General features: G+C 39.0%; 6 protein-coding genes and 2 long non-coding RNA genes across 12 annotated transcripts; 3 read left to right on the top strand and 5 right to left on the bottom strand.

Moving 5' to 3' along the window:
- Positions 1 to 27,807: 27,807 nt before the first annotated feature.
- Positions 27,808 to 29,445, top strand: LOC110617219. Its single transcript, XM_021759874.2, has 3 exons — positions 27,808 to 28,456; positions 28,754 to 28,926; positions 29,142 to 29,445. The coding sequence occupies exons 1-3, from the start codon at positions 27,869 to 27,871 to the stop codon at positions 29,275 to 29,277; spliced, it is 897 nt and encodes a 298-aa protein (XP_021615566.1). The 5' UTR covers positions 27,808 to 27,868; the 3' UTR covers positions 29,278 to 29,445.
- Positions 29,446 to 30,879: 1,434 nt separating this feature from the next.
- Positions 30,880 to 33,365, bottom strand: LOC110617218 (equilibrative nucleotide transporter 8). The gene is made up of 2 exons (XM_021759873.2): positions 32,351 to 33,365; positions 30,880 to 31,723 (listed from the first exon to the last, which is right to left on the bottom strand). The coding sequence occupies exons 1-2, from the start codon at positions 32,853 to 32,855 to the stop codon at positions 31,026 to 31,028; spliced, it is 1,203 nt and encodes a 400-aa protein (XP_021615565.1). The 5' UTR covers positions 32,856 to 33,365; the 3' UTR covers positions 30,880 to 31,025.
- LOC110617221 lies at positions 31,717 to 33,917 on the top strand. Its single transcript, XR_002488328.2, has 2 exons — positions 31,717 to 32,012; positions 32,305 to 33,917. It is a non-coding gene; the product is annotated as an uncharacterized LOC110617221 (long non-coding RNA).
- Positions 33,918 to 42,542: 8,625 nt separating this feature from the next.
- LOC110617880 (serine/threonine-protein phosphatase 7 long form homolog) lies at positions 42,543 to 45,041 on the bottom strand. The gene is made up of 4 exons (XM_043957880.1): positions 44,239 to 45,041; positions 44,070 to 44,157; positions 43,599 to 43,997; positions 42,543 to 43,518 (listed from the first exon to the last, which is right to left on the bottom strand). The coding sequence occupies exons 1-4, from the start codon at positions 44,976 to 44,978 to the stop codon at positions 43,099 to 43,101; spliced, it is 1,647 nt and encodes a 548-aa protein (XP_043813815.1). The 5' UTR covers positions 44,979 to 45,041; the 3' UTR covers positions 42,543 to 43,098.
- Positions 45,042 to 54,729: 9,688 nt separating this feature from the next.
- On the top strand, positions 54,730 to 61,065 carry LOC110616754. 5 transcript variants are annotated; one of them, XR_006351061.1, is made up of 3 exons: positions 54,789 to 55,751; positions 55,910 to 58,883; positions 59,518 to 61,065. It is a non-coding gene; the product is annotated as an uncharacterized LOC110616754 (long non-coding RNA). The 5 variants fall into 5 exon arrangements; XR_006351062.1 differs by having other exon boundaries at positions 54,794 to 55,751; positions 55,910 to 57,344; positions 58,397 to 61,065; XR_006351063.1 differs by having other exon boundaries at positions 54,794 to 55,751; positions 55,910 to 57,344; positions 58,079 to 61,065.
- Positions 61,066 to 79,885: 18,820 nt separating this feature from the next.
- Positions 79,886 to 83,566, bottom strand: LOC110616574 (axial regulator YABBY 5). The gene is made up of 7 exons (XM_021758991.2): positions 83,024 to 83,566; positions 81,935 to 82,054; positions 80,947 to 81,064; positions 80,728 to 80,776; positions 80,532 to 80,607; positions 80,358 to 80,426; positions 79,886 to 80,177 (listed from the first exon to the last, which is right to left on the bottom strand). The coding sequence occupies exons 1-7, from the start codon at positions 83,096 to 83,098 to the stop codon at positions 80,130 to 80,132; spliced, it is 555 nt and encodes a 184-aa protein (XP_021614683.1). The 5' UTR covers positions 83,099 to 83,566; the 3' UTR covers positions 79,886 to 80,129.
- A 5,987-nt stretch (positions 83,567 to 89,553) lies between these two features.
- LOC122723864 lies at positions 89,554 to 91,750 on the bottom strand. The gene is made up of 3 exons (XM_043957763.1): positions 90,854 to 91,750; positions 90,034 to 90,774; positions 89,554 to 89,928 (listed from the first exon to the last, which is right to left on the bottom strand). The coding sequence occupies exons 1-3, from the start codon at positions 91,748 to 91,750 to the stop codon at positions 89,554 to 89,556; spliced, it is 2,013 nt and encodes a 670-aa protein (XP_043813698.1).
- Positions 91,751 to 95,064: 3,314 nt separating this feature from the next.
- LOC110616499 lies at positions 95,065 to 97,648 on the bottom strand. Its single transcript, XM_043957762.1, has 7 exons — positions 97,564 to 97,648; positions 97,214 to 97,311; positions 96,903 to 97,112; positions 96,710 to 96,802; positions 95,724 to 95,825; positions 95,280 to 95,630; positions 95,065 to 95,149 (listed from the first exon to the last, which is right to left on the bottom strand). The coding sequence occupies exons 1-7, from the start codon at positions 97,646 to 97,648 to the stop codon at positions 95,111 to 95,113; spliced, it is 978 nt and encodes a 325-aa protein (XP_043813697.1). The 3' UTR covers positions 95,065 to 95,110.
- Between the last annotated feature and the right edge of the window lie 46,531 nt (positions 97,649 to 144,179).

Below are 144,179 nucleotides of genomic sequence, written 5' to 3'. Positions count from 1 at the left end.
AACTAGTTCAAGCCCCAAAAACAACAACAAAACGCATATGATCAACATATGCTCAAACTCATGCTTATACCCCAAAACATGCCATAAACCTCTCCAAAACTCTTAAAACATACTTTAAACATAAGGGGAGGTGAGGATCCATGCTTACCTCTTGAAGAACTAGAGGATTGATGATCCAAGCTTGGAGATAGGAGAAAACTCAATCAAACTCTCCAAGTGCTCAACTTTGCTTCCTTTTGCTCAAATCTCTAAAACAAAGCTCAAAACAAGTTAAAACATGCAAGATTTGAGGAAAACATGAGAAATCACACCAAGGAGAGCTTGAACCTACCTTTGACCCAAAAACAGAGTGTTTAACACTCAAGTCTCGGGCAAAGGGGCTTTTGTAGTGGCCAACCGACTCTTCCTTCGGCGGCCTAACGTGCATGCGAAACCATGCAACTTTCGGCGGCCGAACTTCACCTTCGGCGGCCGAACCTGGCTTTTGTCCCCTTGGCCTTTTCATTTCAAAACTCAATTTTCTTAACTCAAAACATGCAAACATGATAAAAACACTTAAAAAAACATCTTAAAAACAACCTTTCTTATACCCTTAGGGCAAGCTCCGACATCCTCGAATCCCGACTTCCAACGGAAAATCCGCCGGAACGTAGGAATTCCGATACCGGGGTCTAGCCGGGTATTACATTCTCCCCCCCTTAAGAACATTCGTCCCCGAATGTTCCTCTCTAACTCAAAACAGAGTAAAAACATAACATAAAGCACATAAAGAACAAAAGAAGCTAACACTAACCTCAAAAGAGATGGGGGTACTGTTGGAGCATAGACTCCCGTGTCTCCCAGGTGCACTCTTCTATGTTATGGTGGTTCCAGAGGACTTTCACCATCGGGATCTCCTTGTTCCTTAGCTTTCTGATCTGGGTGTCAATGATCCGTACTGGTTGTTCTACATACGTGAGATCACCTAGGATCTCCACATCTGGTTCGCTGAGAACCTTATTCGGATCTGACACAAACTTCCTTAGCATCGAAACATGGAAGACTGGATGGATTCTTTCCATAGATATAGGCAAATCAAGCTTATACGACACATTTCCGACCTTCTGCAAAATCTCAAAAGGTCCAATGTACCGCGGAGCCAGCTTACCTGTCCTCCCAAAACGAACCACCCCTTTCATTGGAGACACCTTCAACAAGACCAGATCCCCCTCCTCAAACTCTATGTGCTTTCTGCGAACGTCTGCATAGCTCTTCTGCCGACTAACAGCAGTCTTGAGCCTCTCTCTGATGATGGGCACCACCCTGTTCGTGATCTCTACTAACTCAGGCCCTGCTAGGGACCTTTCTCCAACCTCTTCCCAACAAACTGGTGACCTGCACTTCCTCCCATACAGAGCTTCATATGGGGCCATCCCTATGCTAGCATGATGACTATTGTTGTAGGCAAACTCCACTAAGGGTAGATGCTGCCTCCAAGATCCGCCAAAATCTAGCACACACATTCGAAGCATATCTTCTATGGTCTGGATGGTCCTCTCTGACTGTCCGTCAGTCTGTGGATGGAAAGCAGTGCTGAAGTCTAATCTTGTGCCCATAGCCTCTTGCAGACTTCGCCAAAACCTGGAGGTAAACTGGGGTCCTCTGTCAGACACTATAGAAACAGGAGCCCCATGTAACCTCACAACTTCCTCAACATATACCTGCGCTAGCTTGTCCACAGAGTAGCCACTCCTGACAGGAATGAAGTGAGCAGATTTAGTCAGTCTATCCACAATCACCCATATGGAGTCTAGTCTGTTGGACGTCGCCGGTAACCCCACTACAAAATCCATGGCTATGTTCTCCCATTTCCATTCTGGAATCGGCAGTGGGTTAAGCATTCCAGCCGGCTTCTGATGCTCTAGCTTCACCCTTTGACATATCTCGCAGGCTGACACAAACTGTGCCACTTCTCTCTTCATTGCTGGCCACCAATACACTCTCTTCAGATCTTGATACATCTTGGTGGCTCCAGGGTGAATGCTATATCTCGCATTATGAGCTTCTCTCATAATGTCTCCTTTCAAACTGATATCGTCTGGTACACATAGTCTATGCCCGTAGCGGAGAATCCCTTGGTCATCGAATCTGAACTCTTCGCTCTTGCCTGACTGAACAGTCCTGGCAATCTTGACCAACTCTGGATCCTCATGTTGTTTCTGAGCCACCTGCTCCAGAAACACGGGTGTAACTTTCATCTGTGCAATCAAAGCACCTGTACCAGTTAACTCTAACTGTAGCCCTTCCTCAACTAACCTGTAGAAGTCCTTCACCACCGGCCTCCTTTCTGCTGTAATGTGAGATAAACTGCCTAGTGATTTCCGGCTTAAGGCATCGGCTACAACATTTGCCTTTCCCGGATGATACTGGATCTTGCAATCATAATCACTAAGCAATTCCACCCACCGTCTCTGCCTCAAATTTAACTCCCTCTGACTCAGGATGTGCTGTAGGCTCTTATGATCTGTAAAGATCTCACATTTCACCCCATAGAGGTAATGCCTCCACATCTTGAGTGCAAAGATAACAGCTGCCATTTCAAGATCGTGTGTTGGATAGTTCAGCTCGTGCTTCTTCAGCTGTCTAGAAGCATAAGCTATTACTCTGTCATTCTGCATTAACACACAACCTAATCCCACTCGGGATGCATCACAGAATACTGTGAAGTCCTCATCACTAGTAGGCAGAGCTAAAACCGGTGCTGAAGTTAATCTTCTCTTTAACTCTTCAAAACTCTCTTCACATTGGTCCGACCATGTGAATCTCTGGTTCTTTCTGGTTAATCTGGTCATGGGAGCCGCTATCTTAGAGAAGTCCTGAACGAACCTCCTGTAGTAGCCTGCCAAACCCAAGAAACTCTTGACCTCTGTCACTGTGGTGGGTCTAGGCCAATTGGCTACAGCTTCTATCTTCTTGGGGTCCACTGCTATACCTTGCTCTGACACTACATGCCCCAAGAATGAAATGCTCCTTAGCCAGAACTCACATTTGGAGAACTTGGCATATAAACCATGCTCTCTCAAGGTCTGCAGGACTATCCTCAGATGATGGGCATGCTCCTCTGCATTCCTGGAATACACCAAGATATCATCTATGAAGACAATAACAAAGTGATCCAGGTACTCTCTGAAAACTCGGTTCATGAGATCCATGAATGCTGCAGGGGCGTTAGTCAACCCGAACGGCATCACTAAAAACTCATAATGCCCATATCTGGTCCTGAACGCTGTCTTAGGTACATCCTCTTCCCTGATTCTCAGCTGATGATAGCCCGATCTTAGATCTATCTTAGAAAAACAACCTGCTCCTGCTAGCTGGTCGAATAGATCATCGATCCTGGGTAGAGGATACTTATTCTTGGTAGTGACTTTGTTCAACTGCCTGTAGTCGATACAAAGTCTAAGGGATCCATCCTTTTTCTTGACAAACAACACTGGAGCACCCCAGGGTGAGGTACTTGGACGGATGAAACCCTTATCTACCAACTCCTGTAGCTGCTCTTTCAACTCTTTTAGCTCTGCTGGCGCCATCCTGTAGGGAGGAATAGAGATCGGTCTGGTACCAGGCACTACCTCGATCTCGAACTCTATTTCCCTATCAGGTGGTAGTCCTGGAAGCTCATCTGGAAACACATCTGGGAACTCTCTGACTACGGGCACTGAACTGGGGTCCTTAACCTGACTGTCTAGCTCTCTCACATGTGCAAGATATCCCTGACATCCCCTCCTGAGCAACCTACGAGCCTGTAGGGCTGATATCAGACCTCTAGGCGTGCCCCTCCTGTCTCCTCTGAAGACAAACTCAGATCCATCCTCATCTCTGAACTTAACTACCTTGTCTCTACAGTCCAAGGTAGCACCATATGCAGATAGCCAATCCATCCCTAGAATGACGTCAAAATCTGTCAACTCTAGAACCACAAGGTCAGCTGGAAGGCATCTACCATCTATAAACACTGGACTATGTCGACAGACTGTCTCTGCCAACGATGGATCACACTTAGGGCCACTAACCCATAGGGGACACTCTAACCCAGACGTCATCAAACCCACTCTCTCTATGGCTCTGGGAGCAACAAAGGAATGTGAAGCACCAGGGTCTAACAAAGCATACACCTCAGAACACCCAATGAGAAGGTTACCTGACACCACGGTGTTAGAAGTGTTTGCCTCCTGCTGTGTCATCGTGAAAATCCGCGCCGGAGCTGACGGACCTCCACCTCGGGGACCCGCAGATGAAGAGGCTGACCCTCTCCCTCTGCCTCTGCCCTGCGTCATACCTGAAACTGGTGGCTGTGGCATGCTAGCTGGAGCTGTCTGCTGGGATGGTGCCGTGAAAGATGCCTGAGGGCACTCACGAGCCATGTGTCCCTCCTGGCCGCACCTGTAACATCCTGTAATCCCAAAGCGACAAACTCCTCTGTGCGCTTTACCGCACCTACCACACACTGGAACCTCTGAGCCTGAACTCATGCCACTGCCTAATCCCATACCTGCTTTAATCTTATTCCAGAACTTATTCTTCCTCGACTTCTGCGTGGAACCACTCCACTTCTTACCACTGGAAGTTGCTGCACCCTGTGAAGAGGGATCTGACTTACCCCTACCTGGGGTCTTAGAACCAGAAGACTGTGTCGGCTGCTGTTTCACTGTACCCTGTATAATGGCACTAGCCTCCATCCTCCGTGCTAAATCCACCACGGTGTGGAAACTCTCCCTCTCGGCTGCATGGATCAAAGAGGAATACCTGGAATGCAGTTTCATAGCATACCTCCTAGCCTTTTTCTGTTCCGTGTCATAGGCCTGTCCTGCATACCGCAGCAACTCCAGAAACCTGTCAGTAAACTCATCAATACTCATATCCTCTGTCTGCTTGAGCTGCTCAAACTCTATCATCTTTAGCTCTTTTGAACTATCTGGGAATGCCCATCCGGCAAACTCATTAGCAAACTCCTCCCAAGACATGTTATCCAACCTAGGGTCCACATAGACGCCAAACCATTCCTTCGCCTTCTTACATTTTAAAGTGAACCCTGCCATCTGAATGGCTCTGGTATCATCTGCCCCTAGCTCATCTGCTATCATCTTGACTGCTTTGATGTACTCAAACGGATCATCTCCTGATTGGTACTTAGGAGCATCTAACTTTAGGTAATCAGTCATCTTTACCTTGCTCCTCACAGATGGGCCAAGTTGAGGTGTTTGGATAACTGGGGCTTCTGGTTGTACCACTGGTGGTGGTGGAGGAGGTGCAGAACTTTCTGGTGTAGAGTATGCTGGACTGGGGTAAAAAGGTGAGGGTGGATACATGGGATATGGTGGATATGGGGGGTAATACGGTGGATAAGGCATATATGTGGGATATGGGTGAAAACTAGGATAATCCGATGTACCTCCCATCGAATATCCTGGGCCCTGTGGGTAGGGCTGATAGTGGGGTGGATAACCATACCCCGAGGCCTGACCGCCTCCCTGTGATGATCCCACATCCTCCTCCGTATTGCCAACACCTAACCCTCCATCCCTTCTTGGATCCACATCCATCTCTTCCCTTGTATCACTAGATCTTCTTCTCTGTTCTGTCTCCCTCCTGCTTTCATCAAAAGACCTTCTAGGGTCCCTTGATGATCTTTCTCTGCCTGCCCTTTGGGACATAGCTCTTGGCAAAGCAGGGGGACGCCCTTCTATACCCTCATTCTCGGGCGGAGCTCCAGTCAATCTAGCTGATCGACGGGTTCCTCTCATCTTAGCTTCTGAAAACATAACATGAACTTTAGCATCATAGGATCCATGTAACAACATGAACACTCAACTCATAGCATAGCATATCATAGCATATCATTAAATGCACATGCATAAAATCATGGCATTACACATCAAGACAGGACTCAACATCCTATCCTAGTGGACATGATCTTCCTATTGTGCTTGCCCTCTAAAACAACCTCTTTCCGATGTGAGATATCTCTAATCCCTGAGCCTCTTAGCTCAGCACACCGTACTCTAGAGGCCCTATGCTCTGATACCAATCTGTAACAGCCCGCTTATCGGACCATCACCGGCACTAGGATCCAGATCGGCTTAAGGCCGCCGGGACCCGTAGTAAGCCTACTGTCAACTCTGTGTACCAGATAAATCCCATACATGATCATACTTAGGCTTAAAACTGTTACTTACTCTTCTCTTTTTTTTTTTCTTTGCTTGACTATCTTTTCTTTTCTTGAAACTTTTCTCATCAACTAAGCCTGGACTATGCATGCTCTGTCTGTATGCACTCGAAGAGTGATACCTGATATGGTACCATACAGTAACTACAGAGATAGAAAGACTACCATGCACCAAGCCTAGCGCATCATAACAACATTAGCTCAATCATAAAATGATCATGTGCAAAGGGATAAACATACACTAGGGCCAAGCACAATTCTATAACTCAATACATAACTTGCTATTACATCATTTCTAGACATTACATAAATACTGTACTGTACATCATTCTCATAATAATCATGTCCACTATTCTATACTATTACATATGCCTTTTACCCTTGCTTTCTCTTTCTCTTTCTCTTCTCTGAGGCCCTGAAAAATGGGGTTAGGGAGAGGGATGAGCTGCTAAAGCCCAGTGAGCGGAATCTATAAAAACAATCACATTTAAAACATGCTATCATATGATGCATCACTGCACAAACATTTCACATCTCGGATTGGACATGATCCCAAAACTCCCTCTGTCAGTGCCCGGCCCCCAAAGGAGCTCACACAGGTCTTTCACTAACTACTCATGGTGCCCGACCCTATAAGGGCTCTCACAGGACTCATCCAAGGTAAATGCCCGGCCCCAAAGGAGCTCACACAGGACATACAATAATGACAGACTTATGGGCTATTGAGATCGCCTCGGTCCAATCCACATATACAAGTAATAATGCAATGCATCAACTTGGTGAATACTAATGCAAAGCATCCTACATAAACATGGCATTAATGATGCATGAATCATGCTAAAACAGTTCTTAACTTTTAAAATAAAGTTCTGTTCCACTCACCTCTGTCAACTGCTGAGCAGTCTCTGTAACTCTAACTCTGTGGGCCTCCTTGGTCTCTCGGGTCCGTACCTACACAGGTGGACTCAAATGAGGACCAAACTTACTTAAACATAACTCTTACTATCTCCCCAAAACCCCTCTAAAACATCATAGGCATGCATGGAAACATGGGCAAAAGAAGGCTGGACTGGGCACTTTCAGCGGCTGGTTCGGCGGCCGAAACCTCCCTCCAGAGACGAAACTCATGCATGTTCGGCGGCACCTTCGGCGGCCGAAAGTCTCATCCAGAGACGAAACTCATGCACTTTCGGCGGCCGAACTCCCTCTTTCGGCGGCCGAAAGCCCCTTTCTCACCCAAAAGCCAAGCTTTCGGGGGCAAGGTGTGGCAGCCGAAACTGCCTCCACAAGGGGTTCGGCGGCCGAACCTGGATTCTCCAGAAAGGCAGAATCCGAGCACAACTCATGCTCTCAGCCTCCAAATCCTATCAAACACCCATAACATGCATACCAACACTTCTCAACTAACATATAACATAACTCATGCATATAGAGGCCTAAAAACTAGTTCAAGCCCCAAAAACAACAACAAAACGCATATGATCAACATATGCTCAAACTCATGCTTATACCCCAAAACATGCCATAAACCTCTCCAAAACTCTTAAAACATACTTTAAACATAAGGGGAGGTGAGGATCCATGCTTACCTCTTGAAGAACTAGAGGATTGATGATCCAAGCTTGGAGATAGGAGAAAACTCAATCAAACTCTCCAAGTGCTCAACTTTGCTTCCTTTTGCTCAAATCTCTAAAACAAAGCTCAAAACAAGTTAAAACATGCAAGATTTGAGGAAAACATGAGAAATCACACCAAGGAGAGCTTGAACCTACCTTTGACCCAAAAACAGAGTGTTTAACACTCAAGTCTCGGGCAAAGGGGCTTTTGTAGTGGCCAACCGACTCTTCCTTCGGCGGCCTAACGTGCATGCGAAACCATGCAACTTTCGGCGGCCGAACTTCACCTTCGGCGGCCGAACCTGGCTTTTGTCCCCTTGGCCTTTTCATTTCAAAACTCAATTTTCTTAACTCAAAACATGCAAACATGATAAAAACACTTAAAAAAACATCTTAAAAACAACCTTTCTTATACCCTTAGGGCAAGCTCCGACATCCTCAAATCCCGACTTCCAACGGAAAATCCGCCGGAACGTAGGAATTCCGATACCGGGGTCTAGCCGGGTATTACACCTGGCTTGACCACTTTTGTCACCTTGAAAGGACCTTCCCAGGTTGGTGCTAACTTACCCGCGGCCACTCTTTTTCCTGTAGCCTCCAGGTTTCTTAAGGTCAGGTCTCCCACTTTTAAGCTTCTTTTTCTAACCTTTTGGTTGTAATATCTCGCTGCTCGTTGTTGATAAGCGGCAGTTCGGACTTGGGCTTCTTCCCTGACTTCCTCAAGAGCATCCAGGATGCTTCTTAACTTATCCTCATTGGTATTTTCACTAACGAATTGAACTCGATGAGTGGGGATCTGCAATTCAACTGGGACTACGGCTTCTGTGCCATAAGCAAGTGCAAATGGTGTTTCTTTAATGGGCGCTCTGGGAGTGGTTCGGAGTGCCCATAGTATGCTATTGAGTTCTTCTGCCCAATTCTCCTTTGCACCATCCAGCCGTTTCTTTAATCCTTGAAGGATAGCTCTATTAGTCACTTCTGTTTGGCCATTAGTCTGAGGATGAGCCACGGAGGAGAACTTATGCCATATGCCCATGTTCGTCGTGAAGGCTCTGAAAATGCTGCAGTCAAATTGTCTACCGTTGTCTGAGATAAGTACTCTAGGTATGCCAAATCTGCAGATGATATGTCCCCATACGAAATCTATCATCTTGCGAGCTGTGATTGTGGCTATTGCTTCTGCCTCTGGCCATTTTGAGAAGTATTCCACAGCCACCACTACAAATTTCCTTTGCCCCGTAGTCTTGGGGAAAGGTCCCAGGATGTCGATTCCCCATTGTGAGAAAGGCCATGGACTGGATATGCTTGCTTGAGGAGTGGCGGGGGTTCTGATGGCGTTAGCAAATCTCTGACATACGTCGCACCTTCGGACAAACTCTTCTGCTTCTTTTTTAACAGTGGGCCAGTAGTACCCTTGCCTGAATATTTTGTTGGCTAATGTCCCTGCTCCCTCGTGAGCCCCACATAGGCCTCTATGTATTTCCTCCATTACCTTTGCAGCTTCTTCCAGATTCACACACCGGAGCCATGGGCTGGACTTCCCTTTTCTGTATAAGGTTCCCCTTATTGCTTGGTAGTTGGCAGCGCGAGCTGCTATCTTTCTGGCTTCATCTTTATCTTTGGGGAGCTTGCCCTCCTCCAGGTATCTCAGGTATGGGGTCATCCAAGTTGAGCTCTGTTCTACCTGCAGTATCGTGTTTGTCTTTTTAAAAGCAAGTGTGCGGACATGCTGTATATATACCTCATCGGGGAGCTATTCTAACTCTTCTTTGGTCAACCGACTAAGCAGGTCTGCTTCCTCATTTTCTTCCCGAGGTATTCTTTGGAATCTGACGATAACTCCCCGACCCGTGAGCTCGGCTTCTATAGTTTTTACTTTATCAAGATAGTTCTGCATGATGGGGTCCCTAGCCTAATATACTCCCGTAACCTGGTTGATCACCAACTGAGAGTCGCTATTCACCTCGAGGTCGATTACCCCTACCTCCGAAGCTACCAACATTCCATTTACTAGGGCTTCATATTCGGCCATATTGTTGTAACGACCCCAAAATGGACCGTCACCGGCGCTAGGATTCAGGTCGGCTTAAGGCCGCCAGAACCCGTAGCAAGCCTGCTATACTCTCTGTGTACCTGTAAACCTCATACATGATCATACATTTTATGTGAAAATAAAACTCTTTTCTGAACCAAGGCTCAACCTGTGCATGCACTATCTCTGTACTCTGTACTCATGTACTCTGTACTCTGTATCCCTGACTAGAGCTTGCTCTAGATGGGTTAACTCATACCTGTTAAGCCTGGTTTTCACATACAGGAAAACATATATACATATACAGATCATGTACAAAACATACATCACTAGGTCAAGCAACAACTATTACATCTCTTTAATATTACATGTCCACTCTAAGCTATTACAGATCTCTTTACTTTTCCTGTTCTCTACTGGACTGTCCCTGTACACTGTACACTGAACCTGCAAAACTGGGGTTAAGGGAATGGGATGAGCTCTATAGCCCAGTGAGTAGAACAGTAAAACATCTCAGTAAAATATGATCTCATTGAATGCACCATATCACAGACAAGCCACATCAAGAGTAAACCTGTCACCACATAGTCCCAGTAACTCTGTGCCAGGGCGTAGTCAAAGGCTCCTGGACTTCCTGTCATATATGTATATGTGTATATAACACCCCCTGTACTTACCATTGCCAGGGCGTAGTCAAAGGCTCCTGGACTTTACTATATACCTGCCAGGGCGTAGTCAAAGGCTCCTGGACTTCGCTATACTTGCCAGGGCATAGTCAAAGGCTCCTGGACTTCCTGTCTGAGACTATTGGATCATTCAGCATTCACTCACATCATCAAATAACGATGCAATGCAACATATTCGTGAATACTAATGCAATCAACCTATGGCATAAACATGATGCATGAGATATGCTCAAAAGCAGTTTGTAGTTCAATTAAAAGTCATAAGTTTAGTTCCACTCACCTCGGGCTAACTGGACTGACTCTGCAGGCTCTAGAGCAGAACTCACTGCTGCTCTCTCTGGTTCCTCTGGTCTGTACCTATACAGATAAACGCACATGAGGGACCAAACTAGCTTATGACTAACTCTATTTAAACTCCCCAAGAATCCCCTAAAACTCTCTCTAATAGTCATGCAAAGCAAGCAAAAGAAAGCTGGACAGGACACTGTCGGCGGCAGGTTCGGCGGCCGAATGTCCTCTCCAGAGACGAAACTCAAGCACCTTCGGCGGCACCTTCGGCGGCCGAATCCCCCAAACAGAGCCGAACATGCACAACTCGCGGGGGCAAGCTGTGGCAGCCTAAGCCACCATGCAAGAGGTTCGGCGGCCGAATGAACCTTCGGCTGCCGAACCTGAGTTCATCCAGAACTCAGCTTCAACGGCAAACCATCTTCTCCTTCCCTTCAACCACTCAAACCATATATACTCCAACTCCTCAACACACATATACTCATGTATATGATCACAGGGGTCCAAAACTATCTAATAACCCCAAACAACAAAACAAACATAGCACATAATCATGTATACATGCATAAATCATCAAAAACTACCATGCATAACCGAAGCATGCTTCTCCTTCCTTTAACCCTTCAGAAAACATATAAACAGGGTCTAAAACTGCCCTTACCTCTGGAAACAGGAAGATACACACACTGAACAAAGGAAAAACAGATCAACCTCGCTTCAAACGCTCAAAATCTCAAAAGCGTAACTTTTGTTTCTCTCACCTCTCAACACCTTTGCAAGCACCTCAAACTGCTGTAAGAACAACCAAAAACATGTACAGATGAGTCATAAGAGACGTGGTCATTCCATGGCAAGAATCTGAGGCCAACACTTGTCAAAAAAAACATGACTCAGCTCACTAGCCAACTCAGCTTCGGCTGCCCAATTGCATGCGAAACCATGCAACATTCGGGGGCCGAACTTGAATTTCGGAAGCCGAACATTGGGCACTTTCGGCGGCCGAACTTACCTTCGGCGGCCGAACTTGGCAAACATCTCCATAGACTTTTCTCTTCCAATCTTAACCCAACTCAACTCAATTCACCTAACAACAACACACATAAAACACATCATAACACATAGAAACCATAACTCCTACCCTTATATAGAATCCCAACACCCCGGATTCCATCAGACAATAGGAATTCCGGTGCCGGATTCTAGCCGGGTATTACATTCTCCCCTCCTTAAGAACATTCGTCCTCGGATGTTCCTAAAACACACAATGAACACATGAAACGGAGAAAACTAACCTCAAAACAAATATGGATACTGCTGGAGCATAGACTCCCGTGTCTCCCAGGTGCACTCTTCTAGATTATGGTGGTTCCATAGAACTTTCACCATCGGAATCTCCTTGTTCCTTAGCTGTCTGATCTGCGTGTCCAGAATCCGCACTGGCTGCTCTATATAGGTGAGATCCGTATGAATCTCCACCACCTCAGGCTCACTCAGAACCTGATTCGGATCTGACACAAACTGTCGTAGCATAGAAACATGAACTACCGGGTGAATTCTCTCCATAGAAGCAGGTAAATCCAGCTTATACGACACATTTCCGATCCTCTGCAACACCTCAAAGGGTCCAATGTACCGTGGAGCCAATTTACCTTTCTTTCCAAAACGAACCACTCCTTTCATTGGAGACACTTTCAGCAATACCCAATTACCTTCCTGAAACTCTAACTGCTTTCTGCGAACGTCTGCATAACTTTTCTGTCTACTCTGAGCTGTTCTGATTCTCTCTCTGATCATGGGCACCATTCTACTGGTAATGTCTACTAATTCTGGCCCTGCAAGAGCCTTCTCTCCTACCTCTTCCCAGCAAACAGGGGATCTGCATTTCCTCCCATACAAAGCTTCATAAGGAGCCATCCCAATGCTAGCATGATGACTGTTATTGTAGGCAAACTCCACCAAAGGTAGATGCTGCCTCCAAGAACCGCCAAAGTCTAACACACATAGGCGAAGCATATCCTCTATGGTCTGGATGGTCCTTTCTGACTGTCCATCAATCTGTGGGTGGAAAGCAGTACTAAAATCCAATCTCGTGCCCATCGCACTTTGCAGACTCCGCCAAAAGCGGGAGGTAAACTGAGGTCCTCTGTCTGAAACTATAGACACTGGAACTCCATGTAATCTCACTATCTCATCCAGATAGACCTGTGCCAACTTATCCACAGAATAGTTACTCTGTACTGGAAGAAAATGAGCAGATTTTGTGAGTCTGTCCACAATCACCCATATCGAGTCTATTCTGTTGGACGCTACTGGTAAACCCACTACAAAATCCATGGCTATGTTCTCCCATTTCCACTCTGGAATCGGTAATGGGTTAAGCATTCCGGCTGGTTTCTGATGCTCTAATTTCACCCTCTGACAAACCTCACAGGCTGTCACGAACTGCGCCACTTCTTTCTTCATGGCTGGCCACCAATAGACCTTTTTCAGATCCTGATACATCTTGGTAGCTCCTGGGTGAACACTATACCTCGCATTATGAGCTTCCCTCATAATGTCTTCTTTCACACTGCCCCTATCTGGTACACAAAGTCGACTCCCATAGCGAAGGATCCCTTTGCTGTCAAATCTGAACTCTGCACTATTGCCTGACTGAACAGTCCTGGCAATTTTCATCAACTCAGGGTCCTCATGCTGTCTCTGAGCTATCTGCTCCAGAAACACAGGTGTCACTCTCATCTGTGCTATCAACGCACCTGTACCAGACAACTCTAGCTGTAATCCCTCATCAAAGAGCTTATAAAGCTCCATCACAACTGGTCTCCGCTCTGCTGCTATATGGGATAAACTGCCTAGTGACTTCCGGCTTAGGGCGTCTGCGACAACATTCGCTTTACCCGGGTGATACTGGATCTTACAATCATAATCACTGAGCAATTCGACCCACCTTCTCTGCCGCAAATTCAGCTCTCTCTGACTTAAGATGTACTGTAAACTCTTGTGATCGGTGAAGATCTCGCATTTAACCCCATAGAGGTAATGCCGCCACATCTTAAGTGCAAAGATAACTGCTGCCATCTCTAGGTCATGGGTAGGGTAATTCAACTCGTGCTTCTTCAACTGTCTCGAAGCATAAGCTATTACTCTATCACTCTGCATCAATACACAACCCAATCCTACTCGAGATGCATCACAGAACACTGTGAAATCCTCATTACTGACAGGCAGAGCTAACATTGGTGCTGTTGTCAATCTCCTCTTGAGCTCCTCAAAGCTCTCTTCGCACTGGTCTGACCAGATAAACTTCTGGTTCTTCTGAGTCAATTTGGTCATAGGAGCTGCTATCTTTGAGAAGTTCTGAACGAACCTCCTGTAGTAACCTGCCAGTCCCAGAAAGCTTTTAATCTCAGTCACTGTCGTGGGTCTGGGCCAGTTAGCTACAGCCTCTATCTTCTTGGGGTCTACCTCAATACCCTCTGCTGATACCACATGTCCCAAGAAGGCAATGCTCCGTAACCAAAATTCACACTTCGAGAACTTGGCATACAAACCATGCTCTCTCAGTGTCTGCAAAATGATCCTCAGATGCTGAGCATGCTCCTCTGCATCTCTGGAATACACTAAGATATCATCGATAAACACAATGACAAAGTGATCCAGAAACTCACTGAATACCCTGTTCATGAGATCCATAAATGCTGCAGGGGCGTTAGTCAACCCGAACGGCATCACTAAGAACTCATAATGCCCATATCTCGTCCGGAAAGCTGTCTTAGGCACATCTGCCTCTCTGACTCTCAACTGATGATACCCAGATCTCAGATCTATTTTCGAGAAACAACCTGCTCCAGCTAGCTGGTCAAATAGATCATCAATCCGAGGTAAGGGATACCTATTCTTGATAGTGACCTTGTTCAACTGTCTGTAGTCGATACAAAGTCTGAGGGATCCATCCTTCTTTCTGACAAAAAGCACTGGAGCACCCCAAGGTGAGGTACTAGGGCGGATGAAACCCTTATCTACCAAGTCCTGCAACTGTTCTTTCAACTCTATTAACTCAGCTGGCGCCATCCTGTAGGGAGGAATAGAGATAGGTCTGGTACCTGGCAATAATTCAATTTTAAACCCTATCTCCCTATCAGGTGGTAGTCCTGGCAAATCGTCTGGGAACACATCGAGAAACTCTCGGACTACTGGTACTGTGGCTGGTTCCCTCACCTGACTGTCTAGCTCTCTCACATGAGCTAGAAACCCCTGACAACCCCTCCTAAGCAAACGACGAGCCTGAAGGGCTGAAATCATACCTCTGGGTGTACCTCTCCTGTCTCCTCTGAAGACACACTCTGACCCATCCTGGTCTTTGAGACTCACTAGCTTCTCTCGACAGTCCAACATAGCACTATATGTAGATAACCAATCCATCCCTAGAATGACATCAAAATTTGTCAAGTCTAGAACCACAAGGTCAGCTGGAAGGCATCTACCCTCTATGAATACTGGACTGAAACGACAAACTGACACTGCCACTGATGGGTCACATCTAGGTCCACTGACCCAGAGAGGATACTCTAACTCAGAACTGATCAAACCCAATCGCTCTATGGCTCTCGAAGCAATAAAGGAATGAGAAGCACCGGGGTCCATCAAAGCATACACATCTGAACACCCAATGATGAGATTACCTGACACCACTGTGTTCGACGTGTTAGCCTCCTCCTGTGTCACTGTGAAAATCCGTGCTGGGGCTACCGGATTTCCACCTCGGGAACCTGCTGCTGAAGTAGAGGCTACCCCTCTCCCTCTACCTCTGCCACTAGTCTGAGGCATGACTGGAGCTGCTGGCCGTACAACTGGCTGTACTACACTGCCTGAACTCATCTGCTGGGATGGTGCAAAAGTCATCTGCGGACAATCCCGAGCAATATGCCCTTCCTGTCCACATCGAAAACAAGCTGTAGATCCCAACCGACAAACTCCTCCATGTGGTTTTCCGCATCGTCTGCAGACTGGAGCTGTGCCAGAGCTTGAGCCACTACCTATTCCCAGACCTGACTTGACTTTATTCCAGAACTTACTCTTTGTTCCTTTTGCTCTATCCCATCTTTTACTACTTGGTGTGGGGGCTTTAGAACCCGACGCCTGTGCCTTTGACTGTTTCTGAATATTGGCACTAGCTTCCATTTTCCTGGCTGCGTCTACTATCGTATGGAAACTCTCCTTTTCTGCTGGAAGAATCAAGGAAGCATACCTGGGATGCAGTCTCATAGTATATCTCCTTGCTTTCTTCTGATCAGTATCATAGGCTTGACCCACGTACTGAAGCAGATCCAGGAACTTATCTGTGAATTCATCAACACTCATCTCATCTGTCTGTCTCAACTGTTCAAATTCAATTACTTTCATCTCCCTCGAACTGTCAGGAAAAGCCCACCCTGCAAACTCATTGGCGAACTCTCCCCATGACATGCTGTCCATTCTAGGCTCCACATAATTCTTAAACCATTCTCTGGCTTTCTTGCATTTTAATGTGAAACCTGCCATCTCAATGGCTCTCCTATCATCTGCTCCCAATTCACTGGTGATCATCCTAACTGCTCTGAGGTAATCAAATGGATCATCTCCTGTGTTGTATTTAGGAGCATCCAATTTCAAGTACTCCGTCATTTGGACTTTACCTCCAGATGAGCTAGGTTCATGCTTGTCAACAACAGGGGCTACTGGTTCTGGTGGTAGTACTGGTTCATTTGGCTCTAGATGTGCTGCACTTGGATGGGTAGGGGAAGAGGGATACATAGGATATGGTGGATAGTAAGGATAAGGCATATAAGGCATATAAGGAGGATATGGCACAAAACTCGAGTACTCCGACATACCTCCCATCGGATACTCTGGATAGCCAAAACCTGAGGTCTGAGCACCTCCCTGCGACTCTCCCATACCTTCCTCAAAACTGCCTATTCCCATGCTGTCATCTCTAGACTGATCAATCTCCATAGCTTCCCTCCTTTCCTCTGATCTTCCTCCCTTAGCTGTTCCTCTTCTGCTCTCGTCGACAGACCTTCTAGGGTCTATTGACGTACCTTCCCTGCTAGATCTCTGAGACCTTGCCCTTGGCAATGCAGGAGGACGAGCAGCTGGTCTCTCACTCTCTAGTGGGACTCCAGTCAATCGAGCTGATCGACGAGTTCCTCGCATCTTTACTCTGGAAACACAACATATAACATACCACTTTAGCACATAAACATCACATATCAAGAAGGCACATGCATAACTCATGGCATATCATAGCAGATAGGACTCAACACCCTATCCTAGTGGACATGATTTCCTATTGTGCTTGACCACTTCTAACCTGTCTGAGCCCAACACTGTCTCTATAGGTCCGATCATGTGAACCTAGGGCTCTGATACCAATCTGTAACGACCCCAAAATGGACCGTCACCGGCGCTAGGATTCAGGTCGGCTTAAGGCCGCCAGAACCCGTAGCAAGCCTGCTATACTCTCTGTGTACCTGTAAACCTCATACATGATCATACATTTTATGTGAAAATAAAACTCTTTTCTGAACCAAGGCTCAACCTGTGCATGCACTATCTCTGTACTCTGTACTCATGTACTCTGTACTCTGTATCCCTGACTAGAGCTTGCTCTAGATGGGTTAACTCATACCTGTTAAGCCTGGTTTTCACATACAGGAAAACATATATACATATACAGATCATGTACAAAACATACATCACTAGGTCAAGCAACAACTATTACATCTCTTTAATATTACATGTCCACTCTAAGCTATTACAGATCTCTTTACTTTTCCTGTTCTCTGCTGGACTGTCCCTGTACACTGTACACTGAACCTGCAAAACTGGGGTTAAGGGAGTGGGATGAGCTCTATAGCCCAGTGAGTAGAACAGTAAAACATCTCAGTAAAATATGATCTCATGGAATGCACCATATCACAGACAAGCCACATCAAGAGTAAACCTGTCACCACATAGTCCCAGTAACTCTGTGCCAGGGCGTAGTCAAAGGCTCCTGGACTTCCTGTCATATATGTATATGTGTATATAACACCCCCTGTACTTACCATTGCCAGGGCGTAGTCAAAGGCTCCTGGACTTTACTATATACCTGCCAGGGCGTAGTCAAAGGCTCCTGGACTTCGCTATACTTGCCAGGGCGTAGTCAAAGGCTCCTGGACTTCCTGTCTGAGACTATTGGATCATTCAGCATTCACTCACATCATCAAATAACGATGCAATGCAACATATTCGTGAATACTAATGCAATCAACCTATGGCATAAACATGATGCATGAGATATGCTCAAAAGCAGTTTGTAGTTCAATTAAAAGTCATAAGTTTAGTTCCACTCACCTCGGGCTAACTGGACTGACTCTGCAGGCTCTAGAGCAGAACTCACTGCTGCTCTCTCTGGTTCCTCTGGTCTGTACCTATACAGATAAACGCACATGAGGGACCAAACTAGCTTATGACTAACTCTATTTAAACTCCCCAAGAATCCCCTAAAACTCTCTCTAATAGTCATGCAAAGCAAGCAAAAGAAAGCTGGACAGGACACTGTCGGCGGCAGGTTCGGCGGCCGAATGTCCTCTCCAGAGACGAAACTCAAGCACCTTCGGCGGCACCTTCGGCGGCCGAATCCCCCAAACAGAGCCGAACATGCACAACTCGCGGGGGCAAGCTGTGGCAGCCTAAGCCACCATGCAAGAGGTTCGGCGGCCGAATGAACCTTCGGCTGCCGAACCTGAGTTCATCCAGAACTCAGCTTCAACGGCAAACCATCTTCTCCTTCCCTTCAACCACTCAAACCATATATACTCCAACTCCTCAACACACATATACTCATGTATATGATCACAGGGGTCCAAAACTATCTAATAACCCCAAACAACAAAACAAACATAGCACATAATCATGTATACATGCATAAATCATCAAAAACTACCATGCATAACCGAAGCATGCTTCTCCTTCCTTTAACCCTTCAGAAAACATATAAACAGGGTCTAAAACTGCCCTTACCTCTGGAAACAGGAAGATACACACACTGAACAAAGGAAAAACAGATCAACCTCGCTTCAAACGCTCAAAATCTCAAAAGCGTAACTTTTGTTTCTCTCACCTCTCAACACCTTTGCAAGCACCTCAAACTGCTGTAAGAACAACCAAAAACATGTACAGATGAGTCATAAGAGACGTGGTCATTCCATGGCAAGAATCTGAGGCCAACACTTGTCAAAAAAAACATGACTCAGCTCACTAGCCAACTCAGCTTCGGCTGCCCAATTGCATGCGAAACCATGCAACATTCGGGGGCCGAACTTGAATTTCGGAAGCCGAACATTGGGCACTTTCGGCGGCCGAACTTACCTTCGGCGGCCGAACTTGGCAAACATCTCCATAGACTTTTCTCTTCCAATCTTAACCCAACTCAACTCAATTCACCTAACAACAACACACATAAAACACATCATAACACATAGAAACCATAACTCCTACCCTTATATAGAATCCCAACACCCCGGATTCCATCAGACAATAGGAATTTCGGTGCCGGATTCTAGCCGGGTATTACATTGTTAGAAGCTGTAAATTCTAAACGCAAGGCGTAACATATTTTAAAACCTTCTGGCCCTTTAAGCATTATCCCCGCGCCACTACCCTCAGCACCTGATGCTCCGTCTACATACAACTTCCAGCTAAATTCTTGGGGGGGCTCTCTCTCTCCCCCTTTGCTTGATATTTCCGAGGATGATCCTCCCTTCTCCTCATTGAATGCGCACTCTGCTATGAAGTCAGCCAGAGCTTGAGATTTTATGGCTGTTCGAGGTCGGTACTCTAGACAGTAAGGGCTAATTTCTACAGACCATGCCAACATCCGCCCTGAAGTTTCCGGCCTACGTAGAATCTTTTTTAAGGGTTGGTCTGTCATCACGACTCCTTGGTGGCTTTCTAGGTAAACTCTGAATTTCCGGACTGCCAGCAATAAGGCGTAAGCCAATTTTTCAATGTTCAAATATCTGACCTCAGTGTCTCTGAGTACGTTGCTAACGTAGAAAACAGGCTTCTGTTCTCCTTCTTCCACCCTTACTAGCACTGCGCTGACTGCTTGTTCTGAGGCCGCCAGATATATCAGGAGTTCTTCTCCTTTTATGGGACTGCTGAGCACATGGGGCGAGCTAAGATACTTTTTAAGCTCTAGGAAGGCCTTTTGGCAATCTTCTGTCCATTCGAAATTCGGTACCTTCCTCAACTTTTGGAAGAACGGAAAACACTTTTCTGCCGACCTCGACATGAATCGGTTAAGCGCTACTACTCTCCCGGTTAGTCTCTGAACATCTCTTACACAGGTCGGTTCGGGCATATTTAGTATGGCTTCCATTTTCTCCGGATTCGGCTCAATGCCTTTACCACTCACCATGTACCCTAAAAATTTTCCTCCCCTAATGAAGAAAGCACATTTTGCTGGGTTCAACTTCATTCTGTATTGATCTAACACCCCAAATATCTCCCTCAAATCTGCTATGTGTTGTTGGAAAGTTGAACTTTTGACCACCATATCATCCACATACACTTCCAGATTTCGACCGATCTGGTTTTTGAAGATTTTATTCATCAACCTCTGATAAGTTGCCCCGGCATTTCTCAATCCAAAGGGCATAGCTCTGTAACAGTAAGTTCCATCTTCAGTTATAAATGAGGTCTTTTCCTCATCCAACCTTTCCATTGGGATTTGATGATAACCCGACATAGCATCCAAAGAAGACATATAATCAAAACCGGCCGTTGAGTCGACCATTTTATTAATATCGGGGAGGGGGTAACAATCTTTAGGGCAGGCCTTATTTAGGTCGGTAAAATCTATACACATCCTGTATTTGCCATTGGCTTTTTTGACTAACACCAGATTTGCCAACCACTGTGGGTACATGACTTCCCTAATAAAGCCTGCCTCTTCTAGCTTTTGCACTTCTTCCCGGGTGGCTTGCTGCTTCTCTTTTCCTATTACTCTCTTCTTTTGCTTTACCGGTCTGGCCTCGGGGAGAACATTCAATCGGTGTGTCATTACTTTGGGGTCAATTCCTGGCATGTCTGAGGGCTTCCATGCGAAGGTCGGCGCATGACTTCGGATCAAGGCCATGACTTCGCCTTTTTGTTCTTTGGTGAGGCTGGCATTAAGACTGAAAACCTTGTTTGCATCTGCTTCTGATAAGGGGAAGGTTTCCAACTCTCCAACTGGCTCTGTCCGGGCTTCTTTTGTTTCATCTCTGACCTCCAGAACTTCCGAGTCGAGTGCCTCTCCAGTTGAGCTCGGCTCTGTTACTGTGGCCAAGTATACCGCCCTTGCTTCTTCCTGGCTGCCCCGGACCATTCCCACTCCTTCTTCCGTTGGGAACTTGAGTGCCAAATACCTGATGCTAGTGACAGCTTCAAAGTCGAACAACGCCGGTCTCCCCAAAATCGCATTGTAGCTCAGTGGGAGTTTGACCACCACAAACACCTCATGATGGGTACGAGCTCTGGGTGCTTCTCCCATGGTAAGAGCCAGCTTCACCTTTCCTTCTACAAGTACTGGTGCTCCTCTGATCCCCTTGATTGGTGACTGGTCCCGAACCAGCTATTCTTTTGGGATTCTCATCTGCTGGAAAACCCGATACGGCAGCAAGTTGACCTTACTCCCATCATCTACCAAAATCTTCTTTACTCGAAAATTATTAATGACAGCCTCAATGACGAGCGCATCATCATGGGGCATCTGAATGCCTTGTGCATCTTCCGGGGAGAAAGCGATAGTCATGGGAGAGTGCTCAACGATCTGCATGACTTCACTATTGCTGGTCTCCCCTACCCGGTTTCTCTTCTTTCCTCGACGGCTCATCCGTCCTCCTGTTCCTCCAACAATCATGTTGATGGTCCCGCTGGACCCATCATTCACTGGTCCAGCTCCTATTCTCCTAGGCGTCTGAGTTGTCGGACCAGGCTGAGGCCTCTGTCCCTCTGGTTTCTTTACAAAATTTTTGAGGTGCCCCCTTTTGATCAGCCTCTCAATCTCCGCGATTAACTGAAAACAGTTATTCGTATCGTGCCCATGGCTCCGGTGATACTGACAATACTTGTCAGGATTTCTTTGATCTGCTTCCGACTTCATGGGTTTGGGCCACTGGAGGAACTCCTTATCCTGGACTGCCATGAGCACTTCGGCTCTGGAAGCGTTGAGGGGGGTTGGTTTCTCGGGAACCCAAGGAGGGAGCACTCTTGGTTCAAGAGCCCGAGGAGGAGGAGGAGGCCTTTGATCCCTTCTCTCCCAGGCCTGCTTGTACGGCTCAGGCCTCTTTCCGTGTTTCTTCTCGTGTCTCTCTGGCCTCCTCTCCTCCGGGACTTTCTCTTTTCCTGCCATTCCTTTAGCAAATCGACTCGTCACTAAGGCGTCATCCTGCCTTATATACTTCTCCGCTCTCTTCATCAACTCGGCCAGTGAGGTCGGAGGTTTTCTGCTCAAAGAACCAAAGAACTCGGCAGAGGTTGTCCCCTTTTGCATGGCCTCTACCGCCCTTCCTTCATCCAGCTCGAGAATCAGCAGGGCCTCCGTATTGAAGCGGGCAACATACTCCCTGAGTGATTCACCTTCTTTCTGTTTCACTGTTTCCAGATAGCTCGTCTTCCTATCTGCTGGCACCCCGGCTATGAATCGGCTGATGAAGCGGGTGGCAAGATCTCCAAAACTTTTAATGCTTTCGGCCTCCAGGCTGTTGAACCACGCCCGCGCTGGTCCCGAGAGCGTTGTTGGGAACACCTTACACATTAAGGCATCTGACAGGGTTTGCAACTCCATGAAGGTCTTATAGTTCATGACATGCTCTCTCGGGTTACCAGCTCCATTATAGGCCACCATCGGCGGCATCATAAACTTCTTGGGAACGGTCTCCTGCTGTACTATCTTTGAGAAAGGGGAAGAAGTGGGCAAAGAGGTTTGGCTCTGGTCTTTCTTACCTAGCTCGGCTAAGAGCTGCTCCTTCAACCTTTTCAACTTTTGGTCCATTTTTTCGTCTGCCGAACCGGATCTTCCCTCCAAGCTGCATTCCTCTTCTTCTGTTGCAGTTCCCGTTGTTTCGGCAGAATAGTTGTCCGCCCCTTCATTTTCTATCATCTCTCTTACCCTCCTCCCATGGATTCGGGCCTCCGGTTCTTCCTCTTCCCCGGTATCACGGCTGTTAGTTTGGGGGCGGTCAAAGGTAGGTCGGGGTTCATTGGTTCTGGGTTCCTCCACTACTGGGAGTGCATTTACTGGGGCGCTGAGGCCCCTCTGTTGCATTATCTGCCCCAACCAGTGAGCAGTAGTCTGTAGCTGGAGAGCCATGGTTTGAATGTCCTGGTTAGACAGGGTCATGGTGGGAGTATTCCCTGCCAAGCTTGGCGAGGGATTAAGAGGAATAGGCGTTTGGTTATTCAACGTTGTAGGGCTAGAAAAGGAGAACTGCTGCCCATCTTGGGCAGAGCTCAGGTCATTTGGAATGTTAAGGTTACTTTCTTGGTGGTTTGCCATTGTGGATCTCAGTGGGTTTTGAAAGTGAAAACTCCGGTGATGAAAAGATCTCCTTCGTTTCCCACAGACGGCGCCAATTGATGATCTGAGATCCAATAGAATAGGGTTTTACAAGGGTTTTGGTATTGAAAAATAAAACTTAAACTTTCTGGGGAGGGGGTTCCCCCAATTGATGATCTGAGATCCAATAGAATAGGGTTTTACAAGGGTTTTGGTATTGAAAAATAAAACTTAAACTTTCTGGGGAGGGGGTTCCCCTTTTATCCATTTCGCTATGCTTGTTGGTGACGTGTAAAGGCATTTCCATAATTAGGACACGCGTCTCTGACATACAGATTCGGGCGTACGAGGGTATCAGCCGCCTGCTCCATGCGTAACAACCTCTTATTCTTCTCGTGCGTACGCTCGAACGGATCTGCTAGGTTGTCTGAATATGGCTCTGGAAACTGGGCTGGGCCGATCCGAATGAAGAAGCTTGGTTAAGCCCGGCCTTGCAGATTGAATGAGCCAAACTTGTTGTGCATATCAGGTGCGTGGGCCTCTACGTTATGGGCCTTTGGCTGTGGTCAAGCCCCTGGTCTGGGGTGAAGAAATCCAGCGATCATCAATTAAAATAATTATTTTTTTAAATTTTGCGTTTAATAAAATTAATAGTGTAAGATTTTATTTTTTTTTGAATTCTTATAAAAATTAATTTTGAATTAAAAGTAAATCTGATTGTTAAAATTTTATAAAAACTATTTCACTTAAACTTATTTATATTAAAATTATTTAATTAATCCTTAAAAATTCTTTTTATTTTCTTTTTTTATTCTTTATTTTTTTACTTGTTTTAATTTTAAATTTGTTTCTTATTTAACTAATAATTTCCCTTTACAAAAATTATTTTAATTTAATATTAGCTATTAATACTTAATATATTTATAATTAATATTAAGAAATTTATTATATTATTTTACTAATTTAAAAATAATTTTTATATTTTTAATAATAAAAAATTATATAAAATTTATATTTTTAAATATTATAAAATATTAATAATAATTTTAGTGATTGTGATTTATAAAAATAAATATTTATATTTAATTTAAAAATAATAAATATAAGAAGATATAACTATAAATTTTTATCGATAAACTATCAGTAATTTTATTGTTAATATTTTAAATGATTGATAAGCGATTGATAATCTACGTTAGTGGTTATTTTTTAATAATTTTATTAATAAATTTTATTGTTATTTTTTAATATATATTAATAAATTAAATTAATTTAAATTTATTATTAATTTGTCTAATATAAAAAATTTAATTAAATTTTATTATATTTAAATTAATTCTAAATAAATAAATTCTTGCATAAATAAAAATAAAATTTCAATTTTTTTTATAAAAAAAATATATTTAAAAAAAGCTTTAAAAATTAAAATCGAACTACAAAGCTGACGAAATCAAGAATTGAAAAAATAAAAAATAAAATTGAAACTCTATCAAATTTGAATATGATTCAATTTCAATTATCATGTAGAACGAGAAGCGAAGGCAAAATAATTGACCTACAGAATAATATTGGGCATATTGATTAATGAGTTTCAGTGGGGTTTTATTGAAAAAGACATGAAAGGAAAAGATTTGAGGAAGTAGGAGTAATGGGTCCAATTTGATGATCTTCATATTCTAATTGGAGGGTAAGAGAGAAGTAAAAACAAACTTTGATGTTTCAAAGATTGCAGAGTTTGATACACTTACCTATTTTTTCTTTCTTTCTATTTTTAATATTTTATTGAGACTGAAAATGCATCTTGAGGCTTAAAGTTGATGCCCAAAGCTCCTTTGATTCTCCTTCACACAAATTTCATATATCTCTTTCTCTCATTTTCTAACCAACAAAATACCAAATAACTTTCAGAAAAAAATTTTAAAAAAATAAAGAAAAAAGAAATCTCACAACCTCTTGCAATGTCACTAACTTTTATAATCATACGAATAATTCTATATTTTTTAAAGAATTTACATAATTAAAATTTATATTAATAAAAAAAATTTACCTCCAAGTACAAAGAACCTAATGACCTCTTGGTATTTTATTAGACTAAAGGTTTTAAAAAGTCTAATAATTTATTTATTAATTAATTTTAATGGTTAAATATTATAAAAAAATTTAAAATATTTTTAATACGGAAGGATTAATTAATAAATTTTTTTAAAAATTTAAGGGACCAATTAATAAAATTTTTAAAATTATAAAGATTAAATAATAAAATATTAAAATTAATGAAAAAAATTAAATAGTAGACTTTTTAAAACATATATTTTAATGTGATTTAAAACATATATTTTTGCCGTTAAAAATATAGTAAAAGACTAAATTACACTCTATTATTTTTCTCCTCCTCCTTCCTTTTCTTCTTCATCAATTCTTCTTCTTCTTCTTCTTCTTCTTCTTCTTCTTCTTCTTCTTCTTCTTCTTCTTCTTCTTCTTCTTCTTCTTCTTCTTCTTTTGAGGAGGAGGAGGAGGAAAGAAAAGACAGGAACTATTTCGTTGATAAAAAAAACAATAAAGACATTTTAATAGATCTGAAAAAAGATAGGAACTATTTCGTTGATAAAAAAACAATAAGAACGTTTTAATATATTTCTAAAAATATAGGGAGGGACGATTTCGTTGATAAAAAGAAACGATGAGGAGGGACTATTTTGTTAATGGAAAGAAACGATAAGGATGTTTTAATAGATATGAGAAAAGATACGAACTATTTTATTGATCGAAAAAAATAATAACGATATTTTAATATATATGAAAAAAGATAAAAATGTTTTAATAAATTTTTGAAAATGTAAGAATAACTTATTAATAATAGCAATATCTAAAGACTATATAAATGATTTTATTTGAGGGTAAAATTGGATTTTAAAATTTTTCTCTCTCCTCATTTATCTAATTTTAACTAAAAAGGGGACGGAATGACTATTTCGTTGACGAAAAGAAAATATAAGGACGTTTTAATAGGTTTCTAAAAATACAGGAACTGACTTGTTAATAATGATAATATTCAGGGATTAAATTGTAAATCTCCCTTTTTTCAAATAGTCTCAATTGTATTATTATGCACGTGAGTTTACGACTTTACCCCTAAACAATCAACTTCAGCATTTGCATGCTCGATGACAAAAGAGTAGGACTCCCTATGCGACCCACAAAAATCTACCGAGGGGGGCTGCACGACTGAACCTGCCAACCAAAGACGTGAATGTGATTGATTGTCGTGAACCCCACACCGCAATTGGTTCACCGTTGAATCGAGCCATGGGCTCCACTCAAACAGCTCTTGCTAATTTTCTCAAAGGGCCCACTGAAGTCAAGGCCAGCCACCCAAACCAAGCGGTTGTAGATTCGGCATAGTTGGAAGTATCTGTGGGCTTTTTGTATTTTACTGCCAATACTGTGGAAAAATCCAGCCTTTCACTTTCAAGCGTCGCCAGCGCAAAGGCATCACGTAGTGAGATTGAATCTATACCATTGAAGTACATCAGGTAGCCAATCAGACGTCTCCAATGGGTCCCAGCTCACGTGACCATGGTTCTATAGGGACAGGGTCTGCTTTCGTCAAATGTCAACCGTGTCCTGCCTCTGTCCAGTATATGCAACTTTTATTCTTTGCAAGTGCAGAAGCCAAATTGGCTTCGGACTATAAATGGAGGCTTGAATTTGAATTTATCAGATAAATTAAATAAAATATTATATATGTTATATTTTATAAGTGGAGGGATTTGATATAGTCACTTAGACAAATAAAATATGTGTAATAAATTTTATGTTAAGTAATAAATGGATTAACAAATATAAGTATAGATCTTATAGTAAAGAAATCAGGAAATTATGAATTTATTAAAATAAGTATTATTTTCTTATAGTAATATATTATTCGAATATACTGTTTTTATTACTTTCTCATTTTATTTTGTATATTCTTTTAATTATTTGTAACGACTTCTCAACCAGAAGGGAAACTAAATTGTTTTCTTTCTTATAGAGGTTGTTAATTTCTGTTTATAACCAAACAATTCAATGATATAAACAGCTGGTATTTGGTTTATACAACTAAAAATAATTTTAAAAAGTAAATAAGATTGAATAAAATAAAAAAATAAAATAAAAAAATCCAACTTAATTTTCATCTGAAAATCAGAGAATTAGTCCATAATTAAAAAGGTCAAAAAAAAAAAAAAAAAGAAACGAGAAAGGAAAGCCGTTTTAATTTAAACCGTATTTTGGTTTCTGGTGCAATTTGCCAATTACCAAACGAGTCGTTAGACAGCTAATAATAAATTAACCACGTGCCCCCAATCGACGGCAACGATTAAATCCGTACTTCTCCTCCGTGATACTATAAAAAAATCTCCTCTGCACTCCCAGTACATTGCAGAGTCGGAGAAAGGAGAAAAAACAGGAAAAAATCTCTCCTCCTTAACGATGCTTCTGCGAAGCTCATCAACGCCAATGCTCAACTCATGGTTTCCTCACTCCAAGGAACCCTCAGCAGAGCCTGAATTCTTTCACCAAATCTACAAAACCCGATCGCTTGCTTTAACAGCTTCTTGTTATAGTTCGTTCTCTTCGTCTTCCATTTCTTCTCATGACGATTCGATGAAGAAAATGACCAAAGCCCTTTCTGAGCCCGACCTCAGATGCCTCTCAGCCCTGAAGAAGAAACCCGTCATCAAAGTCATGGATGGATTTGCGCTTGAGGATGAAGACGAGAAAATGGCGTCGTCGGGTACTGGTTTGTCTTTGGGGTGTGTTGTGTTAAATGAGGAGTCCAATGTTAGGACGAAAGATAATAGATTGCTTGGACTTTTGGTGGGTGGTGGAATTGGTAGTGGTGGCGGGAAAATCTGTGGCGGTGGTGGTGGTGGATCGGACAACGGAGATGGTGGCAACTCTGGGTTTTGGGATTCAAATAGTGGGAATGATAGAACAGATGTTTATTATCAAAAAATGATCGAAGCAAATCCTGGGAATTCGCTGCTGCTTAGCAATTATGCGAAATTCTTGAAAGAGGTATTACATGCAAAAGCATTTCTCTCTCATTCAGCTAATTTTCTTTTGTTTTTTCCCCATTTTTCTAGTAATTATTAACCAATTAACTAATGGAAATGTTAATAACTGTGAAATAGTAATCGCTTCCAATGTTCTTAATAAACTGAATTTTGTATTCTTCCTCATTTTCCTTCATGATTTTTTGGCAACTTTTATGCGTAATGAATTGTTACTAGATTTGGGTTCATGCATATGAATCTGATTCACTCTTACAGGATGTTTTTGTTACTAATGAATTGTTACTATATTTGGAAACAGGTTCGAGCAGATTTTGTAAAGGCTGAAGAGTATTGTGGGAGAGCAATCTTAGAAAACCCCAATGATGGAAACGTTTTATCTATGTATGCTGATTTGATATGGCAGAGGCATAGGGATGCTTCCCGTGCTGAGGCATATTTCGATCAAGCTGTTAAAGCGGCTCCTGATGATTGGTGAGAACTGTTTTTGTTAGTGATGGTTTAGAAAATTTCTGCTGCTTTTATATTAATATAAAACTTAACATAATTTTGGTTGTTAAGTATTGATGTGCAAACATTTGCATATGCAACTTGCTTGTAATTTCCATGCTGGATTTGTTGCTATTGTCGTAGCGAATAGCAATTGTGGAATCTGTTGTCATAATCTATATACTTTGTTTATGGTGCAGTTTTGTGCTAGCATCATATGCTCGGTTTCTGTGGGATACTGAGGAAGATGAGGGGCATGAAGGAGAAGAGATGAGTGAATCATCACCACCAACTCTTTTCCATGGAAAGTCACCTCCTTTAGCTGCTGCTTCATAAATTCACTCGCATAATTTTTGACCATTGTTCATATATCCTTTTCTTTTAGGCCTTTTCCCCCTTCTAAGATAAATTATTTTAACCAATTGTTGTTTTGCCGCCTGTGGTTGTTGATCCATATCATGTAAAAAGGAAAATAAGAAATGGAATGAATCTTTATTGGGAAAACCCTCTCTCTCTCTCTCTCTCTCTCTCTCTCTCTCTATTTCTGTGTGTGTATGACTGTATCTGTATGTGTGGGTGAGCTTGAGCATGCTTTATTCAAAATCTTCTTGTCGCATGAAAAGCTTAACAGCAACATGCAATGATTATGTGGGTAAAATTTTCCTCAGGATTCTCACGCAACCAAGAAGCATATTTTGTTTATGGGCTAGCTTTGCTTGGCAGCATATACTCATCAACTTCCATCTTTTTTTTCTTTGTCCTTTGGTTTGTTCGTACACTGAAATATTTCTATGCCTCTATCTATGTTATTGAACTTCAACAACCAATATGCTTATAATTTTTCCTGGCTGGCTACTGCAAATTAGTAGATTACTGTAACTTTTTAATTCTTTTTTGTCGGCCGATGTCGGTAATTATTGATCTTTTTTTGGTTCACTATCTTTGGTCTCATATGGTTTCTAGCACAGAAAATAAAGATCTAGTGTGGGATGTTAGTGCCATTTTGGTGATGTAGGACCTAGCTGTGCGCAAAAGCCGAGATAGCAAAATGACAGCTTTATATATATATATATATATATATATATATTGTCGAATACAGCTTTATATTGTGGACCAAGGAAATAAGGCTTCTTTGGAAAGCTCTGTTTTGATTTTTCAGCTTTTGAGTATAGATGTCCCACCTCAAGGCCAAATGACCTCTAAGAGTATGGATTAATCTGATGCTTGGTTTGGAAAATTAATCCTGGTTCTCGCTAATTATAGTCTTTTTGCTTTCTAAAATGACAATGGGGTAATTATGCAGGATTCCACGGATTTCTGCTGGAAAGCCAATTAGTGTAGAAATTGCACATTTTCTTGAAAGGTTGTTAGTATTTCCTTGCAGCCTCCCAAGTTCAACGCATGGAATTATTTAGTGATTCCCTCTCTGGATTACTATAATGCAACTTGCAGGAACATTGATAGATTCCGGAATGCGATTTACCAGTAAGATGTCTGGTCAGCATAGATGTTACGATGAGAGGCAAGTACTAAATGTCACATGATGTTCAGAGTTTTGCAATAGCATGGTTACTCATCCGACTCAAGGCTAAGCCTGTTAGATTTTATCAGACTCGGGGCTTTATTGACATTTTCATTTGCCCTGCCATAAACTCATCTGGTTTCCGGAGTTTTCTTTTGTGTACTTTGCTTTTTGGCTTTCAGGTGAGGAATCGAATACTGGGTTTTCATACAGATATTTTGTGGAGGGAATGGCTAGTACGAAAGTCCAAATATTTCTTCTGTTCCATCAGTCTTTTTCAAGCACGAATAAGAATATTGGGTAATTAAGCCTGCTCAATTACAGCAATCTTATCATTATCTAATATTATTGGAGCAGAAAGGGTGATTCCATAAAGGACCATGAAATTGCAGGAATTCAGGTTGGTGGCTCTCAAATTTCATATAATGCAAATTTTCATTTAAATCATTTCTTCTACTTCATCTGGAGATAGGCTTTAGTTAACACAGTTATTGAATTTCTAACTACGGATTTCTAGCTGTTTCAGGATAAACCAAGCGTGTGACCTGAGACTCAAAATGGATCATACGATCCAAAACCAGCCAAGGACTGAACCAGCAACTAACCCAAGTCCTAAGAACACAACCAGCACAATTGCAGATAACTCAGCTTCTAAAAGTGGAACAGACTTAGGAGCAAGGATCATGATGACACTTGTCAGATAGCCATTACTTGCTCCAAGCAAGAAGGTCAGTAACATCACAGGTATTTCAGTTCTCAGCCATTTGGGTCCATCAAGGCATGCTGCAAAGAGTGGGTAGAAGACAAGCCTGAGAATGCAAGCCCATGTTGCCTTCTTGATGCTCTTTAGAACATATATTGCAGTTAAAGATTTTCCTACGAAGTCCGAAACATTGTACACCGTTATCAGGAGAACTGGATACCAATCCCCTAGCAACTTGGATGCAAGACTTTCAGCTATGAATCCAGGGAAAATCGAAAGAGTAACAACATAAATGATTAGAATCCCGAAAGCTGGCCATCGGATTTTTCTTGCTACAGCCCAAAATGTTGGCCTTGAATTCAGCGAATCATCATTTGGAAGAAGCGATAAATGCTGTTCCATAACTGGTAATTTGTACAAGAAATTGCAGCTGAGCGTGCAGCACATCAGAATAATTGTGCTGACTATAAAATAGAAGTGGGCACTTGTTCGAAGACCTTGCGGAGTCTGCGGTAGTGATGCCTTTGTTATAATCCTCAAGAGGGAGACAAGAACCCCTGCAGCAAGGCAATGGATTTAGCCAGGGGAACCAAGGATGAGACTTGCATAATTAAAATTTAAACCTGTATGGCAGAAACTGCTTATAGTGGCTTCAGTGCCGAAATTATTACTTCAAAGAATGCTTTAAAATGGCTGTTAGTTTCAGTTCTAATGGATTCATTGACAACTAGTCTTTCCGTGGAAATGTAGGAAACATGCTATGCTGAGGACAAATATCACAAAGATGAAAAGTTGCGACTGCAGGAAATGAATGCCTTATTCTGATCCATATGAGAGACACTGAAGGTTAGCACCTTTATCACTTCTAGCAGGACATCTTTAACCTCCTGCCCTTTTAGGCAAAAACAGTCCCTTTAGATGCCATTCTTCCTGAAATTCTAAGAGTAGGGTTTTTTTTTAAAAAAAAAAATTATTTATTATTATTTTTTTCAACGAAAACTCAAACTAAATCAATGGTGCCTTTATATGCACTTACAAGATCAAGAAAAAAAAATCATTCCACATCATTTTTTCAACTTTTAAATGTCCTCTTTCTCTGCTACAATATTCTCATGCTTCCTCATTTGTTGAATCATAGGAGAAATATAACGAAGAGCTGGAAAGTGTAGTGTGTTATATAGTACCTGAAGAGGCTGTTCCAGCAAAAACAGCTTGCATGTACTCTTTGGGAAGCTTTCCTGCCGATCCTATCAGACTTCCTCCTATCAAACCATCAGCTAAACCACAAACCACCACCGATGTGACTGTCACACTATAGGCTCCGTTTGGTCTCCCAAGCCAATCTATTGTTGGAGGCACCATTGAAGAGAGAAAAAACATGGAAAATCCCAAGTTCATTCTGAACCTGTAAGTGAGCTTCTTGCACCAACCACCCCTACTCATGACTAAAAATAGAACTACAACCGAAGAAGTCATGTAAGCAACAGAAAAGACCTTCTCAACGTGCTTGGTTGGATAGAGTTTGCCAAAGTAATCCACAGCTGTTATGAAAGCATTCCAAGGAAGCAAATTACCAGCACCAAGCAAAAAATGGATTATATAAGCAATCTTGTAGGAGTCTCTCCGCTCAGGTTGATCTCCAAGTCCTTTCTCACCTTCCATTTTTTCCATTGTTGAAGGTGCAGGCATCTGATTTTCCAACAGTCAGGTTTGGAATTTAAGCTTATTAATATAAGCAGCAATCGAACATTATGATGTGTCCTGTTGATTAGAAAAGGCATAAATAAAGAAGCTAAGCTTGTAGAGCAACTTCTGCCTAGCAGCTGACTCAAGTTTTTGAAACATATGCTTAGTTACCCACAAACATTAGTTCAACTTGACTAGCTAACCTGAGCTAGTAGGGGTAGTTCACAGTACTGGTTGGCGTTCATAGATTTGATTGATGGGTTGATTATGGAATCAATGAAGTTAATGCATGTAGAAATTTTTTGCAGTGTGGGGACAACAATGGGTGGGCTGTGTTAGAAGTACCTTTTTGTGTACTGAAACACATGGGCAAGCTTGCCTGGCACTGTCCAGTTTCAGCCTAGAATCTGATTTAGAACTATTACTAGCTAGTATCAAATTATGACTAGGAGTATTAACAATTATTTTTGGCCCATTTTAAGTCAGGTCACAGGTCTTTTCTTGAGTGTCAAGATCTTTCAGGACAAGTTGTAATATATATATATATATATACACACATCTACATATATATATCAGGGACGCATATATATGTCAGGGACGAATGAAAGGGGAAAGAATCCAAGAAAAACTCAGCAATATTACTGACCACAACTTCAGTACAAAGACACGCAACCTGATGCCTTATAATGTGAAAGTGGAAGGAAGATGCGAAGGAGAAGAAAAAGAAAAGATTCAAATACACTCACAGCTGAGTCTTGATAATGCAAAGATTTGATAGTTCTCAGAAGTATCTCTAAAAGGGGGGCGGGCTTCACTGGAGCCAAAACCAGTCCTGTCAAGGATGGTGCTACAGCCAAAGTGAAAGAAGCCAAACTGTTTGTGAGTATGACTAAGAGGTTCTTCACTCTGTAGATTAGCATGCGGAATATGATTCCATTTTCTCTAATAACTCCAAGAAATTGGACACTGTGAAGAGAGAAAATAGTTAATATTCAATTATCAACCCCTTTGAGACATGTGTCCTTTTCTACTGCTGTATTATCAGTTGCCATTATTATTCTTTTCCTTTCTTACATTTTTCTTACATTCTCAACTTTTTCTGCTTTATAGTAAGTTGACAATCGAACTATCAACCACCCTTCAATGTGCCCTTTGGTAAAAAAAATTCGAATGCAAAAGGCTTTATCTTTTCATTAAAAAAAAATAATAATAATGCAAGAAAATGGAGCACAGAGAGTGTGAAGCTGCAGTGGCATTGGTAAACATAACTGAAGAGGATGGAGATGAATTGATGAGTATATAAAAAAAAATAAAGTTATTGGGTGTTAAAAGGATATGATTGTTTTGTCCATTGAGAAGTTCAAAGTCAATGATGAAGGATGGCTATAACAATTAATATAATGCAGTGCAAGTTAGTGTTGTTGGCCATCCACTACAATTTTCTATGGAAATTCAAAATCCTTTACATATTTATTGGTTAAATACATTGATTCCTGCATGATGTTTGAATCCAAATCCCATCAATGGACATTTGAATCAGGATACGATAACAGAGAAAAAAGAAAAAAAAATTCAAGTGCAATCCACAAGAGTAAAATTGGAAAAGGCTACTTTGGGAATTTTATATATTTGAAGAAAAAACAATAATGCTACTTAGGAGCATTCTTACCTAACTAATATGATTATGTTTAAAATTTACATGCCTATCTTTGACCAAAAAAAGGTAAAAAGGAAAAACCACTCTTAATTATAAAAGATAGATAAATTTAACCTTCAAGAGATAATATTGAAAAAAAAAAATCAATCTCAATTTTTATTAATTAAATCTAAAAAAAAATTAACCAAATTAAGTTCAAATTAACCCTAATCATACCCAATTAAATTTGAAGTATTAAGTAAAAAAAAATTAAAATTCATCTAAATATAAAAAAAATAAAGATAGTTCATAGACTTTAATCCATAAAGTGGGACTGACATGAAAAATAACAACTCTAGTTAAAGCATGAGTTATTATATTAATTTGTTACCATATATTTTAAGATGTTAAAATAGTAAACATATGATTTAATTTTTTATAATTAAAATTTATCAATTTTAATTTTAATATAGACTTTAGTATAAGGTTGGAGATATAGAGACTCAAACCGAAATTTTTTCAAATGATTAATTTATTTTTAGCTATCAAACCAAATTAAATTAAGAAGTTCATTTGTTTCTCTTAACTTCTTAACTATTTTTTTTATTTTATTAAAAGTTCTGAACAAATAATCATGCAAGGCTTTTTTATATATTCAATTAATTAATTTCTTTATCTTTCAAAAAAAAAGTTGTCCTTGTTTTCTTTCCTCCCTAGAAAGTCGTTTTCCAGGGAAAAAAAATGCAAAAAAGTCAGTTTCTAGAATCAATGGTTTTGACTCAAGATTGAGCAGAACTAGAATGGTACGTCTTCTTGGTTTAAATTTAGTTTGGATTCATTATTTTAGCCCACCAAAAAAAAAAAAAAACTTATCCAGCTAATGCGTCATTCAAGAGCCAATTAAGCTTCGGTTTAATGGCAAAACTGGAAAAGGTTACCTTTAGAATTTTTTATATATTTGAAAAAGATGGAAAAAGAAAAAAAAAAAAAAAAAAAAAACTACGTAGGAGCATTACTAGCATGATTGTGATTACAATGTAATTCATATTCTTACCTTTGAAAAAAAAATGAAATAAAAAAAATATAGCACCCTTAATTAAAAATACATAAAATAGATATTATTTTTTATTTAAATCAAAATGAATCAATTCAATTTAATTAATTCGATTGTTTAATTTATATAATTTAATTAGATTAATTTTTTTTAATGAAATAAGGCTTTGTATTAAAAATTAAAATAAGAAAAAATCAATCCTCACCCACTCTCTTAAATTTATAAATCATTAATCCTAAATAAGGGATCCATTTCTTTTTCATTATATTATTCTAAAACACATTAAAATTTTATTGTTTGTCACTCTTAAACTCGACACATTTATTATTCGACGCTCACTTTTAAATTTCATTCGATAATAATTTATAAAATATTAAAAATTTATTCGATAATTTTTTATAAAATAGTGTTTAATATTTTAATTCGGTCAAAATAAAAGAGTAATTTATAAAAAATTATTTTTATAATATTTAATTAAATATTATATAAACAGTTATTTATTATTATAAAAATTAACCATTATTATAACCACTAATATTGTCGAATAAGAGCTTAGTTGAACAGAACATCAAATAATGATTGCATGCAGCTGTAAGTTGATTAGTATCTCTTGACTTCTATTTCGCAGCCAGCATTTTGTAGTCATATTGTCTAATGCTAGAAATCTAATATAGTTGATTGAATGGTAAACACTTTTAACCATATTAGATATAATTGATTGTCTATATAAAAAAATAAAAATCAATTTTTATAAATATAATTAATTTTTATTTTAATGAAAAACAATTTTTACTGACTAATTTCTTAAAAATATTTAAACATTAAAAATATATAAAATATTTTAATCAAAAATATTTTTTTAAAAAAAAATAGACCTTAAGTAAAATATATATATAGCTGCTCAACCAAATCAAGTTCATCATACCTCACTGGCAGTCGTCCACTAAAATGGCCACGTCATTGCTATAATGACCATTAAATCATTATTCATTACTTTAATTTAATATCCACTTTGTCACGTGCATTTATTTTCTTTATTACTTTATCAATATCCGTAACTATAATAAAATAGAAACATAGATTAGTATAATAATATTATAAAATAAGCTGTACACGTGGAAGTCAATGGGTAAATAAGAACTGAGGCTTGGGTAGAGGAACATAGAGATAAAAAATAAATTATTTTATTAAAAAATATTTTCTATAAAAAATATTATTCAAATATAAATTATTTTTTATAAATAAATGAAACTTTATTATGTAATTTTTTTTCTGATAAAAAAATTGCACTATTTGATTTCGATTTTTATAATAAAATAAAAAATATTATAGGATTAGTAATAAAAAAATTCACTGTATTAACTGTCACTTAGACAATCCACTTCAATAACATTTGTAAAAGCCTGCAGTTTCAGATTAAGTATGGTTAGATATATCGATAGTGCTTGTGCGCAATAATTTGAAAATAAGATTGTAGCTAATTAATGTATAATTTGCAACTAAGCTAGTTAATTAGATCGAAAATGAAGAACCAAACATTATTTTTTCTAAACTAGATTGAATTGAGATTATTAAAAGATTAAATGAAACTGATTTTGAGTATTCAAAAATTAGTGATGCAATCAGAAAGGTTAGATAGATGGTTTGGATTAAATTTACATTCAGACTATTTTAGTTATTTGGTAGAACTCAATCCCGTTTATATATTTTATTCATTACTTAACTATTTAAACCATTTAATAATTCTATAATTTTAAATAATAAAATTAATTTTATAAATTATACACTTTTAAATTTTACAAATTTAAAAATAAATTAACTTTAAAATAAAAATTAATACTTTAATTTTAATTTTTTAAAAATTAAAATAATTTATGCATATCATTTTAATTTTTTCAGAAATATGACTAATTTTAATTTTATAAAAATTAAAAAAAATATATTTTTTCACATTATTTTGATTTTTTTAAAATACAGTTACTTTTAAATTTTTCATGAATTAAAATAATAAAATAATTTCTACATATTAATTTAATTTTTTAATAAACATAATTAATTTAATTTTATAAAAATTAAAAAATAAAATAATTTATGTATATTATTTTATTTTATTTAAAAATGTAACTAATTTTAATTTTACATAATTGAAAAAATTATTATATCTAAAATAATTACAAAATGATAAAATAATGTGTTTACAAAATATTTTGCATGTGCAAAAACATAATTAATTTTAATTTTTCAAAAACATAAAAAATAAAAATAAAAATAAAAATAAAAATAATTAAATGGAAATATTATATTTTTAATAATAATAGAAATATCAAAAATATTTTCTTTTATCTCTTTATTTTTTTCATTTTAACTTAATTTTTCTTAATTAATTATTTTTTTAAAATTTATTTAATATTAAGTATTAATATTTAATATATTTAAAATTGATATTAAAAAATTTATTATATTATTTTTTAATTTAAAAAAAAGTGTCCATCATAATTAAATCTTTTAATGGTAAAAAAAATTATATATGTAAAGTTCAGATTTTAAATATTGTAAGACCATTAATAATAATGTTCAAAAAAATATTTTTATATAATAAAAATAATTATTATTTATAAAATAAATATGTATATTTAATTTAAAAATAATAAAGATAATAAAGGAAGAATCAATTTATGATTAATTTATTTAAAATAGAATAAATCTAGTTAAATTTTATCATTTCAAATAATTTTTTTTCATAATCCGAAAAGAATTGTATTGAATTATTATACAATTTAATTTTTTTTTTTAAATTGTAGTCAAACAAGGAATAAATAAAAAAAATTGAGTTAAATCAATTTAGTTCAATTTTTTTATTACAACGGTTGCATGCTGATTGGTATACACTAAAATTGGAGTTTTTTTTAATTCATGCGTAATGAAAAAAATATTTATAAATTCACACAGAATGTGTCAAAGGAATGTGTTCGGCAGTCATACTGCCAAACACATTTGTTCAACTGCCACGGAGCAGGCTGCCTGCTCCTGTGGGGCGTGTTCGGCACCTAGGAGAGCAGAGAATCTCTCCTCCCCTAAAACCATAAGGAGTAGGGAATTCTTGCTCCTCTAAAATGAATTTGTTGGGCACTCCACTGTCAAATTAGCTGCTTCTCTACTCGGTTACGCCAACGGCTACCCAATCTCCAGCTCTATAAATTATCCCAACCCACAACTCTATAAATTACCCAAAATCTACACCATATCTCAACAAATTGCATGCTATAAACTGTTTATTTTTCTCTAGAATTTTCACAAAATTATTATATCTACTTGTTTCGATTCGACTACAAAAAAAGAAACGCCGGTAAGTTTTAAATATTTTATATTCTAAATTTTAATTTTTTTTTATTTATATAGTAAATTGAGTAAAGGAAAATAAATTCTTTATTTTTTATTTGCAGAAATTGAGTGAATTGATTTTAGTGATCGATCCGGTGAAAATGTGATACAATAATTCTTTCTTAAAAGGTAAGTATATAAAAAATTATAATTTTTTTAAATAAATATATTATATTTATTGTGTTTAATTTTAATTTATTATAATTTTTAAGAATTTAAAAGTTTAATATTCAATTATAGAAATTTTGAATTTATATATTTATTTTTATTTTTATTTTTTATCAGAAAAATGACAGTTCCTACATATGCTAATATTCATTGGGATGAAAATATTATAAATAGTTCTTATGGTTACGATTATGATGGAGGTTTTTCAAAAATTATTCCAATTGGTAAACAGATAAGTTTTAATCAATTGGTCGAAAAAATTGCTCGTGCAATTGGATTATCCGAGAATAATGAATTTATAGAGACAACTAATTTTAGAAAGTTTACAATTGTGGATGGATCCTTAAAATTTGAATGTATGGAGATATGGGTGAAGATGATGTATCTAATATAAATTGCTAGTATTGTCGCATGCTGATATAGGTCAATCTGGAATTGTTGTGGAATCAAATGTTGAACAATGTGAAGAGCAAAATGTAGTGGATGATTATGGTTTATCTAATAGTCTTGGAGGGCCGTCAAATAATTTATCTGATAGAGTAGAGGATAAGGACGAGGATGAGGATGAGGATGAGGATGATTCATGAATGTCTACTGAGGATAATGATGATGATAATGGTCAAGAGGATAGAGGGAGTGAGTCTCGATATTACAACACTCAATTTCCTAATCCTATTGTGCCTATTGTTCATCCTCCCCCATACGCAGAAATAGACTTCGATTTATTTAGGGTGGATCCTTATGATAAGCCAGAAGGTCGTTCCTTTTGGAATCCATCTAAAGAGTTTTCAGTTGGAATGATATTTTCTTCGAGAGATGCAGTAGCTGCGGCTGCAAAAGAATATCACTCAAGATATCACCTAAGACATCATCATCAATTTTGTCACCATGAAACAAGAGAGAAGACTTATTCTATAAAGTATAAAGACAAAGACAGTGGGTATGCATAGAGGCTTCGAGCATCCAAGAAAGAAGGAGAGGATATATGGAAAATTACGAGATATAGTAGACCGCACACATGTATAAATCCTCAGTTGACAAAAAGCCAATTGGATGAAAATTTCATTTGTTCATTCATCTTTGCATTAATTGAACAACAGCCTGATATAAAGATTGCTGCCTTACAAGTCGAAGTGAGGGATAAATTTGGGTACGAACTGTCTTATAAAAAAATATGAAAAATAAAGCAGAAGGCAATTTGAAGGCTTTATGGGGGTTGAGATGAATCATACAGTCATTTGTGTAGATTCATAACTACTCTTCATCATTTTAATCCAGAAACAGTATATATGGTTGAAGATAATCCACATTGGATAAATGAGCGATTAAATCCGATGTGTCGTGTATTTGACCATATGTTTTGGGCTTTTAAATAATCAATTGAGGGATTTAAACATTACCGCCTGTAATCTCAATGGATGGGACATTCCTATATGAAAAATACACCGGGTGTATACTGTGTGCAACCGCAGTCGATGTAAATAATCAACTCTTTCCATTAGTTTTTGCTATTGTTGATAAGGAGGACAGTGACAATTGGTCGTGGTTTATGGATTGCTTAAGGATCTTTATGATCAATCGAAAAGATTTGTGTGTAATTTTAGATCGTCATGCTGAAATTCTTAAGGCGATGCAGAAAGATTGGTGGCAACCTCCAGTTGGTCATCATCGTTACTGCATCGGACATGTTTTGAGTAATTATAACAAGACATTAAAAAATGCAGCAATAAAGAAAGCATTGCGCAAAACAGGTATGTGTCATGTTTTAATACGAAGTTTACTTTATTTTTTTAATTTAATGTCACTTTTGACTTATACTAATTTTACTTTGATGAACTTCTCATTTATATCAGCAAATGAAAACCAGAAGTTTTACAAGGCAATGAATAATATTCGGGAGATACACCCTGAATCATATGATTGGACAGTGAAGATAAATTTAGAGAAATGGACGAGATTACACGATGGTGAACAAATATGGCTGAATCCCTAAATGGCATGATGAAAGGATTTGGGCGTTGCCTATAACGACAATGGTTGAAAAAATATTTTTCCAATGTGTCCATTATTTTGATACGCGGAGAATAACATTTTTGGATCAACAAAGCAAGGGATATTTTTTAAGTCAGTCTTGCAGTGAAACACTACGTGCTAATGCAATTAAAGCGAATGGACATAGAGTTAGACGGTTCAACAGTCAGACAATGGTTTGTGAAATAATTACTGCAAATGGTAGGCAAAAGCAAGTGATTAAACTCATGGATCAAAGATACACATGTGGCAAATTTCAGGACATAAGGATACCATATTCGCATGCTATTGCTGCATGCATGTAACATTCAATTGACTACAAATAATTTGTATCTTACTATTATAAATTGGATCGTACCATCCAATGTTACGCGTACATATTCTATCATCTTGGATATCCTGACTATTGGCCTGCAGCAGATGGACTTTATTTTGTGCCTGACATTTCTGAAACAAGGAAGAAGGGACGACCGATGTTTTCTAGAATATGTAATGAGATGGACTGGAGGTCAAACAAAATAAAGGAAACGTTCAAAGTCCATTGTTCCATATGTGGTAGGATGGGGCACAATAAGAAAACTTGTATGGGTGGAGAATTAAATAGATAAATATTGATCATTTTATTTATTATAAATGTATAGAGTATTGCAAAGAATTCAGTTAATGAATAAGTTATTTTTAATAAATTAGTTTATTTTTATAACATAAGAATTATATATAAATTTGTAACATAATTAAATATTAAGTGTAATAATTGAGATTATTTTTATCCTTCTTTATGTCTACAATTTCACTAAATTTATTTTATAACTAACAATATTTTTTATTAGTTATCGATTGATAAAAAAATAATTATTGAAATTTAAGTAATTAAAGAAAATATAATGCCTTTTAATCAATAATAGTATTTAAGAAGGAGTATTTAAGTAGCAACTATATCAATTAGTCTAAAAAAGAGTATCTAAAATTGATATTTTTAACTAATATTAAATGATTTATATAAATCAGAGTTTGACCAATAACATGAAAAAAAATTTTGTATCACATAAAAAAATTTGACCATTTAATAACAACCAGCCTACCATAACAATCTGCAATGAGCTATCCCCATTTCTGCAGACAACTAAGGAAAAGAGAATTTCAATGTTATTTGAACAAGCAGTATACATTGAGACTATGTTTCATTAGTGAACAAATGACTATAGATTTCATTAGTGAAATTGTAACAACTTCATTTTGACCCAAAATTTAAGTGAATTAAAAAAGATAAAAAGATGTTAAAACATAATTGAGATTTTAATCTATTTCCCTACAAAGAATATGCAACTGTAACAGCAAAGGGACAACCAATTTTCTGATTGATCAATCTAAACAATTAACAAACTCATATCCACATGCAAGGAAGTCTACAAGGCAACCATTCATTCAAAAGCATTCACTGTCCGCAACCATGTTAAACATAAGCAAGGTAACCATCCAAATATAAAGCATAACAAAAATTATAATGAAGCATAAGGTTGCAAATTGCTAACGTTATTCACATGGAAAAATGACAAAATCAACTTAATATCTAAGAAACCACTCATATAGCTGCGCTTCTGAATCTGAATATTATAAGGCTGGAAATTGGAAGGATTATCTGAACCTAAAATTAACCTCTTCGATTACGTTGCACCGACAACCTCAATCTCTTCCTAATTCATTCTATCATCAACAGGCCTGCCCAACTTCAAACCAATATCATCTGTTGAATAATCACCATGAACTTAGAGAGGAATAGCAAATCAAGGAGTCAACACATGTTAAAATGTGTAGTGTTCAAATCATGCTCCCTCATGTTTAAAGTTAATCCATTCAAATCCAAATTTCAAAAGCTGTAATATTTAGATAGCCATAATTAATCCATTCAAATCGTAATCTGAGATCACCAACAAGGAAATATTGAATTTAGCAACTCACAATTAGAGACATCACCATTACACATAAATCAAACAAGACAATAATAAGAGTGGCACCTGAGATGAACTGGGTGGCACATGGAATGTACTTGGTGCATCTTCATGTGCTGCTTGTGACTGATGATACTGTATCGGGGGAGGCACTGGATGCACATCCCTCTCACCTTGTGCTGCTTGTGCGTGATCCCTTCTACGGCTCCTAGCATGACCACGAGTCCTACCCCTACTACCACGTGAAACTGAATCTGGAATAGGTGGGTCATTTGGATCAGCCATGCTAGGTGGTGCAACAGGTGCTGGATGTGGAGCTGGCAACTGTGTTTGCCTCCTCTCTTCCATCATATAAAAAGAAACAGACTGTATGAGGTCGCAAATAGCTGTCATGCTCCCAGTGGTCGGATTGGTAGCAATAGCATACATATGCTCCAGACCATCCTCCTGTAATATATATATTCAATTATATTATTTAAAATATGTTGTTATTATTGAAAGTGACATAAGAATCATAAATTTTTTACCCCTGATCCCATTGCCGCTCCTTTAACTGAAATCCAGCGTCTGGACACCCTACGGTACCACTCCATATACTCTGAATGAAAATGGAGTGGCTCTGTTGCTGGCGGGCCAGTTATTATTCTTCTATCTCGGGTGTTCCAGCGCGCGATCCAATGAGAGTGCACTTCTGCCCAATTTGTATCGCTCTTCCGCAAATCAACATCATGGAGTGCAGCAGATTGTTGTGGTTCAGCAGGAATATGCTGTTGCATACCAAACTGTTGCATGACCCGATCCGGCTGATGCCACTCTATAATATGAAAGCAGACTAGTGGGACAACAGCTCTCCAAATTTCTCGTCCTTGGCGACAATATTCGGGGAGCGACTCAATCAGGGCATCAGTGTATAGCTCCCAAATTACCTGAAATGAACATTCAATTGTTATACACAAATTAATGTACCTTTAAATTATTTTTTTTTTTAACAGTATTACCTGCTCGGGTAATAATCGATGAAGCTGATAACGCAGCTCCACTAGTACGTGGGTGACAACCTCTGTTATCTGTCTGGCATTACTCCACCTGCACAACATATTATATTAGCAAGTATTTCTTTAAATATTAAATTTTAAAAAAAATTAACAATAATATAATATCATATACCTACTGCCCAGTGGAGCATCATGATGTGGTACTTGGTTAGACAGTATCGACGATACTGCTGTGATACGGTCCCATGCCCATATCTGAAGTATGAACAATGGACCAGCCATCTGCATAATTTTAGGATTTGTCGCCTTACATAACTGTCTGTACAACCATGCCAGACATGCCCCACCCCAGCTATAATTGCCGGCTTCTTTCAGATCGGCTAGCAAAGGTAAAAACATTAGGTTCACACTCGAAGCAGATGTTTCACTAAAAATAGATCCAATGACCCTCATAATATATGCTCGTGCGAACCTCTGTACAACTTCCTCATCAGCATTATCTGGAAGTTGACTAAACTCCTCAGCTAGCCAGATCATTTTCAAATAACACCCTCTTATGGCATTATTAGGTGGAACGACACCTAATAATGCCTCACATACTGATGGCCAATGGTGGCGTGATTGGCCTGTAACAGCTGCACCATTGACCGGCAACCCGGTTATTAGTCCCACATCCTGAAGGGTAATGGTCATTTCCCCTTCGAGAAACATAAATGTATGGGTCTCTGGTCGCCACCGCTCAACAAGAGCAGTAATTAAGTGCCAATCCAAAGCAAAAAAATCTAACCGTATTACGCCATAAAAACCTGTACGTCGCAGGTGAGGTATTATTTGATTTGGAATATTGTCCACATGTAAAATTGTACTCGTTCTTTGCAACTTATCGCCCCACTTTCTACAATTTGTTGCCATATAGCCTCAGACCGATGTTCGGCTTGTGCATATAGCAAAGATGGATCATTGGGACCCGGTAAAATATAATCACGGCGGTCACGAGGATTGCGTCTTTCCTCCATATCTAATAATACAAAATAATATATAATACCACAGCACAATAAAATACTATTGTAACGACTCGAAAACCGGACCGCTACCGGTGCTAGGATCCAGATCGGCTTAAGGCCGCCGGGACCCGTAGCAAGCCTGACATGCAACCTGTAATCCTGTTTAATCCCATACATGATCAACAATCATACATAAAAATTAAAACTTTTCTTTCATTCATTCTCTCATACACCAACTCAACCTGTGCATGCACTAAACATAATCATAATCATAAACTTGATCCCTCTGTGGGATCTCATCAATGCCCCAATGGGCGATACATCATAAGTTGAGTTGGTTAAACATAATCATCAATAGACATTAAGATCATGTATCAACAAGGGATTACAATAAACTATGGTCAAGCACACTTCTAAACCTCAATATCATTATACATAACATAACTATTCAACTTTACATCATTATACAATTTATCATGTCCACTTTCTATCTATTACAAATATAAGACTTTACTCTTCTTGACTTCTCTGTCTAGTCCATACCTGCAATCCTGGGAGATTAGGGAAAAGGGGTGAGCTACGAGAGCCCAGTGAGCAGAATAATAGAAAACCACATTTAAAATCCCATGCCATCATGTAATGCAACACATCACAACAAATCACATCTCAGATGGTATTGTCACCAATAGTCCTCTACATTCCAAAGTGCCGGGACGTAGAATGGGTACAACCGGTCTTTCTCTTAACATAACATATCATAACATACCAATATGCCAGGGACGTAGAATGGGTACAACCTGGACTTTCTCTTACATAGTGCCAGGGACGTAGAATGGGTACAACCTGGACTTCCATACTATATCATGCCGTAACATCATCATATCATATGAGGACTAAAGGGTCATCCAATAACCAATCCACATCAACATCATAAATGCAATGCAACATATTCGTGGATTCTAATGCAAACAACCTATTTCATCACATGGCATTCATGATGCATGAACATGCTCACAACTTTTATAATTTATTTGCTTTAAATCATAAAGGTTTATTCTACTCACCTCTTGGCTAGCTCTGACAATGACTGAAGCAGCTGACTCACTGCTGGGGTCCTCGGTTCCTCGGGTCCGAACCTACACAGGTGGACTCAAATGAGGGACCAAACAACTAGAACATAACTCTAAAAATATCCTCCAAAAACCCCCTAAAACACCTTAAACAATCATGCAAAAACATGCAAAGAAAGGCTGAATAGGGCAGGTTCGGCGGCCGAAAGTCCCTCCAGAGCCGAAACCCAGGCAGGTTCGGCGGCACCTTCGGCGGCCGAAAGTCCCAGACAGAGACGAAAGTCTCTTTTCGGGGGCAACTTCGGCAGCCGAAAGGCCTGCCTCCCCAGCCATGTTCGGCGGCCGAAAGTCCTTCAGCTGCCGAACCTGGTTTCTGCCAAAGGGCAGAAACTTGGTTCCCTTTGCACAAAAACTTCTCCTTCCCATTCCAACATGCATATAACTCATTCAAAACATGCAAATATACATACATTGGCTCCTAGGGGCTTCAAACTACCTAAAACCCCAACTACAACACACAACAACAACACATTGCTCAAAAACACAACATAAGCTCATAAACCTAACCTTAAGCTAAACATGCATTCTACCCCATAGATCTTACATAAAACTTACTTAAAACATGAAATGAGCTTAAGATCGGCTCTTACCTCTTGAAGATCGAGAGAGAGACGACCTAAACTCGGAGATGGGAGAGATTTGAGTTCTTGAACTTCAAAGCTCCAAAACTTGCTCAAAACTTGAAAATCTTCAGAACAAGATGAAAACTTGTGAAAATCGTGAAAGATTTGAAGGAAAGAACTCAAGGATGGTGAGGAACGGCGGAAGGGCTCACCTTGGCTGAAAATGGGGAGAAAGCTCGCCCATTTCGGCTAAGGGGCTCTTTTATAGTGGCTGGCCAGGCCACATTTGGGAGCCGAACGTGCCTCCGCATGCATGCCATGTTCGGCGGCCGAACTTGAGGTTCGGCGGCCGAACTTGAGGTTCGGCGGCCGAACTTGAGGTTCGGCGGCCGAACTTGAGGTTCGGCGGCCGAACTTGAGGTTCGGCGGCCGAACTTGAGGTTCGGCGGCCGAACCTGGGCTTCCCTCACTTATGCCTTCGGGGGCCTAAGGCTCACCCGAAATGCATGCATGTTCGGCGGCCGAACTTTGTGTTTCGGCGGCCGAACTTGAGTTTTCCTCCAAAGTTGTTTTCATGCAAAAACTCATTTCCTTTTCATTTAAAATCATGAAAACCATTAAAACATTTTATGAAAACATGGTTTTACCCTTCTAAAGGTCTCCGACATCCGAGATTCCACCGGACGGTAGGAATTCCGATACCGGAGTCTAGCCGGGTATTACATTCTCCCCCCCTTAAGAACATTCGTCCCCGAATGTTCCTTAACTAGTACATAGCATGGCATACACATAACATACATGTAAAGCACATAAAACTCACAAGGAACTAACCTTAGAAGAGATAAGGGTATTGCTGGAGCATGGACTCCCGTGTCTCCCAGGTGCACTCTTCCATATTGTGGTGGTTCCACAGGACTTTCACCATCGGGATTTCCTTATTTCTCAGCTTTCTGATCTGGGTGTCTATGATCCGTACTGGCTGCTCAACATAGGTGAGATCCTCTTGGATCTCCACATCAGGCTCACTAAGAACCTTGCCCGGATCTGACACAAATTTCCTCAACATTGAAATATGGAAAACCGGATGGATTCTTTCCATTGAAGCAGGCAAATCTAGCTTGTACGACACATTCCCAATCTTCTGCAAGACTTCAAAGGGTCCGATGTATCGTGGGGCTAGTTTACCCTTCTTCCCAAAGCGAACCACTCCTTTCATTGGAGACACCTTGAGCAATACCAGATCCCCCTCCTGAAACTCTACCTGTCTTCTACGGACGTCTGCATAACTCTTATGTCTGCTTGCAGCAGTCTTGATTCTCTCTCTGATTATGGGTACCACCCTGCTGGTAATCTCTACTAGCTCAGGCCCTGCCAAGGCCTTCTCTCCAACTTCCTCCCAGCAAACAGGTGACCTGCACTTCCTTCCGTACAAAGCTTCATATGGAGCCATCCCGATGCTAGCATGATGGCTGTTATTGTAGGCAAACTCCACCAAAGGTAGATGCTGCCTCCAAGAACCGCCAAAGTCCAGCACACACATTCTAAGCATATCCTCGATAGTCTGGATGGTCCTTTCGGACTGTCCGTCCCTCTGGGGGTGGAAGGCAGTACTGAAATCCAACCTAGTACCCATGGCATTCTGCAGACTCCGCCAAAACCTGGAGGTGAACTGGGGCCCTCTATCCGACACTATTGAAACAGGAACCCCATGCAGCCTGACGATCTCTTCTACATACACCTGCGCCAACTTGTCCACAGAGTAGCCACTCCTGACAGGGATGAAGTGAGCAGATTTGGTGAGTCTGTCCACAATCACCCATATGGAGTCCAATCTGTTGGACGCCGCCGGTAACCCCACTACGAAGTCCATAGCTATATTCTCCCATTTCCACTCTAGAATAGGTAGCGGGTTAAGCATTCCAGCCGGCTTTTGATGTTCCAGCTTCACCCTCTGACACACTTCGCAGGCTGACACAAACTGTGCCACTTCTTTCTTCATCACTGGCCACTAATAAGCTTTCTTCAGATCTTGATACATCTTGGTGGCTCCGGGGTGAACGCTGTATCTTGCATTATGAGCCTCTCTCATAATGTCTCCTTTTAGCCCTATGTTATCTGGTACACACAATTGACTCCCATAGCGGAGGATCCCCTTACTGTCAAATCTGAACTCACTGTCCCTGCCTGACTGAACAGTCCTGGCAATCTTCACTAACTCTGGGTCCTCATGCTGTTTCTGAGCCACTTGCTCCAGAAACACAGGTGTCACTCTCATCTGGGCCACTAAAGCACCGGTACCAGACAACTCCAATAGTAGACCTTCATCAATAAGTTTGTAAAACTCCTTCACCACTGGTCTCCTCTCTGCCATAATATGGGATAGACTGCCTAGTGACTTCCGGCTTAGGGCGTCTGCCACGACATTCGCCTTACCCGGATGGTACTGAATCTTGCAATCATAGTCACTCAGCAGCTCTACCCACCTTCTCTGTCTCAAATTCAAATCTCTTTGACTCAGGATGTACTACAGGCTCTTATGATCTGTAAAGATCTCACATTTTACCCCATAGAGGTAGTGCCTCCACATCTTGAGTGCAAAGATTACTGCTGCCATCTCAAGGTCATGTGTGGGGTAATTCAACTCATGCTTCTTCAGCTGCCTAGAAGCATAAGCAATCACCCTCTCATTCTGCATCAGTACACAATCCAGTCCCACATGGGACGCATCACAAAAGACTGTAAAGTCCTCATCACTAGATGGCAGAGCTAAAACTGGTGCTGAAGTCAACCTCCTCTTAAGCTCTTCAAAACTCTCTTCGCACTGGTCGGTCCACAGAAACTTCTGATTCTTCCTTGTTAGTCTGATCAAAGGAGCCGCTATTTTCGAGAAGTCCTGAACGAACCTCCTGTAGTAACCTGCCAAACCCAAGAAACTCCTGATTTCCGTCACTGAAGTGGGTCTGGGCCAGTTAGCCACAGCTTCTACCTTCTTGGGGTCCACCTCAATCCCATTCTCTGACACTACATGCCCCAAGAACGAACCTCCTGTAGTAACCTGCCAAACCCAAGAAACTCCTGATTTTCGTCATTGAAGTGGGTCTGGGCCAGTTAGCCACAGCTTCTACCTTCTTGGGGTCCACCTCAATCCCATTCTCTGACACTACATGCCCCAAGAACGAAATGCTCCTCAGCCAGAACTCACGCTTAGAGAACTTGGCATACAAGCCATGTTCCCTCAAAGTCTGTAGAACCAACCTCAGATGATGGGCATGCTCCTCTGCATTCCTGGAATACACTAAGATATCATCTATGAAGACAATAACGAAGTGATCCAGGTACTGGCTAAACACTTTGTTCATGAGATCCATGAATGCTGCAGGGGTGTTGGTTAACCCGAACGGCATTACAAGGAACTCAAAATGCCCATATCTGGTCCTGAAAGCTGTCTTTGGCACATCTTCTTCCCTTATCCTTAGCTGATGGTACCCCGATCTCAGATCTATTTTGGAGAAATAACCTGCTCCGGCTAGCTGGTCAAATAGATCGTCGATCCTAGGCAACGGGTACTTATTCTTGGTAGTGACTTTGTTCAACTGCCTGTAATCGATACAAAGTCTAAGGGATCCATCCTTCTTTCTCACAAACAAGACTGGTGCACCCCAAGGTGAGGTGCTCGGTCGAATGAATCCCTTTTCTACCAGCTCTTGCAACTGCTCTTTCAATTCCTTCAACTCGGCTGGAGCCATCCTGTAGGGAGGGATAGAGATCGGTCGGGTTCCAGGCATCAGTTCTATCTCGAACTCTATCTCCCTAGCAGGTGGTAAACCTGGCAGCTCGTCTGGGAAGACGTCTAGAAACTCTCTAACCACTGGCACCGAGGTGGGCTCTCTAACCTGACTGCTAAGCTCTCTCACATGAGCCAAATACCCCTGACATCCCTTCCTAAGCAACCTACGAGCCTGAAGAGCTGATATCAGACCTCTAGGTGTACCCCTCCTGTCTCCCCTGAAGACAACCTCTGACCCATCCTGACCTCTGAACCTGACTACCTTGTCCCTGCAGTCCAAGGTAGCACCATGGGTAGATAACCAGTCCATCCCTAGAATGACGTCAAAATCTGTCAAATCTAGAACCACAAGGTCGGCGGAAAGACATCTTCCCTCAACAAACACAGGACTACACTGGCAGACTGACTCTGCCACTGATAGATCACACTTGGGTCCACTGACCCAGAGAGGACACTCTAACTCAGAGATCATCAACCCTAACCTCTGGACGGCTCTCGGAGCAATAAAAGAATGAGATGCACCAGGGTCCATCAAGGCATACACATTTGAACAACCAATGACTAAATTACCTGCCACCACGGTGTTAGATGCATCTGCCTCCTGTTGAGTCATGGTGAAGATCCTTGCTGGAGTTGATGGACCTTCACCTCTGAAACCCGCTGAAGAAGAGGCTGCCCCTCTCCCTCTGCCTCTGCCACTGGCCTGAGTCATGGCTGGAGCTGCTGGCTGAGCCACACTACCAGAAGCTATATGCTGAGACTGTGCTCCAAAAGCTGCCCTAGGACACTCCCGAGCCATGTGTCCCTCTTGCCCGCATCTAAAGCAGGCTGCTGTCCCAGCCCGGCAAACTCCCCTGTGTGGCCTACCACACTTTTCACAAACTGCATTATCCACACCAGAGCTCGAGCCACTCCCTAGTCCCAGACTGGATTTGACCTTGTTCCAAAACTTGTTCTTCTTGGGCTTCCTAGTGGTGTTACTCCACTTTTTGCTACCTGAAGCTGCTGCACTCAGAGAAGAAGAGCCTGGGGTCTTGGAACCAGAAGGCTGTGCCACTGACTGTCTGACTGTTCCCTGAACGATGGCACTGACCTCCATTTTCCGGGCCATATCCACTATGGCATGGAAGCTCTCCCTATCTGCTGACTGGATCAAGGAGGAATATCTGGAGTGGAGTTTCATGATATACCTCCTTGACCTTTTCTGATCTGAGTCAAGATTTTGCCCTGCAAATGGCAACAGCTCCAAGAATCTGTCCGTGAACTCCTCTACACCCATCTCATCAGTCTGCCTCAACTGCTCAAACTCTAACATCTTCAGCTCCCTTGAACTATCTGGGAAAGCCCATCCTGCAAACTCGTTTGCAAACTCCTCCCAAGACATGCTGTCTACTCTGGGGTTCACATAATTCTTGAACCACTCTCATGCCTTCTTGCACTTAAGAGTGAACCCAACCATCTGAATGGCTCTACTGTCATCAGCCCCAATCTCATCTGTGATCACTTTAACCCTTTCAAGATACACAAATGGGTCATCCCCTTTTTCATACTGAGGAGCACCCAATTTCATGTAGTCGGTCATCTTGACCTTACTCCCACTGGCTGAGCTAGGTCTAGAAGGTTGGGTAGCTGGGGCTGCTGGTTCTGTGGGTGGTGGAGGTGGTGCAACATTTTCTGAGGTAGGGTTTGCTGGATTTGGATAGTAAGGTGGGGGTGGATACATTGGGTATTGTGGATATGGTGGGTAGTAGGGTGGGTATGGCATCTGTGTGGGATAAGGGGTGAAGCTAGGGTAATCCGATGTACCTCCCATCGAATACCCGGGATTTTGTGAGAAGTGTGGGTAGTGGGGTGGCTGAACAAATCCCGAGGCCTAAGTGCCTCCTTGGGACTCTCCCATTCCCTCTTCTGACATGCTAACTCCCATACTGCCATCCCTCCTCTGCTCTACATCCATATCATCCCCCATGTCTTCTGACATTCCTTCCTGAACTGTTCCCCTCACTGATCTGTTCCTACCCAGATCCAGAGACCTTCTAGGGTCTCTTACTGCTCTTTCTCTGTTAGACCTATTAGACATTGCCCAAGGCAATGTAGGAGGACGGGCGCTCATGCCCTCATCCTCAGGTGGCACTCCAGTCAATCGTGCAGATCGACGAGTTCCTCTCATCCTGTTTTCTGAAAGGCAGCACATAACAAGCAAACATTAGCATCATATGGTTCATGTGGGCACACATGAACCCTCATCACATACATCACATATCATTAATGCACATGCATATAATCATGACATTTCACATCATCAAGCAAGACAGGACTCCACATCCTATCCTAGTAGACATGATCTTCCTATTGTGCTTGACCTTCTATAACCTCTATGAGCCCGACACTCTAGGTCCGACCATATGAACCTAGGGCTCTGATACCATTCTGTAACGACCCGAAAACTAGACTGCTACCGGCGCTAGGATCCAGATCGGCTTAAGGCCGCCGGGACCCGTAGCAAGCCTGACATGCAACCTGTAATCCTGTTTAATCCCATACATGATCAACAATCATACATAAAAATTAAAACTTTTCTTTCATTCATTCTCTCATACACCAACTCAACCTGTGCATGCACTAAACATAATCATAATCATAAACTTGATCCCTCTGTGGGATCTCATCAATGCCCCAATGGGCGATACATCATAAGTTGAGTTGGTTAAACATAATCATCAATAAACATTAAGATCATGTATCAACAAGGGATTACAATAAACTATGGTCAAACACACTTCTAAACCTCAATATCATTATACATAACATAACTATTCAACTTTACATCATTATACAATTTATCATGTCCACTTTCTATCTATTACAAAGATAAGACTTTACTCTTCTTGACTTCTCTGTCTAGCCCGTACCTGCAATCCAGGGGGATTAGGGAAAAAGGGTGAGCTACGAGAGCCCAGTGAGCAGAATAATAGAAAACCACATTTAAAATCCCATGCCATCATGTAGTGCAACACATCACAACAAATCACATCTCGGATGGTATTGTCACCAATAGTCCTCTACATTCCAAAGTGCCGGGACGTAGAATGGGTACAACCGGTCTTTCTCTTAACATAACATATCATAACATACCAATATGCCAGGGACGTAGAATGGGTACAACCTGGACTTTCTCTTACATAGTGCCAGGGACGTAGAATGGGTACAACCTGGACTTCCATACTATATCATGCCGTAACATCATCATATCATATGAGGACTAAAGGGTCATCCAATAACCAATCCACATCAACATCATAAATGCAATGCAACATATTCGTGGATTCTAATGCAAACAACCTATTTCATCACATGGCATTCATGATGCATGAACATGCTCAAAACTTTTATAATTTATTTGCTTTAAATCGTAAAGGTTTATTCTACTCACCTCTTGGCTAGCTCTGACAATGACTGAAGCAGCTGACTCACTGCTGGGGTCCTCGGTTCCTCGGTCCGAACCTACACAGGTGGACTCAAATGAGGGACCAAACAACTAGAACATAACTCTAAAAACATCCTCCAAAAACCCCCTAAAACACCTTAAACAATCATGCAAAAACATGCAAAGGAAGGCTGAACAGGGCAGGTTCAGCGGCACCTTCGGCGGCCGAAAATCCCTCTAGAGCCGAAACCTAGGCAGGTTCAGCGGCACCTTCGGCGGCCGAAAGTTCCAGACAGAGACGAATTAATTTATATTTATTTTAAATAAATTAAATTTTATTACTTAAACATAAAATAAAATTAATACTAATTAATTTATATATTATTAGAATATTAGAATTTAAAATATTATATTTTTTTTTAAAAAATATTTTTTAAACTATTGTTTTAAAAGTTTCTCCAAGTTTATAAAACTTTAAGCGTGTGAATTATGTTTATTTAACTTTAGTTAATCTTATAATTATATTTTACAGATAAATTTATATAAAAATATAATTAAATAATTTTTTTAATTATATAATTGATGGGCAGTTAAATTTTTTTTAAAAATTAACTATTTAATCTCTTAAATAAAAATACTTATCAATTAATTTTTAAAAATTTTAAGACTTAAATAATAAATTTTTTAAAATTATAAAAATTCAATAAAAAAATATATTAAAAATATTATTTAATTTGAAATGTCTCACATTTTTATTTATTAACATCTAACATTATAATTTATAGTTTTATTTTTATATATCAAGCAAGGAAAATACATATACATCTAAAAATAGAATGAGTTTATAGAAAAACCTGATGATGAGGATGAGATGTTCAAAAAAATAGAAGGAGATGAAAATGGAGATCAAAGTATGCTTGAGGCCGAGATTACGGTATGCTGGAGATTTTATGGTATGCTGGAGATGGAGACTGGAGGAGGGAAGTGTGGAGATGGAGACTGGAGAAGGGAAGTGTGGAAAAGGAGAAGGAGAAGGAGAAGAAGAGAGGAAAGAATGCTTGGATTAAAAATGGGGAAAATGGGGGAGATGAGAGAGACTTTGGCTTTAAAAGCCAAAGTCGAGACCTGAATGTACGAAAAAGTGTCCGGCACTTATGGTGCCGAACACTTTTTCTTGACCCCAACTGATTAAAGAATTGCTTTTGGTCAAGTCTCCTTAAGGCTTCGTCAGCGGTTCAGAGATTCTCTGAATCCCTGACGAAGCCTTGAATGCTGCTGGACAGGCGTGTTGGGCACCCATCTCTAAACTCCTGACGAAGCCTTGGATGGTGCTGGACAGGCATGTTCGGCATCCAAAGTGCCGAACACGCCGCGGACACAGGGCAGCTTGTTCGACAGTCACTCTCTAGAATCCGAAAATATTTCGGGATCTGCCTGAATTGCTAATTATTTTTTTTATTATACATGAAAAAAAGCTCCTGAAACTGCAACAAAATACAAATGGAGAAGAGAGACGCCGAAATGTCGTCGTTGTCGTCGCTAATAGCGGAGATGGGAGACGCCGGTGGCAAGTTCTGGAAATCGCTGTCATGGAGACCACCAACCACGCCCTATGCTCGCTCATCGCCGAACCAGGCGCAGGGAGGCAGGTGGCTCTCCAAGCTGGTCGATCCTGCTTTCCGTCTTGTAGCTGGCGCCACCGCCCTGACTTTCCCTCCCTTTTTCTCCAAATTGCAATCCGTCAATGCACTACCAGCTCCCAGCGGCGGAGTCGGTTGGTTCTTAACTAAAACTCCTCTCTCTCGACTTAATTTTTTGATTATTGTGATTGATTTGGCTTAATAGTGTAATATTTAGATAAGATGTTCGTTATACGTTTTACAGCCAATTCTCATTTGTTGTGTCTTGATCTTAATGGGATATTCTGGACAGATGCCTCGTTTACTGAGGTGGGACAAAATGCTAGTGGCGATAATGGCGATTTCGTTTGGAATTAAGGTCTTCCACAGTGTCCTGATATCTTCCTTCTGCAAATCTGAGCCTCAACTATGCTTGTTCTACTTATGAGTTGCCTTCTCATGTGTTATTCCTGCTAATTTATTACTGGTTAATATAGGAGATGCAGTGAGCAGGAAACTTGAGGAAAATACTAATGGAGTGAATCAGTAGGTACTTGTTTTGTTTTGACATAATGGAGCTCTAAAACAAAGACTTTTTGTGGATCCCAATTGGCCCCTGCATTCAAATTTAGTGAACGTGTCAAAGCAATTCCATGTTGAACTTGCTCTTCTTGAACCTTATGTGAACTGCGACAAGTGAAGTTATGCTTACAGAAAATTCTTACTGCTGTCTAAAGATTTCACTCTCTCTTGTTTGAAGATTAGACCTATTGAAAGGCTGCTAAGCTGCATTTACTTTTATAATGCCACCAAATGAAGTTTAGAAAGCATTTCCAGCTAAACTTACAAAAACTAATATCTACCTTTTCCTCAAATCACAGATAAGAATAAGCTATCTTTGGAACTTAACTTACCCCCCTCCCTAGGCAAAAGTAAAAGGAGCAGTAAAAACAAAACAAAAGGAGTGCTGCCTGCTATCCAACATGAGGTCAATTATTTATCTTTTTCTACTATATACATTGTGTTTCCTTAATTAGTTGAGAAGCATATAGTGTTTCCTTAATTATTTGAGAAGCATATTTTGCTTTAACTTTCTTTTTTATGGAGTAGCTATTTCTCCATACTTGTTGGGTCAATAGTCTGCCTGTGCCTTCTGCTTTCTCTAAGTGCAGAGAACAGTTACTAGTTACTAGTAGCATTTCAAATTCACATAATTCCAACTCATTTTCATGGGTATGCCATGCCATATTTGCTCTTTTATGAAAAATCGGTTACTTTTAATCAATGTCTTTGGATAACAATAAAAGATAATTCTAATGGCTTATCAGGATTCAGAGTATATGTTTTTGTTTTCTTTTGCTCTTTTGAACTCTTGCACTGTGATTGACATAAACATGAAGTTCTATTATATGCTTGTGTTGTACTGCTGGAACTATTTGCCAAAAGTATCCATATTTGATTGACATATCTTGAACTTGTACCAAAAAGTTATCTCACTACATAAGCAATGACGGTGCTGTACGACTTGTGCCTTTTCTGCGAAGAAAGTGTTCTGACTGCGAGGAAATATTATTTTGCAGCATGTTGAATGAAAAGCAACTGGAGTAGCCAGTAGTAGCTGTGTAGCACTTAGATCAAATAGCCACACTTGACTTTATTGGGCACGGCCAAAATTAAAAAGTTAATGTTTCTGATCCTAGTGGGCTCTCTGAAATCAATGAACTAGTGAAGGATGAAAGACATTCCAGGTTAATTACATCCGTTGTTGTTATTTATTTGTTTTGAACAGCAAACATTCTTTGTTTATATTTGTCTTTACGACGTGAAACATGGCCTTTTGTTTTGCATTTTCCCTACAACATCTACAAGCTAATGTGGAATTTGACTGCTATAATTTGATATGAAAACATTTCTCTAATTTCTATCCATCTTGTCATCGGGATGAAATTCACCATCTAATAGAGAATAAATTCAAGGGCTGATGATCTTTCTGAGGTTGAGCTAGAACATAAGTTTTTCATAATAAATATGGGAGATCTTAGAGGATCTGCTGTTGCCCTTGAATATTCAGGGAAGTCAACTGAAGCAAAGAAAGAAGATTTGCATGGTGCTGTTTAACAAACTCCAAAAATTAAGAAGAGTATTTGAGTGAATTTTCAGTAGATGCTGGAAAGCTTGCAAATTCCCTTGAAATTTCAACGTTTAGAGTTATTTGGAAAACCTAAACCCCTGTTCTGCAGTTGAAAGTAAGTAGCATAAATTATCATAATCAACTTGAAGTTCACTTTGTTAACATGTTTTTAATACCAGCTTTGTTAGTCATAATAGCTTGTTTGACTCAATACACATCCTAGGCCATGTATTAACCACTGGATTCCTTGTATTAGAGAAGCATTATTGTCGATGATTGGGGTAGTATATATCGTTATCTGACCTTCTTTGTAGCCTCTAATATATTTAATATGTATGATCTATGTTCCAGCACATGTACTACTAAAAATAAGGTCAAGTTAGATGGCCTTTGCATCAGAAATAAGAAGAGCTACAGACAGGACACTTGGAACCAAAAAGAACATAGGGAGATGTGAAAAAAGAAAACTGTAATGTTGGTGACACATGTGACTTCTAATTTCTATTTCTACAATGTCTACTTTTTAGCTGCTAAAAGATGGTTGAGTTGTGTATATGAATCTTGTTGTATCTTGACTTATGATAAGACAAGTACATTGAAATTTTATAAATTTTTTGTTTGCTTGATATATATCCATTGAAATTTTGATAATTGTTTTCTATCTTATAGCTACAAGATGATGTTGGTACATCACCAGTTGAAATTGTGAGAGAATATATGGAAAATCAAACATCAGAAGTAGGTTTTGGTACTAACAGCTAGTGTCATAAGATGGAGGAACATTAGCTCGAGATGATGAGCATGCAGTAAAACCTTTTATTCCATGACCTGTCCCTAAGACATCTTCATGCTGGCTAGGTGCCTTGGTACAGGATCAGTGTGGGTATGTGACCCCACAAAGTCGGAGACGGAGATTTGGCCTTCACAATTTTCCCCAAATCCCTTATACTAGAACTATTTATAAAAGACTAAGTCCAAAGTATGCAGAATTGTGGTTTTATGTTATGGTAGTTATGCTTTAACATGAGTTATTGCAGATGTGATGATTGTTTTCTTTTTGTCTCTTCAAATGATTCAGTTACAGGGCGATAGTAATAGGCTCCTAAACACAACCACTACTCACTTTCAGCATACTCGAACTTCATCATTTCTATTGGTAATCTCTCCATATTAGCAGGCCCCAAATTTGTTTGTCTTGATGGCAATGGGATCTATTCTCTATTATGCTCCTTCATGGTATTTATTGTTTTAAAATATTTTAGAATTATAACAGTGGCACCTCTTTGATCCCCTCTAGTGATTTTTTGGATTGAAAATCATGAAAACTTAGATTATGGGATGGAGGTTCGTGTGCAAATATGTTTGCACATGTGCAGCTGACATTTGAAGTGATTCTAGTTTTGTTAATTAGACAAAATTATGTAAGTTTTACTTTGTAGTTGATCTGTTTTAGACTCATCATTGGGACTGGGGGGAATATCAGATGCACGGGAAATAAAAAATGATTCTAATTCTTGTCCTTAAACAAGTTTTTTGTTTTTAACTCAAAAATAACTTTGTTTTTTTGTTGTGTATGTCAGAACATTTTTTTCCTAAGCATCTATTATCTACTGTGTAGCTTCTTGAGATTTTGAAAAAGTACTGATGCTAGAAGCATTATGAAAATGGTGGAAGAAGTGCTCTTCTTTTCTTTTCTTATCTTTTTATCCTCTGCTGATTTTGTAAAATTTTGAAGTTTTGTTGAATAATGTTTTAGGATTATCCTTATTTTCATAATTTGGAGTGCACAGGTAAAAGTTCAAGGGCGAATGCATTAAATAATGGCCATGGATCTTTGCAGCCCAGTCGTAGAATATGGATTCTCCTTCTATAAGATCTGGTTATTTTCATACTTGTTTTAAAGTCCTCAGGTTGAGATCTTCAGTATTTAAGAGGGCTCCTTTTCCACACAAAGACTTGTTTGGAAAATGGAGGAACAAGTAGCTCCGCAAAATATCAGACTTTAAGCAGTAAGCCACAAAGCTCTGGGGTCAGTGTCCCAACTGTTCTTGCACATGCTAGTTTGGTGGCTTGGAAAATATTAGATCACCTTGAGAGAAATCCATCCACGGTAAAGGTAAATCTGCTGGCTTGAGGCTAGCCACTTCATGGAAGAGAAACCTCAGTCCTCTGATCCAGCAACTACTGTGTCCAGCAATCTTAATAGCCCAACCTTATTGGGAGTTCTAGGTTCTTCTGAAAAATCCAATCATGTTCGAAAAATAATCCTTGGGAGCCCGTTAATGGTGTTAATGACTTAATGCCTCTATAAATGATAACACCAACTTTATAAATGAAAGTTGGTACAGCTTCAATAAATGGTGACTACGTAGGGCCTTCACAAGATTCCAGATAACTCTGGGATTCTCAGCTTACAAGCGTGAATGAGGAATTTACTAACCTTTGCATTTGGTTCTTTGCAGAGTATAATATGAAGTTGCCAAATTCAAGTGTTGCAAAACACCAGGCAAGCCCATCAATTTATAAATAGATATATGTTTTTTTTTGTACTGCTAAATGGATACATGTTTAATAGTTCTTATTGCATCCTTTTTCCAAGTCCATCTTGAATCCGGTCATTTTTCTGCAATTTCACTCCGATTTTGTGCGAGGCAAGGACGGATATAAGGTCTTCCCACTCCGAATGTGCATAACCTGCTTTATTAATACTTTTATCATTTTTTATTAAAATATTTTAATCTTTTTGTTAAATATTTAAATACAAAGATGTTATTTTTTTTTTGTTAATTAAGAACTCTATGCATATAATTAATGTTATCTGAGTCACTGATCATGTCATTATTCTCATCCATTCATACATATAATTACTGTATGCATCAAATTCAATAGAATGAGGGATCATTGATATAATTTTGGTTCATGGAGATTGAAGCTGAGATATACATGTCCTTATAGGGCATGGATTATTTCATGGTCAGTCCATGTTGGCCCAAAAGTAAGTTTTAGTATAGATATTGAGACTGGGGGAGACAAGTGGTGACCCAGATGTTAAGATGAGCTAGTAGGCAGAGCAAATTCTGATCACAAATTGAAGAATTTAGAACATGATGCCACAGGAATCACATGTTTGCTCCCATTTTCATTACAAGAAGAACTTATCCCCATTTCAGCTAAGTTTGTCTGTCACCTTGTGGACCCAACTTATCCCCATTTCAGCTAAGTTTGTCTGTCACCTTGTGGACCCTTTCTTCTTCTTCATTGTATCCTTTTCCTTATTGCTCTTTATATGATATTGTTTATTAAGGTTGTTTAAGCAACTAATCTACCTTTATTCCTTGGATGTGTTGTATCAAATACTCTCTCACTTTATGCTTTTAATAATATCTTCTGCAATGAATATTGAAGCTTGTTAGATAATGGATGCTAAATGAAATTAGTATCAATTTCATGAATTACAACAAATATTTAGAATTAAAATTTCATACAATTTAAAATAGTATAAATTACTATTAAATTTCTATATTTTATTAAAACCTAACTTTTTAAATTTTAATATTTTTAAAAAATAATTATAATATCATTATAAAAACTATGAATTCAATTAAGTCATAAAAAACATTCCTGAGTTTCGAGTTATTAAACGAGTTTTTACTTCTTATTTGGATTTTTTATTTTGTTGCTGTTATTTTTGTCTAGGTGGTAGTTTTGCTGACTTTTTTTCAGCTAATTAACTCTACATCAAATTTTTTTTTTATCTTTAATAAATCTATTTTGCTTATAAAAAAAAATTCACTTTTTTTTTTTTTTTCATTTGAATGTTAATTAATTAAGCTGATACATTATTATGTGTTTAATAGTTGCTCCAAATTAAGTTTTAAGCCCAATGTTTTCTTAGCAGATCACCCATGATGTTTTGCTCTAGTTTCTAGGATAAGACTCATCTGTAATATTTTGCTCCTTTTTCAGCGATCAGAATGTTTTTTTTTTTTTTTTTTTTTTTCTCTTTTCTTCACTTTCCTTCTCATTTATGTTTAGTTTGAAGTTTCAGTCGTAACTTTTTTTAATAGAAGGGATAAATTTAAATTTATAAAATATAAAGGTGTTTTAGTTGATTAGTTTTAAAATAGAGATGAATTAATAAATTTTTTTAAATAGTACTTATATTAATTGTTTTTTTTTATTTATTTAAGATTTAAAGAAAAATTATATGAATAATCATAAATAACCTTCGCCTAATTAAATCGGTCTAAGTAGGAGATTTAAAAAATAAAAATAGATGCTTAAAATAAAATTTTATGAATTGAAAAATAATGAAAGAAAAGGAGATAAAAGAATGTGAATGGAGTTGTATTTTTTTTTTTTGTCGGAAATAAGATTACAGTTAAATGGGTATGAGAGAATAGACTACTTGATGTTGGTATATAATATTAAGGGAAAAAGAAGTATCATGTAAAGTCTTGATTGTCAAGGAATAAGCTGCTTGATTTGCTTATCTTTGTGCATGTATGAAGGAGATGGACCAAATATAAAACTGCCAAGAACTTGATATCCTTAATAATACCTTGAAGAGACTATCAATCGCAGCTATAGTAATTTGAGTGTCTCCTTCAATAAGAACACTGGTAAAACTTGAATTTTTTGCAAGCAAAACAACCTCCCTACATGCGAAGGATTCCAACGTAAAGATATTTGAAATAGCAGGGTACCTCCTACAACTCCAAATCAAAGTATTTCCCATATTATCTGGAGCTACTGCCACTACGGACCCTATCTTCTTCCGCTTATCAACACTAGCATCAAAATTAATTTTAATGGAGGCAATAGGAGGTGGAATCCAATCGGATGGAAGATTCCTCCAAAGCAATCTAGTTGGTTTTTGAGCAGAAGTAGCAGTTTGAAAATCTTGCCAATGATAGATGGCATGGAGGAGACTTTCAGCTAGAGGGAGCTGCTGGTGTTAAACGCATGGAAGTTCTTGCATTTCCACAAATTGAAAACAAAAAAGGATAGGTTATCCAAGTTGTTACCTTGACCAATTAGATGGTTTGAAATTGAAGCCCAAAAGTCCTTCATAGAGTGACCTGGGAGCATAGATGATCTCAGTTGTAAGGGAGAGAATCCAAAACTGAATTGCTCTCGGGCACTTAAAGAAAAGATGTGGATGAGTTTTCGGTTCTCCACATAAAAGACAGTTCTATGGTATATGAGGAAGTCTTTAGTATATGTTTTCTATAATTGATCGGTTTCCAAATAGATCCAAGACCTGTATTTGAATATGTAGAGATACTATTAAGAATGGATTTAGCAATATAATAACCAGATCGTACCTCATAATGGCCATTTCTTGTGTGATGCCAAACCAACTTGTCTTTATTCCTTATCATAGCAATTGGGATGGAAATGATATGAGGAATGTCATTTGGATGAAAATTTATTCTAACCTGATTCTGATTCCAAGAGTGGTGTTTGTAGTCAATGAGCTGAGAAACTCATACTATGAAAGGATCATGGTTTGAAATAAGTCTGGAAGGTCGAGAAAAAAAGCTTTGGAACCTAGTTATCCTCCTTGCAGTGAATTGAGCATCCATCATTCACTTGCCAACGTATTCCTTTATTAATGACTTGTCTGCCCTAAATAATGCTTCTTCAACCCCAACAAGGATTGTTGCCCAATTTAGCTTAAGAAAAGAGCAATATGGATAATATTTGCTTTTGAGCACCCTAGTTAGAAGAGAATGTGGTTCCAAAAGAAGTTTCTTATTTAGCAAGTAGAGCTAAATTAAAAGCTTCTCGGTCTCTAAAACCTAAACCACATCTTGATTTTAGTTCACAAAGCTGATTCCAAGAAACTCAATGTAGCTTCTTCTCGTCCTGTTTTTGATCTCACCAAAATTTGGCTGTTATGCTGTTAATACTATTGTAAAGATTCTTAGGAAGCTTGAAACACGACATAGTATAGATAGGAATTACTTGAGAAATCGCTTTGATCAAAACTTTTCTTCCGCTTTTAGATAATAATTGTAATACCCGGCTAGCCTCCGGTATCGGAATTCCTACCGTCCGGTAGAATCTCGGATGTCGGAAACCTCTAGAAGAGTAAAATCATGTTTTCATGAAATGTTTTAATGTATTTTATGGTTTTAAGCAAGAAAGAAATTAAGTTTTGAATGAAAATAGTATTGTGAGGAGGACTCAGGTTCGGCCGCTGAACCTTAAGTTTAATGTGCTTCGGGAGTGCTTTAGGCCCCCAAAGGCATAAAAGAGGGAAGTCCAGGTTTGGCCGCCGAACCTTAAGTTCGGCCGCCGAACATGGCATGCATGCGGAGGCACGTTAAGCCCCCGAAAGTGGCCTGGCCAGCCACCTATAAAGGGGTCCCTTGTCCGAAACGGGCGAGCTTTTCTCCCCATTTTCGGCCAAGGTGAGCTCTCCGCCGTCCCTCATCGACTTTGAGCTTCTTCCCTCAATTCTTCATGATTTTCTTATGAGTTTTCACTTGGTTTGAAGATATTTGAGCAAAAGAGCAAGTTTTGAAGCTTGGAGACCAAATAGGTGATTTCTCCCCATCTCCAAGTTAGGATCGTCTTTCCTCTCGATCTTCAAGAGGTAAGCTTAGATCCAACCTTTCTTGTATGTTTTAAACAAGTTTTATGAAGATCTATGGGGTAGAAATGCATGTTTAGGTTATTGTTGAAGTTTATGGGTTTATGTCATGTTCTTGAGTAATGTGGGATGTTTGATGTGTTGTAGTTGGGGTTTAGGATAGTTTGAAGCCCCTAGGAGCTATTGTATGTGTTTATGCATGTTTTGCTTGATTGAATGAGTTGGGAGGCGTTTATGCATGAGAAAGGCTGGGTTCTGCCACTTTGGGGGGACCCAGGTTTGGCAGCCGAAGGCTTTCAGCCGCCGAACCTGCCTGTGGAGGCCAACTTTTGGCTGCCGAACCCTGCCCCCGAAAGTGGACTTTCGGCTCTGGAAGGGACTTTCAGCCGCCGAAGGTGCCGCCGAACATGCATGAGTTTCGTCTCTGGAGGGGACCTTCGGCCGCCGAAAGTGCCGCCGAAGGTGCATGACTTTCGGCTCTGGATGGCCTTTCGGCCGCCGAACCTGCCGCCGAAAGTGCCCTGTTCAGCCCTCCTTTGCATGATTTCTATGATTGTTTTAAGGTGTTTTAGGGGGTTTTTGGGGAGTATTTTAGAGTCATGTTTATGTATGTTTGGTCCCTCATTTGAGTCTACCTGTGTAGGTTCGGACCCGAGGAACCGAGGCCCCCAGCAGTGAGTCAGCTGATTCAGTGTCTGTCAGAGCTAGCCAGAGGTGAGTGGAATAACTCTGTACGTTTTAAAGCAAATAATGAAAGTTTTAGCATGATTCACGCATCATGAATGCCATGAGATATATTAGGGTGCTTGCATTAGAATTCACGAATATGTTGTATTGCATATTATGTTGTCGATGTGGATGAATGTTGAATGATCCATTAGCCCTCATATATTATGATATGATGATATGATATGGAAGTCCAGGCGTGCCTGCTCTACGCCCCTGGCACAATGTAAAAGAAAGTCCGGGTGTGGCCTGCACTACGCCCCCGGCATGATTGGATATGTATGTTATGCTATGGAAGTCCAGGCGTGCCTGCTCTATGCCCCTGGCATGTTTAGACAGTATAGAGGGCTAACTGGTGACAAGTTCATCCTTGATGTGATTTGTTTGTGTTGTGATGCATTCCATATTATCATATGTTTTAAATACTATGTTTTATTATTCTGCTCACTGGACTCTAGTAGCTCACCCCACTCCCCTATTTCCCCAGGTTTGCAGGTACGGGATAGACCAGGAGGTCAGCTAGAGTAAAGTTGTGGTCATGTAATAGCTAGTGGTGGACATGATAGATGTTGAATTGTAATGTTTAGTACAGTAATGTAATTCATAGTATGGAATAATTATGTAATGTAATGATGTTATTGAGGATTAGAGTGGTGCTTGACCCTAGTATGTGGTTTATCCCTTTTAATACATGATCTATCAAATGTAATGATATTTTATGAAAACCAAACTTAATGTATGAATGAATGTTTCCCATTTGAGCATAGTTGAGGACTCCAATGAGGGGAATGATGATTATGAGTTGTGCATGCACAGGTTGAGTTTGGTGAGTGAATGTAAAAGTTCAAAATTTCTATGCATGTGTTGATCATGTATGGGATTAAACAGGTATACAGGAGGCATCTTGGGCTTGCTACGGGTCTCGGTAGCCTTAAGCCGACCCGGATCCTAGCGCAGGTAGCGGTCTGATTTTCGGGTTGTTACAGATTGGTATCAGAGCCCTAGGTTCACATGGTCGGACCTAGAGTGTCGGGCTCATAGATGTTCTAGAAGGTCAAGCACAATAGGAAAAATCATGTCCACTAGGATAGGATGTAGAGTCCTGTCTTGAATGTTGATGTGAAATGCCATGATTTTATGCATGTGCATAAATGATATGCTATGTATGTGATGCGGGTTCATGTGTTTGCACATGAACCATTCGATGCTAATGTTTATGTATTGTGTGCTGTTTTTCAGTAAACAGGATGAGAGGAACTCGTCGATCGGCACGATTGACTGGAGTACCACCGGAGGATGAGGGCATGAGTGCCCGTCCCCCTGCATTGCCAAGGGCAATGTCTAGCAGGTCTAGCAGGGAAAGAGCAGTGAGAGACCCTAGAAGGTCTTTGGATATGAACAGAAGCAGATCAGTGAGAGGAACAGTTCAAGGAGGAATGTCAGAGGATGTGGGGGATGATATGGATGTGGATCAGAGGAGGGATGGCAGTCTTGGAGTGAGTATGTCGGAGGAGGGTATGGGAGAGTCCCAAGGAGGCACTCAGGCCTCGGGATTTGTTCAGCCACCCCAGTACCCACTATTTTCACAGAACCCCGGGTATTCGATGGGAGGTACATCGGATTACCCCAGCTTTAATCCTTACCCTTCTCACATGCCATACCCACCTTTCTACCCACCATACCCACAGTACCCTATGTACCCACCCCCGTCCTTCTACCCAAGTACAGCAAACCCTACCCTAGGGGATGCTGCACCTCCTCCACCACCACCAGCACCTACTGTCCCAGAAATCCAAATGCCTAAACCTAGCTCATCTAGAGGGAGCAAGGTCAAGATGACCGACTATATGAAGTTGGGTGCTCCCCAATATGAAACCGGTGATGACCCATTTGTGTATCTTGAGAGGGTCAAGATGATTACAGATGAGATAGGAGCTGATGACAATAGAGCCATTCAGATGGCTGGGTTCACACTAAAATGCAAGAAGGCCCGAGAGTGGTTTAAAAACTATGTGAAACCGAGGTTGGACAGCCTATCATGGGAGGAGTTTGCAAATGAGTTTGCAGGATGGGCTTTCCCTGATAGTTCAAGGGAATTGAAGATGATTCAATTTGAGCAGTTGAGGCAGTCAGATGAGATGAGTGTGGATGAGTATATAGACAGGTTCTTGGAGCTGTTGTCGTTTGCTGGGCAGAATCTTGACACAGATAAGAAGTCAAGGAGGTATATCATGAAGCTTCATTCCAGGTATTCCTCCTTGATCCAGTCGGCAGAGAGGGAGAGTTTCCATGCCATAGTGGATATGGCCCGGAGGATGGAGGCTAGTGCCATAATCGAGAGAAGAGTTAAGCAGTCAGTGGCACAGTCTTCTGGTTCCAAGACCACATGTGGGGGAAAGTTGGATCCTTCTTCCTTGAGTTCAGCAGCTTCAGGTAGTAAGAAGTGGGACAGAGGCCACAGGAAGTCCAAGAAGAATAAGTTCTGGAGCAAGATCAAGTCAGGTCTGGGATTAGGAAGTGGCTCGAGCTCAGGTGCAGATAATGCAGTATGCATGAAGTGTGGGAAGCCGCACAAGGGAGTATGTCTGGTTGGGACGATAGCCTGCTTCAGATGTGGGCAGGAGGGACACATGGCTCGGGAGTGTCCTAGAGCAGCTTTTATGGCACAGTCTCAGCAGACAGCTTCTAGTAGTGTGGCTCAGCCAGCAGCTCCAGCTGCGACTCAGGCTAGTGGCAGAGGTAGAGGGAGAGAGGCAGCCTCTTCTTCAGCGGGTTTCAGAGGTGAAGGTCCATCAGCTCCAGCACGGATCTTCACCATGACACAGCAAGAGGCAAATGCATCGAACACCGTGGTGGCAGGTAATCTCATCATTGGTTGCTCAGATATTTATGCCTTAATGGACCCTAGTGCATCTCATTTTTTCGTTGCTCCGAGGGCCGTCGAGAGGTTGGGATTGATGGTCTCTGGGTTAGAGTGTCCCCTATGGGTCAGTGGACCCAAGTGCGACCCATCAGTGGCAGAGTCAGTCTGCCAGTATAGTCCAATTTTTGTTGAGGGAAGATGCCTTTCTGCCGACCTTATGGTTCTAGATTTGACAGATTTTGACGTCATTCTAGGGATGGATTGGCTATCTACCCATGGTGCTACCTTGGACTGCAGAGACAAGGTAGTCAGGTTCAGATGTCAGGATGGGTCAGAGGTTGTCTTCAGAGGAGACAGGGGAGAACACCTAGAGGTTTAATATCAGCCCTTCAGGCTCGTAGGCTCCTCAGGAGGGATTGTCAGGGTTTTCTGGCTCATGTGAGAGAGCTGGATAGTCATGTCAGAGAGCCCACCTCAGTGCCTGTGATTAGAGAGTTCTTAGATGTTTTCCCAGACGGGCTGTCAGGTTTACCACCTGCCAGGGAGAAAGAGTTCGAAATTGAATTGATGCCTGGAACCAGACCGATCTTTATCCCTCCCTACAGGATGGCACCAGCAGAATTGAAGGAACTTAAGGAGCAGTTGCAAGAGTTGGTAGATAGAGGCTTCATCCGACCGAGTACCTCACCTTGGGGTGCTCCAGTACTGTTTGTGAGAAAGAAGGATGGATCCCTCAGACTTTGTATCGACTACAGGCAGTTGAACAAAGTCACTACCAAGAATAAGTACCCGTTGCCAAGGATCGACGATCTATTCGACCAGCTAGCAGGAGCAGGTTGTTTCTCCAAGATAGATCTGCGATCTGGGTACCATCAGCTAAGGATAAGAGAAGAGGATGTACTGAAGACAGCATTCAGGACCAGATATGGGCACTATGAGTTCCTTGTGATGCCGTTCGGGTTAACCAACGCCCCTGCAGCATTCATGGATCTCATGAACAGAGTATTTAGCCAATACCTGGATCACTTTGTTATTGTCTTCATAGATGATATCTTAGTATATTCCAGGAATGCAGAGGAGCATGTCCATCATCTGGGGTTGGTTTTGCAGACCTTGAGGGAACACGGCTTGTATGCCAAGTTCTCCAAGTGTGAGTTCTGGCTGAGGAGCATTTCATTCTTGGGGCATGTTGTGTCAGAAAATGGAATCGAAGTAGACCCCAAGAAAGTGGAAGCTGTAGCTAACTGGCCTAGACCCACTACAGTGACAGAGATCAAGAGTTTCTTGGGTTTGGTAGGTTACTACAGGAGGTTCGTCCAATACTTCTCTAAGATTGCAGCTCCTATGACCAGACTGACTAAGAAGAACCAGACGTTTGTGTGGACCGACCAGTGTGAAGAAAGCTTTGAGGAGCTCAAGAAGAGATTGACTTCAGCACCAGTGTTAGCTCTGCCAACTAGTAATGAAGACTTCTCAGTGTATTGTGATGCGTCCCGTGTGGGACTGGGTTGTGTGCTAATGCAGAATGAAAGGGTGATTGCTTATGCTTCTAGGCAGCTAAAGAAGCACGAGTTGAATTACCCTACACATGACCTAGAGATGGCAGCGGTAATCTTTGCACTCAAGATGTGGAGGCATTACCTTTATGGGGTAAAATGTGAGATCTTTACAGATCATAAGAGCCTGCAGTACATCCTGAGTCAGAGAGAGCTGAATTTGAGGCAGAGAAGATAGGTAGAACTGCTCAGTGACTATGATTGCAAGATCCAGTACCATCCGGGTAAGGCGAATGTTGTGGCAGACGCCTTAAGCCGGAAATCACTTGGCAGTTTGTTCCATATTTCAGCAGAGAGGAGGCCAGTAGTGAAGGAGTTCTTCGAGCTCATCAATGAAGGTCTACAGTTGGAGTTGTCTGGTACAGGTGCTTTGATAGCCCAGATGAGAGTGGCACCCATGTTTCTGGAGCAGGTGGCTCAGAAGCAGCACGAGGACCCAGAGTTAGTGAAGATTGCCAGGATTGTTCAGTCAAGCAAGAACGAAGAGTTCAGATTTGACAGTAAGGGGATCCTCCGCTATAGGAATAGATTGTGTGTACCATATGACATGGGACTGAAGCGAGACATTATGAGGGAAGCTCATAATGCCAGATACAGTGTTCACCCTAGGGCCACCAAAATGTATCAAGATCTGAAGAGAGTGTATTGGTGGCCAGCTATGAAGAGAGAAGTGGCACAGTTTGTGTCAGCCTGCGAAATATGTCAGAGGGTGAAGCTGGAACATCAGAAGCCGACTGGAATGCTTAACCCACTACCTATTCCAGAGTGGAAATGGGAGAACATAGCTATGGACTTCGTGGTGGGGTTACCGGCAGCGTCCAACAGATTAGACTCCATATGGGTGATTGTGGACAGACTAACCAAATCTGCTCACTTCATTCCTGTCAGGAGTAACTACTCTGTGGACAAGTTGGCACAGGTGTATGTTGATGAGGTTATCAGGTTGCATGGGGTTCCTGTTTCAATAGTGTCTGATAGAGGGCCCCAGTTCACCTCCAGGTTTTGGCTGAGTCTGCAGAACGCTATGGGTACCAGGTTGGATTTTAGCACCGCTTTCCATCCACAGACAGACGGACAGTCAGAGAGGACCATCCAGACAATAGAGGATATGCTCAGAATGTGTGTGCTAGATTTTGGCGGTTCTTGGAGGCAGCATCTACCTCTAGTGGAGTTTGCCTACAATAACAGCCATCATGCTAGCATAGGGATGGCTCCATATGAAGCTTTATATGGAAGGAAGTGCAGATCGCCTGTCTGTTGGGAGAAAGTTGGAGAAAAGGCCTTAGCAGGGCCTGAGCTTGTAGAGATCACCAGTAGAGTTGTGCCCATAATCAGAGAGAGGATCAAGACTGCTGCAAGCAGGCAAAAGAGTTATACAGATGTCCGCAGAAGGCAAGTAGAGTTTCAGGAGGGGAATTTGGTATTGCTCAAAGTGTCTCCAATGAAAGGGGTGATTCGGTTCGGGAAGAAAGGTAAGCTAGCTCCACGGTACATCGGACCCTTTAAAATCTTGCAAAAGATCGGGAATGTATCGTATAAGCTGGACTTACCTGCTTCTATGGAGAAAATCCATCAGGTTTTCCATGTTTCCATGTTAAGAAAGTTCGTGTTAGATCCGAGCAAGGTTCTTAGTGAGCCTGATGTGGAGATCCAAGAAGATCTCACCTATGTTGAGCAGCCAGTGCGGATCATAGACACCCAGATCAGAAAGTTAAGAAACAAGGAAATCGCGATGGTGAAAGTCCTTTGGAATCACCACAACATTGAAGAGTGTACCTGGGAGACACGGGAGTCCATGCTCCAGCAATATCCTCATCTCTTCTAAGGTAAGCAATATGTGTTTTGTATGTATGTTAATGATTTATGTTTTGAATGTTTATGTTTTATGCCATGCTATGTTTGTTTGGTGAACATTCGGGGACGAATGTTCTTAAGGGGGGAAGAATGTAATACCCGGCTAGCCTCCGATATCGGAATTCCTACCGTCCGGTGGAATCTCGGATGTCGGAAGCCTCTAGAAAGGTAAAATCATGTTTTCATGAAATGTTTTAATGTATTTTATGGTTTTAAGCAAGAAAGAAATTAAGTTTTGAATGAAAATAGTCTTGTGAGGAGGACTCAGGTTCGGCCGCCGAACATGCATGTGCTTCGGGAGTGCTTTAGGCCCCCAAAGGCATAAAAGAGGGAAGTCCAGGTTTGGCCGCCGAACCTTAAGTTCGGCCGCCGAACATGGCATGCATGCGGAGGCACGTTAAGCCCCCGAAAGTGGCCTGGCCAGCCACCTATAAAGGGGTCCCTTGTCCGAAACGGGCGAGCTTTTCTCCCCATTTTCGGCCAAGGTGAGCTCTCCGCCGTCCCTCATCGACTTTGAGCTTCTTCCCTCAATTCTTCATGATTTTCTTATGAGTTTTCACTTGGTTTGAAGATATTTGAGCAAAAGAGCAAGTTTTGAAGCTTGGAGACCAAATAGGTGATTTCTCCCCATCTCCAAGTTAGGATCGTCTTTCCTCTCGATCTTCAAGAGGTAAGCTTAGATCCAACCTTTCTTGTATGTTTTAAACAAGTTTTATGAAGATCTATGGGGTAGAAATGCATGTTTAGGTTATTGTTGAAGTTTATGGGTTTATGTCATGTTCTTGAGCAATGTGGGATGTTTGATGTGTTGTAGTTGGGGTTTAGGATAGTTTGAAGCCCCTAGGAGCTACTGTATGTGTTTATGCATGTTTTGCTTGATTGAATGAGTTGGGAGGCGTTTATGCATGAGAAGGGCTGGGTTCTGCCACTTTGGGGGGACCCAGGTTTGGCAGCCGAAGGCTCTTTCGGCCGCCGAACCTGCCTGTGGAGGCCAACTTTTGGCTGCCGAACCCTGCCCCCGAAAGTGGACTTTCGGCTCTAGAAGGGACTTTCGGCCGCCGAAGGTGCCGCTGAACATGCATGAGTTTCGTCTCTGGAGGGGACTTTCGGCCGCCGAAGGTGCATGACTTTCGGCTCTGGATGGCCTTTTGGCCGCCGAACCTGCCGCCGAAAGTGCCATGTTCAGCCCTCCTTTGCATGATTTCTATGATTGTTTTAAGGTGTTTTAGGGGGTTTTTGGGGAGTATTTTAGAGTCATGTTTATGTATGTTTGGTCCCTCATTTGAGTCCACCTGTGTAGGTTCGGACCCGAGGAACTGAGGCCCCCAGCAGTGAGTCAGCTGCTTAAGTGTCTGTCAGAGCTAGCCAGAGGTGAGTGGAATAACTCTCTACGTTTTAAAGCAAATAATGAAAGTTTTAGCATGATTCACGCATCATGAATGCCATGAGATATATTAGGGTGCTTGCATTAGAATCCACGAATATGTTGCATTGCATATTATGTTGTCGATGTGGATGAATGTTGAATGATCCATTAGCCCTCATATGTTATGATATGATGATATGATATGGAAGTCCAGGCATGCCTGCTCTACGCCCCTGGCACAATGTAAGGGAAAAGTCCGGGTATGGCCTGCACTACGCCCCCGGCATGATTGGATATGTATGTTATGCTATGGAAGTCCAGGCGTGCCTGCTCTACGCCCCTGGCATGTTTAGACAGTATAGAGGGCTAACTGGTGACAAGTTCATCCTTGATGTGATTTGTTTGTGCTGTGATGCATTCCATATTATCATATGTTTTAAATACTATGTTTTATTATTCTGCTCACTGGACTCTAGTAGCTCACCCCACTCCCCTATTTCCCCAGGTTTGCAGGTACGGGATAGACCAGGAGGTCAGCTAGAGTAAAGTTGTGGTCATGTAATAGCTAGTGGTGGACATCATAGATGTTGAATTGTAATGTTTAGTACAGTAATGTAATGAATAGTATGGAATAATTATGTAATGTAATGATGTTATTGAGGATTAGAGTGGTACTTGACCATAGTATGTGGTTTATCCCTTTTAATACATGATCTATCAAATGTAATGATATTTTATGAAAGCCAAACTTAATGTATGAATGAATGTTTCCCATTTGAGCATAGTTGAGGACTCCAATGAGGGGAATGATGATTATGAGTTGTGCATGCACAGGTTGAGTTTGGTGAGTGAATGTAAAAGTTCAAAATTTCTATGTATGTGTTGATCATGTATGAGATTAAACAGGTATACAGGAGGTATGTTGGGCTTGCTACGGGTCCCGGCGGCCTTAAGCCGACCCGGATCCTAGCGCCGGTAGCGGTCCGATTTTCGGGTCGTTACAATAATTGCTCCTTTCATCCGACTATTTTCTTTTGGATTCTTTGTTTGATATATTGAAATGTTTATTGTTTTGATTTAGAAATCAAAGAGGGTAGATCAAGAAATCTATCTTGTCCACCAACAGTTGAAACTCTCAAGATATTAGCGATGCAAGAGTGAAGGTTTCATGAGGTATTCGTGCTGAAATAGAGAACTAATTTCACTAGATTGATGGAGGGAAATTTAATGGAAAAAATATTTGGAGGTGAGTTTTATTTTATTAAAGTTTAGTGCGAGATTTACTATCATCTTAAAAAGTTTTTAAAATTTCATATCCACGGATGCAATATCATTTGAAAATAAAAAATATAATATCGTTGTTTGTATTATTGATTTTATAAATTTTAACTATCTTAATATTGCTCAAAAGTCAATATTTAGAAATATAAATATAAATATTTCATCAAAAATAGAAATAAACATGATTAAAATATAAAGAGATTAAGAAACAAAATAAGAAAATAAAAAAAAAGCACTTTTAACTTCTTATATCAAATCAATGAGTGAATAATAGTAGAATTTTAAAAATTTAGCGGTAACTTGTGATAAATTTAAAAAATTTGAGTTAAATTCTATTAACTTTAAAAATTTAGATTAAATTAAAAAAATAATAAAACGTTTTAATTTTTTATTAATAAATTTTATTTACATATTATACTAGTACAATAAAATAAATTACATGATATTGCCTTGCTAAAATATAATTCCATCAATTTAAATTTTAAAATTGAATACATCTACAATAAAGTATGAAATTTTAGATAATTTCATTAATTTCAAAAAGTTTAAATTAAATCGAAAGAAAGTTTTCTTCTGCTTTCAGTAACAATTGACCATGTAATGAATGTGAGGAGAGTAGTAAAAGGATTTGAACCATTTAATTGTGACGGTGAGTGCAAACTCCAAAGCAATAAAGTTGGAAAATGGGTAAAGAAAATGAATTAAATGCAATTACAGAGACATGAATTTGACGTTTCAGATTCTAATTGTCAGGGTGGAGGGTCCCCTCTGTCTCCTTTTACATACCATATAAAATTAAAATTACATAAAATAAGAAAAAAAAAATACATTTGACAGCTTGCAATCTTAATCTACCTCAATCCTCTTCCAGATCCCCAGGAATTTCAATCATTACTCTTACCATACAAACCCTTTTTCTTTTAACATAAATAATATTATACATAATTTTTCTTCACTTTACTTTTTATATATATTAAAAAAATAATTTTTCTATTAATTTTTAAATTTATTTTAAATACATTAATATTTATTAATAAATATTAATAGATATTTTTAAAAAATTTTTAAATATATATTATTATAATCTAAAAAATAAAAATATATAATAATTTTAGGACATTATGAAACGAAAAAGTATTAAAATTAAATTACAAAACTAAAAATCTCATAAAAAAAATTACAAATAACTTTTAAAAAAATAAATCACGATTCAAGATGAACATGAAATAGGCCACCGCATGAATAATCATACTAGTTTATCTTGAAATCCACATTGTGAAAAGAGAGCTATATTCTCATGAGATTTAAAGCATTTACCAAACCCTTTGGATCAATTTCAATATCGACATTATTATCACTATAGTCTTTTAATCCATTTAAAATCTCTATGAAGGCAATCTTTGTTAACCGAAAGAAAACAATTTATTCTATAAAATCAGTCGATTCACCGTAAAACTATTTAAATCTATTTTCGGTAAAAGAAATTTTATTTTCCTGCTCATAAATCTCAACATCTACGTTACACTTTTTTCTTTTAATAATAAGTTGAAGCTAACTCCGTCAATTAGATACAATAATAAAACCAAATTGATACGAATATGTCCTAATTGATTATCACCTTTAGACTCGAATGCACAATATTCTGTGGAGAAGAAACCCTATCATTTCATATTTTATCTTTTTTTTATTCCATATATTTCATAATAAAATAGAAATTTTGTCAACAAAGAAAGCATCCATAGAATTGAGAAATGATCAAAATACTAAAAATAGTTATAAAAATAGGCATGGAAGAGAAGTCTACACCTAAAATTTGCTAACAGTTCCTAGCAAAATAGCACTAGATAAATACATGGAGAATAAAAACATAGAAAGAAGTTCACACTTAAAATTTGCAAACAGTTCCTAGCAAAAGAGCATTAGATAACCACAAGGAGAATAGTCTCATCCTCCATATAATTACAACATCCTCCTTCCACATCAATACCTTTGCTTCTCAAATTATTCCTAATAGGCAAAGTTCACTAAAGAAAAATTTTCATCTTTGAAGGAATATGCAATCTCCACAATCTCTTCTAATATCATGGAGATGTATTTAAAAAAAAAAAAAGAAATGGCTATTTTGAATAACTAAATGGTAACTGAATTTAATTGAGTATGTACTATTTTTAATAAAATACCGAATCATATGATTTCGTCTATTAACGAATTCAAAAGGGATTCTAGTAATCTAGATAAAATCGGAGGGAATCAATAGCTCACTAATAATTTAATTATCCAAGTAGAGCAATTCTCATTCCCGACAGTAAAATTTTCCAAACCTTGAATTACTAAAGCATAAACATAGAAATCATCATTCCGAGGAAACCATGAGTCTCCCCGTATCCTAACAGAAGCACCATCCCTAACTCTCCATCTAATTCCCTAATTAGGTAAATTCCCAGCCTGCATAAGGTTGTCCAAATAAAGCTTGAGTTTGTACTCACATCAGCATATAAGAAATCCATGTTTGAGAAATATTTAGATTTAAATAAACTTGAAATGAAAGAGGTAGTAGAAAATTCTTTATCTCTGCTTGATAAATATTGTCAAATTAAAGCAGTGGAAATTTCTGAAATCCAAACCCATTAGTCTCATTCATTTATATGTTTTCTTAATCTTATTTGAATACCATTTTATGTCTGTTTTAAGTAATCCATTCAAATAATAAATCTTACTATTGTTCCATGAAAAATATTAAAATATTAAGTACTTGAAATTATTCAAATATAATTAAATAATTAATTTATAAAATTAAGAGTTAATATGAAATTGGATCCAAATGCTATTTAGCAGGTCTAGTTTAACTGTTAGATGCATACACCAAATAACTGAGAGATATTTAAATAATCAAACTTAAAATTAAAAATTTTAAAATAGTATCTCATAGATGATAGGTAACTGATAAGATGCTTATGAATTATATTTTTTATCGGTTCTAATTATAGAGCTATTTGTAGCTAATTCGATTTATTTTTCATTTAGATTATATTATTTTTAAAATTTTATTAATTGTAAGTTGACATTAAAATTTTACATTAATAAATTATTTAAAAATATAAAAACATATTAGATATTTAAAAATTATTATAAATAATAACTAAATTAATCATAATATTTATTTTTATACGAGAAATAATATTTATATTCATACATTTTAATTATTATATATATTATACAATAAATTAATAATTTTATGTGTACACCATTAAAAAAAATAAATTTGATACATGTATTCTTATTGGTTTTTTTACATATTAAATATAATACTTAAACATAGTTTAAACGTTTAATATATATTAATTAGAATTAGTTATTAGCTACTAATTATAATTAGTAACAATCGAACCAAATAGCTATCTTAAATTAAGACTATTAATTAAATTAAATTTTGACAAAAAATTAAATAAATAAAAAATACTTTTCTAAAAAAAATTAACACTTTGATATAAAAGTAACAGATAATTTATAATTTGACCTGAATTTGATTTGAAATTTGGAAATGACAACGAGGTGAGGAAGGGCCACGAGCCATTCCCTATTCCATCACCGTCTTGGTGGAGATCAATCCTTGCCCCACAAAAATAGGAAAAATTTGGTCCCCACCTTTGTGGGATCCATAGACCCACTTAATTTTTAATTTTGCGAAAAATAAAATTTTTGATTTTGGATAGACTTTCAACTAATTTAAATTTTAATAATATTTTATTATTTGAAAGAAACAAAAAATTTTTAAAAATATCCAATAACTTTAAGAGAAACCTTCTTAACTACCAAATTAATGGGTTGAAAATGAAACTTAAAAACTTTCAAAAAATCTTATTTTAAAAAAAAACATACTTCTTCCGAAACATAGATTTAAGATTTTTAAATCTTATAAAACCTTAATTATATTATTTTAAAAAAAACTACTCCCAAATAAAAGGTTAAACTTGAAATAATTTTCTATCTAAAAATTAGATAGATTAAGAATCAAAAGGAGCACTCACAGATTTAACCTGGTGGTAAGTGTATTTAAATAAATTTGAGAGATTTCAGGTTTTATTCTCTCAATTCCCGATCCTTATTTAAAAAAAAAATGAATTGAAAGGAAAAAAAAATAAAGCTGTAAATTTAATATCCCTTTTCAGTTATGCATGACAGTAACAGAAAATTTTGACCATATAATAACACAACTACTTTAGTAAAGTTCAGTGAAGAAAAGGAAGAAGCAATTGAAACAATTTGCAAAGGTGTTAGGTCTAGCTTTAATGCATTTTTTTTTTTTAGTGGAGGGGTGTGATGTTGATATGGATGCTTGGGCAGAAGCTAAAATGGTGGTCCATCAAATTCCCTTTCAAAGAGGTCATGGATTATGAGTGGTAGACAGATCAACTCTTTCCTAAGATATCTACTTTTGAAAGAGAAAGGAAATGGCTTTTTTCATACTCTTCTTTCAAACTTGAAACCCATTTGTAGAAACATTGTAAAATTCCTCAATTTACTTTTTTCATGTAAATCGTTAATGTATACTAGAAATATATTTCTAGGAAATTATTCTACTTTGTTTCTGCTTTTCACTATCAACTATTTCTTGCATTGCATACCCATTAGCTAAATTTTAACAATTTATCTTTTTTTTTTTGGGAGGAGATGTTTAATTATTAGTTATTTACTACATGTCAATTTTCTTTTAAAATTATTATTAAAATAAATTTACAAAAGAACTATTAATTAGATTTTAAATGGTGTGACTTCCTAAGTCACAAAATTCATGTGAAGTTCTTTTGGTATTTTATATGGGTATATATAATTATAAAAATTAAATATATATTTGCACATTTATATATTTTAATATTTTAATTTATTAAATAATTTAATTTTAATCATAAATTAATAAACACTTAAATTTTTAAAAAAATATTTTTAAATACAACTGGACTAAATTCACAATTTTAAAATTATGTTTAAAAATAATTTTTTAAAGTTTAAGTATTTAATTTAGATATTTAAAACTAATATTTTTTTAAAAAAATTAAATATTTATTAATTTACTATTAAAAGTTGAAGTATTTTGTAATAAAAAATAATAAAATATAAATGTACAAGTATATATTCAGGTTATGGCCGAGAGATTGACTGTCAAATATATACGTTTTTTTATTTTTTTTAAATGAAAATTGGGGGATTAAAAAGTATAATCTGAGATTTCTCAGATTTACTCAGATGCACTTTACTATCAGGTCAAACATATACTGATACTCTTATATTATTTGAAGTAAAATCAAATCTGATTAATCAGTCATAAAAATATAACACTTAACTACAAATTAGTTATATAGTAGATATTTTATTAAAAAAATAAATTTTACTATATTATTAACTTTTTCAGTTTATGAAAATCTATTAATCAAATTTAAAGTAAAATCAATAATACAATGACACTATTTTTAATTTCTTTTTTTACAAATTATTGATGATATAGCTAATTTATATTGGATTACTATGATTTTAATAATTTCAAATATTTAATAGGTTATAAATTTAATTTAAGTGTTAAATAAATTAATTCCTAATATTATAAATGGCCAAGTTTGTATTTATCTGATTTTAAAACACTGGAGTTTGTTGATTCCATTGATATTCTTCTGGGAAAAAGAAATCTTCTTAGTTGAATATCAAATTCAATTATCAATTTTTTTTCCTTTTCTTGGTTTTTACTTCTGAGTAGGCATCAACAGAAAAAAAAAAAAAAAGTTAGCTATTAAGTTCTATTCAACATAAAAGGATTTATTATGGAAGAAACATTTCAATATAACAATACAGCTTACTCGATCATCGGAGAATGTCATGTTAGAAGTGCCATGAAATGAAAAGAAACAAACTTACAAGATAAACAACATAGAACTTGAAATTTTTTATTTGAGCCTATTCTTCAATTGGAAACCGGAGGATTCATATGGAAAGGACAGAATAAGAAAGAAGCTTAGTTCAAGTCATGGCAAAATACATTGAAAATGAAGGAATTAACATAGATATAGACATTAATCCATGTCTTTGAAACACATTGGAGTCAACACTTGGTTTACTTCAAAAGCATTAACTTCCATGAAGTTGGTCTTGAAAAATCAAGACCATCATTTGTTACACACTGCGGCTCTTGGCATTAGTTGCTTCTCAGAGGCCTGCACAAAGTAATCTTCAATATAACTAGTCTATTATATTAACCATGCTCATGATCAAGGATTTCAATTCTATCTCAAAACTCAATACTACACATATCCTATGAATTCCTGCAGCTTATTTTTCTTCTTTTTTCTTGGACATTAAGAGTGTAGGCTCATGGCACGTATTAAAGTACTTACATCATCAACCTTAGCTCGGCTGTTGGTCTCCAACATGAGCCCAAAATGGATGTGAGGGTAATGTGCCCACTAGAATACAAAAATTTTCTGGTCAATACCCATAAAATCTTGATATAATACTATGGAAATCTAGCAAAAGGTTGCTGAGTTTTATAAAGATCTTTGTCCACTTACATTTTTTGCAGCAGTACTGAATGCTTCTCTATGGCTAATATCAGGATTATTTGCCTTGATCCTCTGAATCTCCTCTCTACAACAAAAGATTGTAAAGATTTTATGAAAATTTAAAGAAGAAATTTCACAGCAATGAATAAAGGTGTCATCAGGGCAAAGATCAGAAAAATTCAAGAGACTCTGTGGATTGTAGTACTTTATGAACTGGTTATATGCAGAAGGTACTCGCTGCCTCTTCTCGGGAGCTGAAATGGAAAATAACAGCACATGAATTATATACATGCATGGTATCTAGATATAAATCTAATATACGAAATAATTAAAATAAAAAAAAAGAAAGTGAGAAAAGGACAATGCCATGTTCAAGATCCAAACAGAAAGAGTAAGAAAATAAGATTAATTTTGGAAAACTCACGTCGATTAACTCTGTCTTCAGCGACATTTCTTGCTGGAGCTCGAGTTGAGATCTTGTTACTGAACTTGGATGAGGAACCCAAATCAATTCTGTAATCTGGCAAAGTATAGTTGGTTCCCTAAACATTATTAAAAAAAAAAAATCAGTTGCAGAACTTTAAATAATTAATTGTATTATGTAATCTTCACTTAAATTCCAGTAAAATTAAGAAGAAGCAATCCCAGGAGAGGAAACCCTTTTTCACTTGTTAATTTTTTTTCCCTGTTTCATTCAAGAACTAGCTCAAGAACTTATTAACTCAGCAAAACTGTGACAAGAAGAAGAAGAAGAAGAAGAAGAAGAAGAAGAAGAAGAAGAAGAAGAAGCTTTGAAGAGACTGAATCAGTTAGAATTGTAATAAAACCCAGATTGACAGGTGGTGAAAAGAAAAAAAAAGGTTCAAAAGGAAGTTGTGTGATTCTTGAGATGTGTATCAACAGTAGAAGAGGATAAAGCTGATGAAAAGAAATCTAAGCTCACTAACATTCCTAATTTACAAGGACAGAGGCTATCAAATCAAAGATATAGAAAGAGGCTCAAGAAAGAAAGAAACCCTAGGCACTGTTAGGCCCTGACTCGTACATATATATATGTATACAACTGCTGTGGCCGCAAAAATCAGGTGCTCTCCACAAAAAGTTGAAAATTTAGGTTTTTGTTTATGGCGGCTGCAGCTGGGATTTGCAGTGATGGAAATGTTAAAAACAGAAAAAAAAAATGGTAGAAATCAGAAAGAGAAAGGATTTTGGAAGACGAGTCGTTCAATATCTCTCTGATCATGCATTCAATGTCTTTTTTTTTAAAAAAAAAAAAAAAAAAACAAAATTTGCTCTAAAGATGCAACAGAACCGAGAAACCCTAGCTAGATTTCGTAGCAAAACCCCCTGCAAATAAGCTGAAAATTGTTTTTGTTTTGTCTTTTAGAAACAAGAAATCCCAACAATATCACCTGAACATCTTGCCATGAAAGTGACTGAAAGGTAGCTGCCATGTTCACGGACCATAGATTGGTGCAGTGGCCACATCGGACGGTCACGATATCAAACAAGCTGCTGCATGGTACACTCACCTGCACATAGTATTAACTACAATACTGATCTAGTTTCCAAGAAATTTAAGGACTAGATCTCTACATTTTATGAATTTTCTTGTACGAATACTTGACACATATGAATGAACAAGAAATGAAAGTCGATAAACATCCAATCGAAAATTGTTTCTTCAATTCTCCCTGTTGATCCAGGGAAGAGAAAGATCAAAAGCAAAGAAGAAGGGTTCTTGAGAAAGTGGGTATGGTGGCTAACTGATGACTTTTTACTTGATGAAAATTTCTAGTAGGGTTGTATTAATTAGCTAAAACTGGGTGAAACATCTGAAGTAAACAAAAAGGCAAGAATCAAAAGTTGCAGAACTGGTTATCTTTCTTTAATGTTCTTGGGTTGGGTGTCTTGTATAGAAGAAGAAAAATAGAGCTTGAGTTCTTCATTTTCTTCACTTATCAGCTGAAGAAACATGGTCCCTGAGCGTTGATGGTGCAGTAGTATACACACATAGAGAGAGAGAAAGGATATTTGTGGTGAAGGTGTTGTGTCTTCATCAAGATTTATCAGCAAATGCGTGTTTTGACATCCAATAATCTTCTATTCACGCGAAAATTACACAAAAAAGAACACCAATAATCTCTCTTCTCAGTGGTCTGTACAGCAATTGAGGACCTTAAGGTCTGAAAAAAGAAAAGTCCCAAGGATGGAGACCTGACTGTAACAAAAACAAGAAACCCCGGAAGCAAAATTAATAGAATTTCTCTTTTTTACTGTAAAAATAGCACGAGGCCCTGATCATCAGAGGTGCAGAGTAAGCTTTTATCAGGATCTAATATATATGTTTCTTTCTTTCTCTCTGGTTAAATATAAATGAAAGGAGAGAAAGCAGCAGCAGAAGCAGAACAAAGCAAAAAAAAACACTTGGCTAACAAGAACCCAAAAAGACAGATCCCATTAACGAAGATGATGATGATGGTGATGAGAGTCAGATATACCGCAAGAACAATATTGCAAAAGTTGCAAGGGATGTAGCAGAGTTGTTCAGGCACAACATCGATGCAGCTCGACATAATTCAAGATTGAAGATTTATTTTCTTCAGCCCCAAGAACAAGAACAAGAAGCTAGTTCTCTTTCAAATTGCAAAGAAACTCAACTCAAAGGAGAAAGCAAAAGCTTTTTCTTCTCTCTCTAACTACACCCTTAATTTGCTTTGATCTGCTTCTATTGTATCACAATAGTAAAACTCTATGACCCATACATACAGAAGGAAAGAAGAAAAAAAAAATCTAAAGCGGAGCTGTGAGGGGTGGGGGGGCAGAGAGAAAGAGAGGTTAAAGCCAATAGGTTTTAGGCCATAGGAGCAAAAAAGTTAGATTAATGGTGATAAGGGCCAAGGCAGACAGGCAAAAATGCTTGGACAGTGAAAGGAAAAAGAAGGGTGATTGTTTTGGGCAGGTTAAAAAATAAGAAGAAGAAGAAGAAGAAGGTTAGGGTTTGTGGTGGGAAGAGGATAGCTTTTGGCAGAACTATTACCACACTGCTCATATTCAACTTTGTAGCTGTAAATAAAAAAAAAAAAAAAAAAACAACTACCTTTGTAGCTGTCATGTTGAAGTGTGACCACTTCCATCTCACTTCTGCTTCTCCACGGCGGACCAGGGGGGCGATTTTTTTTTTTTTTAATTTCTATTATTATTATTATTAAATTTTATGTGAATAAATGTGAAATATATTGAAAATTGACGTCATTTATTCTATTTTTATTCACTAGTTTTTAATTAACGTGCAATACATATTATTATATTTATTAATATGTAATTTTATATTATATTATATTATATTATATTATTAAAATTTAAAAAAAGAAAAATAGTATAATTAATGATATAGTTTTACGCTAAATATGTATAATAAAACATAATTGTTGAATTAAAATAGAATAAGTGTAATTAAATTGAAATTACATTTATTTTATGTATTTTTTTCTGTAAATAGGATAATGATAATTATTCTTATGCCATATTTAAATGGTTTAATTCTACACTAGTTTAGAGAAATGAGAAAACTATTGAAACTCTTGATTTTCCTTTCGTCAAAAATTTTTATTTGAAAATTAACATAATTTCCTTGAAAACAAACATAAACGTAAGCATATGAACTTAATATCATATATTTCCATTAGTACAGATTATAATATAATACAGAACAATTAGTTTTAAACTTTACGGCAGATTTATATCGAATCTAACTTTGTTGTCGACGTTTAATAGAGATTCACGATAACTTTTTAGAAAGAAAATTTTGAAACGTACGATTTTTAAAAGTGTGATAAGTGCTGTAAACCTATCATAAAATTCGAGACGAAAATTCCATCATTTAAGATTTAATTTTACATTTTATTTATTTATTTGAATATTTTTAGAATTTGCAGGGATTTTTTTTATTATTATAAATAGTTTTTTCTTAATTATATAAAACTCACTTTTCAATTTTTTAAAAATTTCAATAAGATATTTCGGTTTCTGACCTCTCGTTTCTTTTATATTTTCTTAATCAAACGATATTAGTTAAAATTTCTAATGAAATCTAATTTAAGCAATTGTGAAGATAACAATTTCGCATGTTATTATACCACCAAAGACATTTTACCTGTGTTTAACGGATGGAAAAATTATTGTTAAAGTATAAATACGATCATTATCAATGTTAATGATCATCCGATTTGATTATCAAGTAATCATTATTGACTGTCTTAAAATTTTTTTAATGAGGATATTGTCTAGTTATTAATATTAATGATAAGAATATAATAAAATTATAACAGTTTTAAAAATAATAAATAATAATATAATTGGTCGTTAAAATTTAAATAGTTCAATCAAACTATATATTGTCGGTGGTAATCAAAGATAATGAAAGTGTTGTTAAATTTGAATTAGAATAATGCAATTGCCTTCTAATATCATCAAAAATAAATATTTAATAGTTTAAATAGTAATGATGGTAAAAGAAGATTGTTGAATCTTATTAACAATAAAAAACAATTATTATTGATGACCGCTGGATTTTTTCATCCCGGTTTAAGGCCAGAACCATTAGGACAGCCCATAATCTGAAGGCTTCTAAGTCTCCTCCAAGAGGCAGGTCCAGTCCGTTCAGCTCAAAGACCGGGTTCCAGTCAGATTCTTCAATCAGGCCGGCCCAACTCTTTCGGCCCAATGAACAAATCCCCTCTGGGCCTAGTCTTAACCTTATCTTTCGGCCCAGCTCGGAACCAGGAAGGAATTCAGCCCATTCGCCTTGAGGGACCATCCGCATGCGTGTCCGGGGAGAATCAGAGGCCGTTACACATGAGGCAGCGATCTGATTTTCTCGTACGTCCATATCAACATGACAGGGATAGGTGGCCCAATGACACACATTCTGTTACACGTCACTAGCGGACAAAAGGAAACATATAAAAGGAGAAATATTCTCCTCTAGGTCCAAACTTTTTCCAGTTTTATAGAACCCTTGTAAAACCCTATTTTCTGGATCTCAGATCATCAATTGGCGCCGTCTGTGGGAACGAAGGAGATCTTTTCATCGCCGGAGTTCCGCTTTTACAATACCCTCTGAGATCCACAATGGCTAACCACAACGAAAATAACGTCACCCCAAATGACCTGAGCTCTGCCCAAGAGGGGCAACAGTTCTCCTTTTCTAGTCCTACAACTCCAAACAATCAAGCACCCATTCCTCTCAACCCCTCGCCAAGCCTGGTAGGGAATGTGTCCGCCGCTACCTTGTCCAATCAGGACCTCCAAACCATCGCCCTTCAGTTACAAAACACCGCCCACTAGCTAGGGCAGATGATGCAACAGCGGGGCGTCAGTACCCCAATAAATGTGTTGCCGGTGGTAAAAGAGTCCCGGACTACTGAACCTCAACCTACCTTCAACCATCCCCAAACCGTCAGCCGAGAAACCGGAGAAGGGGGGAGAAGAGCCGGACAAGTGGAAGAACCAGAAGCTCGGGTTCATGGACGAAGGGTGAGGGAAATGATTGAGAATGATGAGGCCGATAATTATTCCGCCGGAACAACAAAAAGAACAGGAAGTAAAACGTGGGAGGAGGAGTATTGCCTGGAGAAGAAACCCAAACAGGAGGAGGAGATTGTAGACCAAAAGCTGCAAAAGATGAGAGAACAGCTCCTGGCCGAGCTGGGGGTGAAGGACCCCAGCCAAACTCTCCTGCCTACCTCTTCGTCTTTTTCAAAAGGGGTATAGCAGGAGATTGTCCCCAAAAAGTTTATGATGCCACTGATGGCGGCCTACGACGGAGCTGGAAATCCCAGAGAGCACGTCCTAAACTATAAAACCTTCATGGAGCTGCAAACTCTATCGGATGCCTTGATGTGCAAGGTATTCCCTACGACGCTCTCAGGGCCAGCACGGGTGTGGTTTAACAGCCTTGAGACCGGAAGTATTAGAAGCTTTAGAGATCTGGCCACTCGCTTCATCAACCGATTCATTGCCGGGGTGCCTGCAGACAAAAAGACGAGCTATCTAGAGACAGTTAGGCAAAGAAGGGATGAATCGCTCAGGGAATACGTTGCCCATTTCAATACAGAGGCCTTGCAGATTCCCGAGTTGGATGAGGGCAGAGCGGTGGAGGCAATGCAGAAAGGGACGACCTCGCCCGAGTTCTTCGGCTCGTTGAGCAGGAAGCCTCCTACCTCGCTAGCAGAGCTAATGAAGAGGGCGAAAAAGTATATAAGGCAGGATGATGCCTTGGTGACGAGCATGTTCGCCAAAGGAACGACAGATAAGGGAAAAGCCCCGGAAGAAAGGAGGCCGGAAAGGCAGGAGAAAAAACAAGGCAGAAGGCCTGAGCCCTAGAGACAGCCCTGGGACCGAAGGGACCAAAGACCCCTCCCTCCTTGGATCTCAGAACAGAATCCACTCTCCCCGTGGGTTCCAGAGAAGCCGACCCCACTCAATGCCTCTAGAGCCGAAGTGCTCATGGCCGTCCAGGACAAGGAGTTCCTACAATGGCCTAAACCTATGAGAACTGAAGCAGATCAGCGAAATCCTGACAAATACTGTCAGTATCATCGTACACATGGTCATGACACCAACAACTGCTACCAATTGATTGCTGAGATCGAGAGGCTGATAAAGAGAGGACACCTCAAGAACTTCGTGAAGAAACCGGAGGGACAGAGGCCTCAGCCTAACCCTGCAGCCCAAGCACCGAGGAGAACGGGAGTCGGACCGGTGAATGATGGGTCCAGTGGGACCATCAACATGATTGTTTAGCTGGGAATGGGAATGGAAGAGGTTGGATTTATTAGAGAGGTTATGTACCCATAGTGACTAGCAAATCTTGTATTAGTCAAAAAGGCCAATGGCAAATATAGGATGTGTATAGACTTCATTGACCTCAATCAAGCATACCCCAAAGATTGTTACCCCCTCCCTGATATTAATAAAATGGTCGACTCCACGGCCGGTTTTGAGTACATGTCATCCTTAGACACAATGTCTAGTGATCACCAAATCCCAATGGACAGGTCAGATGAGGAGAAGACCTCGTTCATAACAGAAGATGGGACCTACTGTTATAAGGTCATGTCTTTCGGGCCGAAAAAACCCCGAAAGTGGTCGGACCAGGAGTCTATCAGATCGAAAACGTGCAGGGAAACCCTGAGCCTCGCGCCTGGAATATCCAGCACCTAAAGAGGTACTTCCCTTACAACATTTGTAAAGAAAATTCTTGTGCTCTGAAAACATGAAAGAATAAAATAACACCATTTTTGCAAAGCAACGTTATCTTTATTACTGTGAGTATTAATTCTCTTTGAAAAAGAAAGAACAGATTTCAGAAGACCTCACTGAGACATAGAGACCTCAGGGAGGTAGAAGACTAGGATCCCCAAGATCTCCTGGCATCAGAAGACCTCACTGAGACATAGAGACCTCAGGGAGGTAGAAGACCTCACTGAGACATAGAGACCTCAAGGAGGTAGAAGACCAGGATTCCCAAGATCTCCTAGCATCAGAAGACCTTACTGAGACATAGAGACCTCATGGAGGTAGAAGACCTCATTGAGACATAGAGACCTCAGGGAGGTAGAAGACCAGGATTCCTAAGATCTCCTGGCATCAGAAGACCTCACTGAGACATAGAGACCTCAGGGAGGTAGAAGACCTCATTGAGACATAGAGACCTCAGGGAGGTAGAAGACCAGGATCCCCAAGATCTCCTGGCATTAGAAGACCTCACTGAGACATAGAGACCTCAGGGAGGTAGAAGACTAGGATCCCCAAGATCTCCTGGGGTAAGAAGACCTCACTGAGACATAGAGACCTCAGGGAGATAGAAGACCAGGATCCCCAAGATCTCCTGGCACAACAAGTCCAGGATCCCCAAGATCTCCTGGCACCAAATGGCCGGTGGGATCCAAAAGATCTTCTGGAGCAAAAATGGCCGGAGGGATCCAAAAGATCTCCCAGATCAAAGACGGCCGGCGGGATCCAAAAGATCTCCCGGAGCAAAAATAGCCGGGATCCCCAAGATCTACCGGAGCAAAAACGGCTGGGATCCCCAAGATCTCCCGGCGTCACATGCTCATAGCAAACAGCGGTGTACAGGGACAACACGCAAAAACAACTCATGAAAACACAGCTCCGATCTCACACGAAAGATGGGGCCCTGACTCACCAATGAGAAACTTGACTCCGACCTCCCAAAGAAGCGCAGGACCTAAGAGGAAGAGACTTTGATCTCTTAACGATGGCCAGAGGAAAGGCACCGTGCCGACCTCAAGAAGATGATAAAACTGAAACAAAAGGTCTAAATCCGAACTCGGATTACGAGCGGGAACGCCGATCTAAGACACGCAAATGTAAACTTGGAAAACCAAGCAAAAAGAGAGCCGAGCTCAGAAAGCTCAAAGGCAAACCGAAGGCAACAAATCTCAAATGGTCCAAGAGGAAATCCAATGGCATGAGCAGATAGGAACCCAACCTCAATTCTTATCAGAATTAAAAACAAAAGGCCAGCCCTGCTCACCACCTTAAAAGGTACAAGATCTAACTTATTGTCATTATGCAAAGGCTATGTGCCCGAGCTCATATTAATAAAGTAATGAGAAAAAATGAGGACATCCTTGCAGAAATCATAAAAACTCAAAAAAAAAAACTCAAAGTTCAGCCCACTGTTAAAAACTGAGTTCACGGTTAAGGCTAGTCCAGCTCGGAAAGAGCTTACAGATGAGAATGCCTTAGTGAAATGGAGAAATATATAAGTTAAAGGTTCAGCCAATTGATAGAATTTTAGTCCTGATGAGCTTGAAGGCAAAAAGGAAAGACAGTACAGTGTATTCCTTAGAAAAATTACGAAGCACATAGTTTAAGTATTTCATTTTTGATAAGTAGAAATAAGAATAGCTCCAGTGTGAGCGAAAAACAAGAAGTAGTTCAAGTAAACGAAAATAAAAATTCATTAAAAGAAAAATGTATTACAGTCTATTCTAATCATCTACTCTACTGAAGGAAAATCTGTCCTTAAAGGACTTACATGCCTAGGTGCATTATCATCTACATTTACATCACTATCATTCACACTATCTATATTTACATTGCTGTCTATGGGAGGTCTGGCATCCCCTCGCTCAGACCCCCCAGTACCTACAAAAAGCACCACCTCCTGCCCCTGAGGCCTAGTGCCTTCCTCTCCTAACTCTACATCCTTCTCTTGAAGCCCGTCGTCGTCCCCCTCAGGTTCGAAGACCTCCACTTCTTCTCCATCTAGCTCGATGTCTGCCTCAGAAGGTCCAACCGCAGCGCGAAAAGCCCCTTTTGGCAAAGGTCTGTCGTCCTCCCCATAAATCACGTCCTCACCATCGGAATCCTCCTCTTTAGCTCAGAGTTTAGCCAATGGGATGGACGGGTTATGTCTGGCCTCCCTCAAGCCTCGATTGAAACCCGAGATGAACATACAGAAGCCCTTATTCCATACCGCTATCTTCATTTCGTCAGAAGCCTTATATTCCGCAAGTCGTCTCTCGCAGGCCTCAGCCATCTCGGCTCTAAACTCAAAAGAATTCTTGTAATCTTGGAGATAATCTTCACCGGCCTGCTGGATCTCCTTCTTCAGCTCGGGGGACTCCTTATACTCCCTTAAACGCTCCTCGCACTCCAGCTGAACCCTATCTTCAGCCAGCTTAGCATCCTCAAGCAGGGCTGAGCATCTCTTCTTCAGAGCCTCGACCTCTTGGCTGAGATATTGATTTTGGAGTCTTGTTGTCTCAGCCTCCAAGGTCAGGTCTTTAAAACTTTCTGCCCGCTTGACCAGCTCCTGCTCGAGGACCACTACCCGAGCCAGGACTTCCTCCCTCTGAGCCATCACGGCCTTGTGTTGGAACTGGGCTGCCTCAAAATCTGCCTTCAAGGCCTCATACTGGTGGCGGACCTCATCTCTCTCCCTTTGGACCTCTTCCAGAGAAGACAACTGTTTTAGGGCTTCTTTACAACGAATATCTGCTTCAGCTGCCTTCTCATCCGCTCTCTTGAGAGCATCCAGGGCATATGTCAGCTCTGCCTGTAAGGACTTGGAATGCTCTCGAGCTGCAGCGAGATTGCTTTGGGCGTCACTGGTGGCAGACAGGTTTTCCTCCAAATGTGCCTCCTCGACCCGGCGATCCACTGACTCCTGGAGAGTGTGGTCACGAGCATCTACCTCCATAAATAGGCCCATCACCTAGCAAAGAGGGAAAACTGTCAGAACAAAGAAATGAAGAAAACTAAAGTATGGACAGAAATCGGAAAGGACAACTTACCATAAGGAGCATCTCCCTGATAATATCTCCTAGCTCCCCTCGAGGGCGAGATCGGAACGCTGCCTGCTCACGAGTGGAGCTGGCCAGAAGGCCAATGAGAGCAAGCAAGCGAGGGTCTGAGGCTTCCGTGACCCCGCCAAACATCCGCTCCCGGATTAACTCAGCTACCACGCTTGCTGGGGACTGGTGAGTGATGTCCTCTGCATTTAGGATGTCGTTATCTGGGGCAGACAGCAGAGGCACCACATAAGCCTTCTCTTTTCCAATAGCAGGCAGGGCCAGAGCCGGCCTTTGTGAAGCACGGGATCTCTTAGGAGCAGGGGCAGGTGCATTAGAAGGAGGAGGACGCTTACTCCCGACCTCCTCCGCTACGGCCTCGTCATCAATTGGACTGGGTCCTACTCCCTCAATGACAGGGGCAACTTCAGTAACAGCCCCCTGAATATCTCCCCCTGCCAGGCTGGTCTCTTTCTCGCCCTCTGGGGCGTTGACGTCGACAGGGTGTGTCCCAGGCACCTCCTCAGAAATACCCTCAGAAGGCACAGCCAGATCCTCCCTCACCAGCTCGATGTCCTCAACCGACCCGACGGTGATCTGGGGAGTCCCCTCCTTCCTAGGAACTGCAACTTGCGTAGATTTTGGAGCCTGGGAAGATTGACTGGCCGAGCTCGGCCTGTTACGGCTAGATGGCCTGGAAGATCTGGTACTTCGGGAGCTCAGTTTAGGAGCTCGAGAAGAAGTTGGGGCAGGAGGTCGGCTAACCGTCCTGGAAGAAATAACCCGGGCCACTTCTTCAGTAGCCTCTAAGATGCGTCGCCCAGCTCGGAGGGCGTCCAGCGCAGCGTTCATGCTCTCCCTAGACAGAACTAAATTCTTCGGAGGCTTAATTTGGTCCATCTCGATGTCAGAAGCTGCAAAAAATACAAAATCAGAACAGGTTAGCATAATCCCTAGTAGAGATCACAAAGAAGAGGCAAAACGGCTGGACAAAGCACAATACTCGCATCTTGGATATCCTTAAGATTATAGGCAAACATACACTTCTCGACGTCGTACTTCTTATTCACAGAAGTCAGACGAAGAAACCCGACCTGTTCGGTAAGGCTCAGCTGGGGGAGGTCGTTACAACCCAGAGAGACCCCCTCCCAAGGGAGGTTGAGCTCCCAAGCCAACCCCGTCTGCTTCTTCAGTTCTACCACCAGAAAACCCTCTACCCAGCCCTTGATGGAGTCTTTATAACCCGTGAAAATGGACAACCCTCCGCGAGGGGCAAAGTAATAAAATTTCTGGCTTGCTTTGACTAACCTGAAGAAGCTGACGAACAGGTAAACCGTGGGTGTAAACCCCCAGCTCAAACACACAGATTCAAAGCAAGACATGAAAAGAACGGAGTTAGGGGTTAGCATTCGAGGGGTAATCTCGAAATACTGGAAGACCTCTTTGAAGAAAGGAGAAAAGGGGAAGGACAGTGATAGAGCATATTTTAGCCCATATTTTCATGATCTTATTGATGTTTATTTGCACCTATTCTACCTAGTTTTGTGGTTTTAATCATGTTCTACAAATATTAGGTGTGAAGAGACAAATTGGAGAAAATGCTCTTAAAAACACCAAAAAGTGCCAAAAATGCAAAGAAGACCTTCGGCAGCACTTTCGGCCGCCGAACCATGCATCCAGAGACGAAAGTCTACTACTTTCGGCCGCCGAATCTCTACTTTCGGCCGCCGAACCTTCAGAACATAGCCGAAAGTCCAGCCTCCGAAACTCAACTTAGGCAGCCGAAAATGCGCTCTATTGCACTCTTTCCTTATTCAAGAAGCCATATCCCAAGTTGCTATATTTGAGGAGCCAAATAAGGGAAGCATCTTGAGATCCAAATCTTCAAGATTCACATTCAATTATTGGATTTCAAGATCCCCCTTATTAAGGAAAGAAAATCCAAAGATCACATGTTTCCTACTTAGTGCCATGCACATTCAAAATTCAAAAGGAGTCTCCACCTTCCTTATTAGTGCATGGGCAGCCTCTTAACTCTTAAGGCAACATCTTGAAGACCTTGGGCAGCAATTAAAAAGACCAAAGAGCCCCCACTTGCCTTCTATCACATGTGACTCGTTTTTGCCTTCACTCATACACAAACAAGGCACATGCAACACCAAGGACACTTTGGACAGCCTCTAAAAGTCTCATGGACTTCCATGAAACCCTAGGCAGCCTCTCAAGACTTATTTAAAGGCTTCAAGAAGACAAAAAAGCCAGTTTTTCATCCTCAAAATTCGGCCAAGCAAGGGCAGCCCCTTCTCCACCTTAGTTCTTCATCTTCTTGCTTTCTTTTCATCTATTTTATGTTTTGGTTCAGCCATGAGTGGCTGAAACCTTCTTTCTAGTTGAAGTTTGATTGAAACTAAGGTTGTTTAAAGGGTTGTGAGATCTGAACATAAATTTTTGTCTTTGATTTTATTCAATATTCATGCAATTGTGCTTAATTCTTAAGATTGCTTTGTTGTTTTGATCAAATTGGCCACTTGATTCTTGATTGCAAAGTTAATTGATTGTTGGATTAGGATATTTGTTAGTCCGTAATTGCTGGAAATATTCTGATCTAAGAACACTTGGAGTAAAAACCCAAGGAATTGCATGATCTAGCAACATCTCATGCATTTGAGTAGCTAGGGTTTGGATCTTTCTTGTTCTTCATGCAATTGGCAATTGTTTTGATGCCTAAGGCCCAAGGATGTTCCTAGGCAATTTGTTGATTAGTAATTGGTTAGAGGACGTTCCCTAATCAATTTGTTCATAAGGAAAGACATGGTGGTGAGAAGCGTCTTCCACCCCCATAACCAACCTATTGAATCAATCAAGATAACCATGTTTCAATGATCAACCCAAACAACCAAAGTGGATCCATATCTTCAACTAGACATTTCTCTTATTGATTTCTCTCTTAGTTTAGATTACTTGTTGTTTTAATTGCTTTCAATAGTTGTTAATCAAATCATCTCAAAACCCCCCCTTTTTACTTTCCTTGCACTTTACCTTTGTTCTACTTGCGATTACTTGCTTTCACTTGTGCTTTCAATTAGTTCTATTGGTCTTGATTGAGATAAACAAATAGGTAATCAATTCTCTGTGGATACGATCCTTCACCACTATCTGCAGTTGTAAATTGTAGGTAACCAAGAAGGTTATTTTTGACCGGCTTCGACAACCGCTCCTGTCAGACAGACCATACTCCCACTACAATATTATCCATATCTTGTCACAAAATAAATTGTAGCTAAAAATAGCATTTTGGTGGCTAAATGCTTTTGCCACAACATATTTTTCCCATGACATGCCGTAGTTAGAAGTGGCGTAACTAAAGTTTAGTTACAGGATTTACCTGTGTTGTGGCTAAAATAAATATTTATAATCACACTTTTTATTTAAATGAAGCAAAAATATTGCCATTAAAAATAAATATTGTGGCTAGTTATTAGCCACGAGAATGGAATATTTGTAACCACATTTTCTTTTTGCCATAGCAACTTTTTTTGTAAGTGATTTTGCTATGATTATGTTACAAAAATAATAATGTGGCAATTTAAACTTATGTATAGTTACAAAATTAATTTTATGGCTAACATATCTAAATTTAGTCATAAACTTAATTGTATGACAAAAAATATTTACTATTAGCCACATTTAAATAATTATAAGGCAAGAATAAAATTTATAGCCACAAAAATAAGAAAGTGACAAGTTCTAGTATAATTGTTACACTTAATTTTATTTTATAACTATTGAATAAAGCCATAAAATTATTTAATTAGAAGCTATTCTAAATATAGTACATACGGCTACTATTAATTATTTGTAGCCAAAATGTAATATTTATTTAATTTATTATTATTTAATGGGATTATATTATAATTTACTATTACATATGTTATTTATCTATTAATAATTTTGGTAAAATTTATAATAGAATATAAAACTTATATAAAAAATTTAGCTAAAATTTAAATTTATAAAATAATTATATATTAATATTAAGACTCAATCACAATGACAATTATAAAATAACAATAAATTTAATCCAAAATAACTAATATCCAAAATAAACTAATTTAAGTCATAAAGCAATCACACTAAAAATACTTGAAATTATAATACTATACTAACACTAATATTAATATCTAAATTTTCTAAAAGTAGTATTATAAGGCCGCTGGCTGCTGGCTGCTTCAAAATCCAAAACTTCAAGTATACTGCAAATCATCCTCCAATTTCATCATCTTGGGAATCCTCCATAGGCTGTATAAAATTTTATTTGAAAATATTAATAACAAAATTATATAAAATAGATAAGGTTCATACTAGTTATATAGCTTACAAAAATTCTTATATTAGAAAAAAAAATGAGACTTAGTTTTTAATCACTTACTGATGCAATATTATTGTTTTTCTCCAAAAGCATCTTGAATTTCTGCTCCCATATTCTATTCATCTCTGCAAGTTTCTCATCCATTTGCTTCTTAACATCATTTACTTGTTCACTTGCTTCTTTTTGAATTTGTTGGACACGCTCGTTTGCTTCTCTTCTTGAAGTATCAAGTTGTCTAAGTAGTTCTATCTTTGTAGGTCTAGCACTAAAATATTCCGTGACATTTTTTTTAGGACCATAAGCACGTATATAACTATTTTTTTCTGGCCCAAGTACATCAGCAAACATAGCATCATCATCCAATGAAATTTGTTCTTCTTCTCGTTGTTTCTTTAGTTGCTGAAACTTTTCCTATAGAGATATTTATATTTATTGATATTAAAAAAATCAAAATATAGCATAAAATACATAACAAATAAATAAAACATATGTAAAAAGTATTACAATGGCTTCTTGTGATATTGGATCAATTTCTTTGCCTTGCTTTCTCTTTCTGGATTCAAGAAAAAGCTCTAAGCGAGAAGATGTTTTTCCATTTTTTTTCTTCTGTTCAAACAAATATAACAATTAGTATTAGTTTATCATAGATCTATATCAATAAAAATTTGAGTTCAAGCAAAACCAAACTTTCCGTAAAAGAGTCAATTGACTTAACTACAAATATGCTGCAGATAAACAAAACTTGTATAAAAGAGCTAACATTTTTACAGCTAATGATATCAATTCAAGCGTTAAAATTCATAATACTATTAGATTATTATTTACTCTACAAGTTTGGATGCTCATAGGGTTGACCAATTATAATTCATTCATATATGTAGAATATTAAATATGGTCAAATTCCACCATTAAATGAATGAGTTATTAATGGTGTTTGCTGTCTAATCTAATACTACTAAAAAATTGCCATGTTTAACTTTAATGAGCATAAAGAAAAAGGGGATTTGTTTTGATGTGGGAAATGAAGGTTAATAACGGCAGTCTGAGTCTAATTAGGCATTTATAGAAAAAATAGTAAATGACATATCAAAAAGTTCTAACAATCATATGAACTTCAAAAGGCATTATTATTATTATTTTTTTGATAAAAATAGCTTTTATTAGAACTTTGAGAGTTATAGCAGAATACAAAGAATAACAACAAGCAGCTAGCTTATACCATTACAGGTTGACCAGTTCTTGATTGTTGAGCTACTAAAAAGAATTTGGATTAAGGAATAAGGAAAGCTAGGCACATCTTAAACCAAATAAAATATCCATAAAAGATCAAATCATAAACTTTCTCAAGCTCTAAACTAGAATTATCAAATACTATTTTGTTTCTTTCTAGCCATAGTCCACAAAACGACAACAGTAAAAAGGGATTATTTATGTATCATTTAATTAATAAAAAACACTATAATACTAATAAAATAAAAACAAACTCATACCATATGATCTCTCAGCCGAGCAAAGCTTTTTGTCCCCGTGTATGGCGGCATAGAATGCTTGCATCTATTTGTCTTATTTTTGTTTCTTCTCTCCTAAAGAAAAACAATGAAATATTTTTCAGAATTTATGTTAGCTAACAGAAACTGAATTCATATAAAATAAATTATTAAATTTTATACGAATTTTTAATACCTGAAATGTATTTTCTGTCCAAAGATTAATCAAATATTTCCAATCTTTTACATCCATATCCTTAGGCTTGTTTCGGAGACGAAGTGAATAAGTTGCCTTTGAATCAAAGTACTTCTTCTTCAACTTATGCCTATAATACCTATATAATGCATTCATATGACCGAAAATTGCTCCCTTTCTTGCATCAGAATACTCAAAAGTGAACTTTTCCTTTTAGCATAGAAGTAAGAAACAAAGATTATGATACTTAATAGAACTAAAAAAATTATAATCATTTTATAATGGATGTAATTTAATATAAATTTTCGTACTAATATGGTAGACCACATGTGGTCGAGCTTATCATCGGTAATCTTATTCCATTGTTTCACTTGCAATGGACAACAAGACACATTTCTAATAGTTTGTCCTAAAAACCAAACAAATGCAGTAGTATTATCACCAATAGCTTGATCATCTTCATCAAATTTTACTGGCAATTTTTGCCCATTCTCCAATTGTGTGATTTTCAAGCATCGTGTTGGTCCTCTAATTTTTCTTTTAATTGTATTGAAACCTATTTCAAAACAAAAGTAAAACAATAATAATATAATAACAATAATTTCTGTATATAGAACAAGTAAACATAATCAATTGTTTAAATAAAATTAAATGAGTAAACCTGTTGCTGCAGTTGCATTTGGATTTTGAAGTTGATTAGAAGTGTGATCCAACTGTAACTGCGGGTAGCTCGTCACCAAGTCCATTTGGTAAAATATCATAATCTCGAAATATAGTGTATATATCAATGGGTTTCGAAGGGAACTTCTTATAACTATCCATCATATTTTTCACATCTTATCATCTTTAACCTCTATCAATGCATCAAGATCACTAAGAGCTTTATCAGCCTTCAAGTAATAAAATTTATCTCCTTTTATAACATCAAATCCACAATCCTTTTTCAAGTCATCCAATATATCAAAAAATGAGATGAAATCAATATCAAAATTAGGTTTCTCCATGAACCTACCATTTTCATATATTCTATTTGGTGAAAATATAAAATGACCTTCATAATGATACCTCATTGTCTTCTGACTAGTATTCCCTAAAAAAAAATTGAAATTAGCCATCTAATTATTTACGAAAACAACTTAAAATTTATAAATCACATAAATATTATTTACCTTGAAAATTTGAAGCCTGATTTTGGTGTAACTCTTGAGTTTCTTAAAAGTTCTGGTTAACATTATTTTCAGTCTCATTTTCCAAGTTAATATTGATGGAATTCCCTTTCCGCAACTTGCATCGTCGAGCGAGCCATGATGTTTGCTTCTGCTTCATGGAAAAAATTGAATATTACACATAGAGGATAAATTAATATAAAATAGTGAATCAAAGCTTTTTAACAGATGAAAAATGAATGAAAAATAAATATCAGATGCCTTTCACGTGTTTAACCTAGAATAATTACAATGAAACATTAATTTTAAGGTTTTTGTAATTTTAAACGTACCTGATTGGATTTGATAGTGGAGTTTCTCCTTTTGACAGTGGACAGAAATTGAAAACTGAATGAATCATGAGTGAGAATGAAAATTAGAATTCGTAGCGGTAGCAGTAGCGGCGGTAGGGAGGGAATTTTTAATTTTAAGGTTTTCATTCTCCCAAGCCAAATATATATATATTAGCAAGTTTATCATTATATTGCCGCCACTAATTGATAGGGTTCCATTTATTAATTAATATAATATTATTTATTTTTACTTTTTTATAATTAAAATATTTTATATTTTTAATTAAATAAGCAAAATAAAATAATTTTAATTTGTTTAAGCAGATTCAAAATCAAAGCTATGAATTTTTTTTTAAAAGAAAAAAAATCATGACCACACCTTTGTAGAGCTGTATTTTTAACATCAAAATAAATTTATTTTCAAAAAAAAACTTCAAAATTAATTTATACGCAAAATACAAATATGTAGGTAAAAAAAATTGAAGTATGTAAAATAAAAAATTTTAAATGTGCCAAATTTGGCATAATTGTGTTTTTTGATGGAATAAGACCCTAAAGGTGTTAAATAGTTGATTAAAAATTTAAAATAATTTTGGTATAAATTTAATTTATATATTGTGGATAAAGAATTTTGGTTTTTTGTTACCGATTAGTAATTATGTTTAGTAATTAGTAATTCTTTTTAATGAAATATTCATGATGTTTGAATTTTTTGAAACTGACATTTTAATATTTTTTATGTGCTAAGACTAATCGTTTGATTCTTGAAAAATGATTCGACAAAAAGTTTCCAACACTATCATCTAATTGTTTTATGTGCTAAAAATATATATACATAAAATTCTTAATATATGTATCTTGTGATTTCCAAATAGCAAAATTAACTCTATAAAATAACAATCAGTTTGAGAATGAAAAATTAAAAGATAATGCAAGTGCTCAATTTTTGTGTATCTTTTGTGGTCACTACTCAAACCATGTTGATTAAAAACAAATTATCAGTTCTTAAACTATAAGTGCACTTGCTTCGTCCAAGGATATATTTTGACACAGATTACCATAATTTAAAAGCATCATTCAACTAAAATTGATTCATTAATATGTAACTTTTTAAGTTAGAAAATAATTCTCAATAACTTTTCTATCTAAACAAATGGACAATAGAAGAAAAATTGATTGAGAGACAAAAAAAAAACATATTATATGAAATTTTTTAGAACCTCTAAGCATATATTTTGAACTTGATAAACCAATATATAATACCTAGAGGACTTCAGAGTAATTCTCCAAATTATTTTATTAGTTATAGTATTCTATCGTAGTTATATAATTGTGACTAATTTGATAGCTAATTCCATGACTCTTTGATAATTATAACTAAAATATCATAGTACTCATACAATTCATTTAGCTACGATGTTGTGGCTAATGATTTAGTAATAGTTATGACAAACATAATTACATGACTAATATTTTTATGTTTCTGCCACAAATTTTTTGTAATGACTAATAAACTGTAACTAATAAAATAATTATTACTACAATCATATTAGCTTTGTGGCTATTAAAATTATTACCTATAATATTAATGTGTTGTGACTACAATGGTAGTAATTGTTACAAAAAAATTAAATTTATAGCTATTATATCTATTAGCTATGATATTACTTTGTAGCTAAAACTAATTGTGGCAAATAGTCAACAAATAATTACATTATATATAAAATAAAACAAAAAATACATATTAGTTATAATTGTTGCATTTTTGTTACTAAATAGTTTAAATTAGCCACAATAGGTTTTTAGCCGTAATAAAATAAATATATTAGCCACAATAATTTTTTTTGTAACTACGTATCGTAACTAGAGATGTAATATGTTGTAGTGTCCCTCTGTTTGATGAAGAAGACTAGACTGACGTCCCTTTGAGGGTCGATTAGGCCAGGGGGAGAAGGATAAGGAAGAACGATCCTCTCATTTTGGTGAGGAGCCCGGATGTGATAAAGAGGGGTATCCAGGTATGCCCTAGAAATGAAGTTCCTAATGTTAGACGGGGTGATGCTAGACTCCTGGTTGACGACATCAGGGGGGCTAGAACTATCCATGATAAAAGAAGAGGCGTACTTGAAACGTGATTAGGGGAAATGAGCAGAGGAAAGCAAAGAGAGCAGTAGAATAGGGAAGAGCCAACGTTCTGGGGAGACTGACGGGAAGTGAAATTTGAAACAATAAAGAGCTGAAAAGATGTTTTGAATAGTTTTGTCCTTGGGCGGCGCGGTCATGATGACTCTCGGTATTTACCCCCTCATCAGGTAGGTAATAACTGACAAGAAGGTAAAGGGGCAATTGATGACCGCTGGATTTCTTCGCCCCGGTCTAAGGCCAGGCCCATTAGGACAGCCCATAATCTGAAGGCTTCTAAGTCTCCTCCAAGAGGCAGGTCCAGCCCGTTCAGCTCAAAGACCGGGCTCCAGTCAGATTCTTCAATCAGGTCGGCCCAGCTTTTTCGGCCCAATGAACAAATCCCCTCTGGGCCTAGTCTTAACCTTATCTTCCGGCCCAGCTCAGAACCAGGAAGGAATTCAGCCCATTCGCCTTGAGGGACCATCCGCATGCGTGCCCGGGGAGAATCAGAGGCCGTTACACATGGGGCAGCGATCTGATTTCCTCGTACGTCCATATCAACGTGACAAGGACAGGTGGCCCAATGACACACATTCTGTTACACGTCACTAGCGGACAAAAGGAAACATATAAAAGGAGAAATATTCTCCTCTAGGTCCAAACTTTTTCCAGTTTTACAGAACCCTTGTAAAACCCTATTTTCTGGATTTCAGATCATCAATTATAATAGAAATTTACAAAAAGCAAAAATTTGATCATTTAAAACTCCTTATGACAAAAGTTTAGTTGTAAAAATTTGTAAATGAAGAAGAAAAATGATTGTTAAAACAAGGAGAAAAAGTCATTAAAAATTATTAATGTCCATAAAATGGTTGTGAAAAATTATTAACGATAATATATGTTGGTTACTAATTCATATGAAAAAAAAAATCATCATTAATAACATGTTTAACTTTTTTTATGCAATAATAAATCGAGTACATTTTTAAATTCATATATATGTTAATAATGTCATAACTGTCATAAAAATAAATTTAATTAATATTTATTAACTACTACAAAAACTGTTTTAAGACAACAACGGTAAAATATTATTTTATATATTTTATTTGTAACTACAAATTAATGCGGTTTTATCTATTTTCGCTAAATATAAAATAATAGTTTAATTCTTTTTTGCAGTAAATAAAAAATATGATTATAATTATAATTTTATTGAATATAAAATAAATTTTTTATTAAAGTAAATTATTATATATATTAAAAATAAATAATTTTTTTTAACAATTTTAAACTATTATCAAATTATTATTTTAATAATATTAAGATAATAATTTTATAACTGCTGTAAATACCGTTGCGTAAATTTTAAAATGTAGTATTGATTACTAATGCTTCGTTTGAATAAATCAAGAAGAAAACTAGAAATATGTAAAGGACGAAACGAAATAAATAATGTCTTGCAAGTTACTTTTAAACATCATCTCAAAAAGTTACTTCAACGGTGTCTTTCACTATTTACAAAATTACATTTATACTAAAATATAAAAATCATATCATAACTTAAAAATTCATAATATGATAACAAGAAATATTATGGATATTAGAAATTTAAAATTCAATTCTTGAAACAAACTTCATATTTTATAATTAATTTTATGGACTTATTAAGTAAAAAAAAATCCTAAAGAATTGATTGAATTTAGCATATATTCTCTTTCTTCTCTATTACCAATTTAAGTGATTTTCTATTGATTTTATGTCTTTTATTATGATTTTACAGAAAAATAAAGAATAATATTAATGAGAAAAAAAGTTAATTATGTATAATGACTGAACATATTTGATCAAATATTTGTCCAAATCTCTAAGCAAACCTCCAAATAGCAGCAAAAGCACTCCTGACACGGAAAAAGAAATAAAATCATATCTTTCCATCAAAAAACGCATGACCTCACGTATTTCAGTCCAGATTTCATGGCATGACCTCTACTAAAGATCATATATTTCAGTCCAGATTTCACGGCATGACCTCTACTAAAGATCAAGGAATCTCCATCTCTCATAGGAAACAAATCAAGAGAGTTATTTCATTGAAAATATTCAAATCAAAACTTTTTAAAAAGAAGTTTTAAGAGGATTTTTCTAGGGTTTTACTATTTAAACACCTTTTGATAGTAGCAGTCCACATCTTTTCTTCTGTCGAATTCTTTTCTTTCTTCTTGTGTTTTTTTTCCAGTCATGTGTGGCTAATTTCTTTAGATCTAGTTGGAGATAGGTTGAAGTTTCAGCTTCTTCATGGATTGTGAGATCTAAACGTTATTGTTTATCTTTTATGTTTTTAATATTTATGCAATTTCTAATGCGGAGCAATTAGCCTTTAATTTTATAGAAGATTTGGACTGGGCTTAACATCTGCTTATAACGTCCGTTGGAGGCACACAATAGCTTTCCAGAAAGGAAATTTTTAGACGGATGAATTTTAGAAATGTGACAAGGGCCACAGGCCTATCATAAAGTTCGAGACTTAAATTCCATCGTTTAGAGGGTCAATTTTGTATTTTAATTATTTTTGAATTTTTTTCATATTTTTTGTATTAGGGTTTTTTGCCGTTATAAATAGTCAATTTTTGGATGTTTGTCAGACTTTTCAATTTTCAAGAATTCAATAAGAAATTTCAGCCTCTAACCTTTTTAAATTTTGTCTTAATCAAACGATATTAGTTAAAACTCCTGATGAAGTCTAAACAGTCATGTTTCAATTGTATCAGAGCGAAGTTCATCCATGGTTGACAACCAAGAGGTGCGATTCATTGCAATTGAGACATCCTTGGCAGAATTGAAAGAGATGATAAGATAACTAATCCTACAACGAGGTAACAACAACCCGCCGCAGCCGAACGCCCACATCTAGTTCCAAATTCTGTGGTCACAAATCCTCAACAGGACTATAGGAGACGCCCCAACCAGCTTGATGGAGAATGGAATTACTATAGAGATCGAGAGGATTATCATAAAAGTTATAAGATAAAGGTTGACCTTCAAAACTTTTATGGTTCGTTAGAAGTAGAATCTATCCTTGATTAGTTAGCATAGGTTGATCGATTTTTCAAAGTTATAAACATGGAAGAGGATCGAAAGATTCCAATTGTGGCTTATAAATTAAAGGGTGGTGCAACAGCATAGTGGCATTGTGTTCAAAATGAATGCTATTGCAGGAGGCTTGAACTTATATGAGATTGGTTGTTGATGAAACAGTTGATTGAACAACGGTTTTTGCCTAATGATCACGCCCAGATTTTGTATAACTGATATTATAATTGTACTCAAGGGAGTCGAAGGATGGATGAATATACAAGAGTTTTTGAGGTTGCAGGCGAGGTGTGATAACTGTTAGAACGAAGCCCAGCAGGTTGTTCATTATCAAAAGGGACTAAATTACAAAATTCGTTGTATGATGGGAGCAGCTGTGATTTTCACTTTGGCAGATGCCATTGAAATGGCGAAAAGAGTGGAAGAACATGTTGAATGGCAGCCTCAATATCAGTCTAATAGAAATTTTAATTACAAAATTTTTGGTTTGATAGGGAATCAACAATATAGAACGAATTACAATAGTCAACTTTTTAGACCTATAAATTCTAGCAATCAATAGACTACTGTGGAAGAAAGGAGAGACAGTAAGGGAAAGGCAGTCATCAATACAGCAGACAAAAGAGGCAAAATCAATCCTTATCAGAAATCAACCGGAGACATATGTCATTCCTGCAAGCAACCTGAACATCGATCGAATAATTATCCAAAACACAGAGGAGTTAATAATGATCGTCGACAGGTTAATGTGGTTGAGGAGGTAGTTGGATCTGAGAAGGAAGTGGATAAAGATGATGGGTCTATTGTTGGTTCTGAAGATGGGGAGGTCACCTATGTGGTCAAGGAAATTTTATGCTCGACGAAATAGGAGGACGAGACGCAAAGGAAGAAGATTTTTCAGGCGAAGTGTCGAGTGGGAGAAGTGATTTGCAGGCTAATTATAGATAGTTGCAGTTGTGAGAATCTGATAGCTAAGCAATTGGTGGAGAAACCACAGTTGCCTACATAGTCTCACCCTTCACCATACAAAGTTGGATGGATTAAGGAAGGTCCAACAATTAAAGTCCACAGAATCTGCAGCGAGCCTATTTCTATTAGTAAATCTTATACTGAATTTGTTAATTATGATGTTGTGGATATGGATTGCCATGAAATTTTCTTAGGATGTCCTTGGTAGTTTGATGTTGATGCTTTGCATAAGGGAAAAGAGAATTCATACATGTTTACATGAAATAAGAGAAAGATTACTATTCTACCTTCTGGTTCTGCAAAACATTCTAAAGTGGAAGAAAAAATTGTTGTTGCTACCTCTACAGGATTGCAAAGGTTATCAGGTGCAGTTGAGAAATTTGGAGGCATACTGGTTTTATTGGTGAGGCCAAAAGGTGAAGTAAAGGATGCACCATCTTTACCACCGCCCGTCAAAGAGCTGTTAGAGGAGTTTCCTAGGATAGTAGAAGAGTCTTCAAAGCTTCCACCTTTGCGGAATATTCAACATCAGATTGATCTCATTTCTAGATCCAAATTATCAAAATCTGCCTCATTACAAGATGAGCCCAAAGGAGAGCAAAATACTTCAGAAACGGGTTGAAGAGTTATTGAAGAAGGGACACATTCGAGAGAGCATTAGTCCTTACGGAGTCTATGCCTTATTGGTTCCAAAGAAAGATAGAACTTGGAGAATGTATGTGGATAACAAAGCCATCAATAAGATTACAGTTCAGTATCAATTTCCTATTCCTCGCCTAGAGGACATGCTGGATAAGTTATTAGGGTCTAAAGTCTTCTCAAAGATTAACCTTAAAAGTGACTATGACCAAGTTTGAATTAGGAAGGAGATGAATGGAAGTCAGCCTTTAAAACTAAGGTTTGTATGAGTGGCAATTATGTCATTTGATTTGACGAATGCACCTAGCATGTTCATGCAACTTATGAACTAGGTTTTGTGCCCTTTCTTATGCAAATTCATGGTTGTTTATTTTGATGATATTTTGATTTTTAGTTGCAGTGAAGAAGAATATTTACAGTACCTCTGTCAAGTCATGACAGCCTTACAAGAAAATGAGCTAATTATTAATTTAAAAAATGTATTTATATGACAGAGAGCATTATGTTTCTTAGATTTATTGATAGTGCAGAAGGGATACATGTTGATGAGAATAAGGTAGAAGCAATATGGAACTAGCCCATTCCCAAAAATATTTCAGAAGTTCGCAGCTTCCATAGACTTCTACTTTTTATTGGCGGCTTATTAGAAATTTCAGCAGTATCATTGCCCCTATCACTGATTATTTGAAAAAAAGAAAGAGTGCAGAAGTTTACTTGGATTGAAACTCCCGATAAAAGCTTTGAGGAGATTAAAGATAAGCTTACTTTTATCCCTATTCTTGCTCTATCTGATTTTAATAAACTGTTTGAGGTGGAATGTGATATTTGTGGAGTCGAAATTGACGGTGTATTATCACAGTCTAGTAGGCCTATTGCCTTCTCTAGTGAGAAATTGAATGTTGCTAGAAAAAAGTAGTCTACTTATAAGCAGGAATTATATACAGCGTTTCAAGCTTTTAAGACTTGGGAATAATATCTGATAGGGCGGGAGTTCATTATTCAAACAGATCATCAATCTTTGATTCATTGAGACTAAAAAACATGTGAAAAAGATGTACGCTTCATGGGCAGCTTATTTTGGAGCTTTTCATTATGTCATGAAATATAAGGATGGCCATAGTAACGAGGTGGTAGATACTTTGTGTAACAGCCCGGAAACCGGTACCCCTCTGTAACGGTCCGAACCATCACTGGCACTAGGATCCAGATCGGCTTAAGGCCGCCGGGACCCGTAGCAAGCCGACTATACTCTCTGTGTACCTGATAAATCCCATATATGATTCAGTAGTACTCAACAATCCTGTAAACTCTCCTCATAGTTACCAAGCTCGACCTGCATGCACTATATCTGAAAACATAGAACCCACTCACATAGGGTCAGCATACCACAAGTCCGCCTTAGTTCCACACATTTCTCATCAAGAAACGTAAAACAGGATCCATGTACAACGGGATTAATCATACATCACACTAAAGCAAAGATACTAGGGTAAAGCACATTTCTATCCACTATCTGATAGTACAGTTCTATATAGTACATTACACACTCATCGTTTAATTACATCATGTCCACTATTCTATTACAAACATACATTCATGCATATCTTTCCTCTTTACTCTTGCTGACTCTGATTTTCCATAGCTATCTCAGAACCTGCAAAACTGGGGTTAAGGGAGTTGGATGAGCTCTATAGCCCAGTGAGTAGAACAGTAAAACATATCATTAAAACATGATCTTATGGAATGCATCATATCACAGACAATCCACATCAAGGGTAAACCTGTCACCACATAGTCCCAGTAACTGTTCCGTGCCAGGCCGTAGACTGGGGTCCTGGTCTTCCTGTACTGTATATGTATATGTGTATATAACACCTGTACTTACCATTTGAAAGGGCGTAGACTGGGCACCTGGTCTTAACTATACCTGCCAGGCCGTAGAATGGGGTCCTGGACTTTCCTATACCTGTCAGGCCGTAGAATGGGGTCCTGGACTTCCTGTCTGGAACTATTGGATCATTCAGCATTCACCCACATCAACAAATAAGTATGCAATGCAACATCTTTATGGATTCTAATGCAAGCAACCTATGGCATAACCATGATGCATGAAATATGCTAAAAACATTTCATTGCTCAATTAAAAGATTTAAGTTTAGTTCCACTCACCTGTAGCCACTGCTTGGCTAACTCTGGGCTACCTCTAACTCTGAAGCAGCTACTACTGCTAAACACTTCAGTTTCTCGGGTCCAATCCTACAATGGAGGACACAAATGAGGCACCAAACATACTCTATGCAACTGATAAACAACTCCCAAAACCCCTCTAGAACACCTCAAAACATGCATGCCAAACAAGCAAAGGAAGGTTGGACAGGGCACCTTCGGCAGCACCTTCGGCGGCCGAATGTCTCCTCCAGAGATGAAAGTCGGGTATGTTCGGCGGCCGAATCCTCCTTCGGCTGCCGAACCTGAGTTCATCCAGAACTCAACTTCGTGCATAAACACGCCTCCCTCACCTTCCATTCCTTCCCAACATGCATCCAACCTCTCTAACTCATCCATATCTCAAAACAACAAGCATATAGGAGCTTAAGACAACTTAAACTCCAACAAACAAGCTCAACAAGCAAACATAAAGTATAAAGGGTCCATAAACCCTAATATGCACAACTCATGCTGTAATACCCGGCTAGACTCCGGTATCGGAATTCCTACCGTCCGGTGGAATCTCGGATGTCGGAGACCTCTAGAAGGGTAGAACTATGCTTTCATAAAATGTTTTCATGTTTTAATGGTTTTAAAGTATGAAACTAAATGAGTTTTTGCATGAAAATAGCATTGGAGGAAAACCCAGGTTCGGCCGCCGAAAGTCAAGTTCGGCCGCCGAACATGCATGCGTTTTGGAGGCACGTTAGGCCCCCGAAAGCATGAGTTAGGGAAGTTCAGGTTCGGCCGCCGAAAGTCAAGTTCGGCCGCCGAACATTGCATGGATGCGGAGGCACATTCGGCCCCCGAACGTGGCCTGGCCAGCCACCTATAAATGGGGCACTTAGCCGAAATGGGCGAGCTTTCTCCCATTTCCGGCCACAGCAAGCTTCCGACCTTCCTTTTGCAACTCTTGTGCTCTTCCTCCAAATCTCTACCATTTTTCTTGAGTTTTAAGCTTGCATTGAAGGTTTTGAGCTTTTGAAACAAGTTTTGGAGCTTTGGGAACTCAGGAGCTCATTTTCGTGGATCTCCAAGTTTAGGTCGTCTCCCTCTCGATCTTCAAGAGGTAAGAGCCGATCTTAAGCTCCTCATGTGTTTTAAGTAAGTTTTAAGTGATTTTATGGGGTAGAATGGCATGTATAGGGTTGTATGAGTTTTTAAGTAAATGTTAGGTTTTACGTGATTTATGAACAATGTGACATGTTTGAGTATGCTTGAAGTGTTGTAATTGGGGTATTTGATGTTTTGAGGCCCCTAGGATCTTGTATGCATGTTTTAAGTGAGGTATATGCATGATTTGTGAGTTTGGAGGCGAAAATGCACAAAGGAACCGAGTTTCTGCCCTTTGGCAGAAACCAGGTTCGGCAGCCGAAGGCACTTTCGGCCGCCGAACATGGCTGGGGAGGCAGGCCTTTCGGCTGCCGAAGTTGCCCCCGAAAAGAGACTTTCGTCTCTGTCTGGGACTTTCGGCCGCCGAAGGTGCCGCCGAACCTACCTGAGTTTCGTCTCTGTCCAGGACTTTCGGCCGCCGAAGGTGCCGCCGAAAGTGCCTTGTTCAGCCACTTCATGCATATCTCTATGTGATATTTTCAGGATGTTTTAGGGGGTTTTTGGGGAATGTAATAGAGTTATGCTTATGTATGTTTGGTCCCTCATTGGAGTCCACCTGTGTAGGTTCGGACCCGAGGAACCAAGGACCCCAGCAGTGAACCAGCTGCTACAGAGTTTGTCAGAGTCAGCCAGAGGTGAGTGGAACTAACTTAACTTTTTTTTAATTAAGAAATGAAATGCTTTTATCATGCTTCATGCATCATGATCATATTATAGGTTGTTGCATTAGAATTCACGACTATGCCGCATTGTATTGTTGTGATAGATGATAGTGGATGGACATTAGGATGATTCATTAGCCTTCTATATACGAAGTCCTGTGGTGCCCATAATAGGGCCGGGCAATACGAAGACCTGTGGTGCCCATAATAGGGCCGGGCAATACGAAGTCCTGTGGTGCCCATAATAGGGCCGGGCATGGAGTTGAGGGATTTTTGAATCAGTCCATCCGTGGTGTGATTTAATCGTGCAGTGACGCATTTCATGATAGCATGTTTTAAATATTTTCTTTTTACAGTTCTACTCACTGGGCATCTAGCTCACCCCTCTCCCCTAACCCCCAGGTTTGCAGGTACGGGATAGATAGAGAAGGCAAGAAGAGAAAAAGTCATATGTATGTACTAGTTAGTTTGTGGACATGACAATTGTATTATGATGAGATGTAAAAACATTCAGAATATTATGTAATGAGGTTATTGAGGATAGAGTTGTGCTTGACCATAATGTATTGTTAATCCCTTTTGTATATACATGATCTTATGTTATGATGTTTATGTAAACTAACTCAACACAGGTTGTTTTGCCTTTAAGGCTTGATGAGATCCCACAGAAGGACTATGTTATGTATATGATCAGAGTATGCACAGGTTGAGTTAGTTGATGACAGTATGTATGAAGAAAAGTTTTAATTTTTATGCATGTTGTTGATCATGTATGGGATTATACAGGTTTACAGGTTTTATGTCAGGCTTGCTACGGGTCCCGGCGGCCTTAAGTCGACCCGGATCCTAGCGCCGGTAGCGGTCCGGATTTCCGGGGTGTTACACATGCAAACTCAAGCATTAACTCCCCTTCCCTTCCCCTTCATAAAACTCATAGAAAAGAGTATAAAAACCAAGGATCTCCACTTACCTCTTGAAGACCAAAGGCTGGTGTGATCCAAACTCGAAGATATGGAGATCCAAGCTCTAAACTCCTCCAAGCTTTCAAACTCTTCAAAAACACATAAAACTTACTTAAAACTTGTTTAACTTTGAAAGATTTGATAAAAAACCATGAAAACAATCCAAGGAGATCAAGAACTCACCTAGGCCAGAAAGAGAGAAGAATCCTCCTCCTTTTTGCTGGACTCGGTGCCCTTTATAGATGAACAACCGCCTCAGCTTCGGCAGCCGAATCGCATGCAAAACCATGCCACGTTCGGCGGCCGAACTCAGCCTTTCGGTGGCTGAATCTAGGGCACTTTCGGCGGCCGAACTTTACCTTCGGCGGCCGAACCTGCATTTTGCCTCCTTGGTCTTTTCTCTTCAACACTCATTCCTATCTCATTTTAAAACCTTCAAACACTTAAAATATTTAAGAAAACCTTTCTCTTACCCTTCTAGAAACCTCTGACATCCTCAAATTCCACCGGACGGTAGGAATTCTGATGTCTGCTCTAGCCGGGTATTACACTTTGAATGGGAGGGCTGCTTTGTTGACTATAATTAGTCAGAAGATCGTGGGTTTTAAATTTCTAAAGAATTTGTATGCTGTAGATGATGATTTCACTAATATATGGGCGAAGGTCCAGGCTTGTCAACATGCTGATGGATTTTTAATACATGATGGATTTTTTTTTAAGGAAAACAGGTTATGCATTCTTCATTCTTCTCTACGGGAAAAATTGACTCGAAAGGTCCATGGTGGAAGTTTGAGTGGTCGTTTGAGGCGCGATAAGACTATTGCTAGTTTAGAGGAGCGTTTTTATTAGCCACAATTGGAAAAGGATATAGGTTAGATGATACAAAAATATATAGTTTGTCAAACTCAGAAGGGTCATTCATAGAATACGGGCTTATACACTCCATTACCTATTCTAGAATACCCTTGGGAGGACTTGTCTATGGATTTTATTCTTGGTCTTCTATGTACTCAACGTAGATCTGATTTCATTTTTGTTATTGTTGACAGATTCTCCAAAATGACGCATTTCATTTCTTGCAAGAAAATTAATGATGCTTCTCATATTGCAAAACTATTTTTCAAGAGATTATTCATTTACATGATATTTCTAAAATCATTACTTCTGACAGAGATGTGAAGTTTCTAACTCACTTTTGGGTGACTTTATAGAAACATTTTAGGATTGAACTTCGATACAACAGTGCTACTCATCCTCAAATTGATAGCCAAACTGAAGTGGTGAACCACACTCTTGGCAATCTTCTACGTTGCATCTGCAGTGATAAGAAAACTGCTTGGGATTTTGCTCTTACCCAAACAATTATGTCCACAGTTCTACAAAAATGTCACCATTTTCAGTTGTGTACATAAAAATTTCAACGCATACAGTTGATCTTATTACCTTTTCTACAAGTTTTCATAATAGTATTACAGCAAACAATTTGACAAATCAGCATGTAGACGTTTTCAAACAGGTACAATAATATTTTGCAGAAGCTAATGACAAGTATAAAATTGCAGCTGATAAATATAGGCGTTTCAAGTCCTTTAATGTCGGTGATCAGGTTATGGTATATTTATGCAAGAAACGTGGTAGAGAACAGAAAAAGTTTGATCCAAAGAAAATTAGTCCATTTCGGATTGTTCAAAAAATTAATGACAAAGTGTATATTCTTAACCTCCCAAATTATATGAAAATTTTCAAAAATTTAAACATGGAAGGATACAGAGCAATTAGTCTTGAATTTTATAGAAAACTTAGACTGGGTTTAACGTCTGCTTATGACGTCTGTTGGATGCTCACAATAGTTTTTCGAAAATGAAATTTTGATACAGACGACTTTAAAAAATTGTGAACATGATCATAGGCCTGTCACAAAGTTCGATGTTCAATTTTCATCATTTAGGGATTAATTTTGCATTTTAATTATTTTTTATTTTTTTTAGTATTTTTCGCATTAAAATTTTTTATTATTATAAATAGTTATTTTCTTGACTGTTTATCGAACTTTTCAATTTTTGAGAATTCAATAAAAAATTCGGCTTTTAGCCTTTCTGAATTTTGTTTTAATTAAACGATATTTGTTAAAACTCCTAACGGAGTCTAAACAGTCATGTTTTAATTTCAGTTATTATTATTATTATTGCTTTGTTGATTGATTAATACGGCCCGTTGTTCACATTTTTAAGATAATATATTATTAATTTGAATGCTTAAAATTCGTAATTGCTTAAATTATTCAATGAGTAACAATTAGTATAACCTACTAAGAAATTGTATAATCTAGTTTAACAGTTTAATTTATTGGTTAGAATCGGGTCTCTCTAATTTCTAAGACGATTGATAAATTAAATACAATAAATGTTTTTTGAATTGTTTGTTGACTAAGATTAATTAGTAAATATTTTCTAATTAATTTACATTTAAAAAGAGATTGATTATGTGGAGTTTCTTCTAATTTATAAAGATATTTTTATTTTTATGATTAATTCTCACAATTGAAATGAATTTTAATCTTTAACTAAAATTTATTTGCATTGATTTAATTTTCTATTAATTATTTTTTTTAATTATTTTGATTTTGATTTTATTTTTATTCTATCAAAATTTTTTTTATTTGCTTGTTTATTTTTTCTAATTATTGATAAGAGATTTTTTTATTAATTTTTTTAAATTTATTCTATTCACTTGTAGTTAATTTATATTTGTTAGATTTAAATAAATTATTTTTTTATGGTATCGATACTTATAATAATTCTACATACTTTAAATATTTTCGAAGTATCAAAACAAACATTTTAAACTAACAATCTGCATAAAACATAATTTCATAATTGCTCATCAACCATCACTCTAATTATATATATTTGTAATTGAATTAAATAAAATATAGATGATATTGTAGATTTCCTTTATAAATTTAAAACTTGAAATTTAACGGCAAAGAGAATATTATATAAATGAAAAGATGATAATTTACCTGTTGAAATTATATAAATTGAAATCTACATATAAAGGAATTACAGATGGAATATTAGAATGTTGCCGCAATAGTTTCAATTTCAGACAAACAATAGTAATCCATTCTCAAGGCTAACATGAAACATGATTTCTTGAATAAGTTATTTTCATTCGATCTCCATAACTAATCACGTGATCACAATATTGTGATTAAAAATACTTTTGTCAGCTTCATATGAGACAAAAAGAGAGATCGAATTAATCGTATGAGATCACGAAATTTAACACTACAATAATTGTGAGAAATTATGATAAAAATATAATAATTATGAAATAAAAATATTAATAATGGGGTCTAATATAATATAGATAATTCTCTTGGATATCAGAATTAATCAAATCTGATAATTTTTATAAGTTTCAAATAATATAATTTGTATGCGGTGGATTGTTAGAGTGCTATCTTCTCAATTGTTAAAAGTATTTTGTATTCAGAATTTGAATTCGAGAATTCTAATTAAAACCGAATAACTAAATTTTTAAAAGTGTTTCATATTTAAAATTTGAATTCGAGAACTCTAAGAGAATGAATCCGTACTATTTATTTTACCTATTAGAAGTTATTTTTTAATTTCTTTAATCATTGAATAAAGAAATTTTATATTGGTAAATGTGTATCATGATGTTCTCCTTAATTGTTAAGGATTATCCAAACCAAAACAACTGATGTAGATTTTATCTATATACTTGAATTCGATTCAACTAGACTAAGACATCAAGTTTGTGTTCAAGTTAAAATACCAATTAGCTCCAATAAAAATTTAAATGAATCAATTTCTTTACGCTCCCTCCAGGGTATGTAAAAGAAGCTTACTTTCACCTTCAAGGATTGAAATAGAATAGCATAAATTCACTTCTAAAAAAAAAATAACTTTAAATATTTGAAAGGAAACATTTTACTCTTACTCGCGAGTCAGTTTAGCGTAAATCACATTATTACATTTTAGGATTTATACACTATTATAGTTATAAATTTATTGTTTTAATACTAATAAGATAAAGTAATTTTACAATAATTCAATTTTTACCATATATAATAATAAATTTTAATAAATAATTTATTTTATATTTAATGAAATTATAAATTTAGCTGTATTTTTTATCCGTTGGAAAAAATTAAGTACACTGCTACTTAATTATGTTACAATAATAAAGACAGATATAACGACTCTCAAATCATTATTATTAACTTGTGGCTACAATTTAAGTATATAAGAAAGTAATTTGGCCATTAATTTAGAATATTTTTTAGTAGTATCAAATTAGTCAGTCTAGTAAATTTTAAATGCGAAATAGTTTTTTAAGGTTAAAAACGAAACATGCATAAATGAAATTCTTAAAGAGATCGAAACAAAATGCAAAAGATAATGTTGTTTAAATGAAATGATCATGATATAGAACTGATTAAACTCATTAGACTTTGTCAAAAATTTTAACTAATAATATTTGGCTAAAACGAAATAATAAAAACAAGATATTAGAAACCAAAAAATTTTATTGAAATTTTTCAAAAATTGAAAGGTGGGTCTCAAATAGTTAAGAAAAAACTATTTATAATAAAAAAATCATAATATACAAAATTATAAAAATATCCAAAAAAATAATTAAAATGTAAAATTAACCCCTAAACGGTGGAATTTTCACTTCGAACTTTGTGACAAACTTTCGGCTCTAATCACATTTTTGAAACTCGTGCGCCTCAAAATTCTGTTTTTGAAAAATTATCGTGGTCTCCATCGAATATTAACAGCAAAACTTAGGCTCGATTTAAGAAATTAATCCATGTCAGATTATATATCCAAAATCCAAAACATTACGGAGGAGTGAGTGTGTGCAGTAGTGTAGTACCTTTGCACAAACATATAAGGCGTTGCAATGCAAATGGCTTTGGAGATAACATAGATAGGGGTGTAATCGAGCCGAGCCGAGCCGAGTTTTATAAAGCTCAAGCTCGTTTATTAAAAAAGTTTGGAAGCTCGAGCTCGACTCGAGTTCTAATATTTGATTCGAGTTCGGCTCGAGAATTAAATATTATAATCGAGCTCGATTCGAGCTCGACTCGTGAAAAGCTCGTTCGATTTAATAACGAGCCTAATTCGAGCTCGAGCTCGAAAAGCTCGATTAAGAAACTCGGTAATAAAGCTCGAGCTCGAACTCGGAAAGCTCGATTAAGAAACTCGTTAAAAAAGCTCGAGACTGAGCTCAAAATTAAAAAGTTTGATTTGAGCTCAAGTTCAGGCTCGAGCTCGAATTAATAATTACACTTTAATCAATTTTTAATCATCATTAATTTAAATAATATAAAAAAAAAGAGAGTGTACATAAAAAAAATTACGTAACACAATTTATAACTAAAATAACACAAATAAATATAAATTCAACAACATAATAAAATTAGATTACACACAAAGTTTAATATCAAACGAATAAAGTTGATTCCAACTTCCAACAGTTGAAACAAGCTGATATAATTTAATTATCTTCATAATCACCTTCATGCTTGTTCAATTAGTTAACTTGAATTTCAACTTCAACATCCATATAACCTTAATTAATTATTATTAATATACTTTGATAATTATTATCATCTTTTATATTGTATGCTTAATTATATACAAATTTTTTTTTATAATTATACTTTAATTTTAAAATGTATATAATTTTTACAACTCAATTTATCATGTAGTACTATAATTTTAAAGAATACTTATTAGAATAATTAATATTAATTATTTGTGATTATACATTAATTTTATGGAATCTTATTATAATAATTATATACAAAAGATTTTTATAATTTAATTTTAAAGAATATTAATTATAATAATTAATCTTAATTATTTGTAATTTTCAATACTATAATTTTCAAGTATTTATAATAGTTTAAATTTTATAACTTTATAGTTATTTTTATTTTTTTAATAATATATGAACTTATTTATAAATTTATTTAACGAATTGGTTCACCAATTTATTTAAACAATATTACTCACGAGCCTATTTAACGAGCTTGCTCGTGAGCCTTTTCAACGAGCCTGCTCGCGATCCTTCTCAACGAGCCTGCTCGCGAGCCTTCTCAACGAGCCAGCTCGCGAGCCTTCTCAACGAGCCAACTCGCGAGCCTAAAAACGAGCCAGCTCGCGAGCCTTAACGAGCCGAATACTATGGAGCTCAAGCTCAGCTCGTTTAAGTGACGAGCCTCAAAATTGAGCTCGAGCTTGGCTCGTTTAAAAAACGAGCCGAACTCGGTCGAGCTTTTATCGAGTCGAGCCTCGAGTAGCTCACGAATAGCTTGACTCATTTACAGCCCTAAACATAGATGACATACAAGTTTACGGAAGAAGGTGACAAGTCGAAATTTCATATGACATGTCGTCTTCTCCTCTTTGGTTTGCTAATGTTTGCTGCTCTTTCTTCCTTTGTCTTAGGTCGAAAAATGTTAACTTTTTACATTTTAAATGGAAAACCAAAGTGGCTACTTTATCAGTATTATTGGTAATAGAAAAAAGTGCAGCATTTGGATGGATAGATGACTACACTTTGAGGCTTATTTTTCCATCTACTCTTTTATAAGTGTTATGGGAATTTGGAATGCCATGGAGTTCACTCTGATGTCAATTAATACGGAATATATAAAAATAAATCAAATATATAGAATTCACTCTATCGACTTACAGGGGTGACTAGAGTTTCATTAATCTTAAACACCTTGAAGCTAAAAACTTTTACTCTTCTTGGGTATTGTTACTCTGCGTAATTTGATACTAAACTGACTTAATTATTGGGGTAATTAAGTAACCATGATAGTTTTAAAACTCTTATATTCAAATAAAAGAACACAAAATATTGGACTTTTATTGAAATAAACCTTTTTACAATCAAGAACTTACAAGTCTTAGAAGTCGAAAGTTTACCAATAATAAGATTTCTTGAAATTTCAGAAGTATATAACATTAAAATTATTACTAACAACACAATATTATAATTAAATCAAATGAAAATAATGGATATATAATTTCTTTTTAAAAAATCAAAGTTTAGTTGTGCTCAGTTTATACGTGAAGATCAATTTATAGATAGTTGAAGTATATTATATGTCAAAAGTTAATTCAAAATGCTCACCACATGCCATGGATAGAACATTTCAATAACAAAAATTATACAAATAACTAATTGTTACGGTAGGCTTTTATCGGGTTTAATTTTTGCTGCCAACGTTCGATGGAGATCACAATAACTTTTTAGAAAGAGAATTTCAAGATGCATGATTTTCAAAAATATAACTGAGAGTCGTAGACCTGATTACAAAATTTAAGACGAAAATTCTACTGTTTAGAGGTTAATTTTGTATTTTGATTAATTTTAAAAAAAAAATTTTATAATTTTTCATATTAAAGTTTTCTATTAATACTTTTCAATCTTTCAAAAATTTCAATAAGAGTTTTCAGCTTCTACCCTCTCATTTCCTTTGTTTCATTTTAACCAAACGTTATTCATTAAAATTTCTAACGAAATCTAATCACTCTTATATAAAAAAAATATGTTAACTGACAATTTGATTCTAGTTCCAGACCAATCTTATGGATGGAAATAGATGAAGAATAAAAGGTGGATCCCATTTATACTATATATATGTATGGTGGGAAATAATTATTAGGTTGTAAAGACAAACTACAGATAATTGAAGTGATGGACAAAACGCAATTGACAAATTAATCATTCAGTTGGCAATTATTATGCAATATGTTGATGTATAAAATATAAGAACGATTTCGTATGAGAGTAAGCTTCATAATTGCTAATGAAATATTTATATAGAATTAATTAAGTAAAGGGTATATAATAAATATATAAACTTAAATATAAATATTTAATACAGTGATTATTAAACTCATATAAAACTAATCTCTCCATGACTTTGATTTTTGTATGATATGATTAGGGATATTTCTTCGGTTCATATGGAAAAGATGCAGGTAAGTATTTTTCGATAAGGAAAATTATTATTTGATTTTTATAGTATAAAGAAATTTACTAATTGGTTTTTCAATTTTGAAAAATGTATTAGAACATTACTGGTGTTTTAAAAAATTTACTAGTTAGTTTTTCTGTTAGTTTTAAAATATCGCTGATATGGAAAGACTAATTGATAAATTTTTTAAAATTTAAGAAATTAACTAATAAATTTTTAAAACAACTAATAAATTTTTTAAAATCATATTGACTAAATAATAAAATATTTAATAATAAAATTAATATAGAGATTAATTAATAAACTTTTTAAAATATTAAGTAGGTTTTAATATATTTTTTAAAATTGAGAGATTGGCTAATAAATTTTCTAATACCATAAAAACTAACTAATAATTTTTTCTTATTTATATTATACCATGCCTCACTTAAAAAAGCAAGCTTGCAATATTTATTATGCATGTAAAATTCTATTTATTTGTGAAAAATAATTAGTATTTAAAAAATATTTTATAATAAAATAATTTATTTTTATGGTTTAATTTTAATTTAAAAAATATTAATAAATTTATATCTAAAAATATTAATAATATTTTTAAAATGTAAAGGAGAAAATTATTTTTTAAAATTGATATAATTTTTTATTTAAAAAATATTTTCTATTGACTAATTTTTTTCTTACCGTCCCAAATAGTAAAAAATATACATAATATTTTTTTAAAAAAATATTTTACATGAAACAAATTAAATTTAAATATAATTTTATTTTTTTGGAACCTACATCAAGTTAATTACCATCAAAAGGAAAGCAACACGTTTCAATAGATATGTAAATGTGATATTATTATTTTTTTATACAATTCAAAGGCATGCGAATATATGAGTTAGGAACAAAATTACAGAACAAGTTGAAAACATCACCATTTTAATCCGATTCTTTCATCCTATATAACTAACGTATGCACACTAACTAAATTTGATTAATCAATGTTAAGGAATAGTTGCAATAATACATGAACAAGCCAATAAAATAGAGGATAAGCTTGAAGGAAGTATCAAATTAACATACAAGTCCTTCAATGATAAAACAGAAGCAGCTTCCAAAGATGACAGTGATTGACCATATAATCATCATCTTAGTGCTCAGTATATGTCTAATTTGCCACTAAAGTCCATGTGTACCATGTGATGGGTGTTTCCTTATCATACCCAACTCTGCTTTTCCTCACCTTACCCACCCACCTCCCACACTGCCTGCCATTGCCATTCCTAATCAATCACAGCACAAATTTATTTTTTTATTACATAAAATTATTATTTTAATATATTAAAAAAGTTATTTAAATTATTATTATTTTATTTTAATTGTTAAATATATATTAATGAAATTTTTAACAACGAATTTTACCTATTACAAAAAAATAAATAAACTATTTATATTATAGTAGTGGAGGCTGATGTAATAATTTTCAAACAATTATCATGAACTTATTTTCTAATACGTGAACTAAATTGATTAGCAATTTATAGTTTACTCCTACAATTTCTTTATTTTCTTTCTATTTTTTTCTCTTAAACTTTTTTTTCAAATACTATATCCATTTCTACGCTTTCCCTTTCACCATAAGAACAGAAAAAGTAAATTAAATTGAAAATTAGAACAGAAAAGAAATACTAATAACATCTTTCTACTAATAAGACTCAACAAAATCATGCTATGGGGAGAAAATAAGATCTCACAAGTAGAAAAGAAAAACTTATTTTTAAAAAGTAGAATCTCAATATTAAATAAAAAAATCAAATCTGTTTTTAACAAATTTAATATTTATATGAAGGAAAAAAATTGTAAAGGCAACTTATGAAATTAAGTCTTCAATCTATTTTTGGTAAAAGAAAATATTCAATATATATTTTCTCATAATTATAGGCCTGAACAATATTTTATTTAATTTTATATATACAATTCACTCCAATTATCCTTTAATTAAGAAATACAAGTACTTGAATCTAGCCAAATGCATGTGAAAAAAAAAAGCAATATTAAAATTTAATAATCTGTATATTTGTGTAGTTTTAATATTCTAAAACATTTATATTTTGAGTTTGATTCTACTTAAAACAAGTTAATTTATTTAAATTTTAATATTTTAATAGAATAAGTAAATATTGGAGAATAATAAGAAAAAAATCATATTTAGACTCTATATTCTGAAATTAAAAAGAGTTATAGGTATAAATTAAAGTAGAATAAAAAAAACAAAGTCATGCTCGAACTCTAACTCTCAGACGTACTGTGTTATGGATTATGTTATGGGCATAATGTACTAGATAAAAAGAATTAGAGTTCAGTTCCAAATCTAATACACAATTAGAAATTTCTCATCTTTTTGTTATGTTTTAACCATGAATATGTGTGGCTAAATTCTTCTTTTCAGTTAAAGGATAATTAAAGTTTCCGTTTAATTGATTCTGAGATCTAATTGGTTTTCTTATTTCTTTATTAACTTTTAGTATTTAATTATTTTTGTGACTAGTGTTTATTATTATTATTAGATTGCGTAAAGTCTTCCTAAGGAACAATATAATCTAACTTAAATGAACCGAACATCTTGCGCTTATTAGTTAAAATCAGGTCCTTCTGATTCTTAATGTGGCAACTGGATTAAATTCTAGGAGTAGCTCTTATAATTGCCAAAGAATTAGAGTTAGTTAATGAGCGTCTCTTAGCTAATTTAAAAACTAAGGATGGATTGGGTGTTTAAAGTATCCTCGATATCTATAACTGGTTTATTAATAAACAGTTTGAAATTATTTTTGCATATGTGATCAATCAATACAATTGAAATTAAGATTAATCTTTTGATTGAATTCATCTCACATTGATTTTCTTTTTAAATTAATTTAGTTTATTTTTCAATCGAATTAATTTTTATTCCTTTGCATTTAAAATCCTCTATTTTATTTTTATTTTATTTTTATTCATTTAATTGAATTACTTTTCTTTCAATCTCTGTAGGATTGACCCTTCTTACTATTATCACAATTTATTTTATTTTAGAAAAGCATGAATTTATTTTTTGTGGTATCGACACCGTCAAATTTTGGCGTTATTGCCAGGCACTGGTTCTAATTAGTTGTTAATTCTTTTGAATGACTTTATTTAATCTTGTAGCTAAATCTTGGATTTGCTTATAGAGATGTATTGCTGCAATGTGATGTATCCAAATCTAAGCTGTTATGAACCAATTTTTTTCTTTTCTTGCATCATAACTTTCATATTTTACCACTTTGGTTCAAGGTATTGCTATGAGAAACTTGCAACAGCAAGTAAATGCAACGGGTGAATTTTATAGTCCTCCTTAAAGACAATATGATGCTTGCTTGAATACTTAAAATCAAGGAAGGGAAGATCATTTAAATTTTAACTATGAAGCAACGCCGACTTGTTCCCAAAATTCTCAATAGCCTTAGCAACAACCAATATCTTCATCAAATTCAGGCATGTCTCTTGAGAATATTGTCAAAAGTTTAGCAATTAACACTCAAGAATTTCAGCAAGAAACAAGGGAAAGGATTCAAAATTTGAAAATACAAGTGAGCCAACTAGCTACTTCCTTAAGCAATTTGGAGTCTCAAGAGGAATTATCTTCCCAAACAATAGTCAACTTAAGAGAAAATATAAGTATTGTTACATTGAGAAGTTAAAAAGAGTTGCTGCAAAATCCTTGTGAGGTAAGTCGTGGGCACGAAGAAAGTGCAGACTTGGAGACTAAAGTACATTATCTAAATCAGATAGTAAATCAGCTCCAACACCTACACGTACTAAACTTGATACCTGGATAATCAAACCTCATTTTCCATAAAGGCAAGCCAAATCAAAGAAAGAGAAAGAAGAGAAGGAGATCCTTAAGAGATTTCACAAAGTATAGGTAAATATACCATTGCTTGATGCAATTAAATAGGTACCTCATTATGTGAAATTCTTAAAGGAATTATGCACCAAAAAAAAGAAGCTGGTAGGTTATCAAAAGGTTTGTATGGATGAAAATATTTATGTTGTGTTCCAAAGAAAGTTTCCTACTAAATGTAATGATCAAGGTATGTTTGTTGTTTCTATTAAAATGGGCAATATTGATGTGAAAAAAGCAATGTGTGATTTAGATGTATCAATAAATGACATACCTTTGTTAGTTTTTCAATCTTTGAATGTCGGTCCATTAAAAGAAACGAGTGTGGTGATTCAATTGGCTGACTGCTCTATTGTTTATCCTGATGGGATGTTAGAGGATGTTTTAGTGCAAGTAGATAATTTGATATTCTTTGTTGAATCTTATGTGGTTCCTATAAAGAATAATGAATTCTCAAATTCCTTTGATATTTTGCTAGGGAGACTATTTTTTTCTACTGCTAGAACGAAAATAAATGTTTATGATGATACTCACACTATGGAGTTTGATAGGGAAGTCACTGAATTTAATGTTTAAGATAATGTGAAACACTCTAGTGATGTTTCTAATATGTGTAGAGTGCATGCCAATAAACCTCTAGTTCAATAAGTGTTTAAATTAGAATATGAATATGAGTTGAATACTAAATTCTGTGGGAATTTTAGAAAATCCAGTTTAATGAGTATGAAAGAAAATTTTGATTGTTTAAAAGAAGTGGAGATAAAAGTAAAACTGAAATCACTACCTAGTCAACCACCGCCATTCGTAAATGAGAATCACACTTCATGCAGTTTGAAATTATTATTCCAACAAGTATTTCTCAAGCCATTTTATGAAGGATTCAAGATGGAACCAGCTAAGGAGTTCATTTTAAGCGACTCAACACAAGGGGTGAGCATTCGGTCAGTTCGGTTTAAAATCAAACCGAACCAAATAAACTGAAAATTAAAATTTTGATATTTATGAAAATCGAATCAAACCGATTTTAGTCAGAAATCAAATCGAATTGAATCGATCTGATTTAGTTCGATTCGGTTCGATTTGATCGGTCAAGATTTTTAATGAATTTTTTATTTTTTACACCTTATTTTTAGTATTTTAAAATTTAATCAAAATATTTTAACTTTGATTATGATCTAATCTCTCTAAATTATTAAAAGTAATATATTATTATCATTAATCGGTTCGGTATTTTTAATTTTTTTTGATCAAAACGGAATTGAACTAAAATAACCGAAATTTTTAAAATTAAAAACTGAACCAAACAGAAATAAATAAAAAATCAAACAGAATTTTTAAATTAATTCGGTTTAGTCGAATTTTTCAATTTGAACCGAATAATGCTCACCCTTACTCAACACCAATTATTTGATGATCACAATGTTCAAATAAAGTCTAGCTAAGACTGATGATCTGAGATCCAGAAAATAGGGTTTTACAAGGGTTCTATAAACTTAGCCCAAAAAGCCCCTTAAGAAGAGAATGTTTCTTCTTTTTATCTGTTTCCATTGTCTGTCAGTGACGTGTAACGGCCTGGCTTCCATTGGGCCACCTGTCTCTGCTACACTGATACGATCGTACGAGGATATCAAATTTCTGCCCCATACATAATAGCCCCTGATCTTCCCCGGGTGTGCATGCAGATGGTCCCATAAGGCGAATGGGCTGAACTCCTTCCTGGTTCCGAGCCGGGCCGGAAGATAAGGTTAAAACTGAGCTCAGAGAGGATCTGCTCGATGGGCCGTGAGGGCTGGACTGGCCTGGTTGAGAAATTCAGATGAAGCTCGGTCGCGAGGCTGAGCGGACTGGACCCAGTTTGCGTGAGTGGCTTGGGGACCTCTAAGTGATGGGCTATTGTCATGGGTCTGGCCCCAGACCGGGGTGAGGAAATCCAGCGGTCATCAATTGCCCCTTTACCTTTTCGCCAGTTATTGTCCGACTGGCGAGGGGGTAAATACCGAGAATCATTATGACCGCGCCGTCTAAGTACGATTTGCCTTTGAACACCCTTTCACCTTATTGTCATTTCAGATTTCAAATTTCCTCTGTCTTCTTCAAGTTCTTGCATTCCTTTGTTCCCCGAGCACATTGTTGTCTTTGCCTTCCTGTTTTTATTCTCCAAGTATGCCTCTTCTCTTGCCATGGATAGCTCTAGCCTCTCCGATGTCGTCAACCTAGAGTCTAGCATCACCCCGTCCAACATTAGGAGTTTCATCTCCAGGGAATACCTTGATACCCCTCTTTTTCACATCCGGGATCCTTACCGGAATGAGAGGATCGTTCTCCCCTGATCCTTCTCCCCCTGGCCTAGTTGACCCTCAAAGAGACGTCAGTCTAGTCTTCTTCCTCAAGCAGAGGGAGTATGGTTTGTCTTTCCCCTTTTCTCCGTTCTTCAAAGAGGTCTTCTGGTATTTCGAGATCACTCCTCGAATGCTAACCCCTAACTCCATTCTTTTCATGTCTTCCTTCGAATCTGTGTGTCTGAGCTGGGGGTTCACACCCACGGTTCATCTGTTCGTCAGCTTCTTTAGGTTGGTCAAAGCGAGCCAAAAATTTTACTACTTTGCCCCTCGAGGAGGACTATCCATCTTCACGGGCTATAAGGACTCTATCAAAGGCTGGGTAGAGGGGTTTTTGGTGGTAGAGTTAAAGAAGGAGACGGGGTTGGCCTGGGAGTTTGATCTCCCCTGGGAGGATGTCTCTTTGGGTTGCAATGATCTGCCCCAGTTGAGCCTTTCCGACCAGGTCGGATACCTTCGACTGACTTCTATGGAGAGGAAGTATGACGTCGAAAAGTGCTTGTATGCGTCCAACCTTCGGGATATTAAGGACGCGGGTACCTTATTTTATTTGCCTGCGTTAATTTTGTCTTTATGACGCTTTGCTGAAAATGGTTCTAACTTGTCTTATTTTTGTGGCTCTTGCAGCTTCTTCAGTGAAAATGGACCAGATTAAGCCTCCCAAGAATCTCGTGCTGTCTCGGGAGAGCACGGACGCTGCTCTGGATGCCCTTCTGGCTGGGCAATCCGTGAAGGAGGCTACTCAAAGAGTGGTCGAGGCTATTTCTTCCAGGTCGGTTACTCGACCTCCTCTTCCCCCAGTATCTTCTTAGGCTCCCAGACCGAGCTCCCGACGTAGCAAGTCGTCTCGGCCCTCTAGCCGCAGCAGATCGAGCTCGGCTCACCAGTTCTCTCAAGTCCCCCGGCCTCGACGCTCTTCTACTGAGAGGGCGGAAGAGGCTCCAAGAGTTACTTCTGCAGTGATTGAGGACACCAGGCTGACGAGGACGGGTCCTGTCTCTCCTTCCGAGGGAGCTCCTGAAGTGCGACTGGAGGCTCCCGTCGCTGAAGAGGATGCTCCAGAGGAGAGAGTGGAGGTTATTCTCACAAGTGAAGGCGCCCAGGAGGCCCTTGTCGGAGTTGCCCCTGCTTCTGAAGGTGGACCCAGTCCTGTTGATAGCAGGAGTGTCGGAGAGAAGGTTGGAGACAAGCGTCCTGCCCCCACCAAAGCGCCTGCCCCGGCTCCTGTCCCAAAGAAGTCCCGAGCTTCTAGGAGGCCGGCTCCAGCTCTCCCTCCTCTTGAGAAGAAGAAAGAGGCTCCCGTGGTCCCCCTATTGTCTGCTCCTGACAACGAGATCTTGAATGCAGAGGACATCACCCACCAGTCTCCCGCAAGTGTAGTCACCGAAATTATCAAGGAGCGAATGTTTGGTGGTGTCACAGAGGCTTCACACCCACGCTTGCTTGCTCTTACTGGTCTTCTAGCCATTTCTACCAGGGAACAGGCAGCGTTCCGGTCTTGACCTCGGGGGGAGCTGGGAGACACGATCAGGGAGATGCTCCTGATGGTACATCGTTCGTTCCGGTTTCTAGCCAGTTCTAATTTTGTTTCTTTGTTATGACAGTTTTCTCTTTTTGCACCAGGTGATGGGCCTCTTCATGGAGGTGGACGCTCGTGACCACTCTCTCCGGGAGTCTGTGGATTGCCGGGTTGAGGAGGCACGTTTGGAAGAAAACCTGTCTGCCACCAGTGATGCCCGAAGCAATCTAGCCGCGGCCCATGAGCATGCCAAGTCCCTAGAGGCGGAGTTGTCTCACGCCCGGAGGGTTCTTAAAGAATCTGACGAGAGGGCAGCTGCTGCTGAGGTCCACTGTGAAGAAGTCTTGAAGCAGCTGTCCTCCACGGTGGATGCCCTTCGTGGAAGGGACGAGGCCCAGCGTCAGTACGAAGCCTTGAAGGTTGATTTCGAAGGAGCCCATGCTCGTCTTAACAAGGTGGAGGTCCAGAAGGAGCTCGGGTCGAGGTTCTCGAGCAGGAGCTGAGTAAGAGTTCAGATCGCATCAGAGATTTGGCCTCAGCGGCAGAGGAGTCTAGACTTCTCAGTCAAGGGCTCCGCTATGAGGTCACGGCTTTGGAGCATAGATGCTCAGCCCTGCTCGAGGATGCTAAACTTGCCGAAGATAGGATTCAGCTGGAGTGTGAGAGGCGTCTGAGGAGTATAAAGAGTCGGCTGAGCTAAAAGAGGAAATCCAGCAATCCTGTGAAGCTTACCTCAAGAATTACAAAGAGTCCACCGAGTTGAAGACTGAGATAGCTGAGGCTTGTGAGAGGCGACTTGCGGAGTTCCAAGGCTCTGATGAAATGAAGACTGCCATATGGAATAAGGGCTTTCGCATGTTTGTTTCTGGGTATAACAGAGGTCTAAGGACAGCTAAATACAATCCCTCCACTCCTTTGGCCAAACTCCGAGGTGCTGAAGAAGACTATGATGGAGAGGAGGTACTTTATGGGGAGGATGACAGACCTCTGCCCAAAAGAGCTTCTTGCACTGCAGCTGGGCCTTCTGAGGCAGAACCTGAGCTGGGGAACGACGATGCTGGGCCTCAAGGGCAGGAGATCATGCCTTTCATGGGTACTGGAGGGTCTGAGCAGGAGGACGCTGGGCCTCCCATGGACAGCAATGTAAACAATGTAAATATAGATAACGTAGATGATAGTGCTCCTAGGCATGTAAGTCCTTTAAGGACGGTTTTCCCTCCAATAATCTTAGATGATTAGATTATAAATCTTCTTTTTCCTTTAATGAAATTTAATTTTCTAACTGTGTTGGTACTTTGAGTTATTTTACTCGTTATTTATTTCTCTGGCTTCATCAGATAATTTGTCGAAACCTATTGAGTTAATGCATTAAGAAATAACACCTAAGCCACATTCCCAGCGATAAACACTTAAGCCGTATGCCCAGTGATCCCTCTAAGGCCTGTGAGCTAATCAGGGCTGACAATTCAGAGGGAGACTAGCCCTTTTGGCTTATGAATTTCTTTAATCTTGCAAAGGTATTCTTACCCACAAGCTTTTTCCGAGCTGGATTTACTTTAAGGATAAAAATTTTTAAGCTGTATTCTTTCACAGGTTCTGACCTCATTAGGTCTTTCCCCCGAGCTCGGTTTTTAACAGCTGACTCAACATCTTTCATTTTCTTTCCATTATTTCATATATACGAGCTCAGGTGTATAGCCTTTATAACCAAAGGGAAATGTATCACGTACCCTTTAAAGTGATGAGCAAGGCTGGCCTTCTTGTTTTTTAGTTCTGTTCTGACGAGAATTGAAGCTGGGGCCTTATCTGCTCACGCCATTGGATTTCCTTTTAGTTTATAGGAGGTTTGTTGTCTTCAGCTTGTTTTCGAGCTTTTTGAGCTCGGTTCTCTCTTGCTTGGCTTTCCGAGTTCGTGTTTTCAGGTCGGCACTTTTGGCCTCTTGTCGTTCTTCATCCGATGATTCAGTTTTTGGGTTTGCCCCGGCTAGGTTCTTTGTTGCTTAGATCTTCTTTTGGGTTAACAGAGCCGGTTTAGTGCCATCAATCAATCTTTGGGTCGGTATCTTATTAGCACGTAATCCGAGTTCAGATTTAGACTTTTTATATCTGCTTTAGCGTATTCTTGAGGTCGGCATGGCGCTTTGCCTCCTTTGGTTGTTGTATGAGATCTGAGTCCCTTTCTCTTAGGACCTGAGCTCCTTTGGGAGGTCGGGGCCTAGCTTTGCTCCGGGAGATCTTGGGAATCTCGCCAGCCGTTATGTGCCAGGAGATCTTGGGGATCCTGGACTTGTTGCTATGGGAGATCTTGGGGATCCCGGTCTTCTACCTCCCTGAGGTCTCTATGTCTCAGTTCGGTTATGCTAGGAGATCTTGGGGATCCTGGACTTGTTGCTCCGGGAGATCTTGGGGATCCCGGTCTTCTACCTCCCTGAGGTCTCTATGTCTCAGGTCGGTTTGTGATGCCAGGAGATCTTGGGAATCCTGGACTTGTAGTTCCGGGAGATCTTGGGGATCCCGGTCTTCTACCTCCCTGAGGTCTCTATGTCTCAAGTCGGTTTGTTGTGCCTGGAGATCTTGGGGATCCTGGACTTGTAGCTCCGGGAGATCTTGGGGATCCCGGTCTTCTACCTCCCTGAGGTCTCTATGTCTCAGGTCGGTTTGTTGTGCCAGGAGATCTTGGGGATCCTGGACTTGTAGCTCCGGGAGATCTTGGGGATCCCGGTCTTCTACCTCCTTGAGGTCTCTATGTCTCAGGTCGATTATGTCAGGAGATCTTGGAGATCCTGGACTTGTAGCTCCGGGAGATCTTGGGAATCCCGGTCTTCTACCTCCCTGAGGTCTCTATGTCTCAGGTCAGTTTGTGAGCTTTTATGCCTGTTCCATTTTTCTTTTTGTTTCTTTCATGAAAGCAATGTGAGTAACGTCAAATAAAGAAGTTAGACGATAATCAGCGTCTTTGTTTATTATCATGCTTTAGAGTACACTTGGTTTTTTACATTTGATAATATCTCAGGGGAAGTACCTTTTCAGGTGCTAGATATTCTAGGCATGGGGCTCAGGGTTTCCCTGCATATCTTCAATTCGGTATACCCCTGGCTTCACCACTTTTGCTATTCTGAAGGGGTCCTCCCAAGTCGGTGCCAACTTGCCTACTGTCGCTCTTTTTCCTGTAGCTTCTAGGTTTCTCAGGGTCAGGTCTCCCAGCTTCAGGCTTCTTTCCCTGAGCGTCCTCCGGAGAGAACGTGATAGCCATTGGAGAGTGTTCGATGACCTGCACGACTTCAACATTGCTACTTTCCCCATCTCGGCTCCTCTTCTTCCTTCTTCAGCTCATCTGACCTCCTGTGCCTCCCACAATCATGTTGATGGTCCCACTAGACCCATCATTCACTGGTCCGGCTCCCGTTCTCCTCGGTGCTTGGGCTGCTGGGTTAGGCTGAGGTCTCTGTCCCTCCGGTTTCTTTACAAAGTTCTTGAGGTGTCCTCTCTTTATCAGCCTCTCGATCTCAGTAATCAACTGAAAGCAGTTATTGGTATCATGGCCGTGTGTGCGGTGATACTAACAGTATTTGTCAGGATTTCGTTGATCTGCTTCAGTTCTCATAGGTCTGGGCCATTGTAGGAACTCTTTGTCCTGGACGGCCATGAGCACTTTGGCTCTAGAGGCATTGAGTGGGGTCGGCTTCTCTGGAACCTATGGAGGGAGTGGATTCTGCTCTGAGACCCGAAGAGGGAGGGGTCTTTGGTCCCTTCTCTCCCATGGTTGTCTGTAGGGTTCCGGTTTCTTGCCGTGCTTCCTCTCGTGCCTCTCCGGCCTCCTTTCCTCTGGGGCTTTCCCCTTATCCATCGCTTCCCTAGCAAATCTGCTTGTTACCAAGGCATCGTCCTGCCTTATGTACTTTTCTGCTCTCTTCATCAGCTCGGCCAGCGAGCTAGGAGGCTTCCTGCTCAACGAACCGAAAAACTCGGGCGAGGTCGTCCCTTTCTGCATTGCCTCCACCACTCTGCCTTCATCTAGCTCAGGGATCTGCAAGGCCTCCGTATTGAAACGGGCAATGTAGTCCCTGAGTGATTCATCCCTTCTCTGCCTGATTGTCTCCAGATAACTCGTCTTTCTGTCTGCAGGCACCCCGGCAATGAACCGGCTGATGAAACAAGTGGCCAGATCTCCAAAGCTTCTGATGCTTCCTGTCTCAAGGCTATTAAACCATGCCCGTGCTGGTCCTGAGAGCGTCGTTGGAAATACCTTGCACATCAAGGCATCTGACAAAGTCTGCAGCTCCATAAAAGTTTTGTAGTTCAAGACGTGCTCCCGGGGGTTTCCGGCTCCGTCATATGCGGTCGTAGGCGGCATCATAAATTTTGTGGGGACGGTCTCCTGCTGTACCCACTTCGAGAAGGGTGAAGAGGTGGGCAGGAGAGCTTGATTATGATCCTTCGTTCCCAACTCGGCCAAGAGCTGCTCTCTCATTTTTTGCAGCTTCTGGTCTACACTCTCCTCCTCCTGTATGGGTTTCTTCTCCAGGTGGTACTCTTCCTCCTTCGCTTCGCTTCTCGTCCATTTGGTTGTTCCAGCAGAATAACTGTCGACCTCATCATTCTCGATCATTTCCCTCACCCTCCTTCCAAGAACTCGAGCTTCCGGCTCTTCTTCTTCTTCGGCTTTTCTCCCCCCGTCTCCGGTTTCTCGGCTGACGGTTTGGAGACGGTTGAAGGTAGGCTGAGGTTCATTGGTCTGGGGCTCTTCTACCACTGGCAACACCTTTATTGGGGTACTCAGGCCCCGTTGTTGCATCATCTGTGTAATACCCGGCTAGACTCCGGTATCGGAATTCCTACCGTCCGGTGGAATCTCGGATGTCGGAGACCTCTAGAAGGGTAAAACCATGTTTTCATAAAATGTTTTAATGTATTTGATGATTTTAAGTAAAAAGGAAAATGAGTTGTGTATGAAAATAACCTTGGAGGAAAACCCAGGTTCGGCCGCCGAACATGCAGGCATTTCGGGTGTGCCTTAGGCCCCCGAAGGCATAAGTGAGGGAAGTTCAGGTTCGGCCGCCGAACCTCAAGTTCGGCCGCCGAACATGGCATGCATGCGGAGGCACGTTCGGTCCCCGAACGTGGCCTGGCCAGCCACTATAAAAGGGTCCCTTAGCCGAAAATGGGCGAGCTTTTCTCCCCATTGTCGGCCAAGGTGAGCTCTCCGCCGTCCCTCACCAATCTTTGAGTTCTTCCTTCAAATTTTTCACGATTTTCACAAGTTTTCATCTTGTTTTGAAGATTTTCAAGTTTTGAGCTAGTTTTGAGCTTGGAGACCCAAGGAAGTTGAAAATCTCTCATCTCCAAGATTAGGTCGTCTCCCTCTCGATCTTCAAGAGGTAAGAGCCGATCTTAAGCTCATTGCATGTTTTAAGTAAGTTTTATGAAGATCTATAGGGTAGAATGGCATGTATAGGTTTATATGAGTTTTTGAGTTAATGTTGTGTTTTTGAACAATATGGCTTGCAAATGCATGTTTGATGTGTTGTAGATGGGGTTTTAGATAGTTTGAAGCCCCTAGGAGCTTGTATGCTTGTGTATGTGTGTTGTAGAATAGGTTTATGCATGTTTGGATGGAATGTGAGGCGTATATGCATAGAAGAGCTGAGTTTCTGCCACTAAGGGAGAAACCAGGTTCGGCAGCCGAAGGAACTTTCGGCCGCCGAACATGCTTGTGGAGGCAGCCTTCGGCTACCGAAGCTTGCCCCCGAAAGGAGACTTTCGTCTCTGTCTGGGAGTTTCGGCTGCCGAAAGTGCCGCCGAACATGCATGAGTTTCGCCTCTGTCTGGGAGTTTCGGCCGCCGAAGGTGCCGCCGAACCTGCCTGACTTTCGGCTCTGGAGGGACTTTCGGCCGCCGAACTTGCCGCCGAAAGTGCCCTGTCCAGCCCTCTTTTGCATATTTTTCTATGATTGTTTCATGATGTTTTAGGGGTTTTTGGGGGATGTTTTTAGAGTTATGTTCTAGTTGTTTGGTCCCTCATTTGAGTCCACCTGTGTAGGTTCGGACCCGAGAAACCGAGGACCCCAGCAGTGAGTTCAGCTGCTTCTGAGTCAGTAGAGCTTCAGCCAGAGGTGAGTGGAATAACTCTTATGCTTTTAAATAAATAAATCAGTTTTAGCATGATTCACGCATCATGAATGCCATGAGATATAATAGGGTGTTTACATTAGACTCACGAATATGTTGCATTACATAATATGTTGATGATGTGGATGAATGTTGAATAATCCTTTAGTCCCCATATGCTATGATGATGATGATACAGTACAGAAGACCAGTGAGGCCTATTCTACGCCCCTGGCACCATGTAAGAGAAAGACCAGTGAGGCCCATTCTACGCCCCTGGCACAGTTGGACCATGTTATGTTATGTTATGTAAGAGAAAGACCAGCGAGGCCCATTCTACGCCCCTGGCACAGTTGGACCATGTAGGGGACTATTGGTGACAAATTCATCCTTGATGTGATTAGCTGTGATGTGATGCATTTCATGTTATCATATGTTTTAAATGTTTTATTATTCTGCTCACTGGGCTCTTGTAGCTCACCCCTCTCCCTTGACCCCCAGGCTTGCAGGTACAGGGTAGACCAGGAGGTCAGCAAGAGTAATGAAGTCTCGGTCATGTAATAGTTAGTGTGGATATGATAAATGAATATGATGTAATGTAAAAGTACAGTATAGATATGTAATGATGTTTATGAATGTTAGAGGTGTGCTTGACCATAGAATGTTGTTATCCCTTTTAATACATGATCTATGATGTTTATGTAAACCAACTCAACACATGTTATGTCCCCTTTTGGGGAAATGATGAGACTCCACAAAGGAGTTAATGTTTATGTTCAGTGCATGCACAGGTTGAGTTTGGTGTATGAGAGAATGAATGAAAGAAAAGTTTTAATTTTTATGTATGTTGTTGATCATGTATGGGATTAAACAGGTTTACAGGTTGCATGTCAGGCTTGCTACGGGTCCCGGCGACCTTAAGCCTACCTGGATCCTAGCGCCGGTAGCGGTCCGATTTTCGGGTCGTTACAGAATGGTATCAGAGCCCTAGGTTCATATGGTCGGACCTAGAGTGTTGGGCTCATAGAGGTTATAGAAGGTCAAGCACAATAGGAAGATCATGTCCACTAGGATAGGATGTAGAGTCCTGTCTCGAATGATGATGTGAAATGCCATGATTATATGCATGTGCATTAATGATATGTGATGTATGTGATGCGGGTTCATGTGTTTCCACATGAACCATTTGATGCTAATGTTTATGTGATGTGTACTGTTTTTCAGAAAACAGGATGAGGGGAACTCGTCGATCTGCACGATTGACTGGAGTGCCACCTGAGGATGAGGGCACGAGCGCCCGTCCTCCTGCATTGCCTAGGGCAATGTCATGTAGATCAAGCAGAGAGAGAGTGTCAAGGGACCCTAGAAGGTCTTTTGATGCTAGCAGAAGGGAGACAGATAGAGGAGGAAGTTCTTCAGATGTGAGGGAGGTTATGGAAGAGGACCAGAGGAGGGATGGGAATCTGGATGTCAGCATGTCGGAAGAAGGGACAGGGGAGTCTCAGGGAGGCGCTCAGGCCTCGGGGTATGGCTTTCCACCCCATTATCCACCCTTCCCACAGGGTTCAGGGTATCCGATGGGAGGCACATCGGATTACTCCAGCTTTAGCCCCTACCCTACCTACATGCCTTATCCACCTTTCTATCCACCTCACCCCCAGTACCCAGCTTATCCACCCTCACCCTTTTATCCTCACCCGGCAAACCCCACCTCGGGGAATGCTGCACCCCCACCTCCACCACCTACAGAACCAGCAGCCCCAGTTACTCAACCTTCTAGACCTAGCTCAGCTAGTGGGAGCAAGATCAAGATGACCGACTACATGAAACTAGGTGCTCCTCAGTATGAAAAAGGGGATGACCCATTTGTGTATCTTGAAAGGGTTAAGGTGATCACAGATGAGATTAGAGCTGATGATAGTAGAGCCATTCAGATGGCTGGGTTCACGCTTAAGTGCAAGAAGGCACGAGAGTGGTTCAAGAATTATGTGAACCCGAGAGTGGACAACATGTCTTGGGAGGAGTTTGCAAACGAGTTTGCAGGATGGGATTTTCCCGATAGTTCAAGGGAGCTGAAGATGATAGAGTTTGAGCAGTTGCGGCAGACTGATGAGATGAGTGTAGAGGAGTTCATAGACAAATTCTTGGAGCTGTTGCCATTTGCAGGGCAAAATCTTGACTCGGACCAGAAAAGATCAAGGAGGTATATCATGAAACTCCACTCCAGATATTCCTCCTTGATCCAGTCAGCAGATAGGGAGAGCTTCCATGCCATAGTGGATATGGCCCGGAAAATGGAGGCCAGTGCCATCATTCAGGGGACAGTTAAGCAGTCAGTGGCACAGCCTTCTGGTTCTAAGACCCCAGGCTCTTCTTCTTTTAGTGCAGCAACTTCAGGCAGCAAGAGGTGGAGCAGTACCACGAAGAAGCCAAAGAAGAACAAGTTCTGGAATAAGATCAAGTCAGGTCTGGGATTAGGGAGTAGCTCAAGCTCTGGTGCGGATAATGCAGTTTGTGCAAAGTGTAGTAGGCCACACAAGGGAGTTTGCCGGGCTGGGACAGCAGCCTGCTTCAGATGCGGGCAAGAGGGACACATGGCTCGGGAGTGTCCTAGGGCAGCTTTTGGAGCACAGTCTCAGCAGACAGCTTCTGGTAGTGTGGCTCAGCCAGCAGCTCCAGCCGTGACTCAGGCCAGTGGCAGAGGTAGAGGGAGAGGAGCAGCCTCTTCTTCAGCGAGTTTCAGAGGTGAAGATCCATCAGCTTTAGCACAGATCTTCACGATGACTCAGCAGGAGGCAGATGCATCTAACACCGTGGTGGCAGGTAACTTAGTCATTGGTTGTTCAGATGTGTATGCCTTGATGGACCCTGGTGCATCTCATTCTTTTATTGCTCCGAGAGCTGTCGAGAGTTTGGGTCTGATGACCTCTGGGTTAGAGTGTCCTCTCTGGGTCAGTGGATCCAAGTGTGATCCATCAGTGGCAGAGTCAGTCTGCCAGTGCAGTCCAGTTTTTGTTGAGGGAAGATGCCTTTCCGCCGACCTTGTGGTTCTAGACTTGACAGATTTTGACGTCATTCTACGGATGGACTGGTTATCTACCCATGGTGCTACCTTGGACTGCAGGGACAAGGTAGTCAGGTTCAGAGGTCAGGATGGGTCAGAGGTTGTCTTCAGGGGAGACAGGAGGGGTACACCTAGAGGTCTGATATCAGCTCTTCAGGCTCGTAGGTTGCTTAGGAAGGGATGTCAGGGGTATTTGGCTCATGTGAGAGAGCTTAGCAGTCAGGTTAGAGAGCCCGCCTCGGTGCCAGTGGTTAGAGAGTTTCTAGTCGTCTTCCCAGACGAGTTGCCAGGTTTACCACCTGCTAGGGAGATAGAGTTCGAGATAGAACTGATACCTGGAACCCGACCGATCTCTATTCCTCCCTACAGGATGGCTCCAGCCGAGTTGAAAGAATTGAAAGAACAGTTGCAAGAGCTGGTAGAAAAGGGCTTCATCCGACCGAGCACCTCACCTTGGGGTGCACCAGTCTTGTTTGTGAGAAAGAAGGATGGATCCCTTAGGCTTTGTATCGACTACAGGCAGTTGAACAAAGTCACTACCAAGAATAAATACCCATTACCAAGGATCGACGATCTATTCGACCAGCTAGCAGGAGCGGGTTGTTTCTCCAAAATAGATCTGAGATCTGGGTATCATCAGTTGAGGATTAGAGAAGAAGATGTGTCAAAGACAGCTTTCAGGACCAGATATGGGCATTTTGAGTTCCTTGTGATACCGTTCGGGTTAACCAACGCCCCTGCAGCATTCATGGATCTCATGAACAGAGTGTTTAGTCAATACCTGGATCACTTCGTTATTGTCTTCATAGATGATATCTTAGTGTATTCTAGGAATGCAAAGGAGCATGCCCATCATCTGAGGTTGGTTCTGCAGACCTTAAGGGAACATGGCTTGTATGCCAAGTTCTCTAAATGTGAGTTCTGGCTGAGGAGCATTTCATTCTTGGGGCACGTGGTGTCGGAAAATGGAATAGAGGTGGACTCCAAGAAGGTAGAAGCTGTGGCTAACTGGCCTAGATCCACTTCAGTGACAGAGATCAGGAGTTTCTTGGGTTTAGCAGGTTACTACAGGAGGTTCGTTCAGGACTTCTCAAAGATTGCAGCTCCTCTGACCAGGTTAACCAGGAAGAATCAAACGTTTGTGTGGACCGACCAGTGCGAAGAGAGTTTTGAAGAGCTTAAGAAGAGGTTGACTTCAGCACCAGTGTTAGCTCTGCCATCTAGTGATGAAGACTTTACAGTCTTTTGTGATGCGTCCCGTGTGGGATTGGGTTGTGTACTAATGCAGAATGAGAGGGTGATTGCTTATGCTTCTAGACAGCTGAAGAAGCACGAGTTAAATTACCCCACGCATGACCTAGAGATGGCAGCAGTAATATTTGCACTCAAGATGTGGAGGCACTACCTCTATGGGGTAAAATGTGAGATCTTTACAGATCATAAGAGCCTGCAGTACATCCTGAGTCAAAGAGATTTGAATTTGAGACAGAGAAGATGGGTAGAGCTGCTGAGTGACTATGATTGCAAGATTCAGTATCATCCGGGTAAGGCGAATGTCGTGGCAGACGCCCTAAGCCGGAAATCACTAGGCAGTCTATCCCACATCACGGCAGAGAGGAGACCAGTGGTGAAGGAGTTTTACAAGCTCATTGATGAAGGTCTACAGTTGGAGTTGTCTGGTACAGGTGCTTTAGTGGCCCAGATGAGAGTGACACCTGTAACAGCCCGGAAACCGAACTGCCACCGGCACTAGGATCCAGATCGACTTAAGGTCGCCGGGACCCGTAGTAAGCCTGCTATCCTGTCTGTATACCTGTGAAATCCCATACATGATCATACATTTGTTGTAAAACATAAAACTTTTCTTCATTTCAAGGCTTAACCTGTGCATGCACTCTCTCTGTAATCCCTACTAGAGCTCCTCATGGCCCTAGGCGGATCAAACTCATAATGTTAAGCCTGGTTTTGCTCATAAACATACAACAATAAAGAAACATAAACTGATCATGTGAAAAGAACAAGGGATTACAACTCTTATAGTCAAGCACCATTCTATACATGGTACATGTACACAATCTCTATACATATACATTACATTCTCTCTATACATTTACATGTCCATACTAGTTATTACAAGACTCTGAACTCTTCCTGTACCCTGCTGAGTTCTCTCTGACCTCTGAACCTGCACAACTGAAGTTAGGGGAGAGGGATGAGCTACGATAGCCCAGTGAGTAGAATAGGCAAATACAGGTGATAAAACATGCTCTCATGGAATGCAACACATAATCACATAACCTCGGCCGGACGGATCAAAACTCCCTCTATCTCATCTGGGGTACCTAAGTACCATGTGCCTGGTCCCCGTAGGGCTGTTCCAGGTCTTTCTGTGTGTGCCTGGTCCCCGTAGGGCTGTTCCAGGTCTTTCCTCTGAGGGCTAATGAATCCTCACGAAGTCCGTGCCGTCTCACATAAGCAATGTACAAGGAGCAATGCCAAGTACAAGGATAAATGCAATGCATCATCTTGGTGTACACTAATGCACTCACCCTATAGCATATTCATGATGCATGAAGCATTATAAAATATCAGTTCTCATATTAAAACATTAAGTTAAATTCCACTCACCTGTAGTTCTCTCTGAACTGACTCTGCAGGTTCTGACTCTGGACTCACTGCTGACCTCCCTGATTCCTCTGGTCCGTACCTACACAGGTGGACTCAAATGAGGGACTAAACTCACTCAAGAACATCTCTACGAAACTCCCCAAAACCCCTCTAACAAACCTCAAATCATCACATAAAACATGCAAAAGAAAGCTGGACAGGGCACTTTCGGCGGCAAGTTCGGCGGCCGAAACCCCTCTCCAGAGACGAAACTCATGCATGTTCGGCGGCACCTTCGGCGGCCGAAGGTCTCGTCCAGAGACGAAACTCACACACTTTCGGCGGCCGAACTCCCTCTTTCGGCGGCCGAAAGTCCCTTTCTAAACCGAAAGCCTAGCTTTCGGGGGCAACCTTTGGCAGCCGAACTGCCTCCACAAAGGGTTCGGCGGCCGAACCTTCCTTCGGCGGCCGAACCTGGTTTTGCCCGAAGGACAGAACCCTGCTCTGTTTCATGCAAACTTTGCCCAAAAACCTACAAACATGCATAGCAACTACTCCCAACTAGCATATACACATATATGCGCACAAAGGGGTCTAAAACTACCCTAAAACCCCAAACAAACATAGCACATAACACTTAATCATGCTGGAACACCACAAATCACCAAAAACCTCACCTAAACCTAAACATGCATACTACCCATACAAACTTCATAAAACCTTTCAAAACCATCAAAGAAGCTCAGGATCTTCACTTACCTCTTAAAAACCTTGAGGATGAAGGATCCCAACGTGGAGATATGAAGAAAAGCTCTTCCAAAGCTCCAAGCTTCAAAACTTGGTTCTTTTGCTCAAAACCTTCATAAATCACCAAAACTCTTAAAACTCTTGAAAGATTTGATGAAAATCATGGAAAACATGAAAGTCAACGTAGGAGAGGCTGAAACTCACCTCTGGCTGCAAGTGGAGGAGAAATAACCTCCTTCCACCGACCCTTGGCCCTTTTATAGGTGGCTGGCCAGACCACCTTCGGCAGCCGAACGTGAAGCCGCAACCATGCAATGTTCGGCGGCCGAAAGTGACCTTCGGCGGCCGAACCTTTGCATTTCTCCCTTGTTGCTTTTCTTTCAAAACTCAAGTCTTTTAACACTTCAAAACATGAAAACAAGTGAAAAGACTTTGGAAAACATATGCATTACCCTTCTCGAGGGTTCCGACACCCGAGATTCCACCGGACTACAGGAATTCCGATGCCGGACTCGAGCCGGGTATTACATTCTCCCCCCCTTAAGAACATTCGTCCCCGAATGTCCCTAACACAACATAAACACATAGAAAAGGGGAAAAACTAACCTTAAAACAGATATGGATATTGCTGGAGCATGGACTCCCGAGTCTCCCACGTGCACTCTTCTAGGTTGTGGTGGTTCCATAAAACTTTCACCATTGGTATCTCCTTGTTTCTCAGCTTTCTGATCTGGGTGTCAAGGATCCGCACTGGCTGCTCTACATAGGTGAGATCACTTAAGATTTCCACCTCAGGTTCACTAAGAACCTTCTCTGGATCTGACACAAATTTTCTCAACATAGAAACATGGAATACCGGGTGAATTCGTTCCATAAAAGCCGGTAAATCTAGCTTATACGATACAGGCCCGATCTTCTGCAAGATCTCAAAGGGACCAATGTACCGTGGGGCTAGTTTACCCTTCTTTCCAAACCGAACCACTCCCTTCATCGGAGACACCTTAAGCAATACCATATCCCCCTCCTGGAACTCTAGCTGCTTCCTACGGATGTCTGCATAGCTTTTCTGTCTGCTTACAGCTGTTCTGATCCGCTCTCTGATGATAGGCACTAACTTGCTGGTTATTTCAACTAACTCTGGCCCTGCAAGAGTTTTCTCTCCTACCTCTTCCCAACAAACAGGTGTTCGGCACTTCCTCCCATACAAAGCTTCATAAGGGGCCATCCCTATGCTAGCATGATGGCTGTTGTTGTAGGCAAACTCCACCAGAGGTAGATGCTGCCTCCAAGAACCGCCAAAGTCTAACACACACATTCTCAGCATATCTTCAATGGTCTGGATGGTCCTCTCGGACTGACCGTCTGTCTGTGGATGGAAAGCAGTGCTGAAATCCAACCTTGTGCCCATTTCATTTTGCAGACTCCGCCAAAACCTGGAGGTGAACTGAGGTCCTCGATCTGATACGATCGACACTGGAACTCCATGCAACCTTACTATCTCGTCTACATACACCTGCGCCAACTTGTCCACAGAGTAGTTACTCCTGACTGAAAGAAAGTGAGCAGATTTAGTGAGTCTATCCACAATCACCCATATGGAGTCTAGTCTGTTAGACGTCGCCGGTAACCCCACTACAAAATCCATAGCTAGGTTCTCCCATTTCCATTCTGGAATCGGCAGTGGGTTAAGCATTCCAGCCGGCTTCTGGTGCTCTAGCTTCACCCTTTGACATGTCTCGCAGGCTGACACGAACTGTGCCACTTCTCTCTTCATTGCTGGCCACCAATACACCCTTCTCAGATCTTGATACATCTTGGTGGCTCCCGGGTGAATGCTATACCGCGTATTATGAGCTTCCCTCATAATGTCTGCCTTCAAACTGCTATCATCTGGTACACATAACCTCTTACCGTGCCGAAGAATCCCCTCTCCGTCAAATCTAAACTCTGCACTGTTGCCAGACTGCACAGTCCTGGCAATCTGCACTAACTCGGGGTCTTCGTGCTGTTTCAGAGCCACTTGCTCTAGAAACACTGGTGTCACTCTCATCTGTGCGATCAAAGCACCTGTACCAGATAACTGCAACTGTAACCCTTCTTCCACGAGCTTGTAGAAATCCTTCACCACCGGTCTTCTCTCTACTGCAATGTGGGATAAACTGCCAAGTGACTTTCGGCTTAAGGCATCAGCTACAACATTAGCCTTGCCCGGATGATACTGGATCTTACAATCATAATCACTGAGCAATTCTACCCACCGTCTCTGCCTCAAGTTTAACTCTCTCTGACTTAAGATGTGCTGCAGGCTCTTATGATCCGTATAGATCTCACATTTTACCCCATAGAGGTAATGCCTCCACATCTTAAGTGCAAAGATAACAGCTGCCATCTCAAGATCGTGTGTCGGGTAATTCAGCTCGTGCTTCTTCAGCTGTCTAGAAGCATAAGCTATCACTCTGTCATTCTGCATCAACACACAACCTAATCCCACTCGGGATGCATCACAGAACACTGTGAACTCTTCATCACTAATCGGCAGAGCTAACACCGGTGCTGAAGTTAACCGTCTCTTCAACTCTGCAAAACTCTCCTCACAATCCTCTGACCACACAAACTTCTGATTCTTTCTGGTCAGTCTGGTCATAGGAGCAGCTATCTTCGAGAAGTCCTGAACAAACCTCCGATAGTAGCCTGCCAAACCCAGAAAACTCTTGATCTCGGTCACCGTAGTGGGTGTAGGCCAGTTGGCTACTGCCTCTACCTTTTTGGGATCTACTGCTATACCGTCCTCTGATATAACATGTCCCAAAAAGGAAATGCTCCTTAGCCAGAACTCGCACTTGGAGAACTTGGCATACAAGCCATGCTCTCTCAAGGTTTGCAGCACTATCCTCAGATGCTGGGCATGGTCCTCTGCATTCCTGGAGTACACCAAGATATCATCAATAAAGACGATCACAAAACGATCCAAGTACTCCCTGAAAACCCTGTTCATGAGATCCATGAATGCTGCAGGGGCGTTAGTCAACCCGAACGGCATCACAAGGAACTCATAATGCCCATATCTGGTTCGGAAAGCAGTCTTGGATACATCTCCTTCCCTGATCTTCAACTGGTGGTATCCGGATCTCAGATCTATTTTAGAAAAACAACCTGCTCCTGCCAGCTGGTCAAATAGATCATCGATCCTGGGTAAAGGATGCTTGTTTTTAATAGTGACTTTGTTCAACTGTCTGTAGTCGACACAAAGTCTAAGAGGTCCATCCTTCTTTCTGACAAATAATACTGGAGCACCCCAAGGTGAGGTACTCGGGCGGATGAAACCCTTAGCTACCAAATCCTGTAACTGCTCTTTCAACTCTCGCAACTCTGCTGGTGCCATCCTGTAGGGAGGAATAGAGATCGGTCTGACATTGGGCATCAACTCAATCTCGAACTCTATTTCCCTATCCGGTGGTAGTCCTGGAAGCTCTTCAGGAAACAAATCTGGGAAGTCTCTAACAACTGGTACTGAGGATGGTTCCCTAACCTGACTGTCTAGCTCTCTCACATAAGCTAGGAACCCTTGACACCCCTTCCTTAACATTCTACGAGCCTGGAGGGCTGATATCAAACCCCTAGGTGTCCCTCTCCTGTCTCCTCTGAAAACACACTCTGACCCATCCTGGTCTCTGACACTGACTACCTTGTCTCTACAGTTCAGGGTAGCATCATACGTAGATAACCAGTCCATCCCTAGAATGACATCAAAATCTGTCAACTCTAGAACCACCAGGTCAGCTGGAAGGTATCTACTCTCTATGCACACTGGACTGAACCGACAGACTGACTCTGCCAAAGATGGATCACATTTGGGTCCACTGACCCATAGAGGACACTCTAACTCAGACACTATCAAACCCAACCTCTCTGCAGCTCTAGAAGAAATGAAAGAGTGAGAAGCACCGGGGTCCATTAAAGCATACACCTCTGAACACCCAATGATGAGATTACCTGACACCACCGTGTTCGACGTGTCTGCCTCCTGCTGAGTCAGGGTGAAAATCCGTGCTGGGGCTGACGGACCTGCACCTCGGGAACCCATCCCTGATGAAGAGGCTGCCCCTCTTCCTCTTCCTCTGCCACTGCTTGGTGGTACGGCTGAAGCTATTGGCTGTACTACACTGCCCGCACTCATCTGCTGGGATGGTGCAACCAAAGTCGCCTGCGGACATTCCCGTGCATAATGTCCCTCCTGCCCACATCTATAGCAGGCTGTGGATCCCAACTGACAAGCTCCTCTATGCTGTTTGCCACACCTCTTGCACACTGGAAAATCTGCGCCAGAACTGGAGCCACTACTCATTCCCAGACCCGACTTAAGCCTATTCCAGAACTTGCCTCTCTTTCCTCTGAATTTCTCCCATCTCTTCTTACTTGCACTTACTGTACCCTGTGAGGAGGAACCTGGTTTAGCACCAGAAGACTGTGCCTTAACTACACCTTGACTTATAGCACTGGCCTCCATCTTTCTAGCAGCATCCACAATAGAGTGGAAACTTTCCTTCTCCGCATGAAGAATCAAAGAGAAATACCTGGGATGAAGCCTTGTGGCATATCTCTTTGCCTTCTTCTGATCTGTATCATATGCTTGACCGACATATGGCAACAATTCCAGGAACTTATCTGTATAGTCATCAACGCTCATCTCCTCCGTCTGTCGCAACTGCTCAAACTCCACAACCTTTAGTTCCCTGGAACTGTCAGGAAAAGCCCATCCAGCAAATTCGTTGGCGAACTCTTCCCAAGTCATACTCTCAAGTCTCGGGTCCACATAGTTCTTAAACCATTCTCTAGCTTTCTTGCACTTTAAAGTGAACCCTGCCATCTCAATAGCTCTACCATCATCTGCTCCCAACTCACTTGTTATCATTCTGACTGCACTGAGATACTCAAAGGGATCATCTCCTGTATTGAATTTAGGAGCATCCAACTTTAAGTACTCGGTCATCTTCACCTTACTTCCCCCTGAAGAACTGGGTTGCTGTGCTTCCACAACAGGGGCTACTGGTTCAGGAGGTGGTGGTGGAGGAACTGGTTCCCTTACTTCAGGTTGTACTGGACTTGGATGAACAGGTGGGGGTGGATACATGTGATATGGTGGATAAAAAGCAGGATAGGGCATATATGGCATGTAGGGTGGATATGGGGCAAAGCTGGAGTAATCCGACGTGCCTCCCATCGGATACTCTGGGCCCTGAGGAAAGGGTGGATAGCCAAACCCCGAGGCCTGAACGCCTCCCTGGGACTCCCCCATACCTTCTTCTGACCTTCCTACACCCATGCTTGCATCTCTACTCTGATCCTCTTCCCTCACACCTCTTTCTTCTACTGACCTTCCCCCTCTGCTTACTCCTCTCTTGCTCTCGTCAGAAGACCTTCTCGGGTCTCGTGACGTTCCTTCCCTGCTTGACCTGTGCGATCTTGCCCTTGGCAAGGCAGGTGGACGAGCAGCTGTACCCTCACTTACAGGTGGGACTCCTGTCAATCTCGCGGATCGACGAGTTCCTCGCATCGTCACTCTCTGGAAAACAACATATCACATAATACATAAGCAACACATCACAAACATGCACATGCATAACTCATGGCATTGCACATCAGCATATAGCGACAGGACTGACATCCTATCCTAGTGGACATG

Source organism: Manihot esculenta, chromosome 6 (assembly GCF_001659605.2).
Source record: "Manihot esculenta cultivar AM560-2 chromosome 6, M.esculenta_v8, whole genome shotgun sequence".
Classification (NCBI taxonomy): Eukaryota; Viridiplantae; Streptophyta; class Magnoliopsida; order Malpighiales; family Euphorbiaceae; genus Manihot; species Manihot esculenta.
This window is presented reverse-complemented; position numbering and strand designations above follow the sequence as displayed.

Coding starts and splice junctions, on each gene's coding strand:
- LOC110617219 (XM_021759874.2), top strand. CDS start 27,869: ATGCTTCTGCGAAGCTCATCAACGCCAATGCTCAACTCATGGTTTCCT. Junction 28,457..28,753: donor ATGCGAAATTCTTGAAAGAG/GTATTACATGCA, acceptor ATTTGGAAACAG/GTTCGAGCAGATTTTGTAAA. Junction 28,927..29,141: donor AAAGCGGCTCCTGATGATTG/GTGAGAACTGTT, acceptor TTTATGGTGCAG/TTTTGTGCTAGCATCATATG.
- LOC110617218 (XM_021759873.2), bottom strand. CDS start 32,855: ATGCCTGCACCTTCAACAATGGAAAAAATGGAAGGTGAGAAAGGACTT. Junction 31,724..32,350: donor TGCTGGAACAGCCTCTTCAG/GTACTATATAAC, acceptor GCCTTGCTGCAG/GGGTTCTTGTCTCCCTCTTG.
- LOC110617880 (XM_043957880.1), bottom strand. CDS start 44,978: ATGGCAACAAATTGTAGAAAGTGGGGCGATAAGTTGCAAAGAACGAGT. Junction 44,158..44,238: donor GATGCTCCACTGGGCAGTAG/GTATATGATATT, acceptor TATGTTGTGCAG/GTGGAGTAATGCCAGACAGA. Junction 43,998..44,069: donor ATCGATTATTACCCGAGCAG/GTAATACTGTTA, acceptor TGTTCATTTCAG/GTAATTTGGGAGCTATACAC.
- LOC110616574 (XM_021758991.2), bottom strand. CDS start 83,098: ATGTCGAGCTGCATCGATGTTGTGCCTGAACAACTCTGCTACATCCCT. Junction 80,427..80,531: donor TCAGTACTGCTGCAAAAAAT/GTAAGTGGACAA, acceptor TTTGTATTCTAG/TGGGCACATTACCCTCACAT. Junction 80,178..80,357: donor GCCGAGCTAAGGTTGATGAT/GTAAGTACTTTA, acceptor TACTTTGTGCAG/GCCTCTGAGAAGCAACTAAT.
- LOC122723864 (XM_043957763.1), bottom strand. CDS start 91,750: ATGGACCAAATTAAGCCTCCGAAGAATTTAGTTCTGTCTAGGGAGAGC. Junction 90,775..90,853: donor TCAGGGAGATGCTCCTTATG/GTAAGTTGTCCT, acceptor CCTCTTTGCTAG/GTGATGGGCCTATTTATGGA. Junction 89,929..90,033: donor CTGACGAAATGAAGATAGCG/GTATGGAATAAG, acceptor TGAGCTAAAGAG/GAGGATTCCGATGGTGAGGA.
- LOC110616499 (XM_043957762.1), bottom strand. CDS start 97,648: ATGGACTTGGTGACGAGCTACCCGCAGTTACAGTTGGATCACACTTCT. Junction 97,113..97,213: donor ACATGTGGTCTACCATATTA/GTACGAAAATTT, acceptor CTATGCTAAAAG/GAAAAGTTCACTTTTGAGTA. Junction 95,631..95,723: donor CAATATCACAAGAAGCCATT/GTAATACTTTTT, acceptor ATATCTCTATAG/GAAAAGTTTCAGCAACTAAA.